At 39.5% G+C, this 121,896-nt stretch overlaps 2 protein-coding genes and 1 long non-coding RNA gene across 3 annotated transcripts; 1 reads left to right on the top strand and 2 right to left on the bottom strand.

Moving 5' to 3' along the window:
- Nucleotides 1-211: 211 nt before the first annotated feature.
- Nucleotides 212-33,047, bottom strand: ASAH1 (N-acylsphingosine amidohydrolase 1). The gene is made up of 14 exons (XM_059049437.2): nt 32,794-33,047; nt 23,142-23,188; nt 16,304-16,394; nt 15,816-15,902; nt 12,084-12,162; nt 9,315-9,389; nt 8,451-8,496; nt 7,732-7,876; nt 7,139-7,193; nt 6,928-7,009; nt 2,696-2,827; nt 2,466-2,589; nt 1,982-2,038; nt 212-768 (listed from the first exon to the last, which is right to left on the bottom strand). The coding sequence occupies exons 1-14, from the start codon at nt 32,869-32,871 to the stop codon at nt 679-681; spliced, it is 1,188 nt and encodes a 395-aa protein (XP_058905420.1). The 5' UTR covers nt 32,872-33,047; the 3' UTR covers nt 212-678.
- A 187-nt stretch (nt 33,048-33,234) lies between these two features.
- Nucleotides 33,235-60,639, top strand: LOC136793310 (uncharacterized). The gene is made up of 3 exons (XR_010838445.1): nt 33,235-33,469; nt 37,889-38,075; nt 58,830-60,639. It is a non-coding gene; the product is annotated as an uncharacterized lncRNA (long non-coding RNA).
- Nucleotides 50,070-64,102, bottom strand: FRG1 (FSHD region gene 1). The gene is made up of 9 exons (XM_059049452.2): nt 63,810-64,102; nt 61,469-61,539; nt 57,347-57,472; nt 56,486-56,543; nt 56,029-56,143; nt 54,675-54,779; nt 52,525-52,616; nt 51,909-52,019; nt 50,070-50,165 (listed from the first exon to the last, which is right to left on the bottom strand). The coding sequence occupies exons 1-9, from the start codon at nt 63,869-63,871 to the stop codon at nt 50,129-50,131; spliced, it is 777 nt and encodes a 258-aa protein (XP_058905435.1). The 5' UTR covers nt 63,872-64,102; the 3' UTR covers nt 50,070-50,128.
- Nucleotides 64,103-121,896: the final 57,794 nt, after the last annotated feature.

Genomic DNA, 121,896 nt, shown 5'->3' with positions numbered 1-121,896 from the left:
TGGTAGGTTAATTATGAAAAAGGAAACACTTCAATTCTGAGTATAAAAGACTGCCTTGCATACCGGTTACTTCGAGAACCCCAGAAAGTACTTCTATTCAGAGTCAAAAGCCCATGTGCTTCCCATGAAGAGGAACATGCGGCCGAATGCCTGTCTCATCCCCCTCCAATCAAAATCAGTGACATACAGTGCTGTCACAGACAGCAAAAACAACAGTATATTAATTTTAATAGTAAGAGCCAGGAAGAAAAGACAAAAACATACAAATATGTAGACAAAAGTGAAAAGCTGAATAATGTGGACTACTTAACTGTTACACAGATGTACAGGATTCTGTGCTCACGGAGAGTCTTGCTTTATTCCATGGGGGTGGGTCCCACAAAAGTTTTAATTGCCCAGCCCCATCCCCAAATGAATCAGACTGAAAGGAACCACAGTAAATTCTGGATGATTGTGGTGCTTCACTAAAAGGAGTTATCTGTATGTAAGAAAAAGCAACCATTATGGCAAAAATAGCCTGTGAACTGTAAACATACCAAGCAGGACAAGCTCACACGTCAAAGAGAAGCCGCCCTCAGTCTCAGTCTTTGGAAGGAGATGAGACGGCTGTACTTCTCAGCCCCGTGTGAGCTCCCATCTTGATGTCGTACAGGGCGCACCCATAGGCCAGGTGTGCGCTCACCAACCTATACAGGGGTCTGGGCAGTCCCGCAGGTATGTTTCAAATTGACCTCTGGTAACGTCTATCAAGGCTGTGTATACCGTCAGCTGAAAGAAAAGTTATTTTTACTTTGAGGATGTTTTCAATTCTAAGATGACCTGCCTCATGTTAGCATTTTTTGTGGAATTGCTTATGAAGTGTCTTAACATTAAATAATGAGTATATAATATGTATATGAAAAGATACAAAATAAGTATCATAAAATATAAAGATCCAAAAAATTAATAAGTCAATAACAACTTAAACAACTGACCTCAGTAGAACCCCTATTCCAGGTCATGATACGGGCAGGCGTGGGAAAGAAGCTTCAGTTCTTTACAAGGTCTTAATTCTGAGCAGTACACTGCTTCACCGCCAGCGCTTTAAGACTCCCTTAACCCTCCTCAAAGCATAACTTACAAAGACTAATGGTGTAGTACGGAGCATAAACAGTTTAGCTTTGGCTGCCCTTATCCTGAAAGCATTGCTCACGCAGGGAGGGAAACTATGCAGGCACGCAGAAGGCACACACCCAGCTCACACAGAACGTGTAGGCAACCCAGCTGTGAGCTCACGCGAAGATGGCGGGCGCGGGCGAAATGAGAAGCATGGCGGGGTGTCAGTGCGCCTAAGGAAGGCTTCCCTCAGGGCCGGGTTCTCAGTCACATGCTAATGAACAAGACAGTTTGTTCTGGCAGAGGTGATGGAGGCACACTGATTTCAGGGAGGGTTTAGGAAAAGGACCAAGGAAAAGAAGAGAAGGAACAAATGGGGAAAATCAGAGCAATCAGAAATACACAGGAAGGGACTACTGGCTATTGGCAAATTGGATGATTAGGACACTTTTGCATATTTTAGCTATAGAGTAGGGACAAGATAAAAGGATGTAATGACGTTTACGAGAAACCCTAATCCACTAAGAAAGCAAGCTGTCTGAAAACATCAGACTCTGTCAAGTATCAGGTGCAGCATACAACATTCGATTCCCCACAGACAGAGGAGTCAAGACTGACATGCTAGAGACTCAGTCCAAATGCCATGCAAGTAAAGCTGGAAATAACACTCTGACCAAACTGCATTAGCCAGCTGCAGTGACCAACTTCTTTGTCACATTCCAAGAGTTACGGTTTTGGTCACACAAAAAACATTTTAAAAAGCGGCCTTAAGCTGAACATGACTTGGGATCCTAGCTCTGATTAATCCAAGACAACAGGGAAAGATCAAACATGGGGTCAAATTCTTTTCCTAAAAGCAAATTAATTAATTATTTTTTAAAAATACCTTGTTGAGGACAGGTTTCGTTGACAGGACATCGTACATGGTCGCAAACGAGATATTCTAAAACACAAAAATAGTTCTTTTCAGTACCTTAAATACAGATGGTGGCAGCCTTATCCACACAAGTGGGTCATTAGACCAAGACATTCTTCAGTCAACCTCTCCCCTCCCCCATAAAAGAATCTCCCCTGGGGTCACTGTTACAGGTGATGGTTCTAATATATCACATTTTCTTTCTTTCCCTTGCTCCCCTCTTGAATTCTTGCCGTTCAACTCCACAGAGTGGTGTCCAGCATTAACTAAGAAACGAAAAAGTACGGCGAAATCTTGCTCTTTACATAAAAAACAAAACAGAAACTCAGTTGGGACTGTCCAGAGACAATGAGTAACAGGTTTATAAATTCTTCAAAGGCCAATGAGAAATGCCAGAGTGGAGACAACCTTTAGTCGTGACCAATTCTTTCTGTATGAGACACTGTGACTGTACCTCTTGGGTTGTCCGGTTCAGACACATCTTTGCAGGTGTTCTGCGATTATCAAGGAAGAAGGGATTTTTCCAATGGTCATAATTTGTTTGTACCACATACCATATACCCTGCTTGGGGTCGAGCCTAGATACAAAAAGAGAGATTCCTCCTAGGTTTCATGCCTTAAACCTGTACGTACGTCAGTCTGTGCTTTACTGTCTGCTTATTTTGCTTTCACAAATGTACTTACTCATATCTATCCAAAGACTGTTCTCTGTCTCGTGTAATCACACAACCCTCCCCAGACTTGTTGCCTCCCAGGATAAAGTATGCTGGGGCCAGTATCTTGGTTTTGGTCAATATGGTCTTGGCTTCTTCATAACTACATAGAAACATTTGAAACAAAGGAAACATTTTTAGTTGACTTGGAATGGGAATTTTTTAGCTGTGGAAACTAAGGGGAAACAAATATCTGAGGAACACGTTTTTTTAAAAAGGATAGTGAACAATGGCTCAGGAAGAAACGATCCCTGACTCCTTTCCGGTGAAACACTGAGATCTGACATGTTCCCTCTCACCTGAAGGACAAAAAAAAAATGGTCTCAAGAGATCACCTTTCACCCTAGGAAAAATAATATAAATAAATAAATAAATAAATAAATAAATAAATAAATAAATAAATAAATAATATAAATAAATAAATAGATAGATAGATAGATAGATAGATAGATAGATGGTCACAAAGCACCGAGCTGATCTCCCTGTGCTATGCAGCTGCTTCCCACTAGCTGTCTATGTTACATTTGGTAGTGTATATATGTCCCTGCCACTCTCTCACTTCGTCCCAGCTTCCCCTTCCCCCTCCCCATATCCTCAAGTCCATTCTCTACGTATGCGTCTTTATTGCTGTCCTGCCCCTAGGTTTTTCAGCACCATTTTAAAAAAAATTTAGATTCCATATATATGTGTTAGCATACAGTATTTATTCTTCTCTTTCTGACTTACTTCACTCTGTATGACAGACTCTAGATCCAACCACCCCACCCCACTACAAATAACTCAACTTCGTTTCTTTTTATGGCTGGGTAATATTCCATTGTCTATATGTGCCACATCTTCTTTATCCATTCATCTGTTGATGGACACTTAAGTTGCTTCCAAGTCCTGGCTATTGTAAATAGTGCTGCAATGAACACTGTGGTACATGACTCTTTTTTTTTTTTTTTTTTTTTTTTTTTTTTTTTTTTTTTGCGGTATGCGGGCCTCTCACTGTTGTGGCCTCTCCCGTTGCGGAGCACAGGCTCCGGACGCACAGGCTCAGCGGCCACGGCTCACGGGCTTAGTTGCTCCGCGGCATGTGGGATCCTCCCGGACCAGGGCACGAACCCGTGTCTCCTGCACTGGCAGGCGGATTCTCAACCACTGCGCCACCAGGGAAGCCCGTACATGACTCTTTGAATTATAGTTTTCTCATGGTATACTGGGTCATATGGTAGTTCTATTTTTAGTTTTTTAAGGAACTTCCATACTGTTCCCCATAGTGGCTGCACCAATTTACATTCCCACAAACAGTGGAGGGTTCCCACTTTTCTCCACACCCTCTCCAGTATTTTATTGTTTGTAGATTTTTTGATGATGGCCATTCTCACCGGTGTGAGGTGATACCTCACTGTAGTTTTGATTTGCATTTCTCTAATGATTAATGATGTTAAGCATCCTTTCATGTGTTTGTTGGCAATCTGTGTATCTTCTTTGGAGAAATGTCTATTTAGGTTTTCTGCCCATTTTTGGATTGGGTTGTTTGTTTTTTTGATATTGAGCTGCATGAGCTGCTTGTATATTTTAGAGATTAATCCTTTCTCATTTGCTTCATTTGCAAATATTTTCTACCATTCTGAGGGTTGTCTTTTCGTCTTGTTTATGGTTTCCTTTGCCGTGCAAAAGCTTTGAAGTTTCATTAGGTCCCATTTGTTTTTATTTCCATTTCTCTAGGAGGTGGGTCAAAAAGGATCTTGCTGTGATTTATGTCACAGAGTGTTCTGCCTATGTTTTCCTCTAACAGTTTTATAGTGTCTGGCCTTACATTTAGGTCTTTAACAACCATTTTGAGTTTTATTTTTGTGTATGGTGTTAGGAAGTGTTCTAATTTCATACTTTTACATGTAGCTGTCCAGTTTTCCCAGCACCACTTATTGAAGAGGCTGTCTTTTCTCCACTTTATATTCTTGCCTCCTTTATCAAAGATAAGATGACCAGGGCTTCCCTGGTGGCGCAGTGGTTGAGAATCCGCCTGCCAATGTAGGGGACACGGGTTTGATCCCTGATCCGGGAAGATCCCACATGCCGTGGAGCAACTAAGCCCATATGTCACAACTACAACTACTGAGGCCTGCGCTCTAGAGCCCACAAGCCACAACTACTGAGCCCACGAGCCACAACTACTGAGCCAATGTGCCACAACTACTGAAGCCAGTGCCTGGAGCCTGTGCTCCGCAACAAGAGAAGCCACTGCAATAAGAAGCCCACTCACTGCCACTAGAGAAAGCCCACACACAGCAACGAAGACCCAATGCAGCCAAAAATAAATAAATAAAATAAATTTATATATATATAAAAAGAAATCTCTATAAAAATGAATAAAATACATGGGAATAAATTTAACCAAGGAGGTGAAAGACCTGTACACTGAGAACTATAAGACACTGTTGAAAGAAGCAGAAGAAGACACAAATAAACGGAAAGATATTTCACTGTCATGGACTGGAAGAATTAATGTTAAAATGTCCAAACTACCCCAAAACAATCTACAGATTCACTGCAACCCCTATCAAAATTCCAAAGCCATTTTTCACAGAAATAGAACAATCCTAAAATTTGTGTGGAATCACAAAGGTCCCTGAATAGCCAAAGCAATCTTGAAAAAGAAGAAGAATTATATTCCACACTGTATTACAAAGCTATAGTAATCAAAACAATGGTACTGGCATAAAAACAGACACATAGATCAATGGAACAGAATAGAGAGCCCATAATTAAGTTATGAAAAAAGAACCAAGAATATACATTGGAGAAGGACAGCCTCTTCAATAAATGGTGTTTGGGAAACTGGACAGCTACGTGCAAAAGAATGAAACCAAACTACTATCTTACACCATACACAAAAATCAAAATGGATTAAAGACTTAAATTAAGACCTGAAATCATAAAACTCCTAAAGGAGAACACAGGCAATAAGCTCCTCGACACTGGTCTTGGCAGTGAGTCTTTGGATTAGACACCAAAATAAAGGCAACAAAGACAAAAATAAGTGGGAATACCTCAAACTAAAAAGCTTCTAAACAAATAAAACCATCAACAGAATGAAAAGGCAACCCAGTGAATGGGAGAAAATATTTGCAAATCATTTATCTGATAAGGGGTTAATATCCATAATATATCTGGAACTCATACCACTCAATAGCAAAAAAAAGACAACCTGATTAAAAAATGGACAGAGAATCCGAATAGACATTTTTCCAAAGATGGCCAACAGGTGCATGAGAAGCTGGGAAATGCAAATCAAAGCCACGATAAGGTATCATCATCTCACATGTCAGACTGGCTGTTACCAAAGAGACAAGTGGTAACAAGTGTTGACCAGGGTGTGGAGAAAAGGGAACCCTTGTGCACTGTTTGTGGGAATGTAAATTGGTGCAGCCACTATGAAACCACCAGTATGGAGGTTCCTCAGAAAGCTAATACCACCATTACCACCACCACCACCAATCCCACTTCCAAGTATTTATCTGAAGGACATGAAAACACGAGCTCAGAAAGATGTCTGCAGCCCCACATTTACCGCAGCACTATTTACACTAAGCCAAGTTATGGAAACAACCTAAGTGTCCAACTAAGGACAAATGGATAAAGAAGATGTGGTACATATGCAACAGAGTGTTACTTCGCCAAAAAAGAAAAGAATGAAATCTTGCCATTTGTGACAACATGGATGGACCTTGAGAGCATTTTGCTAAATGAAATAAATCAGACAGAGAAAGACAAACACCACGTGATCACACAAGTGGAATCAAAAAAAAAAACAAAGGAGTTCATAGATACAGAGAACAAACTGGTGGTTGACTGGGGGTGGGTGGTGACAGGTGGGCAAAACGGGTGAAGGGTCAAAAGGTACAAACTTCCAGTTACAAAATAAATATAAGTCCTGGGGATGTAATGTATATCATAGTGTCTACAGTTAATGATACTGTACTGCATATTTGAAAGTTGCAAAGAAAGGAAATCTTAAAAGTTCTCATCAGAAGGAAAAAGAAATGTGTAACTATGTGTGGTGGTGGATGTTAACTAGACTTACTGTGGTGATCATTATGCCATATATACAAGTATCTAAACATCTTGTAGTACACCTTAAACTAATATGTCAATTGTATCTCAAGAAAAAATAATAAATATTAAATCTGATAATAAAGCAACCAAACAGATTACCTTGTGCTATTTTCCAGAACTGATCTAATGATAAACCCTATCCACTTGGCATCTTTCTTTCCCAAAATCCATTCTATGACACCTGGAAGAGATCAAACACACAGTGTCACAGGTCCTAGAAGAGATTAAACTATTAACCAGAAGGCACAGTCTAGCCCTCCTCTTAAAACAGCTATGAAATTCCCATTTTATTTAAGAACTCTCTACTCACCCATAAAACCGCCATTTGCACTGAAACGTTCATTGAGCGTAAGACTAAATAGTCCCTGAAGAGAAAACAAAGCAATGTCAGAAACCTCAACCATCCTGTTTAAGGTCCTCTCACTGTGCTATTTTACACTGTTATATCAGGTCCTGGATTGGGGAATTGAGCCGGGGCTGGGGGAGAAAAATCAAAACCATGATACTATCACCTTCTATTAACGGAGCTTTTTTAGAAGTTCAAAGCATTTTTCACATATACTGTGTGAGATAAGTAGGTGGGATGTTGTTGGCCACAATTTTCTGACCAGGAAACTTAAGTGCAGAGACTTAACGACTAACTTGCTTGAGGGGCAGACCCACGCCAGATTCCAGATTTACACTCCCAGCCCTTGAGAACCCACCACATGCTTTATCTCCACAAAAGGCTCCGAAACCTCCACTTCCTACTCTTCGCTACCATGTGAGCTCAAACCTAAGAAGGAAGGTAACAAGTACAATGCGATGAACTGGGGCTTCGTATTCTTTTTAGGTCCTCATTTCCTTAGACTCCACCTTTCACAGAGAGCTACCTGTAAAGTCATGTAACAACAGATTCCTTACTGGTTTGAATCCTGTTAACATGCCCACATAGCCAGCAAAGCCTGCCGCCTTGAAGACAGTTTTACTGTTTCTTTGGAAGTCCAAATTCACCGTTAAAGGTTTTAGTTCCTCCGTTATGACCCAGGTATTATTATTTACATTCCACCTACAAAAGACAAATTTCAGTGACATTTAATAACAATGATAGTCATGATGACTATGGCAATGATGGTTAGGCATTCATTATACCATGTGCTTTATCTACCTAATCCCTAATGATCAATCCGCATAAGGATTTTTCAATATGGGTAGTTTTAGCCTCCATTTTCCACATGATCAAACTGAGGCTCAGAGAAGTTAAGTAACTCCCCCAACATGACACAGCCTATATTAGCAAACCCCAGGTTACTATTTAGGTCTCTAGTTACAAAGCCCTGTTATATTTTTTTTCAGAAAGGTCAAGAAGACACACGAAATAGAATGCTACTCTTCCTTCTAAGCAATAAACTAGACGTGCATCTAGGGCCTTCAAGCACGCTCCAGATTTCTGTCCACTGGGTGCACCTCAGCTACAAACTCTCAAATAACTGAGTAAGAGTGTGCCCGCCTGGTCTCAAAACTACGGAATCTACGATCTCTACTTCTGGTCATATTCTGGGAATGACTTGGGACTTACTTTTCATCAGTGTAATACAACCTACTCTTCTTAGGGACTGAGACACACCACATTTTTTACTTACCCAAGAAATACTCCAAAATCCATGTTTCGCGCGTGTAATAGGTGACCTAATTCAAAGTAAGCAGAAGAGACATGTAACAGCAATTATGACAGTGGGATTGATTCTAAACCAAAGCTGGACACTTAATTTTGGTTAAGTGATATTCCCAACTGTTCGATCCAACAATAAGAATTAAGCAGCATCTAATATCATAGGCTGTAACAAGATCAAACTGCTGTCCCTGTCACATTGGCCAGATCCCCCCCCAATACCTGAGAGCACAGGGTTCCAGAGAACTGAGACTGGAATATGGGACAAGGGTAGGTGGTCATTTTGTGGTTCACTATGACACAGTCCCACTCAGACACAGCTATCTCAGCCTCATCTAATGCAACCTCAGGGATTGTCACCTGCAGCTATACCCAGAGAACAGGTCAAAAATAAGAGTGAATCAGGGTAAATCATCCTGTGCCCTGTACACTGGGGACTTGTCAGGAAAAACACGCAAAAGTGAGCACGGGGTCGCTTGGGTGGAAAATGATGGGAGAACGTCTGTCCTGCCCGTGAGAACTTACATCAAATCATAAATAGGGGTATAAGTAGACTATGAACAATAGTAAGAATGTCTATAATCCTGTAACACTTCTTCCAAGACTTTTGCATACCTGAATTAAACTTTAATAGGCACTACAGTGGTCTTAAAATAAGAACAGCTTTCAATTCACTTTCAAAAACTTACCAAGATCTACAAAACCATACGCCACATGCATATGGTATTTACATAGCAAGCCTGTATTTTACAAGTTCTAATTTCATTTATTTAAAGGTTTTTCTTCTACTTTGTACCTTGTACCACCCACCTTCCCTCAGCACACATGTATTTACCTTCTTTGTCTTCTGTTATTATTGAAGTACAGATGGTAAAAAATTCATAGAAAATATTGAATGAAATAATCTCTCCTATGAGAAAAGATAGGAAACTTTTGGTCAATATATAGAACCATGACATTGTTAGAAAATTCTTTTTTAAGAAAAGGTTGAAATATCATCGCCGTGTGAGTTTCTGCCTGGGCATACGTTAAGTGTCTGCAGACAGTCTGAGTGAGTCTGAATGGCTGGTCGGGTGGAGGTGTCTCAGTAGCCTGTACTCTCTGCAGGCTCAAGACAAAACTTTGAGTCCCCAGAGAAGCAGCTATTGGACAAGCTGAACATCTGGGCATGTTGGAATTATACGGCAACATAATGTCCACATTTTTCATCAATATGCTTCATTTTAGTTTTCTTTGGAGGGCTCAAATATGATAATTTAATACATCTGGGTCTTGGTTGGATGCTGAAAATGTATTTTGTCCAGGTTTTTAGAGTGTGTCTAATATTTCTAAGGTGAGAAAAGAGACAATAAAATAAGTGTTGAGCTTATCAAGAAACTCCATTGTAAAACATTTTAATTTTTGAACATTTTTCCTAACTGTACAATAATACCACTCAGCATTTAATTTGAAGGTATACAACACACTTTTTCTCTGTTCCATTTCATGTTAACAATGTTAAGCTTAATATGTTCTTTTCCCACTCTAATGTTTATTTTATTTCCATTTGATTTCTATTTTGGTGAAATTCCACTCTTATTTTATTATGACTCATCTGTTAATCTTCTCAATCCATTTTTCTCGAGATATTTATACGTGGTATTCATTTCCTAGAGTCCTTTACATAATAAAGGAATTCAAGACATTTCTCATATAGACTGAAAAAATATATTTCTAGATGTTAATTATCTTTTTAAAGAAGCAAAAACAAAAAAAATATAGCCACTTTTGTTGATAAATACTATTGATTTTTAGAAATTCTCAGTCATCTCTTGTAAAACCAAGGTATATAGAGTTTACTTAAAATAACAACTCTTGATTTGATGGCTTAAAAATAAAACTTTTGGGGCAACAGAAAAAGTCTTTTTCATTAAATTACGGGCTATAAATTGGAAATGGAAATTTTAAAAACAGCTTCCAAAAACATCAATACTTAAGGATAGGATGAATACGATAAATGATATAACAAAGGATCTGATGAATGAATGATATGCAAGACCTCTTCCCTGAAAATAAAAAATACTACTGCCCAGAGAAATCAATAACCTAAATAAATGCTGAAATCTCATATACCAAGTTTGTGGCTTGCAAAAGTCAGTATTATAATCCCACTGAAAATATCAGTAGGTTCTTTTGTCAAGCTGATTCTAAAATTTATGTGGAAATGCAAAGGGTCTAGAACACCTAAGAGAATTTTAAAGAAAAAAACAAAGTTAGAAAACTTACACCACCTAATATTAAGACTTACTATAAAGCTTTAGTAATTGCAGTAGCATGGTATTGGTGTAAGAAAAGACAAACAGACAAATGAAACTAGGTGGAATGTCCCCAAATAGAATCAGATACATGCAATCATGTGATTTATATCAAAGGCACCACTGCAATTTACTGAGGGAATGATAGTCTTTTTAATAAACTGGGTTGTCAATTGGAAAAAACTTGAACCTCGATCCCTAGCTCATATCATATGCAAAAGTTAATTCAAGATACACAATAGGCCTATATGTAAAAAGTAAACAAAAAACATACAGAAGAAAACACAGAAGAATATGTTTGGGGGTAGGCAAAGATCACTTAAATGGGCATGAAAAGCACTACCCATCAAAAAACTGAAAAAATTGGACTGCATTAAAATTAAGAATTTCTGTTCATCAAAAGACACCAATAAGAAAATAAATGCAACCTACAGTGTGGGAGAAGATGTTCAGCATACATATATCTGACAAAGGACCTGTATCAGTATACATATAAAGAATTCCTTCAAACCAATAAAAATGGGCATTAGATTTAACAAGCACAATGAAGGAAGGAGGGAGGGAGGGAGGAAGGGAAGAAGAAAGGAAGGAAGAAAGGAAAAGGTCAAAAAATGGTTCAATCTCATTAGTCACCAGGGAAATGCAAATGAAACAACAATGGGCGAATATAACGCACTGGACAAAATGGCCCCAATAAAAGACTGAGACTATCACGTGGACAATTAGCAAGTGGAGAAAACGAAAACTCTTGTACTAGGTTGACTGTCAACGGGTACGATCACTTTGGAAAGCGGGCTGGCAGAGTGTACAAGGCTAAACGTTTAGCTACCCTATGACCCAGGACATATCGCAGAGAAATGAGGGCGCGTGCCCATCAAAGGACATGTACAAGAGTGTTCATAACTGCTTTATTCTTAATATCCCAAATCTGGAAACAACAAATATCCTATTCATACAATAGCCTACTACCTATAATGATAAGTGCAAGAAACCAGACAACAGTTCATACTGTTCGGCTCTATTTGTAAGACGTTCAAGAAGCAAAAAATAATCTACAGTGAAGTCAGAATAGTGGTTAACAGGGGACTCCGAACTGTGCGAAAGTGCAGGATGGAGCTTGCTGGATTTCTGGAATTTATTTCTGTATCTTGTTCTAAGCTGTGATTACATGCACGTATGCGTTTAAAAAACTCGACTGCACTGTATGTATACTTAAGATCTGTGCACTTTATTGTATGTATACCATACCTCAATAAAAAAATTTTTAAGTACTTTATTCAATTTTTTACAAGCTGCGAAGTGAACTTTACCTAAAGGTATTTCAGTAACTGCTGCAATCCCCTCCATTTCCTCCTCGAAAGGCCCAGGAAAGTTGCCAAGTAGGCCAGGCTGAAAAATAAATACACTAACAGTCATTCACCCTAAGCTGTGGCTCTGAGATTTGGTTCTTTTACATATAATTTGTACTAGCTATTGCTGCCATAATAGGTGATCAAAGCTTACTTCTGAAAGCACTTTCACATCATGTATTTCTAAAAGATTCTATGTAATACTCAATATTGGGCCCCTATAACTCTTGCTTGTGTACCCCGTAAACTCATCTCAGGTGCTAGGCAGAGACCTATGACTCTCAGATTGTTTTTTCCTGCCTCATAGTTCACCCTGTTCTCTAGAGAGATGAACTGGAATAATTCCACTTGGATGTCCCAACATGGCTCACAACCCGGGAACATCACAGCAAGCACTCCCCATCTCTGCTCAGACTTGCCCTCCAGCCATCAGCATCACACCCTCATTACTGCTGTCCGTCCTTGACCGTGGTTTTGCTGTCTGAGGTTTCAGTGACCCATGGTCAACCACAGCCCCAAAATAGTAAATGGAAAATCCCAGAAGTAAACAATTCCGGAGTGCTAAATTGCATGCCATTCTGAGCAGCACGATGAAATCTCCCGCCATCCTACCCTGTCCCACCTGGGGTTGGGGTCCCCAACCACTGACACTGTTCCTGACATTCAGCCATCAGCCTTGTCATGGCTTGATGATCCAGGATCGCCAGAAGCAGATGGTCCTCCCGCTGAAGTAATGTCAGGTTCACTAGTAGCCTAACGGTACGTCACAATGCCCACTTCATCTCATCGTGTGAACATTTAATCATCTCACATCGTCACAAGAGGAGGGGTGAGTACAGGACAGTGTGATAGCTTGAGAGAGAGAGCACATTCACTTGACTTTTATTACACTGTACTGTTATAATTGTTCTATTTTATTAATTGTTGTTAATCTCCTACTGTGCCTAATTTAAAAATGAAACTTAAAGGTATGTATTTATAGGAAAAAAACAGTACACATAGGGGTCAGTAGTACTATCTGTGGTTTCAGGCATCCACTGGGGGTCTTGGAATGTATCTCCCAAGGCTGAGGGGTACTAATGTACTATTCCCTTCCCACACTCATAGCAAAAATCTGTATTCTAGTGATTCACAAAACCTCTGTCATGGTTAACAGCCAATCTTAGGCTGAGATGCATTACCACATCCTGTTAGCAAACAATGGACACATGAGCAAATTCAATGGTGGACATACATACTTTTTTTGGCATGGTTTGATTTATATATATCATTAAGTGATTACCAAAATAAGTTCAGTGAACATCCATCATCTCAAATAAATATAAAACTTTTAAAAAAAGAAACAATTTTTTTTCTTGTGATGAGAACTCCTGGGATTTTCTCCTTTAACAACTTTCATATGTAACACACAGCAGCATTAATTACAATCTGCATGCTGTACATTACACCCCTAGTACTTATTTATCTTGTAGCTGAAGTTTGTACCTTTTGACCACCTTCATCCAATCCACCTTCCCAAATCTGATCTCTTTTTCTACGAGTTACTTTGTTTCTGAAGTATAATTGACCTACAACACTGTTAGTTCCCAGTACACAACACGGTGATTCAATATTCTATACATTTAAAAATGATCAAGTCTAGTTATATCTGTCACCATAAAAAGACATTAAATTATTATTAATTATATTCCCCACACTGTGCATTTTATACCCATGACTCTCTTATTTTGTAACTTTAAGTGTGTACCTCTTAATCTCCCTCACCTGTTCCTCTCCTCCACCCAAGCCCTCTTCCCTCTGCAACTACCTGTTTATTCTCTGTATTTATGACTCTGTTTCAGTTTTCTTAATGTTTGTTCATTTGTTTTGTTTTTTAAATTCCACATATAAGTGAAAACATACAGTATCTATCTTTCTCTGACTTATTTCACTTAGCATAATACCGTCTAGGTCTTTCCATGTTGTCACAAATGGCAGGATATCATTCTTTTTTATGGCTGAGTAGTATTCCATTGTATGTATATATACGCCACATCCTCTTTACCCATTCGTATATACTTTTATTCTCAACTGCAACTATTTACTAACAATTAGATCAAGAATTAAGCTTACAGCCTCTTGCTAAGATAATGTGTTTAAGATTTGCAAGTCTCATTTTTCACCAACTTGGTAATTATATGTAATGTAATCTAACTAGGCAAATCATTTTTCCGCCTAGGAATTCAAAGCACTGCACATGTGGAATACTCCTGCCAATTTAACAAACGAAAATGACTTACTGAACATTTGTTTACCATTTCTTACATGCAAGCACTGGGCTTTACATACAGTAAGTCGTTTAATCCTTACAACCACCGTATGAAATATGTATTATTAGTAAATTCTCCCTGGTGAGAAATCCGAAGCTACGTATGTTAAGAAACTTGTCGAAGGACACCCAGCTAGTGTGTGACTGATCTAACCTTAAAATCCAATGTTTAAAGAACAAACAAAACCCCTAATGTCTGACTGCGAAGTCTGGGCACCTAAACCTTCTGCATGCTGCCCTCCCTGCTGACATGCAGGTTAGGGGGATTAGGGCACCTGGGGCATCTGGGGGCCTCTTCTGCTACTGCTTCTGCCAACATTTGTATTTTGGGGAAGTCTGGTGAGTATGAACATAAAGGATAGCCTTAATCAAAGGCTCTGAGAGCATAAACAGGAGGAATAACAGGTTTGGTGGTTGGCAGGTACAAGTGTCATAGGGATGGTATGCCCAGAACGTCCAGCCTCTAGGACAGTGATTCTCGACCAGGGATGGCTTTCCCCCAAGGGGAGACCTGGTGAAGTCTAGAGACATTTTTGGTTGTCACAACTGAAGGGGTGCTACTGGCATCCAGTGAGTCGAGGCCGAGGATGCTGTTCAACATCCTACAAGGCACAGACAGCGCCCACAAAAGAATATTATCCAATCCCACAGTCATCACTACTGAGGGTAAAACATCTGCCCTAGGGCCTTGGTTTCCTCCCCAATCCTTTGCACCCTGCCAGCCGGTGAGGGCCCCAAAGCAAAGGCTGAAAGAGGATGATGAGGATCTCTCTGGGGGTTCTAGGGGCCAGGCCCTAGATTTTCTACTGGTTTCATCTAAATAGAAAAAGGGTCTGAGAAATGGAATCTTCCTGCATGACCAAGAAATAAAATGGTCTGGTGAATGCACAAAGACACAAAACACATAACCCAAGTGCGTTTCAATGGTCACAGCTACTGAGGGGCAGGGCTGGGCTGAGCATGTCATTTGGTCATATCTAGAACATCTCTCAGTGTCTTGACATACTCAGGCAAAGTGCTTAAGAAAAACCCAAATTTTCAATAGTGAACTTGCAAACCTAAGTACACATAACAGAAGGAAATGCTGTACTCCCAGATGAAATATGGATATTTGCCCAATGCTCTGTAAAACAGTTCATACTTTTATAAAACATTAAAGAGCAGCTAACTGCCAAAATTTGCCATGCTATTTTATGTCCTATTACTGTAATATTACCAAGCCCCAGAATTTTAAGTCCCTCTGAAGTTTTGACAGTAGTCTGGAATAAAAGCAAACTTGTCCAAATTATGCCTTTAAATAAATAACAGAGCCTTTGCTGAACTCTCATGTGTATATGTGTACCTGTGTGTGTTTAACATTTACTGTAGGAAATAATATTTCTTACCAACTTTTGATCCACTAACTGCACAATTTTTCCACTTGGCTCAAATGCATTTATCATATTTTTCAGGGAATTCACTATAATTTTTAGCTGAAAAATAAATTTGAAAATTGATGAGACATAAAGAAGTGTTGACATTTAAGATTAATACTGGTATAATGCAAACAGATATAGACCTTTTGACTTACCCATATTCAGCTAAATAAAGGAGTACTATTTAAAAATGTATATGTAAACACATCTTTAACATGACATTTGATTAACCATTTAGATGATGCATATGATATGAATAAAGAAACAAAGGCAAAGGCTAGTAAAAAGAGCAAGACGCTACAGAGAAATGACATCTTTACTATCATTTATTGTAAATGGCAGAGAACCATGGAAAGCAGATTCTTAAGATACTTGGTACATACTATCATGATGTGTTCTTTCAAATGCAATTATATCCAGTAAAGTCAGAAACAAAAGATTTAAGAATCATAGCATACCGCTGGTGCCTTGTCAACCATCAATTCATGCCATCTTTTGTACGGTGGTAAATCGAGATTTATAGTGTACCATGGAACCGGACCCCTATAGCTGTAATGAGAGGTGTTATCATCTTGAAATGTTAAAAGCAGTTTTTTGATGATGGTTAGATAGTTACATCTATATGGATATGTTAGAGACATATTCTTAATAACAATAGAGAAACTGGTACTCAAACCAAAACGCGCAAAAAAAGCTCATTTCCCACCCAGTGCTTCTGCCCTATGTTGTATATACAATCACAAGTCATTTTAGAAATCCTAGAATCATATGTTCTAGAAGGTTAATGAGTCGTGGTGATAGGCAAAATAATCAGCTTTGGCTCAAGAGCTATACGTAACCTGAATATCACTGCTAGAAAATATCTGCCCTTTCTTCCCTCCTGTATCTCTACGAAGATTTAGTCTAGGCTCTGGGCACTTCTCCAGTTGGTTTCCCAGTCTCAGAATTCCCTCTTAGACAGTCTAACACTACTGTCAAATCACTGACTCCAGCGCTGGCTTCAGTAAGGTCACGTTTTAAGCCCCCAGAGTGGCAACACAGTGTATGAGCTTCCCGTGACTGGCTTCCAGAAAGTTCACTATAGCCTCGGTCATGCTGCTCTGCCTACCTCTCTTCTCATTCGTCTGTAGTAAGTCCAAGCCCAGCACTGTTTGATCATACTCACTTCCCAAAGTCCTACTCCTCAGTTTACACACGGCAATTTCTACTATGAGGATGTAGCAACGTCCACTCCCGTACCAGTGCAGCTGGGCCGTATTTCCGATGGATGAGCTCTACAACTATTCTCTGTCGCCATAGAAACATTACCTTCTGGCACTTGTTACTGAACTGAAATAGCCTCTAAGGGTGTGCCAGTCAGTGACTGATCAGCTTAAAGTGGCCTAAAAATAGCCAGCATTTGCTCCCTTACTGCCCTGCTCCAGAGAAGCGGAAGGCAGGCTCTGGTGGGTGCTACAATGTTACCAGGCTCTTAAATACACAGACATAAATCCAGACTTATGTGTACAGCAGGGATGGGTTAAGGGGGTATGAGTTAGTTCCTAAAAGTCAAGCATTGCGGTCCTATTTATACTTCTAGGGTCATGAAGAATTATTTGATTCACACTGCTGAGCTTGGGGCCTGGGTATGTATACGGTTCTATGAAACTGTTAACCAGAAGCCACTCACGTTGTGATTTAGACAGAAGAGGAAAGCGCATGCAATTCTGGAAACATACATTTAAACCAAATCACAAGATTGAATTTTGGTTTTCTCAAAGCACTTTCAACCTCCCATTTCCTTAGTAGCTGATATCTATGTTAAATACTGTAACACTTAAATCCCAGAAAAAAGCTTTATATAAAAACAAATGAATTCGGCTTCTAACCATAATTTCACACGTGAAATTCTGTCCCACAATTCAGTAAGATAATGACTGTTCCTCCTGTTACGGCAGGGGCTACAACCCCCTCGCCTCTCCGCCAGCACACATTTGGATTTCCGTGTCTAGTAGCAATGATAAATCAGCAGCCCGCTGGAGGCAGGCGTGTTGGTAGCACTGCCATAAGATACGTGTTCTACCTGTGAACTCCAATCAGCTGCTTCTCCCCGTGTAACTTCCAACAAAACCCAAACCATGCCCCTATATCTGCGATAAACTCCTAATTCTTTTTCAGTATAGGATTCCAAAGAAGAAATGGAGAGGACAAACTCATTACAGCAGAGGATTATGATTAAGTGGGAATGGGAAGACCCCAGAAGCCTCTCTACAGTAAAATCTCCACTCATCAGAATTATTTGACAAAACTGTTATTAATCTGATCAAGAAAATTATTTTAATAGCTAAAGTTTACTATGATTTTGGCTAACTATAATCCCATGTTTCACTTCTCATTCAATACTTTTCTAAAATATTTCAGTATTTAACATCTGCACCTCAATTTCCTAGAGAAATAAAGAGTATTTACCTTATGAGAGCAGTGAAGATTACATGAAATATGCAAAAAGTACTTAGCAGCATCGGTATTTATTTATTTAGGCTGTGCCGTGCAGCACGCGGGATCTTATTAGTTCCCCAACCAGGAACTGAACCTGTGCCCCCTGCATCGGGAGCTCACAGTCTTAACCACTGGACTGCCAGGGAGGTTCCACAGCATTGGTATTATTATTTTTTTGAATTTTATTTTATTTATTTTTTTATACAGCAGGTTCTTCTTAGTCATCAATTTTATACACATCAGTGTCTACATGTCAATCCCAATCGCCCAATTCACCCCACCACCATCCCCACCCCTGGGCGGCTTTCCCTCCTTGGTGTCCATACGTTTGTTCTCTACATCTGTGTCTCAACTTCTACCCTGCAAACCAGTTCATCTGTACCATTTTTCTAGGTTCCACATACATGCGTTAATATACAATATTTGTTTTTCTCTTTCTGACTTACTTCCCTCTGTATGACAGTCTCTAGATCCATCCACATCTCAACAAATGACCCAATTTCGTTCCTTTTTATGGCTGAGTAATACTCCATTGTATATATGTACCACATCTTCTTTATCCATTCGTCTGTCGATGGGCATGTAGGTTACTTCCATGACCTGGCTATTGTAAATAGTGCTGCAATGAACATTGGGGTGCATGTGTCTTTTTGAATTATGGTTTTCTCAAGGTATGTGCCCAGTAGTGGGATTCCTAGGTCATATGGTAATTCACTTTTTAGTTTTTTAAGGAACCTCCATACTGTTCTCCATAGTGGCTGTATCAATTTACATTCCCACCAACAGTGCAAGAGGCTTCCCTTTTCTCCACACCCTCTCAAGCATTTGTTGTTTGTAGATTTTCTGATGATGCCCATTTTAACTGGTGTGAGGTGATACCTCATTGTACTTTTGATGTGCATTTCTCTAATAATTAGTGATGTTGAGCAGCTTTTCATGTGCTTCTTGGCCATCTGTATGTCTTCTTCGGAGAAATGTCTATTTAGTTCTTCTGCCCATTTTTGGACTGGGTTGTTTGTTTCTTTAATATTGAGCTGCATGAACTGTTTATACATTTTGGAGATTAATCCTTTGTCCATTGATTTGTTTGCAAATATTTTCTCCCATTCTGAGGGTTGTCTTTTTGTCTTGCTTATGGTTTCTTTTCTTGTGCAAAAGCTTTGAAGTTTCATTAGGTACCCTTTGTTTATTTTTGTTCTTATTTCCATTTCTCTAGTAGGTGGATCAAAACAGATCTTGCTGTGATTTATGTCAAAGAGTGTCCTTCCTATGTTTTCCCCTAAGAGTTTTATAGTGCCCGGTCTTACATTGAGGTCTATAATCCATTTTGAGTTTATTTTTCTGTATGGTGTTAGGGAGTTTTCTAATTTCATTCTTTTTCATGTAGCTGTCCAGTTTTCCCAGCACCACTTATTGAAGAGACTGTCTTTTCTCCATTGTATATCCCTGCCTCCTTTGTCACAGATTAGTTGACCACAGGTGCGTGGGTTCATCTCTGGGCTTTCTATCTTGTTCCACTGATCTATGTTTCTGTTTTTGTGCCAGTACCATATTGTCCTGATTACTGCAGCTTTGTAGTATAGTCTGAAGTCAGGGAGTCTGATTCCTCCAGCTCTGTTGTTTTCGCTCAAGACTGCTTTGGCTATTCGGGGTCTTTCGTGTCTCCATACAAATTTTAAGATTTTTTTCTTCTAGTTCTGTAAAAAATGCCATTGGTAATTTGATAGGGATTGCATTGAATCTGTAGATTGCTTTGGGTAGTTTGGTCATTTTCACAATACTGATTCTTCCAATCCAAGAACATGGTATATCTCTCCATCTGTTGGTATCATCTTTAATTTTTTTCATCAGTGTCTTATAGTTTTCTGCATACAGGTCTTTTGCTTCCATAGGTAGGTATATTCCTAGGTATTTTACTCTTTTTGTTGCAATGGTAAATGGAGTGTTTCCTTAATCTCTCCTTCAGATTTTTTATCATTAATGTATAGGAATGCAAGAGATTTCTGTGCATTGATTCTGTATCCTGCTGTTTTACCAAATTCATTGATTAGCTCTAGTAGTTTTCTGGTGGCATCTTTAGGATTCTCTATGTATAGTATCATGTAATCTGCAAACAGTGACAGTTTTACTTCTTCTTTTCCAATTTGTATTCCTTTTATTTCTTTTTCTCCTCTGACTGCCATGGCTAGGACTTCCAAAACTATGTTGAATAATACCGGTGAAAGTGGACATCCTTGTCTCGTTCCTGATATTAGAGGAAATGCTTTCAGTTTTTCACCATTGAGAATGATGTTTGCTGTGGGTTTGTCATATAAGGGCTTTATGATGTGGAGGTAGGTTCCCTCCTTGCCCACTTTCTGGAGAGTTTTTTATCATAAATGGGTGTTGAATTTTGTCAAAAGCTTTTTCTGCATCTACTGAGATGATCATATGGTTTTTATTCTTCAATTTGTTAATATGGTGTATCACATTGATTGATGTGCGTGTATTGAAGAATCCTTGAATCCCTGGGATAAATCCCACTTGATCATGGTGTATGATCCTTTTAATGTGAGTTGTGAGTCTGGTGTTCTCACAAGAGGGAGTAAGAGCACATCCTTCTACTCCGCCATCTTGGTTCAGGAGCTTCACTGCATTGGTATTTAATCAGTAGTGATCACTATAGAACATTTTCCTCCTTTACTCTGAACAATAAACATCATGAAATTATTTTTGAAACTTAGCATTTCCTGTGCCCAAGTCATCACAAGCAAGATTAATCATTGACTGAACCCACCTGGTAGCCTGGCAACTAGTCCAAGTGACACAACACACACATACACAAATAAGATGTGTATTTAGCAGATGCTAAGCACCAGTGAGCAGTAGAAAAGAAACGATAATGGGATTCAGTTGGAAACAGGAGTGCCCTTGTTGTCAGTCCCTTGACCTCTAGCACTGATTTGACTGGTCAGGCTGGATAAACAGGCGTTTCTCTCCTCCCTCACAACTGCCAATGCATACCTCCAGAATCTGTGCACTTGATTAAAAAGGATGGTCTTAAAGGTACAGGAGGGACTTCCTGGTGGTGCAGTGGTTAAGAATCTGCCTGCCAATGCAGGGGACACAGGTTCGATCCCTAGTCCAGGAAGATCCCACATGCCTTGGAGCAACTAAGCCCGTGCGCCACAACTACCAAGCCTGAGAGCTGCAACTACTGAAGCCCGCTTGCCTAGAGCCTGCGCTCTGCAACAAGAGAAGCTACCGCAGTGAGAAGCCCGTGCACCACAACGAAAAGTAGCCCCCGCTTGCCACAACTAGAGAAAGCCCCCGTGCAGCAACGAAGACACAACACAGCCAAAAATTTTAAAAAAAGGTACAGGAGGATGTGTTGTCATTCAAAGGTATATGAATACCACACTTCTCTCCGAGTCCTCAACATCCATTTATAGTTCATAGAGGACAAAGATCAGAGCGGAGCTAAGGACTTTCGTCTTGTGAACAAGCCAGTGAGGTAGTAAGGAATCCAGCAGAAATACCAGGACAAACATTTATATTACATAGATGTGTAAATATAAGAAAAATGTTTATTTGCATATGTGTGTATGTGCGCGCATGTACACACACACACACACACACACACGCTAACATGGAACCAGTTAACTGCCCAAGCAGAGACAGTTTGCAGGGCAATGAATGCACTGACACCTACACATAAAAGGGAGTAGGGACAAAAAAGCCTTAAATGTGGCAGGTACTTAGTAAACGTTCAATGAATTGGGGCAGAGAGAGCAGACAAGAGACACTCGCAATCAATAAAGCACTGAAGATAAATACAATGCCAGTGGTGATGAAAAGGAAGAGCCTCAGAGACCAAGCCATGATAGAGGGCTGGAGTGTGCACTGGCTTCATAGAAACATAGAAACTGGTAACTTCTAAATACTTCCTGCCAAATATTTGCTTCTTTCTACAGAAAGGTGAGTAAATACAAAGAATTTAGTTTATTACAGTTTCAGTGTATCTAGGACAGAGGCTATTTAGAAAACATAATTCAGACAAGTGTAGCACAATATATATATATACTTGAAGTGCCATGAAAACGGAAATGTCATCTTGATATTACTGGTTAAAGTTGTACGTACTCTGCCTTCCCTTCCCTGCAGCAGGCTTCTAGCGAGAGGGAAAAGCAGGGATAGTACGGTTACCCTTCCCAACACACCTCTTCCTTCTTTTTCACATTCTTTACGCTCTGGGCCAGTGAGCTGTTTTTATGTCTTTCCCACAGGCTTATTTAGCCACATAGGATCTGAAAAGGCCAAAACCCTAAACTAAAAATATTAATGTAAACACAGTTAAAACACGATATTGGCCCATCCCTATGTTTTCCAATCCTGTTTTGTCCTCAATAGCTTTGATTATCATGCCACGGTTAATTTTTTTAATGCCTCACATGAGACCCTACACTTTTTTGTTTCAGTATGATCCAGTAGTTTATACTCAGGCACCACAGAAAATCACAGGTCACCTCTGCATTTGTCATGATGAGAAGAATACTGAGGGGTAGATAGAAGAATTTAGTGGAGAATGGAAATCTTTTTTTTCTCCTATGATTTCAAAAGGCTAGAAATGGACATTTTCATCATGGGGTATTTTCATATTTGTTCAAAGTCTTATTAGCCAAATGCATAATACACAAACCTGAGGGAAGAAAAATTTGTCTCATGATAGAAGACATGACTTAAGCTTTTATTCACTGTTATTATTATTATGAGATCATCACATGGAGAAAAGTCTCCACAAAGGTCAGAGTGAGTCTTGATCATCTGATGTTTACTCACGTTGGTCCAGAGGGAGGATAGGTTGATTTTCTGCAGTCTTCTGTCCACTAAAAAACAAAGACAATTAAGTTTCAGAAAAACAAACTGAGTAGGCAATCTGCAAAAACAGTTAAAGCTTGTGAAGACAAAATCAAGTATGATCTGCCACTGTAGACCATTTCAATGCCTCTTAAAAGTCTTTTCCTCCCCTGAAAACTTCTGAAATCTCAAACCTAAATGCATTTTCACTCAATGCAATTTGCACTATTTGCCAGGTATTGTAATTTCGCTTTTCTACTGCAAATATATTGAGTAAAGAGAAAATATAAGAATGTAGATGGACAGAGTTCCCTGGTGGCCCAGTGGTTAGGGTTCCGGGTGTTCACTGCTGTGGCTCGGATTCAATCCATGGTGGGGGAACTGAGATAGCCCACAGTGATTTATCATTATTTTATTACTAGTTCAAGATGCCAAGGCATGTTCATCTCCTTTCTGCTGGAAACCCAATATTGTAAAAAAAAAAAAATTTTTTTAAGAAGTATAAATCCACAGTAAGAGGAAGGCGAACTAGGGAAGGAAACTACTAGAACTGTAGTTTGAGCTCAGAAAATATATCTGCAGCAAATTTGTGTGGAAATGAGATCACACATCCTGTTTTAACTTTTGATTGTATGGGAAGTGTATAAGGTAGCTTGACATTACCTGAGATTCAAACAAAATTGTTGTCAAAATACTACAGTATGTTTCCCATATAAGTACTGTTTTGCCTTGTAATTTTAGGTTGACCTCATTAAGTAACAGCATTAAGTGTAAACTTAAATTATCAAAAGATAATTTAATCATTAGCATTTAAATTCTGTTTCTAAATTATCAGAATACAAAATATTAGATATTAAATAATATCACTTTGATAATTCAGTATCAAATTAGCAAAAGCTAATTTCCAAAGCCATTCAGTGTTCAATAAAAGTGACTGAGGGGGCTTCCCTGGTGGCGCAGTGGTTGAGCATCCGCCTGCCGATGCAGGGGACACGGGTTCGTGCCCCGGTCCGGGAAGATCCCACATGCTGCAGAGCAGCTGGGCCCGTGAGCCATGGCCGCTGAGCCTGCGCATCCGGAGCCTGTGCTCCACAACGGGAGAGGCCACAATAGTGAGAGGCCCGCATACCGCAACAACAACAACAACAAAAAAGTGTCTGCTTCTGAGATGAAAACTCTAATTCGAAATGATACATGCACCTCAATGTTCACAGGAACACATTTACAATAGCCAAGACGTGGAAGCACCATAAGTGTCCATCAACAGATGAATGGATAAAGATGGGATGTATATATACACAATGGAATCCTACCAGCCATAAAAAGGAATGAAATATTGCCATTTGCAGCAATATAGATGGACCTAGAGATGATCATACTAAGTAAATCAGAAAATGACAAGTATCATGTGATATCACTTATACGTAGAATATAAAAAGTAATATCAATACAAATGAATCTACTTACAAAACAGAAATAGACTCAGACATAGAAAACAAACTTATTGTTACAAAAGGGGAAAGGGAGGGAGGGAGGGAGGGATAAGTTAGGAGTATGGGATTAACAGATACATACTACTATATGTAAAATAGATAAGCAACAAGGATTTACTGTATAGCACAAGGAACTATATTCAGTATTTGTAATAACCTATAATGGAAAATAATTTGAAAAAATATATATAACTTAATCACTTTGCTGTACAACTGAAACTAAAGCAATATTGTAAATCAACTATACTTTGAAAAACACAACAATAACAACAAAAACAACAAAAAAGTGTTTGCTTCCAGAGAAGGGGGATGGGGTAGAAGGAATAAGCCTGGAGATGGCTGGGTTTTTTTATCATAAGCCTCTCTATATTATTTGATTTTCTTTAACTATGTACACTTTGATACACATTTTAAAATATCAAATTAAAAAACTGCATGATTTCATTTACATTATGTTGAAGATTTTCAGAGAGTGATTCCCTGACATGATTTTAAGTTTTTTAAAAAAATTTATTTATTTAATTTATTTATTTTTGGCTGTGTTGGATCTTCGTTGATGCACGCGGGCTTTCTCTAGTTGCAGGGAGCAGGGGCTACTCTTCGTTGCGGTGCGCGGACTTCTCATTGTGGTGGCTTCTCTTGTTGCGGAGCATGGCTTCAGTAGTTGTGGCACGCGGGCTCAGTAGTTGAGGTTCATGGGCTCTCGAGTGCAGGCTCAGTAGTTGTGGTGCACGGCCTTAGTTGCTCCGCGGCATGTGGGATCTTCCCATACCAGGGCTCGAACCCGTATCCCCTGCATTGGCAGCCAGATTCTTAACCACTGCGCCACCAGGCAAATTCTGATTTTAAGTATTTTTAGCTGTCAGTATCTAAAATTATTTTAAGATAACAACATATGACTGCATTGGAAGGCAGGGTATTCTAAATTCACTAGTCCTTGCTTAGTGAAATTGGAAATGGACACCAAAAAGCAACACTCTACTTAAGAATATCTTGATTTAAAACTACGAATTGGGCTTCCCTGCTGGCGCACTGGTTGAGAATCCGCCTGCCGATGCAGGGGACGCGGGGTCGTGCCCCGGTCCGGGAAGATCCCACATGCCGCCGAGCGGCTGGGCCCGTGAGCCGTGGCCGCTGAGCCTGCGCGTCCGGAGCCTGTGCTCCGCAACGGGAGAGGCCACAACAGTGAGAGGCCCGCGTACCACAAAAAAAAAAAAAAAAAACTACGAATTTTCCAAACAGCACTTAATAAGAAGGGCAAGTATTAACTTTAGAAATACAACTCTTACTTCATTCTAACTTATTCACTATAAGATTCTTCTAAATAGCAGAGCTTTTGGTGAGTTTAAAATGTGATTTGATTCACAAAAATCTAATTTATGCTCTTTTTACTGAATTTCAAGGTTTCCGGAACTTTAGGGTCATGGGGTCATGTTCTGGATGCAAGGCCCAGCTCTATTAGTGACAAGGTTACACAGTGGGTGACAGAGCCCCAGTTCAGGCTCCCCCTGATCTCTCCCATAGCTTCCCACAGAGGTAACAAGAAAACCTCAATTTAATTCCTAATAGGGAACAATCTGCATTTCCTTCAGGGCTTTTGATTATCATTAGAATCAACTCAGTGAGTAAATGAAATGTAATGATGCTCATCTTTCCCTAGTAATTTTATCTGCGTGACCTGGGTTCCAAAGCCAATATAAAATTAAACTACAAGCCATATTTCTTACAACTGTGAGGGAAGTTACAAGTACTCTATCAAATATTAGGAGAGAGTTCAACTGCCCCAGAGGTAACAGAGCAACCTAATCATACATGCAAGAGTCTAAGGTTGATAATACATTTTACTATGGTAATGCTGACAGCAATAAATAAACATGAAATACAAAGACATGAAATCTGCACAGAAATTGGCTGTAAGAGTTAAGGGTAAATGTGATTGTAATTTTTAAAGATAGCAGCCATAAGATCAAGGTACTTCAGGTGTTCGTAAGGTACTGACACTGAAGGGTTTTTTTTGTTTTGTTTTTAAAAATTTTTTAATTGATTTTTTTATTGAAGTAGAGTTGATTTACAATATTATATCAGTTTCAGGTATACAGCATAGGGATTCAAATTTTTATAGATTATACGCCATTTAAAGTTATAAAATATTCACTATATTCCCTGGAGTGTACAATATACCCTTGTAGCTTATTTATTTTATATATAGTAGTTTGTATCTCTTAATCCTACTCCTTATTTGCCTCTCCCCCTTCCCTCTCTCCACTTGTAACCACTAGTTTGTTCTTTATATCTGTGAGTCTGTTTTGCTATATTCTTTTGTTTGTTTTATTTTTTAGATTCCTTGTATAAGTGATAACATATGGTATTTGTCTTTGATTTATTTCACTAAGCATAATAATAGCCTCTAACAACAGTCATTTTAAACAAGAAGATTAGATTTGGGGTAGAGTGGAGACAGGTACATCCTTACTTTCAAGGGAACCCTCAACAGGGAAAGACAGCTTCAAAAATCTATGTACAGACTTGAAATAAAATTACAGTGAGATCATTTGTTATTTAAAGTTTCTTACTATCTCCAAGTTTAGCTATACATGGTTTTAATAATAGACAACCTTATCAAGGTAAGTAAAAATTTAAACAGATGATAGGTATAGAATGTAAATAGATGAAAGGGAGTGATATTAGGTAGTCTGCTTGGTATATTGTGCTACCTTGTCAAAGGGTGAAAAAATACAACCAACTCAAAATCTCAATCTATCATGTGTGTGCTCTCTCATTTTTGCTTCCTAAAGCCAAAGAAAGTGGTGAAAATCTCTGTAAAATGTTTTGTTAATACTTCCTGAGTCAGAGAATTCTCTAATTATTCTAGTTATTTGATAAGAACTTGAACGTTTTCAAAATTCATCAGTCTTTACGTCCTCCCCACTCACTAAAAAAAAATGAACTACAAAGCTACTTGACATAACTATATTTAGGAAAATAAAATATAAAGTGAAAATAATTCCATTAGCAACATGAACGCTCCATGCCTAAAAGAAATGAGATAATCCATCCAGCTCCCTAAAATATTTGAGTCCTCCAGAATGCCAGAATGAGAACCTCAATGAAATGTATGCTTCTAAGACTGTACAAAAGAGTTCAGAAAGCCCTCATGTGCTTGTCTTATTCACATAACCAGAAAAAGGTAATTTAATTATATAGCTCACACCAGTGTTCTTACCATCGGAAAAGAAGCTGAACAATTTCAGCAAGACAACTTCTTTCTTCCTTCCTTCCTCCCTTCCTTCCTTTCCTTTTCCTTTTGGTTCCTTTCTTTCTTTATTCCTTTATTTATTTATGGCTGCATTGGGTCTTTGTTGCTGCGCGCAGGGGCTACTCTTCGTTGCAGGGCACGGGCTTCTCATTGCAGTGGCTTATCTTGTTGCGGAGCACAGGCTCTAGGCGCGCGGGCTTCAGTAGTTGTGGCATGCAGGCTCTAGAGCACAGGCTCAGTAGTTGTGGCACAGGGGCTCAGCAGTTGTGGCTCACGGGCTCCAGAGCGCAGGCTCAGTAGTTGTGGCTCACGGGCCCCAGAGCGCAGGCTCAGTAGTTGTGGCGCACGGGCTTAGTTGCTCCACAGCATGTGGGATCTTCCCGGACCAAGGCTTGAACCCGTGTCCCCTGCATTGGCAGGTGGATTCTTAACCACTGCGCCACCAGGGAAGTCCAGAAACACAATTTCAATTCAATTCTTTAATTCACCAACAACTATTTTCTAAATAAGATTTGTTTCTTAAAGTGTTCTCTATGTAAGACAGAGCAGACACATATTCAAGACACACTTGAATAAGAAAAGGCATGTTTTCTTGCATATATAACAAATTCAAATGAGCATGCAAAGTTTTTCACTTGTTTTCTGACCTTTGATGGAATGGTACCCTATTAAATTGAGAATATTTAGATAAAAGGAATGTGAACAAACTCTCCATAAGGGCAAAGACCTCTCTATCTTGTTCACTGACCTGTTCCCGGCATCTTTAACAGTTGGGCACAGAGTAGGCATGCAGTATTTGTTGACTAAGCAAACATATGGTATCTGTGTATTCCTTCCTTTAAAGTACTGGGTGGAAAGCAAATGCAGTACAGTAAAACTGGCCAGGCCAGATGGGGTTTAAGTGATTTGGGAAAACTTAGTAAAAATCATTGTTAAAACCTGATTCAGTGGCTAATGTCAACAATGTTATTGCTCACTTGAAAAGCTGATGCATAAAAATAAGGTCTATTCAGTAATTCACTACTGAGCCAGTGTGTTTAATTTTCACACATTTTAGGGATCTGCTTAGATTTATTACTGACAACAGTCATCTCGCCTACTCTGATTCCTTCCTTCTGATCACTCCATAGGCTACTACAATCTATTTTCTGCTCCCAACATGCTCTGGCCAAGTTGACCGATGACCTCTAGGTGCCGAGCACAACAGATACTAGACATCTCGACGGCATTCAACACGGGTGACCTGTCCCTCTCTCCCCTGAGCTTCCCTAACACTCGCTCTCCAGTTCTGGCTGCTGCTTTAACTCTGCCAGTTCTTCCTGACCTGACACATGCTTGTCCCCTGAGCCTTTGACTAAGCCTCTTCTTCTCTTCTATCTGCTCGTTGTTCACTCCAGTGGGCTTCAAATAATATGCCTGTGACTTCCAATATCCTCTTCTGAGCTCCAGTCCCAAAGGTCTCCCGGACGTCTTGGTGCCATCTGAAATTCGACATAACCAGAGTGAAAAGTGATCTTCATTCTTCCCTCCTCATATTCCTGGAGTGATGCCACCATATTCTCCCGGCTGAGCACTTCAGAAAGGTGCCAGTCCCTCATGCCCATCAACCCCTCCTTCTTCTCATTCGACCTCCGAATCTTCTCCGGAACCATCCACTTCTTTCCTTTTCCACTAGGACAACCCTCCTGTAAGTCGCCCCTGGACTAGTCTCCTCATATCCACCCTTGCTCCCTTCCAATGCAAACTGATCTTTTCAAAGTGAGAAATTTATCACATCTTGTTTAAAACCAGTCAACAGCTTCCCATTGTTTTTAGGATGAATTCCAAAATCCTTAACAAGGTCTACAGAGCCCTGGATGATGTCATCTCCATCTCCCTTCTCCAGATTTTCTTGCATCACTTCTGTCACCACCATCTCTCTTTTTAAAATATGTTTTAAATGTATTTTTATTGACATAATATTGGTTTATAACATAGGTTTCCAGTATACATTATATTTCTACTTCTGTATACGCTACAGCGTGCTTAGCACCAAAATTTTCGTTTCCATCCATCACGATACAATTGATCCCCTTTACTCATTTCACCCTCCCTCTGGTAACCACTACGCTGCTGTTCGCTGTATCGAAGTGCTTTTGTTTGGTTTGTTCGTTTATTAGACAGATACGGTATCTGTCTTTCTCCATCTAATTTATTTCACCCAGCATAATACTTTCAATATCCATACATGTTGTTACATATGGCGAGATGTCATCATTTTTTATGGCTGACTAGTATTCCATTGTGTGTGGTGGGTGTGTGTGCGTGAGAGTGAGAATCACATCTTCTTTATCCATTCACCCATTAATGGGCACTTAGGTTGTTTCCACATCTTGGCTCTTGTAAATAATGCTGCAATGAACATGGGGGTGTAGATATCTTTTCAAATTCGTGTTTTCATTTTCTTTGGATAAATACCCAGAAGAGGGATAGCTTGTCACCACCATCTCTTAATACAATCAAATAACTCAAGAAGACCTGAAAATATGCCATAGTCTGAAGCGCCTCAAAAACAAAACAGAACAAAATCCACAGACATTCCAAATCCAATGATTTTTGTTTGTAATTTAAAGCCAGTTCCCACTATCATATTTATCAAAAGTAGTTTTGAAATATATTTTGTTACTATGTGTGGCTACAGTTTATCATAGAACAATTCAAAATGAAAAAAAAAAATGCTTATTCTTGTCAAAGGATGAGGTCACTGAACTTCTGTGAAGTTCCCAAAATCTTGTCAGCCAGTGGCCCCCAGATTTTCCAGATCAGTTAAAAAACTGAGAGGGGCCCAGCACAGGGGAGTCCCAGTTTTTGTTCTCCAAAGTGAAGATGTTAAAACAAACAAAACAAAACAACTCACACACATAAAAGAACATTTTTTACAACAAAAATTGGAAGGTCATAATCAGAATAAAAGCTAACCTTCTAAATTAATAATTTCAAGGCCTCATTTTTCTCATTTCATTAAAGACTTGTGGAAGCAGCTTCCCAAACTGACACCAGAGGCCAGACTAGAATTTGACAACCACTGTTCCAGATAAGAACTATTAAATTCATGGAGGGCCTACTGATTTTTCCTGTTCTACAAATACCTTTTAAAGTACTTTTGCTTGAAAAAATAAAGTACTGAGAACGAAAATAAAAGGCAGACATTGATATATGAAACTGTTCTGAGGTCCACAACTAGACCTCTCAGTATGATCACCTGCTGATCTGACACTCAAAAGCCAGGCCATTTCTGTTCTCTTGTTAGACACAACCAAACTCACAGAATACCCACCTCAGTGAAGGTTAACCTGAGACATGATCAAATGAGACAAAGCAAGGCCACTTCATGACTCTGTCTAAGCACAGACAAAAACAAAGGTACGTGTAACACACAAAATACCAAACACCTCCTTCTCTTGCTAAACAAATAACTGTTTCTTCTTTACCCATAGTGTTGCCTCACTTTCTAAAAGCAACCAATCTAGAGCAAACCCCCGATTCCTTAGACCTGCCCCTGAAACACACAAAGTCCAAATTATAAAACAGGTTTTTCCTAATGCCCTTTTACTGAGAGGCCCCATGGTTTCCCATGGCATGCATTCTCATTCACTGCAAAATAATAAACCCAATTTCTTCAACTACAGGTGTGTTTCCTGGGGTCTTTGGCTGAAAGCACTGACAGTACCAAAGTATAAAATTCTTTAAAAATTCCCATAATCCCAACCACTTTAAAGCAAATTAATTCCCTACCCACACTAAAGCAAACTAATTTTATTTTTCCTTATACCCTTCCAATCCTCACCCACATGTGTATACTGTGTATTTTTCTGTTACTGAAATCGCTGTGTATACTATTTTGTATTCTACTTTGACTTGCTTTATCTTGTATCAATTTTGAATGGCTGAGTAATATCTCACCATGATCTTATTCTTAAAGGTTTTCTCTGTAGAGAAAAAAAAGAATAAAAGAGGAGAATGCACATCTTGCTCCCAAAGTCAATGTTCTACCTAAACTATTCAGAAGCATCCTCACCTAGTCTTAGGTCACATGCACCCAAGTTCCTATTTACCTGATCTGTTGATAAGAAAAATGCAGTCTTATTGCTTTTAAAGAAGAGAATTATGCAAGACCACCAGACCGGGTGTCCAGAGGCTTGAGTCCAGTCATGCTTCCGAAAACAATACTGTGACCTCTGGCTAGACATCTTCTCACTCGGAATCAACTTCCTCTGTTGCAAAGTAAGAGTGAAACTGGTCCCTCATTGTCTCTTGTAGTTAATCAAGTCTGTGTTCCTGCTACTTCCCTCAAGGGGAAATAGCCACAGGCCCAGGGTTCACTTGACTCTAAAGGCCAGGCATCCACATCTAGGTTGGCCTGGGCTGCTTCCATTGCCCTAACTGGGGATGCCTCGCCCTTTCCCAGGGCCTTCAGGATCCTTAGCTAATACTTTTCCTTCAGCACCTCGTCACCAGACAGAGAATGCCAAAGTCCTCAGGAAGTTCGTCACCTAATCATATACACAAATCAACTGGAACCTTTCCTCTTACAGTTCTGGATGATCGAGTCTGGTACTGGTAGAACGGAGGCAAGCCACCAAACGTAAGGGTATGTAAATCATAATCACCAATCTGCCGAGATCAGGATTTCCCCAAAAGGTTTCCTTGTTCCAGCTTGTACCGAATCAACCCGGGGTGAAATTCGCCAGCCCGCTCTGCACCTACACCTCTGCTCAGGAAAACACCGACCCCTGTAACTGCCGGGACTAGGTGTCCCTCAAGCCCCCCCGACCCCGCACCTGAGCACCCCCTTCCCCGTGCTCCCGCGCGCCCCTCTCCGCGCCCTCGCCTCCAGCTCACCCACCGGTGGCACGTGCTGCGCCACCGAGCAGGTGACGGTCACGCTCAGTAAAAACAAGGTTAGGCGACTCCAGCCCACCATCGCTGCTGCCGCGAAAGCCACTGCAAAGGACGCCAGGAGAGGCCGCACAAGGTACCACCTAAGCTCAGAGCAGACCACGCCTCCGCCGCCGCGTGACGCGAGGGCTGGACCGCACCACGCGAGGCGGGGGGAGACGGGCGCGCAGGAGATGGAGAGCGGGCTTTTCGGTGGCACGGCAGGACAAGGGAGCCTTCCGAGAGGAAGAACGAACCCACAGGATGGGGGTCAGCGCTCGCGTTAGGACCGTGGTGTTTGTCGGTCCCCTCCACCCCCCCACTGCTCCGCGGGCAATGGTTGCGCCGAGCCCGAGCTCCAGCCCCAGCTCCGCCCCGGCGGGTGCGGCTGAGGAACTTATAGCGGACGGGTTGGCCCGCGAAGGGCCGCGCTGACCTCCGAGCTTGGGGGTGGGTGCCTTCTCCGACTCCTCTCCGGGCCAGGTGCGGCAGTGCAGCGTCCGCAAACAGCCCCGGGCGAAGTCCTCCTTCGGGCAGCTCGGTACCAAAAGCCCACGAAACGGGCGCAAGCCACGAGAGTCTCAAAACGCGGCGTAGCACGCGAGCGCGACCCGTCTTTGCGCTCTAAGGAGGGTAGGGCCGAAGTGAGTGAGGCTTCTCGTCCTGACCATGGGGTCCCCGGACAGGAGTCGAGGGGGGGATACCCGGGACGGGGGATAATTAATTCTCACGGATAGTAAAGACTGTGAATTACCCATTTAGACTTTAGCAGCCGAGCAGACAAGGCACAGACTTTAGGCTTCGGTTCCTTGCACTTAGACAACAGGTGGAATGTCCAGGTAGAGCCGCGAACCTTCCTTCACTGATGGGAAGCAGCTGTGTATTTTCACTTAACTGATGAAGCGCTTCAGGTTGGCAGAGCCGGGGGTGAACCTGGGAGGAGGGTAGGCTTTCGCACTTGAAAAACAGCTCTACAGATGTATTTGCTTGGCATTCGTCCCTTGACAGGACGCCGTCTCCCTAATAGGATGAGTTACTTAAAAGTCCAACAGGAAAGCCTACCCTCTGGGTTCCACTTCCTTTCTTTCTTCTTCTTTTTTTTTTGTGGTACGCAGGCCTCTCACTGTTGTGGCCTCTCCCGTTGCGGAGCACAGGCTCCGGACGCGCATGCTCAGCGGCCATGGCTCACGGGCCCAGCCGCTCCGTGGCATGTGGGATCTTCCCGGACCGGGGCACGAACCCGGGCACGAACTCCTGAATCGGCAGGCGGGCTTTCAACCACTGCGCCACCAGGGAAGTCCTCCACTTTCTGATTGAGCCTCTTTGACATCCAACTAGCCTTTTTTTTTTTTTTTTTTTTTTAATGCTTCAGTAAAACTCAGAATGCTATCACTAAAATCTTCATATATTCTTTTTTTTCTTGGGTGTGTTTGAAATTGCAATTTTACCCATGTGTATTACTTCGTTAGAAAAACCAAACAATATTTTTGCTGGAGATTGGGAAACGAGAACTTGATGTTTGAAGGCTGTTTTCCTAGTGTTTTTTGTTTGTTTTTTTGGTTTTTGGTAGATGACAGGGTTCCTCTCTCTGAGGAGGAAGTTTGACTTGAAACATATCACATGATTTTGAAACATATCAGTGGTTCCTGATCCAACAGTGAGCAAGCAGATCATAGAAATGTTCATTAATTCAAAAATATTTACTGTCCACCTATAATGTGCTCATCATTTTTCCAGACATTGGGGATAAGCAGGGAACAAAAAAGACAGGAGGTTCCTCCCTCATGAGGCTTACATTCTAGATGAGAAACGGACAATAAATATCATCCCCGAGAAAATTTATATAGGATGTTAGAAGGTAATGTTATAGAGAAAAAGCAGAGTAAGGGGCATCAAGAGTAGGGAGAGTCACAATGTTAAGTAAGATGAACAGGACAAGCATTATTGAGAAAGTGATGTTTGAGCAGAGATTTGAAGGAGGTGAAGAAGTTAGTTTTGGGGATGCCTAGGGAAGAGTGTTCCAGGGAGAGGGAGCAGCTGGGGCAAAGGGTTGACAGTGAGAATGTGCCTGGTGTGTTTGGCTACAGCGAGGAAGTCAGAGTGTGTGGCGAAGGAAGAGGGGGTAAAAAAAGTGGAAGAAGTCTGAGAGGTAAGGGGGGTAGGGCAGATTATACAGGGTATAAGGAGCTATTGTAAAGACCTGGGCTTCACTCTGTGCAAATGTGTAATGTGTAAATAGGTTGAATTATCTTGGACCTTAAAATACGTCTGAAAAAAAAAGAAAAGAGAAGTAGAGGATTCCCACGTTTTATATAAGTAGCTCTTTGGTTTGAAGATCATTCATCTTTAAAAAATTTTTTTATTGAATGAAAGATTCTTCAAATTCTGTGGTGTTTCACAATTTTCAAAAGTTTCACGCACATGATTTCATATAAACCCATTATTGCCTCTCCCTTTCCCTTCTCCCCAGCTGGTAACCACTAGTTTGTTCTCTATATCTTTGAGTCTGCTGCTTTTCTGTTTTATTCCCTAGTTTGTTTTATTGTTTAGACTCCACGTTAAGTGATATCATACAGTATATATATTTCTCTGTATTATTTCATTTAGCATTATGCCCTCAAAATCCATCCATGTTACTACGAATGGCAAAATTTCCTTTTATTTTATGGCTGAGTAGTATTCCTTTGTATATATATATGCCACTACTTCTTTATCTGTTCATCTTGATGGATACTTAGGTTGCTTCCATACCTTGGCCATTATAAATAATGCTGCTATAAACATAGGGGTGCATGTATATTTTCAAATTAGTGTTTTTGTTTTTTTGGGGTATATAGCCAGGAGTGGAATTGCTAGATGATATAGTAGTCCTATTCTTCATTTTTGGGGAAACCTCCATACTCTTTTCCACAGTGGCTTCAGCAATTTACATTCCCACCAACAGTCTATGAGGGTTTCCTTTTCTCCACATCCTTGAAGATCATTCATCTTAAATACTACCGAGAGCACTTTAAACATGTCACCAAACACTTTTTTCCCTGTGAGAGGATATTAATTGCTGGTTAGATGGTCTGGAAAAATCAGAATCTTTATACCGAAAATTTATGTCAATTGGCATGATATCTTAGGCATGAAAAATTCTAATTTTCATATACCTTTGCATTTAACTTTCAAAGCCCTATTATATACCATTGATTCTATTTTCAGGAAAATTAAAATTTAAATCTACTTCCCTAAAATTATACCATTTATGCATTTTTTCTTACACTTACATCTTTTTTCTTAATCGATTCTTCAGTACTAGAAATGTATGGAAGGCCAAGGCAAGGCATGTGGCTATAGGAAACTTTGCTATAGTTTGTGGCACACTGACATATTCATAGAAATGGTATTTAAGTGTACAAAGGAATGATTATGTCGGTGGGAAGGGTGGTTCAAATACTATCTTCACAGCAAGCATCAGGTGTAAGACTTGGATAACATATTTAATGTGCAAGAGTCAGCATCAGTAATCGAATTGTTTACCAGAATAGCTGAAGTTCTTGGCAAGCTGTGGACCTTTTCTAATCTCCTAGCTAACATTCCTGGGTTCCTGAGGTGATTTAAAATCATTGCAGTCTAATCACCCAAACCTTAATGAAATCTCCCGCACATAACCCATTACCCAGAACAGGTATGACTTGATTTAATAAAACTGAATATTCAAAGGTTTGCACTAAAAAGAAAGAAATATGGAAATAATGTTCCAGTTTAAAAAAAAAACAAACATTTTAGGGAATTCCCTGGCAGTCCAGTGGTGAGGACTCCGAGCTCTCACTACAGGGGACCTGGGTTCGATCCCTGGTCAGGGAACTAAGATCTCACAAGCCACATGGTGCGGCCAAAAAAATAAATAAAAATTTTAAAAAATAATAAATTTTTAAAATTTTACAAGAAGTATTTACCAATGACTTGTTTAATTAAGAAGAAAAGACTTAGTATATCTAAAATGTAATCTGAGTTTCAAAGCTTTGATTTTGATCCATATTTTCAGGAAGGAATCTAGAGAATGAAAGATGAAATAGATGGAAAATCAGAAGTCTTGCAAAACTGTTACATGATTCTTTTCCTCCAGGAGCTTATCACACTAAGCAAGATTACTTGCTTTATGTTTTACTTTTATAAAGAAAAATATGTCAAATTATTACCTTTGGCTCAAGGTATAATGATATTTTATTCTATTACAAAACTATAAATTAATTTCTCACATTTAATCTAATTGCACCCCCATGTCATGTCAAAATCAAAAGGTTATCTTAATTTTACTTTGCACTTATCTTTGTTACTTTGTGATACATTTTTGATGTCTATTGAACCCCTGGTACCACAGACATGTAAGAATCTGAGAGCCACTTTACAAAAAAATCGTTTTGTCTATTTCTACTTTCTTTGATAAGACATATAGTTCTGACCTGAAAATTATTCGTCAATTCAGTTCAAATCCAATAATCTGTAAATCTTTTTTCTTGTTCTGACTTCATATTCCTGCATAGTTCCGTTTTACATAAACCATTATAATTACCTATTTAATGCTTCCAACCAGTTGTTTCTCAAAAGTTTGTGGTAAATTCATTTTTCCCTCAAATAAACTCTGAGTACTTACTCTAGGTGCTGGGTAACTAGCGAACAAATGATCCCTGCCCTGGAGCTTTGTCTTGTGGGAGAGAAAAATGAAGATGGAAGGAAAATGTAAATCAAATGACTCTTTTGTAAAATATCAATAGATTTAACTAATTCCATGCTCTACCCTCTGGTTTAATATTGTGGATGTTTTACCAACCTCAATTCCACTCCTCCATTACACAGCAGACAGACATGCGATTTGGATGCACCATGTCCTCATCCTTAGCTTCATCTCTGGAGGTGGGCCCTGGTTGGCCTGATGTTTAAGGTTACCCTAGTCCTCTTGCCCCCATGCTTGGCTTCGGCCTTAGTCACTCAGACTCTTGAATTTAGTAGGCCGTGGTTTGAATCTCAGGGTTTTTGCTCTATGATTGAGGCAATTGTCCTTTCTCTTCTAACAGGAAAGAGTAAGCTATCAGTCCCCATTGCTGCTGGCATTCATGCTGTAAACTTGAAGGGAGCTGCCTAAGGATGAATAGGCACTGTGGACAGCACAGAGGAGAGAAGGAAAGAAACTGGATCATTATGACATTAAGCTGATAGATGACCAAACACGGAGCCTGTCCAACAACTGGACGCTTAATTATGGTAAGCCACTACTCTTCTTTATTATTTAAGCCAGTTCAAGTTGGTTTGCTTGCAAGTTGAATTGTTGTATCTGATAGCATCCTAAGTGATGCACACATAAAAATAGATTTGTCTACCTTCTCAAGAGCAGAGGAGAATTTATAAAGCTATATATTTATAAAGCTATAACGCTTAAGTTTCAGGACCTTCACTTGCTCAGGCATCTTCCAAACCTTCTACCCAATTTTACACTTGTAATTTTGTATTCTTTTCTTTAAAGAGGACCATCCAAATTGTATAAGCTTTAGGCCTTACAAACCATCAGATGTTTTAGGGGAGAAAATTTCCACCTTTCTCCCCAGTCCCTTTAATTCATGTTTCCCTAGGGGAAGAGTGACTTACCTAATTGGTAAATAGCTGGATGGGTCACTGCACATGTGTGGCCTGACTTCTCTAGCTCTCTCACTCAGATCTGTGTGCCCACAGTGGTAAGTCCTGGATGACAAGAGTGGAGGGGGAAGTAATTGCTGTCTTTGATTACATCTTCCAAAATTGGCACCTATCCAACAGATTTTTAAAATGCTATGTTAACGTCATGGCTGTGAAGACTTTGAAGAAAGCATCATGGAAGGGTGGCTCTGGGAGACATTGAGAGAAGGTAGTAAAAGAAATGGAGCCTTTTGTATGTACTTGCATCTGCTGCCCCCCAACCTGGCCTACTCTGCCCTCAGTTTACTCCCTGTCATGTTAGAAATTGGCTGTGCCCCTGGGAAACAGTTCGCATTTGCCAACTGACTGAGTGCATAAATTCATTCCGGGCGAGAAGGAGTTGGCATCCCATCGTGGCCTCAGGTCCAAGTTGTTTTCTCTTTTCCAGCTTAATCAGCAGTAAAGCTGTTGTTTATTGCCACCCGATGCCTGTGTATATTTCTCAATCATTTCCCAACCAGGAAAGGTGAGGAGAATGATTATTACCCTGAAATGACAACATACATCAGCAGTAGCAATTATAGTAATATATATATATATATAAAGTACTAAATGACCTACTAAAAGTACCAAGCAGACTACTAGGTGCCATGAAAGACACACGTGCAGTAAAATAGGAATTCCTGATCAAAGAGAGTTTACAACTGAAAAAGAAAATACCACAAACATAAATATATATCAACTTATGAGGCCGACTATAATTCAAATGTATGTTTTATATATTCAGTTATATTGGGTTGAACCGTATGAGACTGCCATTTCTGTAGGTTAATAAGTAGTTGACTATCAACACTTGCATGTGGCCTACCTAATGTTACCGACACCCAAAACATTCACAGTTATTTGACTTGACTTGGAAGCTGGTGCCATCATACTAGGTCAACTGTAGACCTCTGATGGCTCCTGCTTTTCCTCACCCTTTAAGATTTTTCACATCTGGCTCACTGTCACTCTTTTAAATTTGATACCTGTCAATATTCTCGGTGATTGCAATTTCCACAAAGACAATTTTTCCAATATTCTGGTTTTTCTCGGTTTCTTGACCTCTTCCCTTGCAGTGTTCTTAGCCTGTATTTTACCTCAAATGCCCAATTCCATTGTCATATCTTAGACATTGGAACACTTGATTTTGCTTCTGGAATACCACTCTTTTTTGATTCTTATATTCCTCACCGGACACGTCTTCGATATCCTCCGTTGGTTTCTACTCATCAACTGACCTCCTTATGTGGGGTGCCCCAGAGCTTGGTCTTCAGATGTCTTTTCTTCTTTATGCATGTTCTCACTTCCCCACTTAATATCTTTCAGTGATTTCCCATTACCCTTACAGTCAAGTCCAGCATTCTCAACCATGGCTCAGAAGGCTCTGCTTAGAAGCTGGATTGCTTCTGACTTCCTCTCTGGAAGGAATTATTGCTTATCACACCCCCTCACTCATTCCCTTAAGGCATTTTTTCCAAAATACCATGCTTTTTCCCTCCTTAGTGTCCCTACTCACTGGCTTTCTATGCATGGAACATTCTTTCTCACGCCTGCCTTCACACATATAACTCCTGAGAGTTCTGCTTAACTTATGTCTTCCTTAGCAAAGGCTTCCCTGACTTATATCTTTCCAAACCAAGTTTTGTTACCCTGTTAATCAACTCTCAGATATCCTGTACTTCTCCTTGTCCTTTGCACACGTAGTTATTTGATTAATTACTATTTGTTTAAAGTCTGCCTTCCTTAATCTATAAACCCTTTCAAGACAGGGGTCATGTCTATGTCGTTATCATGGTATCTGCAATATCTAGCACAATTCCTGACATAATGATGGTGTAGAATAAATATATGATGATTAAGTGACTTATTACTTACAGAGCTCAGGATCCTAACTTCTCTAAGTAACAGTACTTTGCGGGGAATGCATTGAAGTGCTAACCGGGGCTCTACAAGCCTATCCTTCCCTTTTCTTCCCTCAATCACACTTCTTTGATTTTCTCTGTCTTTTGCTTTCTGTGGTTTTCAGTCTCCAGCCTTCTTGTAGAAAGTCTCCAATTTGTGATGGGCTTTGGAAGAAGTGTGAGTTCTAGAAAAAGGACTAGGTCAAGGACCTAGGGTGAGACACCTTGGCTTTTATCTCAGAATATCTCAGAGATAAGCTTTCTTTCTATTCTTCAGGCTCTAAAATAAAGCTTTAGGGATCTTGTTGTTGTTCTATTAAAGATACAAAAAGCACAACCAAACCAACCATAATCCTATACTTCATTTTATCAGGATCATGTAGGAAAAAACCAAATCTAATCCTGGATGTTAATATTGCATGTGTATCTAAAATACAAAGATCTGAAGGAGTGGTATCTGTGAGTTGTAGGATATGCATATATTCAGCCAAAGCGATTAACCCTATTTACTACCACAAACAGTGGATTAGAGTTCCTAGTGTTTCATATATTTGCTAACTGTGGTATTGACTGACTTTTAAATTTTTACTAGTCTGGTGGCTGCAAATGCTGTCTCACTGTAGTTTTATTTTGCAGTGTTGGGGTGGGCTCTCATGAGCCAGTGACATCATGTTGGTAGTTAGATTCATCATATGATATTTACCCCGTGGAAATCGGCAAACATGACATATCAGGGCTTTCCCCTCTGGAGAGCCAAGTGTTAAAGATTACCTACCTATATACCATTGTTGATAAGGTTAAGTATTTTCTCATGTATTTATGGGCTTTTAAAATTCTTTGAATTATTTTATCTTGAGTGGCTTGGGCTGTTATTACAAACTACCATAGACTTGGTGGCTTATAAACAACAGAAATTTATTTCTTGCAGGTCTAGAGGCTGAAAAGTGCAAGATCAAGGTGCTGGCACATTTGCTATCTGGTCTGGTCCTGCTACCTGGTTCATAGACCACCATCTTTTCTCTATAACCTCACCTACAAATGCCATCACATTGGCAATTAGGTTTCAACATATGAATTTGGGGGGAACATAAACATTCAATCCATGTCATATCTGTTTGTGCCTTTTGCCTATTTAAAAAATTTTTTTGGCTTTATTTTTGATTCATTCACAATTGTTATCCATATCTTATATCATTATTATCTTCTGTATATTTGCTTCACATTTCTTATTACACCTCTGACCTTCCCTCTGGGATCATTTTGTTCTACCTAGACTTCTCTTAATGGTCATCTATTGGTGATAAATTCTTTTTTTTTTTTTTTTTTTTTTGCGGTACGCGGGCCTCTCACTGTTGTGGCCTCTCCCGTTGCGGAGCACAGGCTCCGGACGCGCAGGCTCAGCGGCCATGGCTCACGGGCCCAGCCACTCTGCAGCATGTGGGATCCTCCTGGACCGGGGCATGAACCCGTGTCCCCAGCATCGGCAGGTGGACTCTCAACCACTGCGCCACCAGGGAAGCCCAATTCTCTCAATTTTTATCTGTTGACAGTGTCTTTATTCTGCTCTAGTGCTTTTCTGTTATTCTTGATAGTTTCATAGAGTATTGTATTCTAGGTTGACAATTTTTTTCTCTCAGCTCATGGAAGATACTCCTCTGCTGTTTTCTGGCTTCATATCTGCTAGTGAGAAGCTAGCAATCAGCTGAATTGCTGAAGTTTTGGAGTGATCACTCTTTTCTTTCCAGCTGATTTTAAGATGAAACTTTTTTCTCTGTAATTCTGTAGTTTCACCATGTGAAACTAAACACCATGTGTTTAGGTGTGTATCTTTATTTATCATGTTTGGGATTCACTGGTATTCCAAGATCTGATGTTTGAAAAGTTCTCAGTTGTTATGTCTATTATCTCTTTCTCATTCTTTTTATTACCTCCTTTTTGTACCTGAAGTAGGCATATATTAGACATTCTCATCATGTTCTCTGTCTCTCGATCTTTATTTCACTGTATATTCTATCTCCTTGTCTCTGTGAGCTGTATTTGGGATCAATTACTCAGTTATATTCTGGCTCATTATTTTTTTCTTTGCTTTTGTTTAATCTGATGTTTAATCCATCCACTGAAGTTTTAATTGTTTTTAATTTTTTAAGTTCTTATTTTAATTAAGTTCTTATTTTTTTTCAAATCTTCTTAGTCTTTTTATAATCTTTTTTTTAAAATGAGGGTTTTTAAAAAAATTGATTGATTGATTTTTTGGCTGTGTTGGGTCTTTGTTGCTGCGCACAGGCTTTCTCTAGTTGTGGCGAGTGGGGGCTACTCTTCGTTGCACTGCATGGGCTTCTCGTTGTGGTGGTTTCTCTTATTGTGGAGCACGGGCTCTAAGCATACGGGCTTCAGTAGCCATGGCACGGGGGCTCAGTAGTTATGGCTCACGGGCTCTGGAGCACAGGCTCAGTAGTTGTGGAGTATGGGCTTAGTTGCTCCGCAGTATGTGGGATCTTCCCAGACCAGGGATCGAACTCGTGTCCCCTGCATTGGCAGGCGGATTCTCAACCACTGCGCCACCAGGGAAGTCCCGTAATCTCTTATTTCCTGCTTATCCCAGCCTAAGTTTTATTTCTTTAAACATGTCAAGTATAGTTATTTAATATTATACATTTGATGATTAATTTTTGGTTTTCCTTCTCCTGATTCTCATTAATGGTGCTTTGTTTCTGTGTATTTTTAATTTTTTCCTTCTACTCAGTGCCAAACAAAAGAAAAACTTTGTCACCCACCTCTGTGCAATAAGATTTATTTCTCATGCACTGTTACCCTTGAAGGCATAGCCCTTTATAGTCATAGATTCCCTCCTGGGTTAGTCCAGGCTCCTACCTCCCATATCTTGGACACTTGTCAAAGCAAAAGCTCAAAGTCTCCAGGATTTGGCAGAAACTTCCAGGTGAGAGTGAGGTTTGGTCCTCATTCATCTCTGCGGGTTCCTGTTTTCCCTTTGTAGGGAAGAATCTGTAGATTCCTTTCTTCTGTGTGGATGAGTGGTGTTTTAAAAAGATATTTAAAATATTTCACCCAGTGTATTAGTTGGTTTAATAAGGAGTGCCATTCATGGTGTCTAATCTGCTATATTACTGAAAATGCAAGCCCTGGTTTTGTAAAATCAAGGTGAAACTACCCCACTTCTCCTGAGTTTGATATGAGTGATATGAGAAACCCCAAGAAAGAAGAAAGAAGTCAGTGCATTTAGTACTTATTATTTTGTGACTCTGTGTAGTTAAATGGTAGGTCTATTAGCACCATACCCCCCACCCAACTCCTGGGCATGCATTAGAATAGTGGGGGGAGGCAGAGAGCAGAAGCAAAAATAGTGTGTTCTTAGACCTATAAAATGACTTTTTATTCACTTATTTACACTATATGGTGAATTGATCAGTAGTTTTCTAATATTAAAGAGAAAACTGAGGGTCCTGATTACAGTTGGAATTGGGCAAGATGTGGAATTTCTTAGAGGTAATATATTTGTCATATAAGAAAATATTAGTATTGGACTGAAAAATGATACTTTATATTCTATGAATTCAATAACTATAAAATAATAAAATGTATTAGAAAGCAAATAATTTATTAGGTTTAGAAATAAAACACTAACTGCAAGAAAATTAAATCTAATAGTAAGAGAGGGCTTGGAACTGAGAAGGTATATTTCAAAACTTTTAAAAATGAAAAGTGTACTTGGTAAAAGAATGGACAGTCATGCTCCTGGAGGGTCGTTCAGAGTTAGAGATAAGGATTTCCAATGCAGGATGAAGGTGTAGCAGAAGCAGTGTTTAACCTTGCTGGTCTGTAGATAATTTAAGGTGAAGCAAAAGATCAGCTGAGCTGAGTCGACAGAATCTTTGGAATGAATGGTCACGAGAGTGTCAATGCTGAAGTCAGTGAAACAGAGGATGGGGGGCTCAGTGAAGTGAAAGAGCGGGAACTAGGTTCCGTGTGGGTTGAGGACGCTGACGTACAGCAGTGTAGAATTGCAGTGGTAATGGGTGTGGATGGTTTGTGCTACAAGGCCTGAGTTGATGGGTAGGGGTAATGAGAAGCTTCAAAACTGGTACTTGGTCTATGGTATATGATTCTCTAACTGGGTGCACTGGGATGAGAGCTGAATTCAGCATGGAAAAAGTCAGAAGGGGCATTTTCATGGGAGAGTCAAGAGGAAATTTGTTTATTAGAAATTTTTGTTTACCTTCTGCTAAATGCTTAAGTTTTCGTCCATTTTTCTACATTATGGAAAGGGCACACCGGTGTGAAATGAGGCTATGGCAGTAAAAAGAACATGGGAAAAGAAGAGCTGGTAATCATAGGTGGAGAGGTGGGAGAGGTTGAAGAGGCAGTGATGGATATATAGAAGGTCTTCTAGAGAGGATTTTGGGGCTAAAAATGAAAAACAAGGGAGCATACAAGAAGGTTCTGTATCTGTAGGAATTTGGGGAAAAAGTTATTTTCCTAAACAACAGTAGGAAGGGATATATTTAAACAATTCCTGCTCTGCTTTAAAGCTGATCTATACTAGGATTTAGGGTTGAGGAGCTGCACAACAGCCTAGATTGGTCTGAGGTCCACTGGCCATTTCCAAACAAGTCACCACACTTTAGAAAGACATTTTACACACACAGGTAGCATCAGACTGTATGAATGCTGGTGGCCTGCTAAACTATTATCTTAATTTTAAGTTTTCCCTGGGTTTTTTCTGGTATCAGGTAAACAAACAAACAAAAAGCCTTGGGGGATTATATTTAGCAGGATAAAGAAAAAACAAACAGGGAGTAGTACTTACACAAGCATAAGGGATAATAAAGAAAAAATAAGACATTAGAAGACATTGCCTATTTTCCCCCCATGTGATTCACTACAGCTATACAACTTAATTTTGTTAGGTGGTGTGGTTAGGGAACTAAGGTTAGAAGTCATGACTTGATTCCTTACCTTGGAGTCTATTTATATTTACATTTATACCTTTCTAAAGGAGTAAAGAGACATGCTTTGTTTTCTTTGTTCTCTTCCTTCCTTACGATTCCACTTAGTATCTAAGGACCAGAATTAGGAAATAGCATGATGGAAAAATAAACACTAATAAGTAGTGCTACGCCCCTTTTTCTCTACTAGCAGCACTAACAGGACTGCAGAGCCTCATTAGGTTGGCAGAACACTATAAGAAGAACACCTGCAGATTTTAATTTATAAGTCCTTGCTATGCTGTCTGAAAAGAAAATCTATTTTTTTAATGAAATACAAAGGCAGGGTTGAAACACAAGGCCAAATGGAAAGAAGGCTTGTTGTTTCTCCATCATGGAAAATAAGCCTCAGTAATGTTTTAAGTAGCCCGGTGGCAAAAAATTAAACAGAAATACATCAAATAGTGCCAGAGATTTTCCTGGGGTAGAGTACACAAGAAATGTCATAAAGCAAAACCTGCCTTAACACCATCCAGTTCACTAAATGAAATATGCATTAAAAAAAAAAGCCTGTAAACTAATAGGTGGGTGAGGAAAGGGGAAGTAAAGGTGTGAAATTGTTCTTTTTCTCATTTTGTTTCTAATCTTTTAATTAAATGAAATGGATTTCAGGATGAGTGAGCTTCAAAAAATTATCACAGAGGTTACCTGCATTAATCCCCTTAGGCTAATATTGATGATAACAATACCATAAAAGAACAATATCTTGAAAAGTAATTTTTGATGTTTTTCACCCATTATGAAAGCTATCATGTCATAATAATTTGGTTAATAAAATATGATGTTAAGCTAGCATATTTTAATATACTCTTCTGTGTTGTAAGAGTTTAGAATAACTGAGTAAATATAATTCCTACAATAAGGAGTTGAACCCATGCACTGATTAGCTCTACACTAGAGTTGACCCAGGAACTCCGTAGCATTTGGGTGGGTACTGGGTCATCTGGTATGCTGAGTCCATTTTAGGAATTCAGGCCTATTTTAAGATGTTTGAATATATTCATTGATTTTAATGATTTCTTTATTAACTTCTTTCTGTAGGATGTTGGTGAGTTTTGTATCTGTATCTAGGAAAGTCCAGGCAGGTCCTTAATTTGCGAAGAGGGCAAGGAAAAAATAAGAGTTTGAGCATGTCATGTTGGAGCAGCTTGACTAGACGAACCCTCTCTCACACAAAAAAATTAAGCTTTGGACAAAATATTAAAAATTATCTAAAGGTAAAGGAGAGTGACCAAAAGTACGCAGAAACTTGAGGGGAGTTAATTGTAGTAAGAAGGGAATCATATTTTCAACATTTATTCAACTTAGGGCAGGCCCCAGGCAGTGCCACACCACTAAGAGTCATTAAAACTCATATAGAAACCTTTAGTCTTAGTAGTTGAGGCATCTGAGGACAGAGTTCAGAGTAATCAGAGTCTAGAAAGTGAGGAGGAAATCCTGAAAAAAGAAGAAAGCCACAGAGGATAGCCATACTGCCCAAATCTCTCACTGATCTTAGAACTGCACATCTTTGGGGCAAGACTTCAAGCAGCCCAGCTAAAACTGAAAGAACTGAAAGGGTATTTCAGCTGTTGGCCACTGTGGGGAGATAGAATTTGGAGCTTGAGGTCAACCATATTAACTGCCTACTAAACAACAAAGATTCTTCAGAAGGACAAAACAGAATCCACAGTTTCTATAATGTACTATTCACAATGTCCAGGATACAGTCTAATTATATCAGACATATGAAGAAACATACTAAAAAGAAAAGGCAATCAGTGGTGACTGATCCTGAGATGACCCAGATGTTGGAATTAGAAGACAAGGATTTTTAAGGTAGCTATTGTAATTCTGCCTAAAAACAAAAACACCAAAAAAAGACGTTTAATTAATGGATAAGTAATTTCAGCAGAGAAAAAGAAATTATAACAATAGCAGTAACCACAGGATCAAATGGATTCTAGAAGTGAAAAATAGTGTCTGAGATTAAAAAATCACCAGATGGGTTTAATAGCAGTTTAGAGATAAGAGAGTCAGTGAACTTGAAGATAGACCTGGAGTCTGTCATACAGAGTGAAGTAAGTCAGAAGGAGAAAAACAAATACCGTATGCTAACACATATATATGGAGTCTAAGGGGAAAAAAAGTCATGAAGAGACTAGGGGTAGGACGGGAATAAAACACAGACCTACTAGAGCATGGACTTGAGGACACAGGGAGGGGGAAGGGTAAGCTGTGACAAAGTGAGAGAGTGGCATGGACATGTATACACTACCAAACATAGGGTGGAGCCGCATGGCAAGGGAGATCAGCTGCGTGCTTTGTGACAACCTAGAGGGGTGGGAGGGAGGGAGACGCAAGAGGGAAGAGATATGGGAACATATGTATATGTATAGCTGATTCACTTTGTTATAAAGCAGAAACTAACACACCATTGTAAAGCAATTATACTCCAATAAAGATGTTAAAAAAAAGAAATCAAGATGATCTAATCTGAAAATGTGTGAGCAGTCAAAATTGGGCATGGGCAGCTTTTTGTTTGTGCTCTTATTGTATATAACCTTCCTTTTGATAAGGTTACTAAACTAGTAAGTCAGGGGAATGTTTGATCAGAATGTATCTTGATTTTGATAGTGCTTTAAACAAAATTTCTCATGATATGCTCATGCACAAGATGGAAAAGAGTGCACCACATGACGATATGTGGAAACACTCCTTCTTGATCTCTGCCACTCTCCCAGACGTAACTTCATTGCATAATGGGGGTTGTATAAAGTGCAGTGCTGCAAACAGGGAAGGAATACTCACCTATTACCTGCAATTTTTATTCATTTGTTGTCCTCCTTCACTAGTGTATAAACTCCATGAGGGCAGGCGATGCCTATTTTTAATCTGTATCCTCCAGTTGCCAGGACCTGTAATTAGTCCTGCTCTCCCAAATGGGGGCAGGAACTGGGTGAACATGAGGGTGAGTATGGTGAGAAGGAGTCCAGGAATATACTACGTTCAGAAGTTCAGGCAGACAGAATGTTTGTTCCAGGGAAATCAGTTGGCCGGCAGATGGTCTTTGGTACCAGCCCACTGCTGGAAATAAGACTTCAGTCTCTCGAGGGTAGTGTTTCCTCAAAGTGTGGTTCAGATCGCTTGCTTCTGAATTTCCTGGAGTGCTTGTTAAATGTCAGTTTTGGGGACTAATGCTAGATATGCTAAGCCTGCACCTCTAAGGATGGGTCTTGGAAATCTACAGGTACCCTAGGTGATTCTTACGTATATAAATTTGAACTATTTCTTTTTAGAGGTTGGGGAGCTGACAAAAGCAAGGACTAGACCAAGTCCTAGGGCAGCTTTCACAATCTTGGCACCATTGGCAGTTTGGCTGGGTAATTCTTTGTTGTAAGGGAGTGCTGTCCCGTGCATTGTAGTATGTTTAGCAGCATCCCTAGTTTCTAACCCTCTAAATGCCAGAGTACCCCCTGTTCTCCCAGTTGAGACATCCAAAAATGCCTCCAGACATTCCAAAATGTCCCCCGGAGGGCAAAATAGGCCCTGCTTGAGAACTGCTGCTTTGGGGGATCAGAAGGAGAAAGCAGCATGGGGGAGCGTCCAGCTACTGGAACTGGGATGCCAGGGTAGGGCCAGAGCCGCAGCCCGAGCTTCTCCTTTGTACGGCTGATGCTGCTAGCTTAGCTGCCTTGCTGTAGAGGGGCTGTGTAAGTCTAGAGTTGGTGACAGATGGAATAGAAATATAAAAGCTGAGAATTAGACAAGGTGTGGCCCCAGGTCTCAGGCATGGCTGTGCAATGGAATCAATGTGGAATTGTAAAAACATAAAAATGCCTCAGCCGACCTTAGCTCTTCTGAAGCAGAATTTCCAGTGGTGAAGTACAGGCAACTGGTACACAAGCTGGTTTGGGAACACTCACAGGGTTAGATGACATCCTGAATACTCTGTTCAGGAACTCAGAAAGAGACAGGCTAGGAATAAAACTGCCTCAGCATAGCAGACCTCAGCAGTGCTTCGTGTCTGGACCTCTTTAATAGCTCCCATCCCATCCCACACGTGAGGATGAAAGCATTATATAAATACATATCCATTGTGGCTAAACTGTCCTAAGTAGGGAATTTCCCCAATTTTACTCTTATCCTCTGTTCTGAACCTACTCGCTCTTTTGTAAAATGTTTCCTGTTCCCACCCCACTGCTTAATACCCAATTTCTTTCTCTCTGTGCAGCCCCCTTGTCCTGATACTTGTTTAGCTTGTGTGTGACTTGGGCAATATTTAAGAGGTAGAATCAAAGCCTTGCTGACTGATTGGATTGGGGAGTTTCTAATTTCCTTTTAAAGGTACCAGTTAGGCATCTATTGTACTAAGTAATGCAAAGTAAGACTGTAAAGCAATAAGACAGCTTCCACAAGCTGCACAAGAAGCATCAGTTTCACAGAGTAGCACTTCATGCTTTATGACAGGAAATCCAGAAAAGAAGAGAATTCTGTGGTACTTTAAGTGTGTACTCTAAGTTTCATTTCCATGTGAAACACTGCAATTGACTAAAAAAGTACATCCATGGAGAATCTCAATTAAACTTGATTTATCTTGGTTAAATCTAGCAACTGGTTCAGCAGTAATTCCATAACAGCCCAATAATTCTGTAAAAAAATCACTTCCACTGATTTTTTTATTCAGAAAAAAAGGAGAAGACAGAAACAAAAATCCTGGTCATTTGCAATATCTATCAGCTTTCAATTTGGCTCTCCTGTGTAAACAAAAACAAATAATAAAAATTAATCTATGTAGAAACATGTCATATATAGCCAACTGCTACTGAACATAAACTCGCTCAGAAATTGTGCTCTCAATTTTGGTTATTATATTACCACACCGCTTATATTAAAATATTTAAATTAAAATTTTACTTTTCAATTTTATGTTTCATACTACATGGATTTTATTCTTACAAAAAAAATCCTTTCCTGATCTTTAACTCATGTTGCTTAAGGGCTTTTTAAATCCATAACAGAGATTTTAATTGCCTCTGAATTTAAGCATGCCCTAAGCTTCTATTTAACAAGGTGGCAATGTTGTATTTTCATAAGTGATAAAAGTTAGAGGACACAGGCCTTACTCTGTTTCTTTTGAGTCCATATCCTGATTATTATTTATGGCCTATACTTGATTTCTTAGAAATAGGTGCATGTTAAATTTGCTCAGCTGGAAACAATTATTACATCATTTGCTATCTTCAGGTAACCACCTCACCAACTGGTTAACAGGAAATACCTGATAAAACACTGTCTTTATCAAGGAATGGAAAGACATGTCTTAAGACTAATTTCGCAACATACGACTTGAATGCGTGGCAGGAGATTACCAAATTCTCTCTCGATCTGGCACTTACTTGATTTATACTTGTAAGCTCACAGCTAAACCACTCTAACCACTCTAACCAGTTTTTTAAATTTATTTTTTATTCTGAATGAAGATGAAATAAACTTTTAAAATGTTTTTACTGGAGTGGAATTCTAGAAACTTCAAAAAGCTAGGCAAAAAGAATTATTTTCAAGAGGTAGTAAATATTATTATTCACACTTTAATATCAATATTGTTGATAGTGATAACAATAACACCATTATCTACATAACCCTTTTACAGTTTACAAACTAAGTTTACATACATTATACCTCTTCTGTATCTATTTTTTTTCAATTTAATTTTATTTATTTTCTAAGCATTTTTTTAATGTTGTAAATCTAGGACACTACTTACCTAAATAGACATACTAATAAATAAATATTAATAATGTGCTATGATAAATATCCTGCACACGTCTGAATTCAACTTAATAAAAGTGCTTCAATTTTGTTATTCAATTTTATACTTAGAAATTTTTTTTTTTTTTTGCGGTACGCGGGCCTCTCACTGCTGTGGCCTCTCCCGTTGCGGAGCACAGGCTCCGGACGCGCAGGCTCAGCGGCCATGGCTCACGGGCCCAGCCGCTCCGCGGCACGTGGGATCCTCCCGGACAGGGGCACTAACCTGTGTCCCCTGCATCGATAGGCGGGCTCACAACCACTGCGCCACCAGGGAAGCCCATACTCAGAAATTTTTAAACTGATTTTTATCTCATTTTTGAAAAGCTGTACTACTTTAACAGAACCCACTGAATTTGGAAATTAGTCAAACAACTTCTTTCTAGCCCTGGTTCTAATAGTTATAAAAAGTTGATGGTAAATAAGTTTATGAAACAGTTTCAGTCAGAACTGAATTTCTTGCACTAAAATATATAAGCACTTGGAATCTGGCTATTTCCAGATGTTCTTTCTTGGTGATCTTTTCCCAGACTTATGATGTCCTTTTAAGGTAATACCACCACATTCAAAAATTAAAAAAATAAAGACAAAAATTTGAAAATTACAGTAATTAAAAAAAGAACACGGTTTATATACACTACTTCTATTGGCCGCTGAAAACAGTTGGAAATGATTAAAAATATACCTACCTGTCCAGAAGTGTTTCGTGCAAAAATCCATCTTTCCGGGCCTTTTTAAGAATTTTACTGTCTTCTTTACTTATTTTAAGTTTGTGGTCTTGGAAGCTCTGGAATTTCTTTCTGTTAAGAAAATATCTTTCTTGAAAAATATCTCAAACTTTTATTATACATGTTTACAGATGAGCTTAAAATATTTTTTAAAGTTTTTTGTTTATTTAAAACACTAATTGTTTTTCTTAAATAACATCCAACTTTTCAACAACAAAAATAACTTTAGTACCCCACCATCAAGGAGGCAGTTGTTTGGATAGCTCTACAAACTCAAGATTTGGAATGTTGGCTGGAGTCTCCTGTATCCTGGCAGCATTTGGTTGGCATTATGTACTGACAATGACACACTCTATAGAGTAGGGAGAATAGACTAACTCAAGTGACTTGAGCACTGAAAGCTAGCAGGATGATAATTACGAAAACTGAAGCCTTAAGAGAAGCATTTAGTTTAGTGCTCTGTCCTAGAGTCTACATTATGTTGTCTCTGCTTGTCCTTCAAGTTATTTTATTTTAGGTGCCTTGAGAAGCATGTCACTGCCAAATCTACAGTTCTAAAAGGAAAAACTATACGTACACATAATTGATTTCACACTGTTTAACATTTCCTTTGTCTTCTTCTGGAATATCATCTTTTTTCTTAGTTTCTCTTTCGGCACAGGATCTAATCTGGATATTGGAGATGAGAACCCAACAGGTTACACATTTATCTTCCCCCTGCTCCACCTTACTTATTACAAAAGAACATTCTAGGTGATTTCTTATGCAAAAGAAGAAAACAGTTAACTTAGCAATTAGATTCAGAAAAAGACAGATTCTAGATATGTTTTTATTTATATATATAATTTATCTAAATGATTGCTATTATATGTTTCTTTAGAGCCCTTACATCAGAAACACTGAAGAGAAACTTATTTGAAAAGCATTTTACAGATCAGATCCCACTAAGCCAATTAGGCAATAATTTAACTAGTTTAATTTTGGCTGTAAAAGTAAATACAGTAGGATCAAATTATCCTGCTATTTAGTGTTCATTTTATAACACTGGAAGTTTAAGATAGTAGCTATTTTACTATGCATAGGATATTACCAACACATTAAAACTTAACATAAAACAATTTGTTTTCATCTAATCGGAATCTATCCCTTTTAAATCCTCCTTATACTTTCATAAGTTTTGACAGATACTATCACATTCCATAAATTAATTGACACAGATATAGCAATTAGGATCAACTGAGTGGGGTAAGAAGAGGACAGAATTCAGGGCCATGAAACTGGCAATTTGCAACCCAAAGGACCCACATCTGGAAAGGGATCTCTGTGGCTTAGAGCACAATTCCAAGATTGCTTAGAAACTGGTGAGCAATAGGCATGTGTAGATGATATGTGTGCAACGGTTTTGGCTGGAGGAGTTCTAGAAGACCTGGGGAAATTCTGGGCCAGGTCTGTGACACAATACTGCTTTTGGGAGGAGGGAATGTGTTCTGGTAGATAAGGCTAGGCTATAAAGGTGGATGCTGACATAGACTAGCAGAGCCTGCAACGTAAAAGGCAAGGTGGAAAGAGTCCTGGATTATCATTGCTCAGAGCTTCCAGGTACCTGCTAACCAGACAGACCCAGGGAAATCTGACAGGTACTTCATGTAAAAACGGTTGTACTTATTGATAAATATAGTATAGTGTTTTTTTATTTCTGTAGATGTGCAAAGTACTGCACATACATTTGTACTATCTTCAATAATCATACTTTCATAATGTAATCCAGATGAAAAATTCAAGCATGATACAATAAAATTAAATACAAATAAATAAAATTAAAAATAGGTGAGTCAGAAATCCACCAGCATTTTTCTAATGACTGCTTCCTGAGAAGCAGTGTGGTGTGGAACGTAATTTCTAGGGTCAGTTGGGCCTGGGTACACAGCCTGTCTCCACTTTATCTGTGTGACTTCATGAAGTGACTTATCAAAACAGTGAGGATGTAGGGGAGGTCAAAGGTTGTTTCCTCCTCTGTAAAGTTAAGATAACCTCACAGGAACACTCTGAAGATTAAAGACAACTATGCATGTGCCTCACTCAGCAGAGTACCTGCAGCTACTTGCTGTAGTTTTGTTTACATAATTGAAAAATGTTATGACTAATACTTTAAAAAATATAACAAGAAAATCTAGGTTTTAGATTTAAATTTTTTGAGATTTTGGCAGTGAAAATGGCTTTTGAGAAAACTATGGAAGACAGACCGAAACTTCTAATTCCTGAGCTGTCTAGAATGGTATTTTTTTCTCCATCAGTCAACTCCAAATGATGAAATGAAGAGTTACTGGTATTAACATTCTTGTTTAAAGAGATTAGTGATATTTTTCAAGGTAAAAAGAATACTGTAAGACTGTAAAACTGAGGATTATGAAAATCGAGAACATTTAAAAAATACAATCAAATATATGACACAGAATTTAAAACAAAACATATACAGATACTTGATAGATGTGTTTAAATTATGTTGATACTAGAGAAAATGTAACATGGATTTTTATGCTTGCTTTATTTATAAGGATTAAAGCCACTTTAGAAAAGGCTTTTTTCCCTCATTTCTTTAAGCCTTCCACTCTGGCCCTCACTAATGCATTACACACAGTGAATCTGGATCAGACTACAACACTTTAAAGAGACGCAGTCACATCATACATGTGATGTGTATTAGTCTATAAAAAGTCTCATGATTACCTTTATCATTTCTTCTTCTCCGGCCGTTTTACTTTTTGCTTCTATATCACCTGCTTCATTGCATCTAATAAAGCAGCTATTTGAGGCCAGTAAAGCCATTTTCCCCTAAATGAACAAAATAATAAGAAATAAGTTATGAGAATACCTGTGAAAAAAATTCTTAAGTCTTGAGACTAAATTGATTTTTCCCATGTCTAAAAGTAATCAGGAAAAATAATGTGAAGAAAACCTGGAAAAATAAAAAAAATACAGAAAACCAAAATCACCTATAATCTTACTACTCAAAGATAACCACATTAAATATTTTTAGTATATTCTATTAGTAGGACTAAATTCTAACTGTATGGAATAGAATTATTTCCTTTGGCCTCAGAGATTTATTGAGGATATAACTGATTTAGTGTTTTAAAAAGTTAGCTTTAAAGATAAAAAAAATTATAATAGTAGTGTTTTAAATTTTTCTCCATAATTAGAAAATATAAAAACATATCATAGTTGATTGAAGTATAATCAACTATACTTCAATAAAATAAAAAAAAATGCAGAGAAAATATATCTCATAAAAGGTAGGCTTCGATGCCTTTGAATTTATTGCTCAGAACTTTAAGAATCAATGTCTGAGGGACTTTTGGGTGTAGAAAGAATTAAATCTTCTATCATATCCAGTTACAAAAGTGCTAATAACATGGATTTGACTTAATTTCTTATTTGAGGTGGTATGGGCTGGGTTTTCTGTCATCTGGATGACTTTTGGTATGCTTGGATGTGGCTGTATAGTCAGTGATTTAAATCTGTGTTGCTGATCTTTCTGCTGAGTACCTTTTTGTAATAAAGTTTTACTTGTTACATCAGGGACTTTTAAGTCTTTCTTTCATTTAAATTTAAAATTTTAAAATGTAGTGTTTTTCCCAAAAATAAAGTGAAATGAACATCCCTCAAATTCTGTATAACTGGTAGTATCTGACTTATCATCCTGGCCTTATCATATGTTGGCGTTTTCTGTTGATATAATGAAAAATATCTATTCAGTTTCTTTGCCCATTTAAAAATTTTTCTTTCTTTTGCTATTGAATGAGTTTCTTATATAATTTGGACATTAACACCTTATCAGATATATGGTTTACAAATACTTTTCTCAATCCATAGCTTGTCTTTTCACTTCATTGTTTTTTTTCCCCGTGTTGCACTATTTTTTGAGATGTTTTTAAGGTTATGAATTCATGTTGGTTTTAAAAAATTTAATGCATTATTGCAGTCTATTTTTTTTGTTTTTTTTGAACATAGGTTCTCAATGAATGTTAGAGACCTTCCCATTCACTGACAAGGAACTTTTATAAACAGTAAGAGTACTTACATCTTGAAAGACAGGTTCCCATTGTTCTCTTGGTCCAATTGCATCTGAACGCCCAACAACAAGTCCATCTGAATTTATACCTAGGTATTTTCCATAGCCAGATTTCAGGGCAATTCTTCAGATCAATAAAATAGATCAATGTTAAAAACAGAGAGAAAGGAAATTAAATATGGAACATAAAAATAGTATGTGTGTGTATAAAAATTAAAGACTAACCACAGTCCAAATGTTCAAAAGCCATGTATGGCTAGTGGCTACCATATTGGACAATGTAGTTCTATGTATACAATTTAATAGTCTACTTTCTTAATACAAATATTATATAATACTTTATATAGCAAATATTTTCCAAATTCATTATTCTTCAAAAACACTACTTTTAATGGATATATAATATTCTATTACAATGTATCATATTGTATTACAATGTATTAATTGTAGTTCAACTCAAGCTTACCTGGAATCAGACAATTTGACAGCTGTAAACTGCTCTGGAGGACTAGGACCCTCATCAACTACAGGAGAAAAAACAATTTGAAATAAATTTGACATTTCTTATAAATATACATATAAAGATACTCTTTAGCTTGAAAGAAGTAGCTCTTTTAAAAACAAACATAAGAATATTATATTATGATGTAATTATAATACAGTATTCATAGTATCAAGAGTTACTTTATCTTCTATACAACTCATGTTTAGTTTTACATACTTAACAAGATAGGTCAGCATGATGCTTACTTAGTCACTTCCAAGATACTATCTCTTTGTATTTTAAAATGCAGTCAGCACATAGACAAATAAGCACTTAATATTTAAAAAGCTAAATGCTTTAATTTATTCAAGGGATGGCCATTCAGACAAAAAGCTACTGCTTTTTAATCTTCTAATTTCTTCGTATCTCATTAGTGCTTCTTCCCATGGGCTAAAAGGAATGAGAAAACTTTAAATTATTAACAGTTAGTTAATGCTCCAGGTTAGTTTTAGCAAAAGGTCTAAAGAATAAAGGAATTCAAAACTTTGACTCAACCAGGTTTTCTTTTTCTTTCCACTTATTATTTCAATTATTCATATTGTTTTTGATTCCCATGGATACTCTTCTGGAACTATACAGAATGTTTTCAAATGCTTACACTGGAAAGAGGGAGTTGCCAATAACTGGTAAATAGTGAAGAAGGAAAAAAATGGAAGAGTCAAACCAGTAGATACATTCCTTTGGAATATACTCGAGATTTGTTAGAATTTGGCCTAAGTGAATGAATGTCATAAAATATATACTGTAGCCTTTTCCCTTCCGTTGCTTCTACCAGACACAAACCTTCTTTATGTGGAGCTCCCAGTGTAAAAAGTCCATTGTCAAGTGCATGTATGTAGGTTCCTTTATCCATTTCAATCGCTATGGTTCCTGAAATTTCACCAAAGTTTGTTACTGTCCACCAGATTCCTAAAAAATAAAATCAGTAATTTAAATTTATATTCTGGATTTGACAGAAGGTTCTTACTTGCTGCTGTTGTCATTAGAACATATTTAAAATTGTTATTTTGTAGTTGTAAGAAACAATACAGGGAGATCTCATATACCCTTTAATCACTTTCTCCCAATGGTTAACATCTTGCATAACTATAGTCAGTATCAAAACCAAAAAACTGACACTGATACAATCCATGAAACTTATTCAGATTTCATCACTTTTACACACACTCACTTGTATGTTTCTATGCGGGTATGTAGATCTACGTTACTACCACCACAGTCAAGATTAGGTTCTTTTAAAATGTAAAATAGCAGTACACATGAAGGCATAAAATGATATATAGAGAACAGTCTCTCTCATATCTGCCTCCAGTCATCCACGACTGCTTTCCAGAGGCAATGACTATTGCAACCTTTTCCTTATGTATCCCTCCAGATTATAATTACAATTGCTAAGACTGAGGTCAGGGAGCTTATTACGTATATTTTCCTTCTAGGAGTTTTATGGTTTCAGGTCTTACATTTAAACATTTAATTCATTTTGAGTTAATTTTTGTGTATGGTACAAGATAGCAGTCCAGTTTTCCCAACATCATTTATTGAAAAGACTGTCCTTTCCTCATTGTATATTCCTGGAATATGCAATGGGTTTATTTCTGGGCTCTCTATCTGGCTCCATTGATCTATGTGTTTTTTATGTCAGTACCATACTGTTTTGATTACTTTCGCTTTATAATATGATTTGAAATCAGGAAATGTGATACCTCCAGCCTTGTTCTTCTTTCTCTATATCGCTTTGATTATTTGGGGTCTTTTGTGGTACATATAAATTTTAGGACTGTTTGTTCTACTTCTGTGAAAAATGCCACTGAAATTTTGACAGGAATTTCACTAAATCTGCAGATTGCTTTGGGGTTAGTTTAGACATTTTAACAATATTAATTCTTCCAGTCCATGACCATGGAATATCTTTACTACGTGTCTTCTTCAATTTCTGTCATTAATGTCTTATAGTTTTCAGTGTATGGGTCTTTCACCTCCTTCGTAAATTTATTCCTAGGTATTTTATTCTTTTTGATGCAGTTGTAAATGGGATTGTGAATTTCGCTTTCTGATAGTTCATTATTAATGTATAGTAAATGCAACAAATTTTTGTATATTCATTTTGTATTCTGCAACTTTACTGAATTTGTTGATCAGTTCTAACAGTTTTTTGGTGGAGTCTTTAGGGTTTTCTATATATAATGTCCTGTCATCTGCAAATAGTGACATTTTTATTTCTTCCTTTCTGATTTGGATTTCTTTTTCTTGCCTAATTGCTCTGTAGGACTTCCAATACTATGTTGAATAAAAGTGGCAAGTGTGGGCATCCTTGTCTTGTTCCTGATCTTAGAGGAAAAGCTTTTCACTGTTGAGGACAAACCTAAATTGTATTTCAATTTTTGTTGGGTCTGATAATGATAATGTTATGTATTAAAAGAAAGGGCAAAACAGAAGGAAGAAAAGAGAGAGAGAAAGAGAGAGACTGATCTTATAAGAAATGCACATTTATGTATATATGTATAATGACTTAGTATCTATTATTTATTTTAAAATTCTCCACAAAAATGTATGCATGAGAGATTATCTCACAGTGGGCATGTGTGTAAATGAAACAAGACTGTTAAAATATTGATTATTACTAAAGCTCAGTGATTCATTATATTCATGGAAGATTCATTCCATTCTTTTCTCTACTTACGTATTAGTTTGAAAATTTTCCATAATAAAAAATTTTAAAAATTGAGTTTATCACACTGTACAAAATTATCTATTCAGCTAAACAGGTCAGGCTTTTCATAACTAATAAAAAAATTAGTAAAAGTTTAGCTTAAATGAAGCTGGACCTTACCTAATATATACACATACTAACTCAAAATGGATCAAAGACCTACATGTAAGAGCTGAAACTATCAAGATAAAACTCTAAGAAAGCATATGGGAGAAGCCTCATGACACTGGATTTGGCAATGATTTCTTGGATAGGACATCAAAGGCACAAACAACAAAAGAATAAACAGACAAACTGGACTTCATCAAAATGAAAAATTTTTGTGCATCAAAGGACACTATCAATAGAGTAAAAAGACAACCAGAAAATATTTGTATATCACATATTTGATAAGGAATAAATATCCAGGATATATAGAGAACTCTTAAACTCAGCAACCACAAGAAAAGCAACCCAATTCAAATGATGGGCAAAGGACTTGAATAGGCATTTCTCCAAAGAAGATATGCAGATGGCCAATAACCGCATGAAAAGATGCTCAACATTACTAATCATTAGGAAAATGCAAACCAAAACCATAATGGGATACCACTTCATACCCATTAGGATGGCTTTTATCAAAAATACAGAAAATAACAAGTTTTCATGAGGATGTGGAGAAACTGGAACTCTTGTGCACTGCTGGTGGGAATGTAAAATGGTATGGTGGTTTCTCACAAAATTTAAAATAGAATTACTGTATTTGATCCAGCAATTCCATTTCTGGGTCTATACCAAGAAGAAATGAAAGCAGAGTCTTGAAGAAATATCTATACAACCATGTTCACAGGCAAAAGGTAGAAGCAACCCATGTTTTCATTGATAGATGAATGGATAAACAAATGTGGTATATATGTACAATGGAATATTATTCAGCCTTAAAAAGGAAGGCAATTCTGACACATGCTACAACATGGATGAACCCTGAAGACATTATGCAAAGTAAGACAGTCATAAAAGGACAAATACTGTATGATTCCACCCCTCTGAGGTACTTGGAGGTTGCCAGGGACTAGGGGGGGAGTGAGGAATGGGCATTTATAATTTAATGGGTGCAAAGTTTCAGTTTTGCAAGATGAAAAAAATTCTGGAGATGGATGGTGGTGATGGCTGTATAACAACGTGAATGCACTTAATGACACTGAATTGTACACTTAAAAATGGCTAAAGCAATACATTTTGTTATGTATATTTTACCACAATTAAAATAATTTAGTGAGAGCTTTACATAATTTGTTTCTGACTTATAGCTATAGTTGTTTTCAGTAAAAAAAAAATTCTTTACTCAGAATCATTATCAGCATCCTATGATCATTAAATCTTTCTTAAAAGTATAATAGTTAATGGTTTAAAATTATTTGTATTTTTTATGTTCTGTGCCATGTTGACCAAGTACACTTAATATTGATTCTTCCCCAAATGACCTAGATTCAATATAATTCTCCCAGAAAATCCAACAGGATTTATGGTAGAAAATAATAAATTGTAAAATTTATATGGAAACACAAAGTATCTAGAAGAGTATAAAAAAGTATAGAAGTATAAAGAAGAAGTATAAAGTTGGGAGATTCACACAACCTAGTTTCAAGACCGTATGAAATGACAGTATTCAAGACAAATCTATCACTGTAACAGACAATTCGATGGAACAGAGTCCAGAAATAGACTTAACACATATAAAGTCAATTGATTTTTGACAAAGATAGCAAAGCACTTTAATGGAGAAAGGAAAGTCTATTCATCAGTGATGTGATGCTGGGACAACTAGATATCAATATGAAAAAAAGAGAGAGAAAGAGAAAATAATTTGTAAAATGTATTTGGTTAAATAATATATATCTATATTAGGCCTTTAAAATGATATATCAGAATCTCTGGGTTATTAAGCAGTGTAATGATTCAGAGAACCATGTTTCCTCTCTCCTGTGCTTTGTTCTGATGATGAAGAAAAGGTCTCAGCAGTGACATCTACTGTGCTAGAGCATAAAAGCAATCTATAACTATAAGTAATATTTGAGCACTATAAGACAAATATGAGTCGGTCATAAATTCCTTCTACTTCCTTTTTACTACTTATCCCTTCTAGGAAAATATTTTTAAAGGGATCTCAACCAATGTTAACTTTTCTCAGAATAAAGTATACAAAACTGACTCACCAACAATATCAAGTTGAATTTCTTCATCTTCTTCTCTTTTTCTCTTCTTCTCTTTGCTCTTTTTCTTCTTACTATAGGAGATAATTTATATAGATGAGTTTAAATATATTGATTTGCATACTGTCATAAGATGGACTCTTAGAAGACTCTTAAGATGTACATTGATATATAAATTATTGATTTACAATGATATACATTGATATGCCCTCTTACTTCTAATCCTGAGAAGTCACTTCTGATCCTGTACATACTGTGTTACAGTTAAGAGAACAGACTCTGGAGCCAGACTGCCTTTTAAAAGCCTGATTCTCTCATTTCTTAGCTCTGTGATTTTTGGAAAATTTACTTAATCTCTCTGTACGTCAGTTTCCCCACCTACACAGTGAAGATAATAATTTAACCCAACTCTTAAGGCTGCTGTGAGGATTAAGAGAATGCATATCTTCATGCATTGCTCATGAAAATGTAAAATGGTGCAGCCACTTAGAAAAGAGTTTGGAGTTCTCAAAAAGTTAAACACAGAGTTACCATAGGACTTAACAAGTCTACTCCTAGGTATACAACCAAGAGAAAAGAAAACATATGTCCGCACAGAAACTTGTATAAGAATATTCATAGCAGCATCATTCACAAGTGCCGAAAAGTGGAAACCCAAATGCCCATGAACTGATGAATGGATAAACAAAATGTGTTGTATCCATACAATGGAATATTACTCAGCCATAAAAGGAATGAGTACTGGGGCTTCCCTGGTGGCGCACTGGTTGAGAGTCCGCCTGCCGATGCAGGGGACACGGGTTCGTGCCCCGGTCCGGGAAGAGCCCACATGCCGCGGAGCGGCTGGGCCCGTGAGCCATGGCCGCTGAGCCTGCGCGTCTGGAGCCTGTGCTCCGCAACGGGAGAGGCCACAACGGTGAGAGGCCCGCGTACCACAAAAAAAAAAAAAAAAAAAAAAAAAAAAGGAATGAGTACTAATATAACATAGATGAACCTTGAGAATGTTATCCTAAGGAAAAGAAGCCAGGTACAAAAGGCCACATATTGTGTGATTCCATTTATATGAAATATTTAGAAGCAGCAAACTGATACAGACAAAAAGTGGATTAGTGGTTGCCTGGGATTAGGGGATGAGCAGAAATGGGGAGTGACTGCTAATGACTGTGGGGTTTCTTTTTGAGATGACGAAAATGTTACAGTGGTGAACCTTGTGAACATCCTAAAAGGCACTGAATTCTACTTTAAAAGGGTGAATTTTATAGTATATATATCTCAATAATTCAAAGAAAACCAAGAGTGACTTTAAAAAAAAGTTAATATGTAGTACTTAGAACAGTTCTTGGCACATAGAAAGTGCTATGTATGTGTTAATTATATTGATAGTTATAATGATTATAATAAGACACACTTGTTTGTATTTTCATCACAAAATAAGCTTTCAGAAGCTAACTCTCCCCTCCCTCCTATGAATTCAGACAGTAACAATTTCACATGTATTCAGGATAAATTCTTGATGCCAGACCCCTAGGCAGAGTTCTCAAGTGCAGTGGCTTCAGTTTGCTTCTTGACACTTTCTTTCCATGTCTCATAAAAGTACCTAAAACCCTATCACTCAGACTAGGATGAAATGCTCAACATTTTTGTGAATAATCAACCCCGAGCAAATCTAGCAGTTAAAAAAGAGGTGAAGGTATGAGTGGGCAGATATCTTTTCCTAAAAATCTAATACTCATAAATCACCACTATAACTTCTTCCTTGTATTTGGCTCTAGTTATTTACTGTACATATTATCTCACTCAATCCTCATAATAATCCTTTTAGAGTATCATTACTCTCTCCCAATAAACGAATAAACGGAAGCTCAAAGATATTAACGTACCTGCCACAAACCACAAAATTAGTAATTAGTGGAGTCCAGGTTCAAACCCATATCCTTTTCAAAATCCACATCTACATATTGCATTAAAAGCTAATTTTTTTCTAGGTGGGAGGGAGACAATGTTGAAAATAATTATTCCTAATAAAGGAAGTTACTGTTATAACGTACACAATCACACTAATACAGACCCAGCAAGCATAGGTCTGGAGGTGGTGGTGGGGCTCATCAAGGGACCCGAACTTGTGGCTCCTGGGCTATCGGTCCGCCCAGCTAGGGCGCGACTCCGGCGGTGCGTCTCTGCATCGGCGCCGGGAACTGAGTCCATCCCGGCAGGAGGCCAGGCCCAAGGGCTGGGAGCCTGAATGACAGCTCCCGGCGGCTTCCACAGCCTAGCCGCAGGGAGGGGAGAGCGGAGGGTTGTCGGAAAAGAGGGGCAGATTCTCCCAAACAAACTCGCGGTTTACCTCTTGGCTTTGGTTCCCTTGAGCACGAGTTTGGTGGGCTTCACGTAGGAGTATTCGGCCATGGTCGCGGTGACGCTTCTGTATTAAGACAGGGAGCTGGCTCAGGGCAAGACACGTGAACCAGGGCAGAAGCGGGCAAGGGAGGCACAAGAGTGCGGATGGCGTCCCAACTCCCTGAGAACTTTTATGCAGCAGCGGAGTGGGCGAGTTTCCCCGGAATCCCTGGCCTTTCTCTCCCGAATATTGAGTCCCAAATGGAGTTCTACTTCCTGTTGACAGCCTGGGGCTACGGCAACCGCAGAGGACCTAAATATACCAGCGTTCATTTGCTCCGTCCTGAGAACGGAAACCTTTCTAAACGAGGAAACCGGGGAGACGCGCCCTCTGGTGGATGTGGCGGGTCTCACAGCCCTGCTCGGCGTCTTGAGCCACTCTGGAGAGAGCCGCCTGCTAGGTCTCGAGAGGAGGCGATAGTTACATCAGAGGGTGAAATAAATGACTCCGTCAACCCTCCGGACTCTGCACAGCGGACTGGTCCTGACTGGGCCCCGCGGCCGAGGGCTGAGCCGGCGTGTGGGAGCGGGGCGGCGGGGGCGCTGGGTAACACAGAGCGCGTTACCTGGCCTTGGACGACGTCACGAGCTATCTCAATTACGTAAACGTTTATTGTACTGTTTTTTGTTTTGTTTTGTTTTGTTTTGCGGTACGCGGGCCTCTCACTATTGTGGCCTCTCCCGTTGCAGAGCACAGGCTCCGGACGCACAGGCTCAGCGGCCATGGCTCACAGGCCCAGCCGCTCCGCGGCATGTGGGCTCTTCCCGGACCGGGGCACAAACCCGTGTCCCCTGCATCGGCAGGCGGACTCTCAACCACTGCGCCACCGGGGAAGCCCCTATTGTACTGTTTTAATTAGGGAGACTCGAGTAATGTACAGGAAACAAATAGGGGATAAAATAAAAGACAATTAAGTGCCAACATTTGGGCCGAAGATTTCACTAGTGCTGCAGGAATTTGGGCAGAGGTAGAGTGGGAGGGTGACCGTGGAAACTAATGTAATCAGAGAGGTCTTTCCATATAGGGTGGGTCTTGAGAGGCTTTCACAACTTTAGTCACCTGTTCCAATCTCTTCATCAGTTTGATAATCCACCTCCCTGATTCCATTCTCTCCACCTTCCAAACCGTCCTCTGTAGTGCTGAGTGATCTCTAAATAAATCGCTGATCATTATTCCCCTACCTAAAATCTATTAAAGGGAAGCCTGTTGCTTCCTGGAGGGAAAATCCTAGCATCACTTAGTAAACTGGTGATCGTAACCTCTTTACCCACCACTGAACCCCTGCCACCTTAATCCCAGTCACACAAAATTATTGGAAATGTTGGAGAGCTCTGTGTTTGCTTCTGCTGCCTAGAATGCTGCATTAGACTTACCCACCCTCTTCATGTGACCCTTTCTTTTCAGCCTTAAAGACAAACTCAGGCTTCATTGTCTCCAAAAAGCCATCTTTGAATGACTTCCTCTGTTTCCCCAGACAGCCTTCGTTTCTCACTCTGTAGTTTAATACTGTGCTTTTTAAATGCAGGAGCCATGGCTTACTTATCCTTGTTTCACCTACACCTGTACCCAATGCCTGCTTCACAGTAGACCTTTCCTAAATGTCAGTTAAAATAGTAAGATTCTAAATCCTGGTGTGGGATAGTGAAGAGAGTGGAACAGAGTGTGAGTTGACTAGATAGGAGGGGTTGTGATAGAAAAACACAAGTAGACATATTGGATGGGTAAGGAATAGCAGGCCACTGGAAGTCAATTCCGTATTTATTTATCAGCTGTCTCTGCAAAGACACTGCTTGGTGATAGGAGAATACAAAAGATGCTTAGACTCAGGGCCTGATCTTAAGGGCCTTCATCTAAATAAACAATGTGCAGTGAGAGGCAGTATAACACATAATTAAGAGTGTAGCTTCTGGAGACAGACTGCTTGGGTGGACAAACCTTGCTGTCTATAAGTTAGATGACATACTTATTTAACCTCCACATAACTATGTTTCTTCAGCTATAAAATGGGATGATACCTCCTAGGGTTATGATGAATATTAAGAGAGTTAATATAGGAAAATACTTTTTTTTTTTTTTTTTCGGTACGCGGGCCTCTCACTGTTGTGGCCTCTCCCGTTGCGGAGCGCAGGCTCCGGACGTGCAGGCTCAGCGGCCATGGCTCACCGGCCTAGCCTCTCTGCGGCATGTGGGATCTTCCTGGACCGGGGCACGAACCCGTGTCCCCTGCATCAGCAGGCGGACTCCCAACCACTGCACCACCAGGGAAGCCCAGGAAAATACTTTAAAAAGTTCCTGATAAATAGTGCATCATAAATGTTAGTTATTATTATTAGATATCAAAGTGCCTTGAGAAATATATAAACAAAATGTTGTAGCAGGATATGGTCGTGACATGTTATAGGAGTTTGTGCTCCTGTCTTGCTCTAGGGATCAGGAGAAGATTAATAGTCAAAGTGGTATCTGAGAAGGGTCTTGAACAATGGGCAGGATTTTGATAGTTGGAGATGGGGGAGGACAGGCATGTCTGATGGGGGCAGCAGTATTAGCAAAGGCATGGAGATAGAAGAGGAAAGGGCTTGTGTAAGGAGCAGTGAGCCACCCTGTTGTCTGGAGCACTGGACATGTAAATTAGAGTGGTGGGAACTAGGATTGAGAAGGCAAGTTGGTGTCATTTTTTTAAACTTATTTTTAATTTTATTTTTATAAATTTATTTATTTATTTATTTTTGGCTGCTTTGGGTCTTCATTGCTGCGCGCGGGCTTTTCACTAGTTGCGGTGAACAGGGGCTACTCCTCATTGCGGTGCATGGGCTTCTCACTGCGGTGGCTTCTCTTGTTGCAGAGCACGGGCTCTAGGTGCGCTGGCTTCAGTAGTTTTGGCGTGTGGGCTCCGTAGTTAGGGCTCGCGGGCTCAATAGTTGTGGCACACGGGCTTAGGTGCTGCGCAGCATGTGGGATCTTCCCAGACCAGGGCTCGAACCCGTGTTCCCTGCGTTGGCAGGAGGATTCTTAACCACTGCACCACCAGGGGCGTCCCTGGGGTAATTTTTTGGCTGGAGAATTTGCATGAAATCAGTAAGCACTTTAGAGTGATTAAATAGTAGTGGGGTGACATGAACAAAGTGGTATTCCAGGACGCTTATTCTGCAGCAGTGGGTATGATGGGTTGTGTAAGAGATACCAGGATCCTCCCACTCAAGCCGTAGCTCTTTGTGACATAGAAAAAAAATGGAAACCAGTTTGAAAAGTAAAGAATCTTTGTCAGTATTAAACTCTTGATTCCTGGTGGCACCACAGAATCAAGATGGGCCCAATTCAAACCTGACTCAAAGCAAAACCATGACAAATGGTTTAGTAGATTGGTTTCCAGTCTAGTTTGTAGAATCTAAGACGATGCTTTGTATGGGAATCGAGATAAATTCATGACTCTGCCTTCTAGTCCCACCCTCTGTTTTGAAGTTAAGCTGCCACTTTTTTAAAAAATTAATTTTATTTTCAAGTCCTCCAGGTTTCTGTGGGTTTCAGGAGTTACATAAGTCCTCTAGGATCTTGATGAATTGAGGAGGTGTGAGCAAACATGTTTTTAGCAAGGGGAGAAATTTGAAATTCTGTTAACATATTTTCCATTAACATTCCCAAATTTTCAAGGTTATTCAATGAGAGGGATCCTTGTGCAATTTTCTAAGCTTTACTGACCTTAAGAATCGTTGCAGGGAATTCCCTAGAGGTTCAGTGGTTAGGACTTGGTGCTTTCACTGCTGTGGGCCCGAGTTTGATCCCTGGTCGGGGAGCTAAGATCCCACGAGCTGCGAGGTGCGGACAAAAAAAAAAAGAATCACTGAAGATATTTTTTAGAAATACTGACCCCCAGGCCCCTCATCTAGAGATTTTTATTCAAGAAGATCATTGATGGGACCCAGGAATATGTGTTTTTGGTAAGTGTCACAAATGATTCTCAGTGGTCAGGCAAATTTGAGAAACATTGACCTAGAATTTATGTTTTCATTACTGGCAGCTGGAGAACGTTGTCCCCCAAACTTCTATCTTTTCTGAAAATTAAATATTTATTTTTATTTTTTAAAAGGAAAATTTTTATAACTAGATACAATGTTTATACACATACTATATGTATTGTACTATACTGTATCTTTTGTCATTTGTATACTTAAAGATGGGCAAGAATACTTTGAGAAAAATTAGATATTAGATGAAAAGAGAAGTGTATGGAGGTAGAGAATAATGCGAGAGGTGTGTTTATTGCTGTGCAAAAGTAAACTCCAAAATGATAGAAGTCTGAGGTTGCAAACAGCACTTAGTAAGGTGCAAGAGCTTCAAAATCATTTCTGAAATCTTTGATGTTCAGTTGTAAATGGTGACTTGGGACTAGATTTAGGGGAGAAACCAATTATGCTTTAAAGTGTTCTTGTAAAAAGGGCTTTAAATGAAGGAAAATCCTTATACTTACTTGAGTTAATTTAAATGGGACGTTTTAAACAAATTACTAACCCTCCCCTTCTTTTCTTTTCTTTCTTTCTTTTTTTTTTGGTACGTGGGCCTCTCACCGCTGTGGCCTCTCCCGTTGCGGAGCACAGGCTCCGGACGCGCAGGCTCAGCGGCCGTGGCTCACGGGCCCAGCCGCTCCGCGGCATGTGGGATCTTCCCGGACCGGGGCACGAACCTGTGTCCCCTGCCTCGGCAGGCGGACTCTCAACCACTGAGCCACCAGGGAAGCCCCAAACCCTCCCCTTCTTAAAAATTTTCATTTGAAATAAAAATTTAAACTGATATTTATGCTCTATTAGCATCCTTATGCAATGACTTAACAACATATTTTACACTTCCAAGTTTTTATTTCTTAATTTTTCTGGAAGGAATTGTTTTACCTCGAGTTTTTAAAAGCAAGGTAAGGGCTTCCCTGGTGGCGCAGTGGTTGAGAATCCGCCTGCCGATGCAGGGGACACGGGTTCGTGCCCTGGTCCGGGAAGATCCCACATGCTGCGGAGCAACTAATCCCGTGAGCCATGGCCGCTGGGCCTGCGCGTCCGGAGCCTGTGCTCCGCAACGGGAGAGGCCACAGCAGTGAGAGGCCCGCATACCGCAAAAAAAAAAAAAAAAAAAAAAAAAAAGCAAGGTAAAACAATTTATTTTGACAAGTGCATATGGTACATTCTTCCCCAGTTTTTTTGTGGCAAAAGATTAGGTTTGACAGTGATTGCAGTATGAGAGCAGTGGGTCCAGACCAATGGCACTAACTTTACAAGAATTGTGTTCTGTTGTTTGGACTAAAAGAAGATGGAGGCAAAACATATAGATCTGACATGAAAACATCGACTGTGCTACTCTCTGTTTCTATGAGAGAGTACACACACACACACACACACACACACACACACACACACCCCTATAGATACCACATCTTATTTGTCCATTCATTCATAGACAGACATTTAGGTTGTTTCCATCTTTGCTATTGTGAATGATGCTGCATCAAACATGGAAGTACAGATGTCTCTTCGAGATACTGATTTCCTTTCCTTTGGATATATACCCAGAAGTGGGATTACTGAATCATATGGAAGTCCTATTTTCACTCTTTTAAGGAACCTCCATGCTATTTTCTACAGTGGCTGCTCCAATTTACATTCCTACCAACAGTGAGTACGGGTTCCCTTTTCTCCACACCTTTGCCAGTACTTATTATCTCTTGTCTTCCTGCTAATAGCCATTCTAACAGGTGTGAGGTGATGTTTCATTGTGGTTTTGATTTGCATTTCCCTGATGATTAGTGACATTGAGTGTCTTTTCATATACTTGTTGGCCTTTGGAAAAATATCTATTCCGTTCCTTTGTCCATTTTTAATAGGTTTTTTTCTCTAATGAATGAATTTCTTATATGTTTTGGATATTAATCCCTTATCACATATATGATTTGCAAATATCTTCTCCCACTCTGTAGATTGCCTTTTTAATTTGCTTTTTTTTTTTTTTTGCGGTATGCGCGGGCCTCTCACTGCTGTGGCCTCTCCCTTTGCGGAGCACAGGCTCCGGACGCGCAGGCTCAGCGGCCATGGCTCACGGGCCCAGCCGCTCTGCGGCACGTGGGATCTTCCCGGACCGGGGCACGAACCCGTGTCCCCTGCATCGGCAGGCGGACTCTCAACCACGGCGCCACCAGGGAAGCCCTGCCTTTTAAATTTGTTGATTGTTTCTTTTGTGGTGCAGGAGCGTTTTGGTCTGTTGTAGTCCCGCTTGTTTATTTTGCTTTTGTTGCTTGTGCCTTTGGTGTCACATCCAAAAAATTATTTCCATGACCAATGTTGAGGAACTTTTTCTCTATATTTTCATTTAGGAGTTTTATGTTTTCAGGTCTTATATTTAAGTGTTTAATCATTTTCAGTAGAAATAGTTAACATTTCAAGAGTGTTATGGAGGCTATCATGAGCACACATCTTCTCAGGACCTAAGCTGGGACATTCTGGACTGTACTCTTTATAGATTTACCCCCTCAACATGTAACATTGGCTAATATACACAGAAGATATATAGAGTTCAAGATGACAGGACAGGAGATATATGACATTATACCACATTCTATCATTATTTTCTCACTTATCAAAGCCTCAAAGCATCTTCTTTTTTCTTTTTTTCTGTTGACACATTACTAAGCAGAGCCCTATTTACTTGTGCAGGAGAGAAGGAAATTTAAAATATATGACTTAGAGAGAGAGGGTATGAAGAAAGTGGTTTCAAATAGGTTGATGACATTGAAGGGTGCTCTTTGTAGAGAAGTTAACAAATAATTCCCACAATATGGAGCACTTCCGCATAGGAGGGAGGCCTGGAGTAGAGAAATAGTTTGTGGATTTTGCAACACAGCTTGGGTGAGGGGGATGGGAGATGATCAATCAAGTATTGTCCTTAAGAAATGGAGTAGGTGGAAGCTACTTCAGAGAGTATGTGCTTTAAAGCGGCAGGTCTCAAACTTTTTGGTGTCAGAAAGTTTATACTCTTAAAAATTATTGAGGACCCTAAAGAAGTTTTTAAAAATATGGATTATATCTATCTATATTTACCATACTAAAAATTAAAACTGAGAAATTTTACGTGTTAACATATTTCATTAAAATTGCTGAGAAGAGTGGCATTGTTTTATATTTTTGCATATATATCTTTAGTGTCTGGCTTAACAGAAGAGATTTTGGTTCTCCTATCTGCTTCCACATTCAATTTCTTGTGATATCACATGCCGGGCAGCTTATGGGAGACTCCCGTGTACACTGGGGAGAAGACGGGGGTGGGAGAGGCAAGTGACACCTAAGTACTGTCACGGAAAGGCTTTTGACCTTGCAGACTTCCTGAAAGGGACTCAGGACCTCCCAGCGTCCCCTGGACCACGTGAGCACAGAGTAGAGGGCAAGTTCGGGTGAGAAAGCAGCCTTTGCGCCGGGTGTTGCTGGCTGGCCGGCGGGGCTGGCTTAGGGAGTGCGGAAATGAAGGTTGTGCTCTTCTTTCCTTTCATTTTCCTTTACACTCTTGTTAGAATTTACTGCTTAGATTACAGTATTGCCAGAAATTAGGAATTGTGTGAATGGACATCTGATACTGCTGTTCAAATAAAGACTTATGTTGTCCATCTTCTAAGTTTTTGGTGCATCCAAAGAAGCTTTCTGTCTCATTTTTTCCCACACCGCAATTTGGAATTTAGAAAGTGTCCTTGAAGCTGTATTTAGATGATGTGTCTCCCTGAATACACTTTGAGATCACTTATAAATCTCTATAAGCAATGCTGTTCTGTCCTTAAAATACAAATATGACACTACTCCTCACGTAGGAAGGACTACAGAAACCTAAGAAAATGATATTTTTAATACAACTTGATGCTACTTGAACAAAATGTGTCTACTTTCTTATGTGTCCACAAGGTGCTGCTGTTTCCCTTCTAATAACACAAGGCAGCTGCTCCCAAGAACACAAGGTACTCAAAAAATTACTATCGTTCCTATTCCATAATTGTTAAGTTTTCAGGGTGCAATTAGGTTTGTCCCATAGAAGAAACGTGTAGGGTTTTTCTTATAGAAACATAATTTATGAGTTAGTCTAAAATTTGGCATCGTGAGAGTGAAGATTTCTCTTTTTTTCTTATAATTTCATTTATAATAATTATATTTTTAGTGATACTAATGGCTTCTTAAAAACATCATTATATTATACACCCAATGACTGTGAAATCATCTGCCTTGAAGCACAGCGAAATCATTAATCAGCAAACGGCTGAAATGGGGCCATTTTAAGAAAGCTATTTACACTCTGATTTTCAAGTTGGGTTTGTTTTTTTTTTTTTTTGAAATTAAAACATTTAGAAAATGTACTAACTCTGTTTAAAAAAAGTAATGGTTCTTTTTATGGTAAGGAAATAAATTGAACCTCTATGTTGGAAAGTGCAGAAAACAAATCAGCATTCTTTATAAATAGATTTTACTGCTGGTTTAGAAATTACCTTATGTGCTTTTTAGATGATGGAAAAATGAAATCAGCCTCTGTTTGCACTGTGCATGCCGCATATTTGCTGTGCCCCTTTCAAGAGGATTACGGAATGTTGGGGGGGGGGGGGTCAGGATTCTCAAAAAAGAGAATTCTAAGAAGTGGCAAAATGAGAAAATGAAAATAAAGCAAGCCTGGTTGTTTAATATATATACTGATGGAGTTGAGGGAAGGCCCTGGACTGGGAGCCAGCAGATCATGTTCTGACTTTGATGGAGTCATAGGTGGGCCCAGCAGGCCTGGTATTCGGCGAAGGCCAAGGCTGCCTGGGAGTCAGGCTGACGGGCATTGGAACAGGGAGAGAGGCCACTGGCCAGAGGTAATGGCCAAATGTTCACTGTTCAGTGCTTAAAGCTAAGCAGGGCATTAATGTGCATTCTGAGGGCAAAGTTGATACCAGAATCTAGACTTCTCAGCTGAATCCAAGATGTCAGTCTGATGAGCAGGATTAAGTAGTCTCAGAGGTCCAACAGGACCCACAGAGGTGTGCTCTGCAGATGTTGGCTGGCGAGCAGCATAGAGATGTTTCATTCCACTTAGTAAACATTCTTTGATAGTCTAAGTTTGACAGAAACATCCTTCAGGAGCAGAGACAAACTCTTCAGATTTGGGTTAAAGTTCTCACTCCTTGGAGCTGTAGCCCTAGAGCTTATATTTCAAGGGAGGAGAGAGGAGACGGCATCTCAGGATGGTAGGTGACTGCAATTAAACTGGATTTTAAAAAGAGAATTCTTAGGGTATATGCCCAGTAGTGGGATTGCTGGGTCGTATGGTAGTTCTATTTGTAGTTTTTTAAGGAAGAGTCATGTACCAAAATGTTCATTGCAGCTCTATTTACAATAGCCAGGACATGGAAGCAACCTAAGTGTCCATCAACAGATGAATGGATAAAGAAGATGTGGCACATATATACAGTGGAATATGACTCAGCCATAAAAAGAAACGAAATTGAGTTATTTGTACTGAGGTGGATGGGCCTGGAGTCTGTCATACAGAGTGAAGTAAGTCAGAAAGAGAAAATCAAATACCGTATGCTAACACATATATATGGAATCTAAGAAAAAAATGTCATGAAGAGACTAGGGGTAGGACAGGAATAAAACACAGACCTACTAGAGCATGGACTTGAGGATATGGGGAGGGGGAAGGGTAAGCTGTGACAAAGTGAGAGAGTGGCATGGACATGTATACACGACCAAACGTAGGGCGGATAGCTAGTGGGAAGCAGCCACATAGCACAGGGAGATCAGCTAGGTGGTTTGTGACCACCTAGAGGGGTGGGAGGGAGGGAGACGCAAGAGGGAAGAGATATGGGAACATGTGTATATGTATAACTGATTCACTTTGTTGTAAAGCAGAAACTAACACACCATCGTAAAGCAATTATATTCCAATAAAGATGTTAAAAAAAAGAGAATTATGTCTTAGTCTGCTTGAGCTGCTATAACATATTATCATAAACAAAGAAACATTTATTTCTCTCAGTTCTAGAGGCTGGGAAGTCCAAAATTAAGGCAGATCTCATGTCTGGTCAGGATCTGCTTCCTGATCTGCCAATGGCTAGCTTCTCGTATCCCCATATGGAAGAGAGAGCTCTCTTTCTCTTCTTATAAGAACATTAATCCCATTATGAGTTTCTCACCCTCATGACCTCACCTAAACTAAATTACCTTCCCAAAACCCAATCTCCTAATATCATCCCATTGTAGGTTAGGGCTTTCACATATGAATTTTGGGAGGACGCAAATATGTAGTCCATAGCACCTTATCTAATAAAAACTGGTCCCTAAAAGAGATGTAAAATGATGACTTGATTTTTGTCCAAACTGTCAGTCTGGATTTCTTAAAAACAAACCATACTTTACTATTTCATCTAAAGATTTATTCATTCTTAATCCATTATAGTTACAGAATTTTTAAAGAATTGCATACATGAGACTTCTAATAGCTTTATCATAGGAGGCTTTATAATATTGTAGGTAAAAGCATGTGCTTTGAAATCATACAGCAGAATTTACGAACAAATCCACACAAAACCCTATTATTGGCTACTCTTACTGTCTGTGCTGAGGAACTAAATTTGAGAGGCTTGCCCAAGGTCACACAATTAATAAGTGGTATAGCTGGAGTGTGAACCTAAGTCTATTTGATTCCAGGACCTATTTACCATTCTCCTACAATGCTTTTTAAGACCCGGAGAATGCTAACTAACATTCTTTCTTTTGAAATCTCACTTCTTTCTGGGTAGGAGCTTTATCGATCTGTGAATAGGGTACCATAATACAGACAAAAAATTCTTTGAAATCTTTAATATTTGCGGTGAGATAAGGAAGAGTTCTGTGGTATTGTCAGTGGGTAAGCATCATTTGAACGCTCTCTGTGTACCAGCTCTGTAAGAAGTAGAGACATTTCTGTTGGCCTGTGGAGGACAGAAAGCCCACAGCTTCTATCACACCTTCCCTTTTACTTCATTTCCATGAAGATGGACTTCTATGGTTGGTCAAATTCAAGGATCTTTTATGAGCTACAGCTAGAGGTAGAACTTTCCTAACTCTAGGTTAAGATTTATGAGCAAGCTGGAGAGCTAACTTAGCTTGCGGCTACTCCCTTTGGGAGAAAGTCTAATCATTTCTTTTCTGGGGGCCCCCTTTGCTCCCCCAAATGCTGCATAAGACAAGTCTGCATTCTAATCCTTTGGCAGTAGAGGATATCCGCTCTCTTCCACTGAACGCACAACCAAAAACAAACAAGAAAAACTAAAACAAAACCGAGGCAAGCTCCCCTGACTTCCTTGGGACTACACTCTCTCTGGCTGCTTTCTTCATCCTCCTCTCCGACAGGTGTTCTGTCCCTTTCTCATAAGGGAGTGTCCAGATCTAAGACTTGGGCCTGGGCTTCGGGAGAAGTAGGCGGGAGGGGTCTCTGGCTTTGGCACCAGACCAAGTTAGTAACAGAGTCCTTCCAGCTTTAAGGTCAGCTCAGGAGACCTCTCTCTGTGTTTGGGGAAGATCTCCAGGTAGCAATAAAGTGTTATTTTCCTGTGCTTTGTTTTCTGTACATATGTATCTATCTTAGGGACATCATGTAGAGATTTTTTCCTTGGCCAAATACCATCCTCATCACTTCCATTATGGCAAATTGTATTCCCGTGTGGAACTGAAATCTAAATGGAGATTCAGCGAACAAATGTAGTGAGAGAATTATGTTATGGGGGTAAATCCTTTAGTGTCTTCTTAGGGACATTAATTGTTTTCTCCCTTATTCACCAAGTTCTAGGCTTGCATAAAAGTGATATTTTGGTCTGAGGCAAACTTCCTGATTGGTTAGCAATAAATTTGACTGCCTCCCATAGGACTGCTGGGAACGAAGTCTTGTCTCAATCAGAAATTCCGCTATTTGGAGATGTGAAATGGGAAGGCTATTAATATTTATTGAGTACCTGTTGTATGCTCAGCACTATGTTAAACATTGGACATATTAAATAATTCTGAATATCTTCACATTCAACCCTCACAACAATACTCTGATATACATGGTATTAGTCCCATTTTAGAGATGATAAAACTGAGGGTCAGAGAGACTAAGAATCACACAGCTAGGAAGAGATGGTGCTGAGATTTGCAGCAAGTCTAACTCTGAACCACCACGTTTATGCTGTCTCTTCACTAGTGAGTTCTTTCTTTGATTCCTCAAAGTCATTCGTCTTCAGGAATTAATTCTCAACTATAGGTTTCACAGGGAGGAGCTGTCACTTTAAACTTTGTGGCTAAAAGTGCAGATTTGGAACCTGGGGAGAGACACAGGGGAGGGTTCTGTTGATAACCTTCACGTATTGGGTTGGCCAAAAGTTTCTGCAACAGCTTACTGAAAACCCGAATGAACTTTTTGGCCAACCCAGTACTTTGTGGGGCTCTGAAAGACTGTCTCCAAATTCTCTGTCCTGCTGGCTTTTCCATGTTAGTTCAAATGTCATAAGTCTCTCTTTTAGGTTAAATTAAGGACAATTTCTAAAAAACTAAAAAACAAACAAAAAAAAAGGACTGAGAGAGAGATAAAAAGCCAATTCAGATCTCGTACTTAGGTCCCAGACTTTTGTTCAACCTAAAACAGGCCTTGGTTCAATTTGAAGAAGGCAGAGTTGAGCTTGGAAATCTTTAGCAAACCTGTCAGGAAGCAGGCAGGGTCTGGGGGAGGGTGACACTGGTCATCTAGGGAACCGGGCACCTTTGGGTTGGCCAGAGATCACAAAACTCAACTCTGCTTTCTTCAGGTGCCGCTGAGGTCTGCTGCAGCCAACAGAGCTCTGAGAAGGACTGCTCCAGGGCCTGAGCATGGGTCCTGAGCTGCCTTCCCTCATCAATATCTTGGCCGGTAGCGCTGCCCTTAGGGGCAACTGGCCTGGCTTTCTTGACCCACGCCAGAAAACTTGCTTTTTCAGTGGTTTGGAAAGCTCCAAAAGAGACGTGCTTCGTGGTATTGGTACTTCTGCCAAAAAGGAAAGGTTCTGCTTTTCATCAGCTGTTTACTCCAGCATACTCCACTTTGTATCTGGAGCATACTCCAGATACAGCAATCTGTATCTCTCTAACACCTACTGCTGATGGCCCTGTTACGCTGACATACAGATAGTGTAGCTGAGGGTGAACAACAGCCAAGGGTCCTGTTCCTCTCAATTCCAGCCTGGGCTAGAAACAGACTTAGGATGTTCTGATGCTTGAATGCAGGTAAGCTGGAGATCTGCGGCGGCTCTTATAACATGAGGCTGGACATTCTTTACCGTTTCTCCAGATACAGGAATTGGCAGGGCTTGAAAAAGAATCACTGGCAGGAAGTTCATTTTCTTTACTGCTACCTCCCCAGCCAGAAAACTAAAAGCTTTTTACCTAAATCATGTTTGATATCTCATGGGAGTGGGAGATATTTCCTTCGGAGTTTTTCCCAATTGGAGTTTAGTCCTAGGGATTTGCTAGTTTTAATAGTCTGTTTGAATTTGAAAAGCTTTTCTAATGGATGTTTCTCCTATTCTCTCCCTCCCCCAGAAGGCTTCTGATTTCGTGTCTTTAGGTTTTCCCCAATCCCCCCCGCCGCATCTCAGATTCCTGAACGTAAAATCCTTTCATTTTGAACTTCATCATCTTTCACTTGATTAGAACTTCATTCACCTATTGTGCTAGGTTTAATTTCATCCCTTCAAAATAACCTTCCTCTATTTGAGTCTTCTCTAACTATTTGGCCCAGACCTATGTCATTCTTGCAAATAAGCAGAAAAGGGAACCACTCCTTGTGTCTGGTGATTTGTGTAACAAAACATTTTGAGGTGCTGACTCCCTGATTTGTACTTTGTTAATGAATCAAAATCTTACTAAGAATCTTCTAATTTTCAAGATTTAAAAGTATAGTAAGTGACCTTGTATCTAATTCAGTCTACATTTCCACTGTGAAATAGTGTCAGGAGCCCTGTGACCTCAAGCTGACAGTGGGACTAACCCGCTGTGTGACCTCAAGCAGACCACGTCATCTTGCTGCTCCTTCTTTCTTCATGTGTAAAATGTAGATAACTTGTCTGCCCCACTTAATTCACAGGGTGACTGTATGAGATGATGGGGAGGCAGGTTTATTGACAATCATAAAGCTCTACAATTAGGTACGATATTGTCTGTAATTTACGAGCTTCTGCAATCCTATGACCATAGAGGAAGTCCCTCTTCTGGTAAAAGAACCCTCTACAGAGTTTCTACAGGATCCCTGGGTCTCTTCTTTCCTTGGCTTTCAGGGATTCTGTTGTTTATCACTTTTCCATTTCTCATCTGCATCTTCAGTCTTTCTCCTCCTTGATGTTTTCTGTCAGCATTTAAATATAAATCTTTCATAGAGAATGAACTTATGGTTACCGGGGGGGAAGGGTGGAGGGAAGGGATAATTAGGGAGTTTGGGACTGACATGTACACACTGGTATATTTAAAAGGAAAACCAACAAGGACGTACTGTATAGCACAGGGAACTCTGCTCAATGTTATGTGGCAGCCTGGATGGGAGGGGAGCCTGGGAGAGATTGGATACATGTATACGTATGGCCGAGTCGCTTTGCTGTGCACCTGAAACTATCACAACATTGTTAATCGGCTATACTCCAATATCAAATAAAAAGTGAAAAAAAATGGGATCAATATTACACACAGAATAAACATAAAGACAAAAAAATATATAAATCTTTCATTCATAGGGAAGATATTATCTTCCATCTTAGAGAGATCCCTTCCCTTGACTCTGTATGCCTTTCTAGCTACCAAGCCCTCTCTTTTCCCCTTTCGTGGCCAAATTTTCCTCAGGAATATTCTGCATTTACTATCTCCTCTTCCTCATTTTCCTTTCACTCTTTATCTAGGCCAGCTGGTTTTCACGTTCATTAAGTCCGTTAAACTACTTTTGCTAAGGTCACTGTAGTAGTTTGCTAGGGCAGCCATAACAAAATACCATAGACTGCGTGGTGTCAACAACAGAAGTTTATTTTCTCACAGCTCTGGAGGTTGGAAATCCAAGATCAAAGTGTTGGCAGATTTGGTTTCTTCTGAGGCCTCTGTCCTCGGCACCTTCTCTCTGCGTCCTCATGTGGCCAACCCTCTATTTTTGTCCTAATCTCCTCTTCTTATAAGGACACCAGTCATATTGATTAGGGTCTACCTGCGTGACCTCATTTAACCGTAATTACCTTTTAAAAGGCCCTATCTCCAAATACAGTCACAGTCTGAGGTATTGGGGTTAGGACTTCAACATATACATTTTGGGTGAACACAACTGAGACCGTAACAGTTACCAACAGCCTTCCTTTTCTTTTTTTTTTTTTTCTCTAGGAATAACAGTTTTATTTACCAATTACAGAATCCGTTCATTTTATACACACTGCACCCCCTGTCTTTCCCCTCTCCTTACTCCCCTCACTAATAGATTTAGAACTGACAGTGCTTTCACTTCTCAGTACAAAGAATAATTTTCTTTTGAACATAAAGACAACTATAAAATCAAAATCAAACTTTAAAATATAGTCCTCTTCTAACAGTAGCCTTCCTATTTTTAAGTCCAGTGGGTTCTCAGGAATATTCAGTAGAGTAAACCTCTTCCTCTGAATCTCTCTTTTTGGGGGGATCCTTTGATTTCTATACTTGGGTGATTTTCTTCCCCTTTCTTTGGCTCAGATCCTCCTTCTCACCATCTGCTTCTTCCTTACCTCCAAACTCTAAATGCTGGGCTTCCTCAGGGCTTGCTTCTGGGTCCTCTTCTCACTTGATGCAGACTTTAAATAAGATTTTAATAATTCCTGTACTGTAAATATCATTTAAATGCTTATGACTCTCAAATGTAAATCTGTACTACAGACCTCTCCTGATAAGTGCCAAAACATCGTGTCCAATTGTTTTTTTGAAGTTTCCACTTGGATTTTCACAGGCATACCTAAAATCAGAACTCAGAACTTTTGAGTTCTAGCCCCCAATTTATGCCTCTTCCTAAATCTATTCCTTCCTGTCAGTTTATTTCTTTTTTGGTTTGTTTGTTTTTTGTTTGTTTTGGCGGTACACAGGCCTCTCACTGCCGTGGCCTCTCCCGTTGCGGAGCACAGGCTCCGGACGCGCAGGCTCAGCGGCCATGGCTCACGGGCCCGGCCGCTCCGTGGCATGTGGGATCCTCCCGGACCGGGGCACGAACCCGCGTCCCCTGAATCGGCAGGCGGACTCTCAACCACTGCGCCTCCAGGGAAGCCCTGTTAGTTTATTTCTTATCCAACCTTCTTGTTCTTCATAGAAGTCACCTCCATTTGCCTACTTTCTTCTCCCAGAAATGAGGGGTAATCCTTGATGCTTCCTTCTTTTTGCCACACCTCTGTTAGAACCACTTGCAATCAAGTCCTGTTATTCTACTTCAAAAACATGTCCTAAAAGCAATCTCCTTCCATCCCCATCAATATCTCTCACCTGGTGTGTAAACAAAACTCCTCTTTCCAACTTTTTTTCCCCTCTGATTCATTCTCTACAGAGCATCCAGGGAGATCCCTTAAAGATTTCAATTGGATCACATTTTTCCTCTGTTTATAAATTTTAATGGTTTCCCACCTACAAGGTAATTCTGCTAGACTACAAGCTCTAAGGATGCAGGGACTAAGTTTGCCGTATTTATTTCTGTTTACCCAGAGCCTAGCCCAGTGCCTTGTACCTAGTAGGCCCCTAACACATTGACCTAGCTCTCATCTACCTTTTTGGCCTCACCTTTCATGCCAGTACTCATCTGTCTTAGTCACTTTGCTTTTTTCTTAGATCCGTGAGCTGGCCTGGTCCAGGCTGCCTGGGCTGGGAAGTATTCACTCTCCCTTTGGCTGGCATTCACTTGTATCCTTACTACACTACCTGGTGTCCAAGACCAGCAGCACGGGCTTCCCTGAGAGCTTGTTAGGACTCAGACCCCACCCTAGACCGAATGAATCAGAATCCACACTTTAACCAAGTCCCCAGGTGACTCATGTGCACATTAAAGTGTGAGAAGCTCCGCTGTAGATCTCAGCCTAATTCTTAGTTCTTTAGAGAGACCTTTCCCAACTGGCCAATATAAATAGGGCGGAGTAATGGATCACTCACCACATCTGTGACACCCAGAAGGGAAAGGAAGTGAGATGCCAGGGAGGAAGGCTGGGGAGGTGAAGCCTGCCAATCAGAAGCTGTTTGCTTTAGATTTTTACCTAAGGCTGACCTTTCAAAAGTTTTGGATTACACAGAGGAGCACGTGAAATCTGTGAATAGTTCTGATTTGATTTGAGCGAATAGAAAATGGCAAGAAATTTTGTTTGCTTTAACAGATTTTTGAGTCCACTCTGAAAATCCCTTTATGTAGTTGTTTTGTGTTGATTTGCCACATTATGACACCACAGGATAAATGCACAGCAGTGAGTCATTATCACTTTGGGTTTTCCAATATTTCATGGATCCATGGTTGTGTGTTGTAGAAAATCTGGCTAGAACACCTTTTCTTTAAGGTAGTTTGATTCCAGCTTTGTTGCAAGGCAATTGTTCAGTGTTTTGATGCAGATACTTTAGGCATTGCATTGTTGACTGATTGGTTTGTGTTTCCTGGGGCCTTCTATAGATTCTGTCAGGAGCCTCAAATTAACATTATTGCAGATCTGTAGCACTTTACAAAGGACATGCAATGAGTGTTCAACCGAAGAACTAAGCCATGGTTTGTGACTGAGAGATGGAAGAAAACACACTGATTAAAAATAAACACCTTTGTTACTTATCTCTGAAAATATTTCTGAGGTGTCAAACATGTATTTCAAGATTTTATGGTGCCAAAGTATTTTATTAATTTAACCAGACAATTTGTTGGAGTTATTCAACAAAGTGTTGGCAGAGCTGTCATTTTAAAGTATAATCCCACCCGATCCTCGAGCATTACAGCTGCTCCTTGTTTGTTTAATAGAGCTGATGAGTACTTAATTTCAGAGGAAAGCTGGGCGCAGGTGTAGTGCTATTTAGAGGTAATGGAGGACACATTTGACATCTGTTCCATGATTTATGGGTAAAGCAAAGCAGAAGTTAAAATCAGCCCTATGTCAAATCTACATAGTTTAAAACTTCACAGAGTTTTTCTGGTCATTGAAGGAGGAAGTTTAGTGGAAATCTAAGGGAATGAGAGACAGACCAACATTTGTTGATTTGTTGATTACCTTCTATGGGGTACTCATTTAATCATCACATCCACCCTTTGAGGTGGGGTTTATTTATTCCATTTTACCCAAATGAAAAACTGAGCCTCAGATGCATGCTTTCCCCTCACCCCACCGTTACACATTAAAATCCATAGGAGTGGCATTAAAAAAACTCATTAGGATAGCTATTAGAAAATGGAAAATAACAAGTGTTGGGGGACTTCCCTGGTGGCACAGTGGTTAAGAATCCTCCTGCCAGTGCAGGGGACATGGGTTCGCTCCCTGGTCCGGGAAGATCCCACATGCCGGGGAGCAACTAAGCCCGTGCGCCACAACTACTGAGCCTGTGCTCTAGAGCCCCCGATTCACAACTACTGAGCCTGCGTGCCACAACTACTGAAGCCCATGCGCCTAGAGCCTGTGCGTCACAACAAGAGAAGCCACCACAATGAGAAGCCCATGTGCCGCAATGAAGAGTAGCTCCCACTCACCGCAACTAGAGAAAGCCCTCATGCAACAATGAAGACCCAACGCAGCCAAAAATAAACAAATAAAATAAGTTTATAAACCAAAAAAAAAAAGGGTTGGCAAGGATGTGGCGAAATTGGAACCCTTATGAATGACTGGTGGGAATGTAAAGCGATACAGCTGATGTGGAAAACATTATGCCAATTCTTCAAAAATTTAAACAGAATTACCATATGAGCCAGTGATTCCACTTATAGATTGGTATATATCCAGAATAACTGAAAGCAGGGACTCAAAGAGATACTTGTGCATCCATGTTCATAACTACATTATTCACAAATCCCCAAAGGTGGAAATAACCTAAAAGTCCATTTATGGATAAATGCATAAACAAAAGGTGGTATATACACATAATGGAATATTATTCAGCCATAAAAACCAATGAAATTCTGATTCTTGCTACAACATGGATATGAAAACGTATGCTAAGTGAAGTAAGCCAGACACAAAAAGACAAATATTGTATGATTCCACTTACATGAGGTGCCTAGAATAGGTAAATTCATAGATACAGAAAGTAGAATAAAGGTTACTAGGGACAGGGGGAACGTGGGAATGGGAAGTTATTGTTTTATGGGTACAAGGTCTCTATTTGGCATGATGAAAGTTCTGGAGATGGATAGTGGTGATGGTTGCAAAGCGTCTTGAATGCACTTAATGCCACCGAAATATTCAGTTACAAATGGTTAAAATGGTAAATTTTATGCTATTTATATTTATCACAATAAAATTTAACACATTGCTTGGGCTCCACTGTCAGCTGAGTCTTGGGCATCAGTGTCCCCCAGGTACCTTCTTCTTCTTTCACGCTGTCCTTTCAGAGCGGTTCCAAAATCCCTCGTGGTCTCCAGTTTATGCCTGGTTGCTTCTGAAGAGCTCCACGCATCAAAGCCAGCTCTGTTTCTTACTCTTCTCACTTCAGCCCTCTACCTACCTCAGCTAGGCATTAGGAGAAAATCAAAATTTGCTGTAGGATACCAAATAATCTCCAGGAGTATTGGTTATTAACCCATATGACTCCCTGGAGAGTGGAGGATCCCTAAAATCCCACCATTCAGTCAGGCATTTGTATGTCAAAAATGTCTTTATTTTTGCTAAAACTGGGGATGGGGAAAGAGTAATGAATAGAGCCAGAAGCTACTTTGAAGCCCAGTGAAGACCTCAGGCTCATAACTCCAGCAGCCAGGAGCAGTGAGGGAGATTGACGGCTACACATCCTTTCTCCACCTCTACTATTCTGTTTCTCCCCTTTGCCCCCTGCAGCTTCCCCTGGGGTCTGATGCTTAACCACCCTCCACTTCAGTCATCTACCTTCCACCCCCTTTAATGAAGAAGCATGGTTTAAGTGAGGGTGCTGAGTTTCATTAAATTACATTAATTCAGGAATCTGGATTAGTTCCATACTGGCTTCTAACACCAGAGAAAGAATGTGGAATGCTCTTCTCTATAACAGAAATGTCCCTATGTACCATATTGATCATGGTTTTCCTAGGACATAATACACATATGATGTCTATTCAAGCCATCTTGAATTTGGATCTTGCTTCTGGATATACATTTCACTTTCCTCTAGTGTGAAATGTAGTGTTGGACTAAACAATCTCTCTGCTCTCTTGAAACTCTAAGATTGAATACTTCTATGGCAGAGTTCCTTTTTCTCCTGGTGCCTCGTAAGTCTAGCTTCATTTATTGGCTTGGCCAAGCCTGCCTTCTTCTTTCCTATCCATCTACTTTTTCCCCTCTATTTGATCCAATGTATATTAAAACTTTTTATTTTTTTTACCCAATAGCTCCTTTTATGAAGCTGGCCTCTGATACTGTTTCTGTGAAAAATAGGCAAGACTGAATATAGTTCAGTATGTCTTCTGTTTGTTTAATGGCAACATTCTGTTAAGAAAGTAAGAGTGCTTCTTTTTAACTCATCGTTTAATACGAGGCAGAGCAGGTAAAGAGAAATTAGATTCCAAAATCTTGCATTTGTCAAACTTGGGTATCTTCTCACTGATTCTTTTTTTTTTTTTTAAGGGATGGGCAGAGAGGGGGTCTCTGCTGTCAGGAAATTAAAGTGGCATCTCTTGGTTACTATATCATTCTAAACATTAGTGAAGATCTAGTATGTAGATATTTTTGCTCTGTCTTAGTAATTTTGATTTCTTAACTGTATTCATGCTATTGTTATTGCATGTTATAATAATAATCATATCTTAACAGTTGCTGTAAAAATAACTCTCCAGATAATCAAGATATTATTATTATTGTTAATAAAATTATTAAGTGTTTAAACTAAGCCAGGCATGTTAAATGCTTAACTATTTTTTCTCTATTAATTGCGACAATAATCAGAATAGGTATTATTGTTTTTCACGTTTTTTTAAAGATGGGGAACCTGAAGTGTAGCTATTATATGGGGGATCAAAGATTGTAATCCAGTTCATTCATGTTTTAAAAATGTAAAAGTTATTAATTATGGAAAAGTACACAGATTTAAAGTAATACTCAATGAATATTCACAAAATAAATACACTTTTGTAACCAGAACCCCAGAAGCCTGCTTGAGCTTCTTTATAGACAATCTCACCCCTGTTCTAAGGGTAACTACTATTCTGACTTCCATCACCCATTCAGTTTTTTTTTTTATTTTTTAATTTTATACAGCAAGTTCGTATTAGTCATCAATTTTATACACATCAGTGTGTACATGTCAATCCCAGTCTCCCAATTCATCACACACACACCCGCCGCTTTCCCCCCTTGGTGTCCATACGTTTGTTCTCTACATCTGTGTCTCAATTTCTGCTCTGCAAACCAGTTCATCTGTACCATTTTTCTAGGTTCCACATATATGCGCTAACATACGATATTTGTTTTTCTCTTTCTGACTTACTTCACTCTGTATGACAGTCTCTAGATCCAGCCATGTCTCAACAAATGACGCAATTTTGTTCCCTTTTATGGCTGAGTGATATTCCATTATATATATGTACCACATCTTCTTCATCCATTCGTCTGTCGATGGGCATGTAGGTTGCTTCCATGACCTGGCTATTGTAAATAGTGCTGCAATGAACATTGGGGTGCATGTGTCTTTTTGAATTATGGTTTTCTCAAGGTATATGCCCAGTAGTGGGATTGCTGGCTCATATGGTAATTCACTTTTTAGTTTTTTAAGGAACCTCCATACTGTTCTCCATAGTGGCTATATCCATTTACATTCCCACCAACAGTGCAAGAGGGTTCCCTTTTCTCCACACCCTCTCAAGCATTTGTTGTTTGTAAATTTTCTGATGATGCCCATTCTAACTGGTGTGAGGTGATACCTCATTGTAGTTTTGATCTGTATTTCTCTAATAATTAGTGATGTTGAGCAGCTTTTCATGTGCTTCTTGGCCATCTGTATGTCTTCTATGGAGAAATGTCTATTTAGGTCTTCTGCCCATTTTTTGATTGGGTTGTTTGTTTTTTTAATGTTGAGCTGCATGAGCTGTTTATATATTTTGGAGATTAATCCTTTGTCCATTGATTCATTTGCAAATATTTTCTCCCATTCTGAGGGTTGTCTTTTCGCCCAGTTTATGGTTTCCTTTGCTGTGCAGAAGCTTTGAACTTTCATTAGGTCCCATTTGTTTATTTTTGTTTTTATTTCCATTACTCTAGGAGGTGGATCAAAAAAGATCTTGCTGTGATTGATGTCAAAGAGTGTCCTTCCTATGTTTTCCTCTAAGAGTTTTATAGTGTCCGGTCTGACATTTAGGGCTCTAATCCAATTTGAGTTTATTTTTGTGTATGGTGTTAGAGAGTGTTCTAATTTCATTTTTTTACATGTAGCTGTCCAGTTTTCCCAGAACCACTTATTGAAGAGACTGTCTTTTCTCCTTTGCATATTCTTGCCTCCGTTGTCATAGATTAGTTGACCATAGGTGTGTGGGTTTATCTCTGGGCTTTCTATCTTGTTCCATTGATCTATGTTTCTGGTTTTGTACCAGTACCGTATTATCTTGATTACTGTAGCTTTGTAGTATAGTCTGAAGTCAGGGAGTCTGATTCCTCCAGCTCCGTTTTCTTCCCTCAAGACTGCTTTGGCTATTCGGGGTCTTTTGTGTCTCCATACAAATTTTAAGTTTTTTGTTCTAGTTCCATAAAAAATCCATTGGTAATTTGATAGGGATTGCATAGAATCTGTAGATTGCTTTGGGTAGTAGAGTCATTTTCACAATATTGATTCTTCCAATCCAAGAACATGGTATATCTCTCCATCTGTTGGTATCATTAATTTCTTTCATCAATGTCGCATAGTTTTCTGCATACAGGTCTTTTGTCTCCCTAGGTAGGTTTATTCCTAGGTATTTTCTTCTTTTTGTTGCAGTGGTAAATGGGAGTGTTTCCTTAATCTCTCTTTCAGCATTTTTAGCATTAGTGTATAGGAATGCAAGAGATTTCTGTGCATTAATTTTGTATCCTGCAACTTTACCAAATTCATTGATTAGCTCTAGTAGTTTTCTGGTGACATCTTTAGGATTCTCTATGTATAGTATCATGTCACCTGCAAAAAGTGACAGTTTTACTTCTTCTTTTCCAATCTGTATTCCTTTTATTTCTTTTTCTTCTCTGATTGCCATGGCTAGGACTTCCAAAACTACGTTGAATCATAGTGGTGAGAGTGGACATCCTTTTCTTTTTCCTGATGTTAGAGGAAATGCTTTCAGTTTTTCACCATTGAGAATGATGTTTGCTGTGGATTTGTTGTATATGGCCTTTATTATGTTGAGGTAGGTTCCTTCTATGTCCACTTTCTGGAGAGTTTTTATCATAAATGGGTGTTCAATTTTTTCAAAAGCTTTTTCTGCATCTATTGAGATGATCACATGATTTTTATTCTTCAACTGTTATTATGGTATATCACATTGATTGATTTGCTTATATTGAAGAATCCTTGCATCCCTGGGATAAATCCCACTTGATCACGGTGTATGATGCTTTTAATGTGTTGTCGGATTCTGTTTGCTAGTATTTTCTTGAGGATTTTTGCATCTATATTCATCAGTGATATTGGTCTGTAATTTTCTTTTTTTGTAGTACCTCTGTCTGGTTTTGATATCAGGGTGATGGTGGCCTCAGGGAATAAGTTTGGGAGTGTTTCTTCCTCCACAAGTTTTTGGAAGAGTTTGAGAAGGATGGGTATTAGCTCTTCTCTAAATGTTTGATAGAATTCACCTGCGAAGCCATCCTGTCCTGGACTTTTGTTTGTTGGAAGATTTTTAATCACACTTTTAATTTCATTACTTGTGATTGGTCTGTTCATATTTTCTATTTCTTCCTGGTTCAGTCTTAGAAGGTTATATCTTTCTAAGAATTTGTCCATTTGTTCCAGGTTGTCCATTTTATTGGCATAGAGTTGCTTGTAGTAGTCTCTTAGGATGCTTTGTATTCTGTGGTGTCTGTTGTAACTTCTCCTTTTTCATTTCTAATTTTATTGATTTGAGTCCTCTCCCTCTTTTTCTTGATGAATCTGGCTAATGGTTTATCAATTTTGTTTATCTTCTCAAAGAACCAGGTTTTAGTTTTATTGATCCTTGCTGTTGTTTTCTTTGTTTCTATTTCATTTATTTCTTCTCTGATCTTTATGATTTCTTTCCTTCTGCTAACTTTGGGTTTTGATTGTTCTTCTTTCTCTAGTTCCTTTAGGTGTAAGGTTAGATTGTTTATTTGAGATTTTTCTTGTTTCTTGAGGTAGGCTTGTATAGCTATAAACTTCCCTCTTGGAAGTGCTTTTGCTGCATCCTGTAGGTTTTGGATCGTCGTGTTTTCATTGTCATTTGTCTCTAGGTATTTTTTGATTTTCTCTTTGATTTCTTCAGTGATCTCTTGGTTATTTAGTAATGTATTGTTTAGCCTCCATGTGTTTGTATTTTTTACGTTTTTTTCCCTGTAATTCATTTCTAATCTCATAGCATTGTGGTCAGAAAAGATGCTTGATATGATTTCAATTTTCTTAAATTTACTGAGGCTTGATTTGTGACCCATGATGTGATCTGTCCTGGGTAATGTTCCATGCTCACTTAAGAAGAAAGTGTAATCTGCTGTTTTTGGATGGAATGTCCTATAAATATCAATTAAATCTATCTGGTCTATTGTGTCATTTAAAGCTTCTCTTTCCTTATTTATTTTCATCTTGGATGATCTGTCCATTGTTTTAAGTGAGGTTTTCAAGTCCCCCAGTATTACTGTGTTACTGTCGATTTCCTCTTTTATAACTGTTAGCAGTTGCCTTATGTATTGAGGTTGCCTATGTTGGGTGCATATATATTTATAATTGTTATATCTTCTTCTTGGATTGATCCCTTGATCATTATGTAGTGTCCTTCCTTATCTCTTGTAACATTCTTTATTTTAAAGTCTATTTTATCTGATATGAGTATTGTTATTTCAGCTTTCTTTTGATTTCCATTTGCATGGAATATCTTTTTCCATCCCCTCAGTTTCAGTCTGTGTGTGTTCCTATATCTGAAGTGGATCTCTTGAAGACAGCATGTATATGGGTCTTGTTTTTGTATCCATTTAGCGAGCCTGCGTCTTTTGGTTGGAGCATTTAATCCTTTCACATTTAAGGTAGTTATTGATAGGTATGTTCCTATGACAATTTTCTTAATTCTTATGGGTTTGTTTTTGTAGGTCCTTTTCTTCTCTTGTGTTTCCCACTTAGAGAAGTTCCTTTAGCATTTGTCGTAGAGCTGATTTGGTGGTGCTGAATTCTCTTAGCTTTTGCTTGTCTGTAAAGCTTTTGATTTCTCCATCAAATCTGAATGAGATCCTTGTTAGGTAGAGTAATCTTGGTTGTAGGTTCTTCCCTTTTATCACTTTAAGTTTTTCATGCCACTCCCTTCTGACTTGTAGAGTTTCTGCTGAGAAATCAACTATTAACCTTATGGGAGTTCCCTTGTATGTTTTTTGGTGTTTTTCCCTTGCTGCCTTCAATAATTTTTCTTTGTCTTTAATTTTGGCCAATTTGATTACTATGTGTCTCGGTGTGTTTCTCCTTGGGTTTCTCCTGTATGGGATTCTCTGTGCTTCTTGGACTTGGGTGACTCTTTCCTTTCCAATGTTAGGGAAGTTTTCGACTATAATCTCTTCAAATATGTTCTCAGGTCCTTTCTCTCTCTCTTCTCCTTCTGGGACTCCTATAATGCAAATGTTGTTGCGTTTAATGTTGTCCCAGAGATCTCTTAGGTTGTCTTCCTTTCTTTTCATCCTTTTTTCTTTATTCTATTCCACAGCAGTGAATTCCACCATTCTGTCTTCCAGGTCACTTATCCGTTCTTCTGCCTCAGTTATTCTGCTATTGATTCCTTCTAGTGTATTTTTTATTTCAGTTATAGTATTTTCCTCTCTGTTTGTTTGTTCTTTAATTCTTCTAGGTCTTTGTTAAACTTTTCCTGCATCTTCTCAATCTTTGCCTCCATTCTTTTTCCGAGGTCCTGAATCATCTTCACTATCATTCTGAATTCTTTTTCTGTTATTCTGCTATTGATTCCTTCTAGTGTAGTATTCATTTCAGTTACTGTATTGTTCATCTCTGTTCGTTTGTTCTTTAATTCTTCTAGGCCTTTGTTAAACATTTCTTGCATCTTCTCCATCTTTGCCTCCATTGTTTTTCCGAGGTCCTGGATCATGTTCACTATCATTATTCTGAATTCTTTTTCCTGGAAGGTTGCCTATCTCCACTTCATTTAGTTGTTTTTCTGGGATTTTACGTTGTTCCTTCATCTGGTACATAGCCCTCGGACTTTTCATCTTGTCTATCTTTCTGTTAATGTGGTTTTTGTTCCACAGGCTGCAGAATTGTTTCTTTTTGCTTCTGCTGTCTGCCCTGTGGTGGATGAGGCTATCTAAGAGGCTTGTGCAAGTTCCCTGATGGGAGGGACTGGTGGTGGGTAGGGCTGACTTTTGCTCTGGTGGACAGAGCTCAGTAAAACTTTAATCTGCTTGGCTGCTGATGGGTGGGGCTGGGTTCCCAACCTGTTGGTTGTTTGGCCTGAGGCAACCCAACACTGGAGCCTTCCTGGGCTCTTTGGTGGGGCTAATGGTGGACTCTGGGAGGGCTCAGGCCAAGGAGGTCCTCCCAGAACTTCTGCTGCCAGTGTCCTTGTCCCCATGGTGAGGCACAGCCACCCCCCGCCTCTGTAGGAGACCCTCCAACACTAGCAGGTAGGTCTGGTTCAGTCTCCTGTGGGGTCACTGCTACTTCCCCTGGGTCCTGATGCGCTCACTACTTTGTGTGTGCCCTCCAGGAGTGGAGTCTCTGTTTCCCCAAGTCCTGTCGAAGTCCTGCAATCAAATCCCATTAGCCTTCAAAATCTGATTCTCTAGGAGTTCCTCCTCCCGTTGCCGGACCCCCATGTTGGGAAGCCTGATGTGGGGCTCAGAACCTTCACTCCAGTGGGTGGACTTCTCTGGTATAAGTGTTCTCTAGTCTGTGAGTCATCCACCCAGCAGTTATGGGATGTGATTTTACTGTGATTGCGCCCCTCCTACCGTCTAATTGTGGTTTTCCTTTGTCTCTGGATGTGGGGTATCTTTTTTGGTGAGTTCCAGTGTCTTCCTGTTGATTGTTCAGCAGTTAGTTGTGATTCTGGTGTTCTCGCAAGAGGGAGTGAGAGCACGTCCTTCTACTCCACCATCTTGGTTTCTAATCTCTCACTGACTCTTATTGAGGCCTTTCTTTTATATTTTGCCACCAGGTGACTCATAAACTGCTTAGTCCAAGTGGAAGGTAGTGTGGGACTGTCAAATGGGGATCACATGCATGATGCCCTGCCCGGGTGGATAATTAAATATTCAGGAATTTTGTGAGTTGGTTGTTAAACTCCTGGTAGCTTGAAATCGACCACGGTGAGAGTATTTACACCATGGAAATTAGCAAATGCTACAAGTGGTTTAGCAGCACACCAGTTTTATTCTTCTTGTAAACATTCAGAATTCCTGTAAGTATTCCTAGACCCTCCTACACTCCCTGTCTCACTAAGAATAAGCCAAAGTGCCTTTAGTGGCCAATAAAGCCCTAAATGAGCTGACCCACGCCACTCTCTGACCTGCCTCATCCTATTCGCCTGACTCCCAGCATTGCTCTGCTTCTGCACGTGGAGAGCCCTGTTTCCAATCAGGGCCCTCGCCCACTGTTTGCCTTTTTTCCTGGAGCACCCTCCTCCCAGATATCTGTAGACCTGGTTCCTCACCTCCTTCAAGTCTTTGCTCAAATGTCACCTTCTCAGTGAGATCATCTATATTAGTTTCTTATTACTGCTGTAATCAATTAGTACAAATTCATTGGCTTAAAAGAACATACATTCTCTATCAGCAAGTGTCTGTTTCCTTACCTTTTCCAGCTTCTAGGGGATGCTCGCATTCTGTGTCCTGTGGTCCCCTTCCAGGCAACGGTTGTATCACTCCAACCTCTATCTTCACATCCCCTGCCTCTGACTCTGTGACCTGCCTCTTTCCCTTATAAGGACCCTTGTGATTACATTGAGCCCACCTAGATAACACATGATAATCTCCTCATCTCATGATCCTTTACTTAATCACATCTGCAAAGCCCTTTTGCTGTATAAGGACATGTATATGTTTGGGGGCCATTATTCTGCCACTGTACCTTCCTTGACTATCCTATTTGACTTTGTAGCTATTCTGTCTCAGCACTCCTAATCTCTCTTCCCTGATTAAGTTTTCTCTGTACACATTATCACCTGCTAGGATATTATATATTTTACATGTTTATTTTGTTTGTGGTCTGCCTTCACCCACTAGAATGTAATCTGAATGAGGGTAAATATTTTTGTTTTATGTCACTGTTGCATTTTCGTTGCTTATAACAGTGCCTAACTCATAGTGAGCATTTTATACATACACACACGCATTCACACACACGTACATATAGAGATATTTGTTTAAATGAATTAGGTGGAGGACTTTGGGAAAAGAAACTGACATGACATGGGGGTGGGGTTCTCCAGTGATGGAGAACCATGTGGTAGAACTTCTAGAGGATGTTGAAAAGCTCCAGAGATCTCCCAAGTCAGAACTGCTTTGTCTACATTGAAATATTTGCCCAAGTTCTGGTTTCTCATCTGTTCTCTCATGTTTGTTTTTGCTCTTTCTTTGGAATATTCTCAAACATTTTGTATTAGCTTCTGACTCTAGATTATAAACTCCTGAAGGAAAGAAACCATTTTCCTCCTCATTTGTTCTCTAATCCTTTTACTCTGTTTGCACAGTACAAGAGGTAAGTTTTACTTCAAAAATTTCAGTTTGTTTATGTGAAGGGTAGAGGAATGTACTTTCCAATGATCTGTATTTTAAGTTGTCAAGATAGTTGTCTTCATACTTGTTTTAATCTGTTTAGGCTACTTTAACAAAAATACCATAAATCGGGTGGCTTATAAACAATAGATATTTATTTCTCATAATTCTGGAGGCTGGGAAGTCCAAAATCATGGTGCTGGCAGATTGTGTCTGGTGAGGGCCTGCTTCCTCAGAGATGGCCATCTCACTGTAACCTCACATGGTGGAAGAGGTGAGAGATCTGTCTGTGGCCTCTTTTATAAGGACACTTATTCCATTCATGAGGGCTCCACCTAATCGTCTTCAAAAGGCCCCACCTCAAAGTACTATTACGTCACATTAGGGATTATGTTTTCAACATAAGAATTTGGTGGGGACACAAACATTGAGACCATAGTAATACTTATGGAGAAAATAGAATTCTTATTAGCATTCTCAGCTCCATATTGAAAATAGATATTTTGATACTTGTCCTGCTGTGGTCTGAGACATGGAACCATGGATCTTCCTGTGGTCTACCTACCGGTTAGCATACATACATAAGCATCAACATGAAATCCTCATTGGGCATTTCTGGTAGTTACATTTACTTATTCTGGAGCAAAGTTAATATATGATGAGAAGCAGAGTATTTTGTGTTGCCCTCTCAGGTATTATGACAAGAAACTTCCTTAGAAAAGCATTAGTGAGTTGTGAGGACACTGGATGCTATAACATCCTTTGCCTTCAAGGCATTGTGAACAACTTGAATCAATCCAGTAACCTTATCAAACACAAGCAAACAGTAAAATGAAAACCATTTATCTGAAACAGGAGGTTGGAAACTTCATTGGTACATGTTGACGTCGTCTCACTACCACTGCCAAAGCTTTGCAGAGCAGGGCATGAATTTTTCATTGCCTCAATAATCAAGGTCTTTAGAGTTTCATGGTGTTTTCTCTCTAACAGAGCTAATATGTTGAGCATTGCTAACATTCTGCTTGTGGTTGCCAAGGATAACATAAAAAAACTTGCTTTGAATATTAGAAAAATATTGAAAGAAATAACTTTGGTATAGGAACTAAAGTTGAATTATGTGCTGTCTATAAAGTCACTAAGGTGGGAGGGGGAACACATTTCAAATTGATTTTAGATAATAGATATAGACGTCATTGGATTTATCTGGAAAAAAGGAAGAAAAATCCCCAAATTATCTGTTAGGGTCGACTTGTGTAAGCCTTAGCCCTATTGGCCCCTACCCGCCCACCCTTCCCGCCCCTTCCTCTTTAGATTCTTTTTCCTCACTCTGACTTTATGTATAGAGAAGAAACTCAAATGAGTCCCAAGTAGTAACCCTGGATGCTACCATTGCTCATAAAGCATTTTGAAGATTCTTCTATTGGATTGGTCTTCAGAGCTAGTGATAAGACTTGTGATGAAGTCAGCCTTACTGGTTTAAGCTACATTTGACTGTTCAGAATCCAGGCTCTGTTCTCAGTAGAGATGTGAAGTTTCAGACAAATTATTTAAGCTCTTTGAGCCTCCATTTTCTGGGTACAACAACACATACCTTATAGGGTTGGTATGTGGATTAAATGTGGTCATGTGTGTAAATCCAGTACAGCGCCTTCTTTCTCTCCTTCTCTTTATTTTTTATTTTTAATTTATTTTTATTTTTATTTTTTGTGGTATGCGGGCCTCTCACTGTTGTGGCCTCTCCCGTAGTGGAGCACAGGCTCTGGACGCGCAGGCTCAATGGCCATGGCTCACGGGCCCAGCCGCTCCGTGGCACGTGGGATCTTCCCGGACCGGGGCACGAACCCGTATCCCCTGCATCGGCAGGCGGACTCTCAACCACTGCGCCACCAGGGAAGCCCCCTCCTTCTCTTTAACTGCCCCTGATTTTCCATCAAGGCTTATGCTGAGGTCTGACTTCTGAGAGGTTAGGTACACAATCAAGCTTGGTGCTTGCTAGAAAATGAGGAGCTAGACTTGGGTGTTAGGAAACTAGTGAATGGTATCTGTGATGCTGGAGGCCCCTGCAAGTCCGAGGAGGAAAGTGAGGCAGGTCAGGAGAGTGGGAAATGATGCTCTGCAGGCTCCGTAGGCAGTCCCTGGGATCTCTGGTCAAGGCATTATTAGTGCTGAGTTATTTGGAGCCTAAGGTCGTGACAGATATAAGAGATGGATGGTAGTTATTGCCTTGTTGAGAGTCTAGTAGCTTTAAGTCCCATTTAATCTCTTCTGTCCCAGTCAAATTCATGGACAAAGTTCCTCCTACATTTATGATCAGGTCTCTGTACCATTATTTCTCATCTGCAAGGGCATCTTCTTTGGGCAAATGGAAAAGTCTTAGTACACGTGGGGCAGGTAGGGACCCAGGGCTCTTTCCTCTTCATTGTCAAAGCTGTAGGTTGCCAAGGTCAGGACAGAGCCTAGTTATAGCAGTTTGGCAATCATATCCCTCATTTAAAAAATATCTCATTAATTTTATTTAATTTATTTTTTTAAAAAATTGTTTGGCTGTACCATGTGGCGTGTGGGATCTTAGTTCCCCGACCAGGGATTGGACCTGTGCCCCCTGCATTGGAAGCTCAGAGTCTTAACCACTGGGCAGCCAGGGAAGTCCCGTATCCCTCATATTTGAATAAATAAACCCTTATACAATTTCATATCCCATTTACTTCACCTATTCACTTGTTCGTTCATCCAACACATTTATTTTTGGAGCAGTTGGCCTGGGAAGGCCAACTTAGCATCAAGGGGGAAAGAAGAAAGAATGTTCAGAGATATAAGCCTGATTTTGTATGACTTTTGACAGTTTCTAAAATAAAATAAAATAAGATCTAACCTGGAAGGGCAAGACCTGCTATCACTGGAAATATTAAGACATCTAAAAAGTCAGCACTGAAAGAACTTCCAAAATGTTATTAAAAATGATTACCCATATTGGAACGACTGTGTAGCATTCCAAGGTTTCAAAGTGTTCAACCAACGTTAGTGTCTTCTGTGTGCCTGGTGCAGGACAATTGTAGTGGGAGTCACAAGTGAACTGGAAAGTCCCTGACCATAGGCATTCAGTTACTAGAGACAGTACCTCGTGTTCTGGTCAAGAGGACGCAGTCAGCAAGTGTATCCGGTGAGAGGAACAGAGCTGGTATTATGGAGAAGATGCTACTTGAGTTAGTCCTGAAGAATGAGTAGGATTTTATAAGGCAGATACGAGAGGCATTTTGTTAGTTACATGTCCTACTTCGGTACTTGTTCGGAATTTCTATTTCATTTGCGTTTTAGAGATACAAAACTCACATTTTGTATCTCAGGATAAGAAGAGAGGATCGATTCTTTTTGTGCAGTATTTTTTCACAGAACTTCTTTGTGTTGCCAAGCTTACTCTGATGAGCTGAAGCTCGTCAGAGTTCTCATAATACATGCATGATTGAACTAAATTACAACCTTCACCTCTGGCACTGGAGCCTTGCTACCCTAATGCTTCCAGGGGGGTTTGCCCTCTGCAATTTATTTACAGACCAAATGATAACCAATAACAATTCCAGGGCTTAAACCTATAGCAGGGGTCAGAAATAAACTTTGTGATTTGCACTAATAAATGCAGTCTTCCAAAACTGTTGTTTTCTAATATGCATAAATATACTGAGCCAGTTGTAGAGTTCTCTTAAATTTAGGGAGATAATGAAAGTGCTTTATAAACCAAATTGTAATATTGTTATTATTATATATATGGTTTATTAAATATTGGGTGATTTTAGAAAGTACAGGGATTTAAATTGTGAAATTAGTCTAAAGCATGCAGAAGAATTTTGGAATAATCTTTCCCTTTAGCACACCAGGTCTGGTTTTTAAATTCCCTTGATTTATACTTTTAGTATAGTGTAGATTAGCAATGGAGTGTATTAGAGTCCTTGAGATGTATTAAGATTTTTGTATAAATTTTTAATTTATCAAGGAAAAGGCTAGATAAATAAATAGGATCACATTTGTCCCATCATTTTGAAGGATGATTTAAGACCATAGGAAATACTGACTTACCTTTTCCAGAGAGGCAACTAATTTTTTTGTATTTTTAGTTTTATCCAAATTCATGCTGCCTACCTTTGATTAATTGAAACAATATGTTATCATAAACCTTAACAGAAAAATTCTTCTTTTTTAACCAGAAGAGAAACGTGAAATGTTTTGCTTTCTTGGCCTGCTTTCTATACTTCAACATCATAAAACATTCTTGACACTTCTATAATGTTTAGCTTCAATTTTTTTTTTTTTTGGCTTAAACAATCAAAATGAATTACTTGAATTTTCTCCTCCTCCTCCTGTTCAAAATGGAACCTAATATATCCTTCTCCCCACCCCCCCCAACTCCTGGGACTATTTCTTTTACTCCTGTAGTCCCTATTATTTCCACCTTGTTCAGGTCAGAAAGCTGTGAGTCTCCTTACCCTCTACCCCCTCCTATATTCCCCCTTCTAGTTTCTGTTTATTCTGCCTTCTAAAAATCTCTTGTCCACTTTATTTCCATTTCTACAGCCACTGTGAGTTTAGACCCTTATCATTTTTAAGAGATTCCTCCCGCGCCTCCCAAATTGATATTCTTTCTAAAATGTGATGTGATGATGTCATCATTTCCTCACTAAGAAACCTTGCATGGGTCCCCAACACATAGAATCAAGTGCCAACTCTTTAATGTGTTTAGATAGTCTTCCGTGTTCTGGCTCCCAATTATTTTCTCAACACGTCATTCTCCAAAGTAATCAAATAGCTTGCACCCTCCTGTTTCCTGTTGCAGACCTCCATGCCTTTCCCTCTACCCATCGGCTACCTCCCTCTTGTTTAAACTTCTGTTGATTGACTGGTACCTGACTGGTGCCTGAACTGTGTGGACCTCCCACCTGCTGTGTTCTCTGGTATTTGTACCCTCCTGATTTTTGGTCTTTCTACCTGGCTTCACCTGCCACTTGTACTGCCTCTGGCTTATCTGCCTGATTCTGGTTGATTGTGTTACGTGTAAGCTTCATATCTACTTGTCCTCAATGATTCTTTAGCCTCCCTGGATCACGGTCCTTGTCTTGAATCTATAAACTGCTGTCGGCTTGAGAGGGACAGTTTATTTCTAATCAAACTGTTTTGTTGCTATAGGTCCATGACAATGGCACAGTAGACGAAATGGATCTGTCTTTGAGTATATTACGACATTACCTTGTGATCCATAAATCTATTTTTTGTTATTATTGATGTGATTATTCCCTAATGGGAGGATCAAAGAAGGCAGAGTCTTGGCCAGTGATCTGAGTTTAGACTTTAACCTTTCTTACAATATTTGTGATCCCTGTTAAAATTCTGAACTTTAAGTGCCATTCGGTGACCTGATAAATAGGAATTTTGTTTTATTATGAACTGAGCAGAGTTTTAGCATTTGACTATTGTATCATAATTCTTATAGATTCAAAATGTAAAAGAAACCTTCATTTTTTAAAAAAATTAATTAATTTATTTTTATTTTTGGCTGTGTTGGGTCTTTGTTTCTGTGTGAGGACTTTCTCTAGTTGTGGCGAGCGGGGGCCACTCTTCATCACAGTATCACGGCCTCTCTTGTTGCGGGGCACAGGCTCCAGACACACAGGCTCAGCAGTTGTGGCTCACGGGCCCAGTTGCTCCGCGGCATGTGAGATCTTCCCAGACCAGGGCTCGAACCCGTGTCCCCTGAATTAGCAGGCAGATTCTCAACCACTGCGCCACCAGGGCAGCCCCCAGAAACCTTCATTTTTTAACAAAAGAGCATCCCAGGTCTCAATCCTTAGCCCTCTTGCTATCTATGCTCATCCCTGGTGAAGCCCAATGGCATTAAATGCCATCTACGTGCTAAAGCTGCACAAGTATAAATCTCTAGTTCCAACTGCACCCTGAACTCTGGGCTCGTATCTCTAACTGCCTGCTAATTCTTGCCGCTTGGAAGAGTAAGAGACAACTCAAACATCGCACCAGCACAGGAGAGTTCTTGCTCCCTCACTCCCATTCTTCGGCCCCCACCCCTGCTCTGCCCTCAGTCTTCCCGATCTCAGAAAGTGGCAGCTCCACTGTACCAGTTACTAGGTCAGAAGGTTCACCCTGACTCCTCTTTATTTCTTACACCCCAACCAGCAAACACTGTTGAACTATATTCACAATCTCACCTTTTCTCACCACATCTATTGAGTTCACTCTACTTCACTTTGTAATCATTTTCCTAGATTATTGCAACATCTTCTTAACTCATTTCTCATTTATTCACTCTTGTCCCCTGCATTTTATTCTTCACTGAGAAGCCCGAGTAAGCCTTTAAAAACATGAGACAGATGTTTTCATCTGCTTAAAACCTTGCAATCATTTTTCAGATCAAAGTGAAACCACTATCTCACCACAGTGAACATCTTGTTCCCCGACACTTTCCTGTTCTCAAGTGCAACATGTTCCCCTCTTCCACGGTAATCCTCAAAGGTGTCAGGCAGACGTGCTTCTTCTGCCTCAGGGCCTTTGCACTTGTTATGCCCTTTGCCCGGGAAGCTCTTCCACCAAATATCACCCTGGCTCACTTCCTCTCTTTATCCAAGCCTCTGCTTAACATTACCCTATCATTAGAGGTGTCTTTTCTGACCACTTCATTTAAAATGGTCCCCCCACCATTCTCTAGTCCCTTATTTTACTTTATTCTTCTTCAGAGCACTTCTTACAACCTGACATATTTTATATACACATTTAAAAATTTCTTTACTCGTTGCTCCCCCTCTCCCTTATGTAACCCCCATGAGATCAGAGGCTTAATTTTGTTTATTGCTGTATCTCCGGTTTTAAAAATAGTACTTGGCATATGGTAGGCATGCAGGTTAAGTACTGCACGCATGAATGCATGTATTCAAGAGGTACAGTTAAACTATTTTAAAGGTTGTTTCAGTAGGCTAGGTGCTGAATATATATTTGTGGAAAAAAAAACCCAAACAAATGACAGGGAGCCCAAATCCTTTCTGAAAGTTTTCCTTCAATATTTGGGCTAGCTTCATACCCCCAAGTCTCTCTGTGTCTTGACTCTTAATGATACTTACTGTGTTTCTGTCCCATTTATTTGATGATTGTTTTCTACCTTGTATTGGTGAGTTGTTCTTTACGTACATATCCACTCTTTCTAAGAAGACTACAAATTTCTTGAGGGTGGGGACTGGGTCCTAAACTTGTATTAGGTACAAGATGAGATTTTAACTTACAAATTAAACCTGGTTTCGTTAGAATCTATTTTAGTTATATTGTTAGTGTATACAAATGGTTAAAGATTAGGGCATATTGTACATTGTGTGGCTCTGGGCCCAGAAGTTAGGGTAAAACAGAATTCAAAGAAAAAACCTAGAAAATAGCACCTGTACCCCTAGCCTGAGTGTTCTTTGTTCTGTACAGTAAATTCTATATATGACAGAGTAACCGCCTGGCTTGTTGGAAGGTGATTGTAATAATATCAACACCAACCTTGGCATCAACACTTGAGTAAGTCCCAACTGACAAATATTTGTGCAGAAGTGTTGAATATTCCATTTTAAGAGTATGAACAGAGGTTTAAATATTTTCCACACATTTTCAACACACATTGGGTAACACAGGTGTTTAGCCCAAGAAGAAAGGATGGGGAAAATGTGCCCTCAGATATTAATGAAGAACAAAGAATCTATGATTTTCTTTTGTACCGTAAAATATTCCCACATCACATAATGAAAGACTTTAGATTTGGCCATGGTGGAGTTTGCTTGATGTGTGTTGAAAGACTAGTACCACATCCAAGTAAAGACATCATAAATTTTTCCCCTCAGTTTCATTCTATCTCTTTATTGTTATTGGTTTTCTGTAGCTTTCTAAGTAATTTTATGTTTTCTTAAATATTTACTCTCTATAGACATCTGTAGATAGTTGTATCTCTCCAAAGTCATTATTTAGCCAAACCACACAGATCTGACCTTTCAAATCTTTTCACATAAATTTTTCATTGAGGTGTTTAATTCTTACTATTTTCTGTTTCCTAAATTTACTTTAATTTTCTGTATTTTTCTCACCAGAAGTCCCGAGAACTAAGCATAACACTGTGGTGCTGATTCACGAGGTCCTTTTTCAGACAACCATATCACTTCTCAGTGGGACGAGATACCTGTGTTAGTACCACCCACACCTCAGTCACTGTTCTTTTTTCAGCTGTCATCACTCATAGTAAATCCTGTTTTAGTTTCTTATAACAGTTCTATGTCTCTTCTACGACTATACTTTTACAAGGACCTTCCTTCCATTACAGAAAGGTGTTTTATAATTTTCCCCACAGAGATATTACCTTATAGGCTGGATCTCATTTTTATTGCCTGCCTCCATTTCTAATCTGACTGTGTTACTTGGTTTCATTTCTCCGCTCTGAACGTTAACAACGCTGCACAGATGGATGTTGTGATTTGCTTGCAGAGGTGATTCAGATGCTCTTTGCTTCTCCTCCCCAAAGTCTTTAATAAAGATGGGGACAGTCAGTTCAAAAACAAATCCCTGTGTTACAGCATTAGAAACTCTCCCCCCCACCCCCAACAAATGAAACTGCAATGAAGCATGACTGCATCACAGGGCAAACTTCCCTTGGGTGATGTCTAATGACTGAGAGGGAGTAGCTGCCCCACGATTGTATCCCGTGTGAGGTCCAAGTCAGGGGGTCTCTGGTGGGACCAGCCAGCCCCTTCCCTAACAGGGAAATAGGTATCTCTCTCCAGTGAACTTCAGAAAGTGCCCTAAATTTAGATGGGAGCTTTTGGTAAATCAGCAGTAGAATTTATTATGAAATCCTCAAAGATGGCTTTACCTTCCAGTAAGGGCACTGGCTGAGATAAACGAGGTAGTGCAACTGTCCTGAAATGGCTATCCTGTCCTTGAAACTTGTAGAAATGTCCTCAGTACAGAGACAGAGCGGCCTCCTCTCTGGACTCAGCTTTGCCTATAAAACCGGAGCCCTCTGCAATTGTAAGTTTGAGAATCTTAGCTGTAGGCGCCAACACACGAACGTCCTTATGTTCTTAAATTCTGTTTTCCATACCTATTCAGTTCTGTTCTGTTTTCCCCATGTTCTCTATTTTAAAATTTGCTGCTGTGCCAGAACCTTCCTGGCTCCATGAAGGTGGAATTACTTGGATGCCTATTTATACCATTGCACTTTCTCTATCCTCCTGTCTTCTGCTCTTTTGGATTACTTGTGTCTTCTACTCTGTATCAACTGCTGGTCTTGACTTCAAATTCTTCCGATATTAGGAGTTCAAAATAGAAAATTTTCCTTTCTTTTAAAACTTCCTTTAGTTGTCAATATCTCCTTAAAAAATAAGCAAGGATGAGAATAGAATAACACAGATTATAGAAGTAGAGAGAGCGAGACAGCAACAGGGCCAAAAGCAAAGGAGCACGTGGGCTCTGGTTGTCCACTTTGCTGGGGCCTCTAACGTTTATCAGTCTTGGGACTAGGATAGTTTCTGCCATCTTAAAAATGTTCCTTTCTCTCTGTTCTGACAGTGATGTGCAGCAAGTATGGTCTGCTGAAAATAAGACTTGATTTAAACAAATTGCAGCTGTAATCTGGATCCTTTTGAGATGGCAGATTATGAAAAATGAATTTGAAAAATGGACAGCTATTGTGAAAGATCACATTTGGGTGAAAACTGAATACATGAAAACCAGGCAAGACTTTGGTGTCTTTCATTTACCACAGTGTAGCTGCGTGCCAAGTGAAAAATAATAAATTACAAGGGATTCTTGTGACAATGGAACTCTCCAGCACATTGACTGCGGTGGTGGATACAGAAACCTACTCTGGTGATAAAATTGTACCAAACTTAATAAACAACCCCCCCCCCACACACAAATGAGGACAAATACAACTGGGGGAGTCTGAATAAGATTCTTGGATTGTACAATGTCAATTTTCTGGTTGTGGTGTTGTACTGTAGTTTTGTAAAATGTTACCATTGGAACAAACTGGGAAAAGTATACAGAGAGAGCATCACTCTCTATTATTTCTTATAACTGGATGTGACTCTATGATTATCTCAATAAACATTTCAAGTAAAAAAAGACTTACAGTGAAATCTGTCTGGTTTTAGTATTATATCATGATGATTTTGCTTCTGAAAAAATAAATCAGCAAATTCCTTTAAAAATTAGGGAGTAAGGATATAGTTGTAAAAGAAAACCATTTCTGGAAATTTTAGCTAACTAATTTGTTTATAAGAAAAATGATATCTTGTTATATATATTGTTAGATCAAGATATCATCTAACAATTTCTTGGAAGGAGGTTTAGTTTAAAAGTTTCAGAGTAATGTAAGCGATTTGAGAATGATGCATAAGGATTCACTTTTGGTGAATTTTTAAATGACCTGATGCATTTTCATATGTGAGAATTTAAATGAAAACAGTTAAATAGTAGGCACTGTGATATAATTACACAGTTATTTAGAGAGCAGAATCTGTACTCACTGTTTCACAATCTGTAAAAGATGAGTTCTTTTCCTCACATCTAGAATGTAACCTATATATATAAAATCAAGTAGTAAGTCAAGTAATAAAAACACTAATTTTACCTTTCCAGGTCATTGTTTGCCATTTGGATGTCTGTGTTTGTGTGACCTTGGGAGACCACATACTTAGTCCAACTGTTCTCTTAGTCAAAGCATTCTCTGAACTTTCCTTTTGAAAATGCCTTTGGACTCTATGACACAGTAATTTGGATATCATCGGGGAAGGAGTGTTTGTTTTTTGAGGCGAGTGAAATAGTCAAAAATCTATCAAGTTAAGTCTGGTAAATAAAATGGTAAATGAGATTGAATCATATTCTCTTGGGTCAAAAACGAGGGGTAACTGTAAAGCAATGCATTTGCTTTTCTTGTGTGGTTTATTTATTGGCTCTGAAAAAAGCAAGAAATGTTTAGAGCTCAGAGAGGTAAGCCTTTAGGACACTCATTTATGTGAGTATGTTTATCATAGGGCCAGTTTTATGACTCTGTGGGCAAATCTTATGCATAATGTGGTTTGATACACTGGGAATAAGCCAATCAACCAAGACATATTTGCTGATACCTTTCTATATTCCAATGATGAAGGAATAAAAAAAATAGTATTGGATATATTTTCAACCCCATGAGATAATCCCATTCCATATATTTCATATACTCCCTATACTTAATTTTTAATTGACAGACCTGCTACTCTTGACCTATTTTATTGAGAGATTGGTGATTACTGCATCCTGGACTGTGTGTCTAGAATGGAATACCTAGCAGGTGTGTGTGAAACTAGATCCTTGTGGGCCAGAGCTGCTGAGTGTGAGAAATCCTTGTGGACACCAAGCAGAAGGCATCCTCAAGCTCCTAGGATGAGTTGATAAAGAATTTGGGAGGACGCTTGCTCTGAACATTCTGGGGAGATTTCTGTGTTCACAGAGTCGAGACGTGCTTCTTGAGTACTTTACCCTAGGAAGGCAATGTTCTCCTATTTCTCCTCTGAGGGTGTCCAAGCAAATGCTGTGTTCCCTATAGTTCAGTTGCAGTTCTATTCCAAGGTCAGGAAATCAGGGAGTTCTCCAGGTGTTAAGGGTTGTGCTTGAGAATGAAGCTGTAGGCTCTGTGTAAACAGGAATTAAAGCTCCATTACATAGGGCCCTGTGAATTACTCAAAGGCTCCACTCTGGGCCCACAAACTGTGGGTTGTGATCAAGTTACTGAATATCCACGTTGCTTCCCCAATCGGCCTTGTTTCTGAATGTCGATATCTTTGACCAAGGATGCAAAGTTATTTTAATCTGCTTGCTTACTTGTTGAAGAATGACTTCTTTTCCATCTCAAGTCATCTAAAATTTTAATTTAATGACCTACTGAGATCTACAGACTATAAAAATAAACATTATATCAATATAAAACAATGCATATGTAGAAAAAAAATTCCTAACGGAAATATTTGAGTTACACGTATCACAAAAGGAAGGCTCACTTTTAGAGGGTGAGAATACATAATGTAGACAGCTAGGTGTGTTAAAAAAGAGAAGGGAATTCAGAAAAAGGAGAATTGGAGTAATTGTATTTTTCAATTTTTACGTTTCTTTATCTCTAGGTTTTGTGGGATCCAGTTCCATGACAAAATTTTTCCTCTTATGATTATCCTGGTGAACCTTGTAATTAGGGAAAAACTAAGAATGGGTCCTCCCTTGCTATATACATTTGGGTTGAGTAACCTTATTTTTGGATTCAGTCAGCATGAATATAAGGCTTATACTCAATTAAGCTTATAAAATAAAATACTGTTTCTTTCAAATTTGCCTCTGTAGCCTTCATCCCTCATCAGATGTCAAGATTAATTCAGTCATAGTGGATACAAGGCTTATTCTTTACACAAGAAAGAAAGCACTGTTTTCCTACAAGTGAGTAGAAACTGCTGAAAGATGGGGCCTCAGCATCGTGCTTTTATCTCGAGTTTCTGGGAGAGTCAATGTGCTAAGAGATATTATCCATTCTCCTCCAAGATATTATTAAAGATCCCTAGGCCTCCCATGTGCTAGAAGGTGAGAGAGGATTTAAAATCTTTCTAGAATGATTCCTCACATTACTGTGGTTTTCTATTACTAATACAATACTTTCCCAACATCTGTGACACATTTTTTCCCCCCAAGGTAGTGAACACAGGTAACTTCTCTTAAGAAACAGAATAGTTAAGTATAAGTACCAGATTGTTTACACTTAGCTTCAAGTGGTTCAAATTATTCATCCTCTGTATACTTTCTGTTCTTCTAAGAAAAGTACAGCTATGTGTTTATGAAGACTAAAGAAATTCTGGGAATTCCCTGGCGGTCCAGTGGTTAGGACTCAGCTTTCACTGCTGAGGGCCTGCAAGCCACCTAGGCATGGCCAAAAGGAAAAAGAAAATCAGCTTTGGAGAAGGAATGTAACATTTCAGCTGCTATAACCTTTTTATTAGTTATTACTTATAACCAGGAGCTCCAATTTTCTCTCCTGGGTCTATCTATTTTAAAGGGTGCAGCAGTGCCTCTTTGGATGCTGAAGAAGCAGGAATAAATCCCTTTTGGCAGTGGAGGCCTTCCAAAATGTGGAATATAGGTTCCATGAGGAAAGAGATTTTTGCCCCTTTTGTTCAATGTTCTATCCTGACAGCTAAAATAGTGCTTGGTACACAGTAGACCCTCAGTAAATATTTGTGGAATGAATGAATGAATCCTCAAGGAAAACTGTGGGATGTGGGTTTGTTGGAGCTTGATTTCCAATAACCTTCACGTGGGGAGAAAAATGTTATCAGTGAGTTGCACTGATGCCTTTGCCCTCTTTTATCCTAAGAAAAACTTGCCTCTCCTCGGTCCAGGCTCGGTACCTGAGGGGCAGAACTCTGGGGCCTAGGTTACCAAACTCCGCAGCAATTCAAGGGGCCATAGTTGAGAATTTGAAAGGCCTCAGAGCAGCCGCATCAACCTTGTAGAGAAGAGCCAGTCAGCAGAGGGGCTGTTCCCAGGGTCACATGACTAGCTGCGCTGGGTGCCCGCCACGTGTGGAAGCCTTTCTCAGACTCATCAAATGCATGCCATAGACCTGGTTAATAAAGTATAAACCAGCAACCAATGATTATATTTTAGAGTTCTTATTTCATCCCCCAAAACTCAAAGTATGTGAAGATAGATTGGAATGTGTAAAGAAAAGCTAAGAAAGCAGATTTTTGATAAGATCAGCATGTGACTTGTGTAACAGCTCTGATTTACAGTCTGAAGGATGGAATGCTGACGGTTCTTTCTTTCTTGTGACCGCTAGGATTTTATTTCCCCCCTGTAACAGGTCCCTTTTGAGCCGATCTTAAGATGAGAAAATACTTTGAAGAATTATGCATGATGTGGAATATATCTTCCTTGTTATCACTGGGGGTTCCACTGCTTACAGGGTGGATGGAGATGATGCCCATGTCTTTGGACATAATAGCTTTTGACAGACAGACCAGAATAATTCCTTTTTAGCTATGCAGTTGTCTATAAATCTGCTTCGTTGATCATCCAAAGTGATGACATTTAAGATATAGTTGATACACTGTTTATCTTAAAGAAACATTTTAAAATTAATTTGTCAGACCTGTGCAATATTTTATCTTTTCAGTTTAATAATATCCAAATGTGCTTTTGGTCGCTTTTGTGAAGCAGAAAACACATGTGTGTTTCTTCATAAATCAGTCAGTTAGGTTTGAAAATATAGTATGTTTCAAGCATGTAGCAAAGGCCCTCGGAACACAATTATTAAAGCAGAATGAGGAGTTGAGTTTGCTTCAGTTTTGGATTTTTAATAGATTTCACTGTTATGTCGTGAAGATGGAATTATACCATAGGAGTCTCTGGCTAAGAAGAGCCAAGACTTTTTCTTTTCTATTACTTTAGAGCCTTTTGTTTCTTTCCTCAGAAGGGAACATGCACATTTAAACTGCTGAGTAAAATTATTAGAAAATATAATTCCCATAAACCTACTCTTTTGACTCTTTAGGTAAATATGCTGGCACATGAACTCGAAATTTCAAGTTATGACTGTGTAAGAAATTTTCATGTACTTCTGGTGAAGGTGTTATTGTGCTTGTGTTCTTTGCTTGATTTATCATAACATTATGAGACCTTTATGTCTGTTAAAATATAATGTATATCAGTGTGACTTGAAAGTTATCTTAAAATACACATCCAATTCATCAATTTTTTTTTTGCGGTACGCGGGCCCCTCACTGTTGTGGCCTCTCCCGTTGCGGGAGCACAGGCTCCGGACGCGCAGGCTCAGCGGCCATGGCTCACGGGCCCAGCCGCTCCGCGGCACGTGGGATCTTCCCGGACCGGGGCCCGAACCCGTGTCCCCTGCATCGGCAGGGAGACTCTCAACCACTGTGCCACCAGGGAAGCCCCAATTCATCACTTTATTTTGTCAGTTTTGTCTCTAAATAATTCTATGTCTTCGTTTATTTTGATCCCACCTCCTGCCCTCCCAATCCAGACCATCGTCGTCTCTGTGTTATCTGAACTTCTAGAATAGAATCCCCTGCCAATGGCCCGCAATACTTAATGACACAGGAAAGCACTTTATGGTTTTTATGTAGAAAAGCAAAGTCCTAACTGAATATTCAAATAAATCATGATGGAAACACACTAAAAATACTAAATTAGGTGCAGTTTCACTATGTGTCTAGATGTGGATTTCTTTTTTTTTTTTAATTTTTTATCTCTTCTGCTTTGGAATATTTAGCTCTCCTTATTTTCTCTCTTCTCCCCTTCTGGACCATAAAGAGAACTTTGTTAAACCTTAGCATGTTACTCTTTATTCTGCATTTCATTATGTCTCTGAACTTCATTCTGGAAGTCATTATTTCCTCAAGTCTGTGTAATTGTTTGTTTACCTGATCTATTGAATTTTTAACTTTAGTGATTGCGTTTTTCATTTGAGAGGGTTTTTTTGGTTCTTTTTCAAATTATCCTGTTTTTTTACAAATAGCATTTTATTCCTAGTTTGTGATTTCAGTTTATTTTTTGAATACTTAAAAATACTTATTTTATATCCCATATTTGTAGTACATGAAGTCTTTGGTGGTTTAATTGTACTGTTGATTGTTTCTGCTAACTCTTAAATACAGTTTTTCGTGTTTTGGATTGAGCTCCTGTTTAAATGCCTGGGCTTTATGTGCAAGAATTTTGTAAAGTTTATGTTGATGGTGCATCCTTCTGCAGAGGATGTGTTTGTGTCGCTTGGGCGTTCCAAGGTATGACCAACCCAGGGCTGCTTAAAATAGTTTCTTGTTTGAGCTTCCTTGGGCCTACTAAGGTACTATCACTTAAAACCCAGTTTTGGAGTATGTCAACCCTATGGTTATTGTCATGGAAAACTTCAATTTATTTTTATTCACCCTGAGTCTAGGCCAAGAATGACATTTTTATTTGTCATCTCTTTCTGTCAGTGCATGAACATACTTTTTGAATTGACTTTGTGGACCATGGCTTTGTTTGTAGATCTTAATTTTAACTACTCCTTTGGGTTGATATCATGCTTTGCCTACTGTCTCCTATAAATCATATAAAGCTCAAGCTTCCAGCTCCAGACGTTGTTGAAAATACCTGATTACACCCCTACTGCAGTGACAGCTTACCACTCTGGACTGAAGTCCTCATTTTATTTTTTGCCTTTGAAAATTTCTACCCCCTTTAAAGTTAATTATATTATTATTTCTAGCTAATTATATATTTAAAATAATTTTAAAATATTCTTTAGTATTTCTATATGTTTTATATGAGAATTTTCCAGAACACTTATTCTACTATATTATTAAAAATGGAACACACAGTACCCTCTTCACTGGTTTCCCCCTTCTGCATTGGCCTCTTTCCAGTCCATTCTGTACCTAATAGGCAATGTGATGTTAACAATGCAAAATGATCATGTCACTTCCTTGGTATAATTCCTCAGTAGCTTCCTGTTGTGTGCTGAACCTTCCTGGTAGTATCTGTGACCGTGACCTTATTTGGAATTAGGGTCTTTGCAGGTGTATCGAGGTAAAATGAGATCATACTGTATTAGGGTGGGCCCTAATCCTTGGATTGGTGTCTTCAGTAAAAGGGAAATTTTTTTTTTTTTTTTTTTTTTTTTTTTTTTGCGGTATGCGGGCCTCTCACTGTTGTGGCCTCTCCCGTTGCGGAGCACAGGCTCCGGACGCGCAGGCTCAGCGGCCATGGCTCACGGGCTTAGTTGCTCCCCGGCATGAGGGATCTTCCCGGACCGGGGCACGAACCCGCGTCTCCTGCATCGGCAGGCGGATTCTCAACCACTGCGCCACCAGGGAAGCCCAGTAAAAGGGAAATTTGAAGACAGAGTCGGACACACAGGGAGAAGCCATGTGATGCCTGGAGTTATGCTGCCACAAGCCAGGGAATGCCAAGGATTGCTGGCAGCCACAGGAAGCTGGAAGAGGGACTTAGAATAGTTTCTCCCTGTGAGCCTCCATGTAGGAACCAGCCATGTGATAAACCTGATTTCAGACTTCTGGCTTCCAGAACAGTGAGAGAAATAATTTCTGGTTTTTTTAAGCCACTCACTTTATGGTAGTACTGGTTACCCTAGGAAACTAATATACTGGTAAACAGATGAATAAGCGAAAACTAGTAGAGCAGACTGGAGAAAACTGAAAACAGGGGTTTTCAGAAGTGAGGCCTGGAAACAAGCTGATTGACATTGCAGAACGAACAACTCTTCCTCGTGTAATTAGTATAAAATAAAAGAGTCTCAGTACGGTCTGTTATGCCTTTTTGATCTTTCTTGCTTTACTTTTTCCAGCTTCACGTTGCCTCTGCTGCTTTCACTGGCCTGTTATGGTTCCTTGAATAAGCCAAGCTCTTGTCTGACTCAGGGATTTTGTATATGCTGGTCTCTCTGCCTAGGAAACTCTTTCTCCTATGTTCTGCTTGGATAACTACTACTCATCATTCATGTCTGGTGAAATGTTACTCCTCGAAGACCCCGTCTATAACATTTTTCCTCCATCGGCCACCTGAATTAAGTCCCTTAGTTATACCTTCTCATGCACGTCCCTGCCTCCTAGTATTTATCATGGATTGTGACTAGACTATGTATGTTATTTGTATGATTGTTTTTTTAATGTCTGTCTTCCCCACTAGACTGTGTGCTCCATTAGGCAGCAACTGCATCTGTTTTAATCTTCTCTATTTCCCTAGCTACCAGCATAGTGACGGGTATGCAACAAATATTTTTGAATGAATGAAAGCACATTTTAAAGCTTACAGTTAGATGGATGAGCACAAAGAGAAAAACATCCATTTTTCAAATTGTTTTTTATTAGGGCCAGAGTATTAGGTGAGTTGTTTCAATCATTTTTGCTTATGTAGCTATTCTAATAGGTTAATTATAAATGTCATTATAGTAAAAGAGCAACCATTCTTCCTTCACTCAGTCATATTTTGAAATATATTTGAAATGCCATATATTAGTATAATTCATATTTTTCACTGGTTGCTTAGAATAGATGCCATTTAGATATTTAAACTAAGTTGGTTCAGTGTCCAAACTCAGTACTCTCTATACACCAAAGAGCGGAAACTACTCAGTGAAGATAGTATAAAACGTGTGCTTTCTCTAAAAAATTCATATAAACTTGTCAATTTGTGCTTAATTATAAGTAATATTTAAGATCACCAAGGAGTTTCTGTATAATGATTCTCAAAGTTCTTCTTAGAATGTGGCTCTTGAGGCCCACATGACGGAATTCTTCACCTGCCTTGGTTTGGCAGAAGGCCAGCTTACTGACCCTCACAGCAGGCTGTGAACTCACCTTTTAAATGATGTATATTTCTTGAGTGTTTTCTCTGTACTTGTGCCCTGAGACAGGTAAATTATGGAAGGCACAATTCTATAAATCGGAATATATCACAAATAATTGTGGCCCTAGGACCCAAAGAATCCCGAGAAAATACAACTGAAGGGACAGCTACCATGGTCGGCCCCAGCTACTCCTTTAAAGAACAATCTGCTCTAGCTGGCCTCAGTTAGGAAGTACATTGTGAGGCTGCTGAAGAAAGTAAGCAAACACATAGGAGAACCACATATGGAAATGCCACTTTGCTGAAATCCCCCCTTGATCTATTCCAGCCCTTAAACCTGGGGACATATGGGTTTAATTGTGTTACATGTTCTTCAAATTCTAGAAATGTTATTAAGGCCTAAATTTACATTGAACAAAATTGATAATTGCTTTTAATATAGAAATGATGATAATGGTTTGGGTTGCACCTTGAAAGTATGCTATTGAAAGACAGTGGAAGTGTGTATCTACCTTTAGCTGGTATGTCAAAAGTTTACTAATGGATGTGGTAGCCATGTATATGCTAGCAGGAAGTACCCATTCAGAAGAACTCCTTCCAGATAAGCAGGTGTGATTTGTGTTGTATCTTTTTCTCTAGAGATGTCCTGCTTGATGTGGTTGTCAAATGAGATTCAGAAATATGGACTCATAACATATATGTTATGAGTCCATATATGACCTGAACAGGTCTGGTTCCCTTCTGTATCTGTAGGAAATTTAGAAGGCCAGGTGATGTCTGGAATCCTTTGCTGGCTTTGACATATAGAATCATAGGTTTTTAGAGTTAGAAGGGATCTTTCCTTACGTTTTGTCCATCCCTTTCCCCTCATCTAAGAGATGAGGCCTAAGGAGGTTCCTTTTTCACCTGAAGCAATGCCTCTAGTTAAGGGTGAACCAGCATTAGAATCCAAGTCTCCCAATGATCAGTCAGCTCAATGCTTTTGCACTGAACTGTGCTACATCTGAAAGATGTCTTGTACCTGACGCTCATTGAAAAGTGGCCTATAGCTTGGACAAAATTGACCCATTTAAAATAAAAAGACAAACACAACAAAAACTTTTTTCTACCCAGAGACAGGTGGGTCCTGTTAGTGCTGTTTGGTTTAGGATACTTCGGGTTTGTCCTAGAAGTCAAGTACATCATCCTCCAACAGGAACAAGACCTCTTGAGCTGTCGGTCTTTAAGGGGTACTGCTGGTACCAGCCTGGCTGCCAGAGCTTTATTGCTGTTATCAGGTGAGTTCATCTGGTCTAGATATTCATAATAGGAGTTCTTACTGCAGACCTTAAAAGGCAATCGAAGGATTGGTTGAGACAGAATGAATGAACTTAACATACATAAGGAGAACTACATACACTTTTTTAAACACAGGAAACAAACAAATTCATAATAAACCAACTAAATATACCTACATTATGGATATGGTGCTAACTTAGAATCCCTCTTTTTTTTGGAATTCATGAAAATCAGATCCAGAGCTGATAAAGAGAGTTTGTCATCTAGATTATGTGTTACAGGATGACCTTCTGTTTGTCCTGGGTTGAGCTATGTAAGGTTGGTTGCCTGTGTGTATCCTAGTGTTGAATACTAATTGTAGAGATTTTATGGTTTTCTGAAAGTTCTCAAAGTTTATATTTAAATAAAGACAGTTTCTTTTTATCAACTTAGTGGAGATGTAATTTATATACAATAAAATGTATATATTTTAGAGGTAGTTTTGATGTGTTTTGATAGTGCACGTGACCTAACCAACATGTAGAACATTTATGTCGCCCCCAAAGTTCCCTCTTGCCCTTTGTCAGTCAATCTCCCTCCCCAGTCATCTCCCAGCCCCAGGCAACCACTGATTTACTTTCTGTCACTATAGGTTAGCTTTGCTTATTCTCAAACTTCATATGCATGTAATCACACAATATGTACACATTTGTGTCTGGCTTCTTTTGTTCAGCATAAAAATATCACATATTTTATCAAATATTTCTAAGGAGGATGATTTCATTTACTGTATCATACAAAATACCAGCTGACCATTTTATCTTGAAAATACTTTGAACAAGGCTGTCCGCTTGGTCTCCTCTCTAATCACCCTCTGACAGCGTCTGCTGCAGCTCTGTGGGTTGTTGATTACAGTGAGAAGTTCAGAGGTCAAGGTCAGTTCTGAACTCAAAAAGATTCCCCACCAGAAAAATGTTCCAGCACTTTCCATATATGACGGTTAAATACCCCCATGGCTGGGACTCTTTACTTTTAACGCTCCACATTTCATGGCTGTTTGTAATGCTGGCAGCAACCAGGTCTCTTTTTCTAACTTGGTTACTATGAGTCTGCCTAGGGAGATACCCGGTAAAAACTGCAAAGCAGGAGAAATCAGGTTTTGGTGCCTTTCTCATGACCCTGCTTGTTTACTCCCTTTCCCAGGTCGTCTGTACCTATCTCTCATACCCCAGCAATCTCCCACTATCATTCCCACCCAGGCCTGTCTTCCACATCTTTCCCTGCCAACAGAACCTTCCTCTTCGGGGTCTCATTTCACCTGGCACTGCTGTCAGCTAGCTCCCATTTCTACAAGATGGGCTAATCCACCGCGTCTTAAGTTATGGGATGCAGCTGTGTGCCCAGCACTACGAAGAGCTGCGGGTGACTGAGACATGGTCCTTGTTCTCAGCGAGTCCAGGGTGTGGTGGGGATTATTCAGACGACAGGTCTAATCCCCAAACAGTCGTTTCTCCTCTTCTCAAGGGTCCCTGCTGTGTCTTTGGGAAAGCGAGGCAATTTTGTGGGTCGCCATTCCTCAGTTGCTCATGTGGCCGGCGCCCCTCCACCTCATGTTTCTCACTGCATGGCTGTGGGCACCATTCACTTTGTTCTTAGTTGTGGCTTGGAATCCAAGGATACGAACCCTCTCACAGCCATTGTGATACCACTGCATGAAAGGGAAGTGGGAGCATTATGTGTAAGTAAGGGGTCGTCTCACTTCTAATGGACCCTAGAGTCCTGTTCTGTCAAAACCATTCAAAGTTATGTGGATAAATCAAGAAAATTGCAGTGCCCATGGGAAGATTTAAAAACCATCTCCTAGATGTGGGAGCATGTGTGTATGTATAACTGATTTAGTTTGTTGTAGAGGGAAAACTAACACACCATTGTAAAACAATTATACTCCAATAAAGATGTTTAAAAATAAATAAATAAAATAAAAAATAAAAATAAAAACCATCTCCTAATTATTAGTTCTTATCCAAGAGAATAGCACCGAGGAGGTTAAATGTGTGTGTGTGTTCCTCCTATTATTAGTTAAAATAGTCTATTCAGAAAAATACCTTCCTAAGAGGATTTTCCAAGACCATGGGACATTAAACTTCTGAACTCATTGTATAAAAGTTTGTTTCAAAATTAAAATTTTAAATAATTTTCTGCCAGAAGTAGGTTCAAAAACTTTTTAAAAAATTTTATAAATATTTATTTATTTATTTTTGGCTGCATTGGGTCTTCGTTGCTGCGCGCAGGCTTTCTCTAGTTGCGGTGAGCGGGGGCTACTCTGCTGTGGTGCGCGGGCTTCTCGTCGCGGTGGCTTCTCTTTGTTGCGGAACGTGGGCTCCAGGGCACATGGGCTCAGTAGTTGTGGCGCACGGGCTCAGTTGCTCCGTGGCATGTGGGACTTTCCAGACCAGGGCTTGAACCCGTGTCTCCTGCATTGGCAGGTGGATTCTTAACCACTGTGCCACCAGGGAAGTCCCCAGAAGTAGACTTTTAAAAGTGTGCTTTTGGAAATTGTAAAAAGGTATATTTTAAAAAATTTTTAAGTATGCCACTTTTATTTCTGGGGCCCAGAAATTAATATAATGCTATCATTGTCAACTAAAATAGGAGAGAGTTAAGGAGCACAGCAGAGAGCCATAGTTCAAGTGATTTGAAGTTACCTTAATATGACTTTAAACTCCTGGACTAGGGAAAGATTTGGAACTTCAGAATATATAAGGATATATTAACCTTTTCTCAGAGGTTATATAGCAGATAAGAAGAGCTCTAAAAAAATTTCTGGCTCTAATGCAATGTATTCAGACAAATACCACCTCCAAAAAAGGTATCTGAATGAATAGATGGGCCAGGAAATTAAGGTTGAGAATGAACACTGCTGGAAATGATGAGTTTGGAAAATGAATGTGTTTTCACTGAAATGTGAAGTGGAAGAAAAAGGAAAAGGGAATTTGATTTATGAAGATTTTGTGATCTGGTAGCAAACAAGGCAGGCTAATAATGGTGATTTGGCCTCCAGATAGATACTGTCATATCCTGATTTACAGCTGGGGATCTGGGAGTGGGTAAAGGATGCTATCTGCATTGATCTCATAGTCTTATTTCATCAGAATTTAGATCTTTAAAATAAATGGAAGTCATTTGATAACATTTGTAGAGTAAATTGCAAAGAATTGATTACAAATGATAAAGTAAGAAGATGTTAAGAATGAACTGGTGAAAAAGATTAAAAAACTATAATTGCATGTGAAAGTAAAACTGGCCTATTCAGCTCTAGATCCAGGCTCTATTTTCTTGTGGTTTGACAGGCAATTTAAACTGCAAAATTAAACAGTAAAGGATATGGCTTTAAAAGCAAATGAATTTAAATCTCAGTAGAACTCCAAACTTCTTACAACGTACTTTGTTGTTCCAGCGTTCCTTTTATTTAGCAAAAGCTTTCGTTTGCAGGAGTTTATAGTGAGTGACCAACATGGATTTATTGTAAGATTTTGCCCCTGAAGAACAGCTTTAATGAAATATCAGGACAGTATTTTTTGCCCCAGATCTACCATCACAAAGTTGTTCAAGTGATTGCAACTTACAAAATCTCTGAAATTTTTTTTTTTGGTATTAGTATGTTTTATTTGTATTTTTGATGTGCTGGCTCTTTTTCTTGCCTGTGTCCCCTCTCCCAGAGGCAAACAAAGGATGGGTTTCCAGGGCTTTTTCACAATAATCACCCAAAACAGTTCCTAGATCAAGGGTCAGGAATGTGGTTTTGCCTTAGACCTAGACTTAGTGGGCATCTGCCCTGTACACTTACCTAGGACCCTATGCTCAGAAGGGTCCTGCACTTGATTTAAAGATCTGCTGTCGAGGTCTTGAAATTCTTAACAATTTTTGAACAAGGATACTGCATTTTCATTTTGCACCAGGTCCCACAAATTATAGCACCATTCTTGTTGATAGTGACATGATAGCTGACATTTATTGCATTCTTCCTGTGTACCAGACATTGTTTTAAATTTCTCATATATATCAGCACATTTAATATTTATAGCAACCCTCTGAGTTAGGTGTTATGGTCCCCACATCACAGAGGAGAAACTGAGCCCAGAGAGGATACATAGGCAAGACTAGTCAGCAGTGGAGCAGAGATTCTGGCCCCAATTGCCTGCTTCTAGAGTGGGTGCCCCTAACCAATAACCATACTGCCTCTGCCCCACACATATTTTCTCTTCTAGTTCTCATACAAAATTCTTATTTCCTGTGATGTGCAAAAATGAGCAACACCAGTGGGACCCTGTGTAAGGTTTGCTTGCTGGGAATGCATGTGACAAATGCAACTGTGTGACCTCAAGAAGCCAAGCATAATTCCTTAATCTCATCTAAATGAACTAGCTCTTACTATGGCCAGGTTTCTGAGGGAATAGAAGAAAGAAAGGAAAAGAGTGAGGGAAGGAACTTAAAAAAGGCGAGAGCATGGGCTGCGGGCACGCAGGGCCCCGGGCAGACAGCTTGGGAGGAGCGAGGTACCCGGGCAGGCTGGCGGAGGAAGGAACACATAAGGAAGAACAACACGTGCTGCCTACTTAGCAATTGGTTTGCGGCAGATGCTGGAGACAAATGCATATGGTTTTAGATTGCTTTAGGGGGACTGAGTGAGAACAACATTTTTTTCTGATTTGCAGGTGGCTGGGTCTATACATGCTGGTGGGCGTGTGGCTAGATGTGGCTAATGGAGACCCACTGCGGGGAAATGCAGCGAGAGGCCTTCCTGCAGCTGGGGCTGGGCAGGGGATTTGCAAGCCAACCGGTTTCAGGCTACCCAAGGAGACCTTCTTGCTGCCCCTCAGGTCATACTACCTAGGACATGGCACCTAGTAGGCACTCAGTACTATGTGAGCAGTGAATGGACGAATCTAGCCTCTCCCCACTGTGCTAATGTTTAAGGCAGGCTCAGTATCGAACAACTGTTTTTCTGACTGATCGGGTCTACCGAGTTACAATCTGTCGTACTTATCCACTCCAGCCTTCCCGTTATTCTCAGTGCACCAAGCAGGGCAGGGACCGGAGCACTTGTGTCTTCTTGGGTGTTGCATTCCCAGTGCCTAGCCTGGCACATGCTAGGGGCTTAAACGTTTCCTGCAGAAAATGAATGTTGTTAATGGCGGATAAAAATCAAAGTTAATCTTTGAGGTCCTCGGTTCCATGTTCTCCCTCCGAGGCTGAGTGTGGTGATTCAGCTCACTGTATTTCGATATCCTGGCGCAGGTTGTCCATTGCTGATAGACCCGGATGAAGCCTCCATTGCTTTGAGCTAGATTGTTATAGGCCGGTAAACTCATTTGCTCTGAAGGCTTCAGCTGTGAGGAGGCTCTGAAGTATCTACCTTGTGGACAATGTCATCTTTGGAAGAGTATTTTTCTTCACTGTTATCAGATGTCGAGCCCGAAGACCTGGCACCCACGTGATGATAGTTACCTCTGTTAGGTGTCTGTGCCACGCCTAACATTTCTGCTTCGAGCCTGGCCCCACGACGTGCCTCACAGCTCTCCTAAGTCTGTATTTGTAACAAGGCAGTCCTAGATGGGTGCCTTCTTTCTGGAGATTTTACCATCTCCCTTCTCCCCTCTTTTTCAAACCAGACCTATATTTCTGATCAGAGAGGTTAGGGACTGTTGCTCATGTCACTTCTGATTATTTTCAGAGCCAATTTCAGGAATATTCTATCACTAGAATATCTCATAATATTCTAGCATTTAAGATGGCTCATGACTCATTTCTGGTGAGAAAGTGTCTTCTTAAATTTCAGTATTGATATAAAAGGCATGTTACATTAAATAAAAGGGAGTCACAAAATATTCTAAAATACTAAGCATTTTTGGATCTTAATTATCTGAAAATTGATTAATTTGTTTAAACATCTGCACACTCTGAAAATTCAGACATTTGGACTCTGAGGAGGAACTCTGATCATCTTGCTTACGGATCATACCTACTGCTAGGATTGTGCCTGGAAAATACTAGAAACTCAGCATTTGTTGGCTGACTTCTCAGCATTCTGAAATCATTTTTGTATTAAAAAGCTTTGATCTTGATTTTTGAAGATAATAAAAATTAAAAATGGATAATTAATAAATTGATATATTTATTATTATCCATTTCCTACTGTGTGTACTTAGGAGTGATGGATTATGTCCCTAGATGTGAGCAGGGCTGCTGGATGCATCGAGGACAGACAAAAGGATAGAACTGAGAGCATAAGAATTACTATCACCATTAGTTATCCCCTTTTTCCCTGTGGAATATAGGGTTAGTGGAAGATCTAGGGACTTAGCATTTACAAGGGGAATGCGTAGGATGACAGGGCACCTACCATTTAGGCCTGGTGTGACTTATCTACCATCTAGTTGTTTATCTCCTTCTTAGCCTAAGCATAAGGGAAAAGCGTATTGTCTGAAAGAACATCTTAGGAATGTAATGCAAACAAAGGATGTGCATCTGGCCCACATGGGAATGTTCTCTGCTAATTGGTTTGGCAGATGGGAGTGCTTTTGAAAAAACAGAATCCTGAGTCTAGGAAATCATTTTCTCTTTCTGTAAGAAAACTCAAGAGGCTGTACACTTATCTTCCTGTTATTCAGTAGTATAATTCTAGGTGTCTGTTAAAGGTTTAAAACCGATCAGGTGCAAAATATCCATGTGGTGTCAGGGCACCAGGGAGTGAGGCATCTGTAGCCTCTATCATTTCTAACAGTGCTGGCATCTGCTGTCTCTATAGGTAGCAAAGACTTTTACAAGCAGTGCTTCACTTCTTCAAGCATGCTAGAAAGGTAGAAATCCCTAAGAGAAACTCCAGATTTCAGGTGAGTTTGAAATTGTGTTATAAATTGCTTCCTCTAACTCCTTGTTGCCTGTAAGCCGCAGACTTTGAAAAGGAACACATTTTACAAATTGGGCTTTCCCCTCATTTCTTGCAGGGAAGCAGCTGTCCTATTTCCTCTAATAAGGTAGTAAGCCTAAAAATGCAATGTAAGCCTTCAGCATGTGTGATTAGAGAGGCTTTTTCCCCACGCAGACTGAACGCCCGGAAGCAATGGAACGACTCCTCCCCGCAATCAGACAGCTCCTTCGCTGTGGTGGAGAGGGGACTGGCCAATTCTGTTGTTATATTTATGTGGAAGAAAGAAACCAGCAGACCAGGTGTGAGGAATGTTGACTTCTGTTCTAAGAACAGAACCAGACTTCAGAGAAATATTTTAGAATCTGCAGGAATGTCATATTAAAATACTTAATTCTGACCACAGAGAGCAAATTCTAGAATGGAATTATAGAAGGAGCTCTATACAGTCAACCCTCTGTATCCATGGATTCCATATCTGTGGATTCAAACCAACCTTGGATTGAAAATATTTGGAAAAAAATCTCAGAAAGTTCCAAAAAACAAAACTTGAATTTGCCGCACACTGGCAACTATTTATATAGCATTTACATTGTATTTACAACTATTTACATAGTGTTTATATTGTATTAGATATTATAAGTAGTCTAGAGGCGATTTAAAGTATATGGGAGGATTTGCATAGGTTATATGCAAATACTGTGTCATTTTATATAAGGGACTTGAGCGTCTTTGGATTTTGGTATCCGAGGGGTTTCTGGAAACAATCCCCCATGGATACCAAGGGACAACCGTACTTGGAAACCCGATGGACTCATTGCTTCTGTCCATTGGGGTGGGGAGGAATTCAGCCCAGAGAGCTTCTAAAATGAGCCAGCATAAGGAAGGCGAAATGGCTCCGAGAGGAACTTGACTTTCCCTGGGCTTCTGACTTTTTCCATATTCAGTGTTCATGCAGAGCCAGATATTCTGCAGATTACAAGTGACTGCCGGCTCTTCTCACTTACGCCCCAGCAAACTCTGTTTATAGATAACCCAGGGTAGAAGATCTTTTGTGACTGTGATTGCCAGGGAGCTTTATCTTTGGGTAATGGGTATGGTAAAAACAATTTGCACAATATGATAAGAATAATAACACTCAATTAGCAAGGGCTTCCTGTGTGTCAGGTAATGTCCTAAGTGCTTTAAAAAGAGGATGTAACTCTTTTAATGCTTACCCTTGCCATATGAGGGGTTATCATCGCTTTAATTTTAAATTTGAAAGAAGGGAGGCTTAGGGGAGGTTTAGTATCTGGTCTAGGATCAAACAGCTGGTAAGTGATAGAGCTGTGGTTCAAACTTAAGTCAGTCTCACTGTGCTTGTGCTTATAACCACTGACTCTAAGATGAAAATAAAAATATGAAAGTACTACATAATATTTATACAGTGTAGTGGTTTCAATCTTAGGGAAAATATTTCTCAATGATTCCAGTTCGTTCTTCTCTCTTCCCTGCCACGACCCATTGAGAACTACTGGTATTACACCTTATAAAGTGATAAAGGGCTTTCGTGAACATTTTCTCATTCACAAATTGGGACTTTTCCAGCTTTTCTATCCCTGTTGGCTCTCTTATTTCCTTTTAATGATGGAGTAAGTTCTAAAATACAATGTAAATAGTAAGGGCATATAGAGTAAGGTTGCCAGATAAAATATGGGAACGTAGTTAAATTTGAATTTCAAGTTAACAATGAATAATTTAAAATTTTTTATGTATGTACCAAATATTTCATGAGATATACTAAAATATTACTGCTTGCTTTTTAAAATGCAAATTTATCTAGGCATTCTGTATGTTTATTTGCTATATCCAGCAGCCCTAAATTAAGTCAGAGAGGCTTGTGTACAAAGAGTGAAACTGAGTTTGATGTTTCACACCACCGGCTCAGCCGCCGAGGGAAAACTCAAATGAAATGGGTAAAAGAGAAACCTTGGGGCAAGGTTTCTCTATACTGAGTGCTTAGATCTACTGGACTCGTATAATTAGTCTTTTCAGCAAATCTTGCTAATGTCAAATAGTGTTCTCAGTCATTGATATTTTGTGTAGTGTGGAAATGACTAGAACCTTTACCAGGGTTATTTTACCTTTATCAGTAGTTCAGTTGAAGCTCCACCAAGTCAAGAGCCTCAATGCAAACCTTGTTTTAATGTTTTCATGTTTTTACTTTTTATCTGAATGTACTGCAGGGCCCTTGAGGTCTTCTGGAAAAAAAGTCCTATTAGCCAGGACATGAAATTATTCATTTAAGATCAACATTTCTGCTTTTTTTTTTTTTTTTTTTTGTGCTACGCGGGCCTCTCACTGTTGTGGCCTCTCCCGTTGCGGAGCACAGGCTCCGGACGCGC

The sequence above is a fragment of the Kogia breviceps genome, chromosome 20 (genome assembly GCF_026419965.1).
Source record: "Kogia breviceps isolate mKogBre1 chromosome 20, mKogBre1 haplotype 1, whole genome shotgun sequence".
Classification (NCBI taxonomy): domain Eukaryota; kingdom Metazoa; phylum Chordata; class Mammalia; order Artiodactyla; family Physeteridae; genus Kogia; species Kogia breviceps.
Note: the sequence above shows the minus strand (reverse complement) of the source record. Positions and strands in the feature narration are given on the sequence as shown.

What these genes read in the sequence shown, in the direction of transcription:
- ASAH1 (XM_059049437.2), bottom strand. Translation starts at nt 32,871, where the DNA reads ATGGTGGGCTGGAGTCGCCTAACCTTGTTTTTACTGAGCGTGACCGTC. An exon ending in AGTTACTGAAATACCTTTAG is followed by an intron (nt 9,390 to 12,083) that starts GTAAAGTTCACT and finishes CTTTTCTCATAG; the next exon opens with GAGAGATTATTTCATTCAAT. An exon ending in AATAACAGAAGACAAAGAAG is followed by an intron (nt 8,497 to 9,314) that starts GTAAATACATGT and finishes ACTTTGAATTAG; the next exon opens with GTCACCTATTACACGCGCGA.
- FRG1 (XM_059049452.2), bottom strand. Translation starts at nt 63,871, where the DNA reads ATGGCCGAATACTCCTACGTGAAGCCCACCAAACTCGTGCTCAAGGGA. An exon ending in GTCAAATTGTCTGATTCCAG is followed by an intron (nt 56,144 to 56,485) that starts GTAAGCTTGAGT and finishes ATTGATCTGAAG; the next exon opens with AATTGCCCTGAAATCTGGCT. An exon ending in CACGAAACACTTCTGGACAG is followed by an intron (nt 50,166 to 51,908) that starts GTAGGTATATTT and finishes TTGTTTACACAG; the next exon opens with GAGAGCCAAATTGAAAGCTG.